Here is a 131,779-nt window from a genome sequence, read left to right on the forward strand (position 1 = left end):
AAATAAATAAAAAAAGAAGCAAGAGGTCACGTACGACACATGCGGGTGAAACGCTGAGCTCCAGAGTTGAGAGGGACAAGCTGCTGGTGGGAAAAAGCAGGTGGCCTGTGGCCGGACCTACGTCAGGGGGTGTAGCTTTCTCCTTCATAGACAATGGAGCGCCGTCTGCCAGAGGGAAGTGGCTCACAGAGGAGAACTTTGCGACCCTAGAGTGCTAGGCCCAAGCCGGCCATCGTTCAAACGTGAAGGGGAAATTGTTGTCCTTAGATCCTCTCTGGGAAAGCGAAACCCTTCGAGTGTGCACACCAGCAAAAACAGAATGCAAACTGGAGAAAGGGGGAAACGTGGAAATGAAGAAATGATGATGAACAAAGGAACCATGAAACATAAACTCTGTTTCCTTCTAAAGGTTATTTTTTCCCCAAAGATTGTACTTATCGAGAGAGTGAGCGAGCACAGGCAGAGGGAGCGGCACAGGGAGAGGGAGATGCAGACCCCCCGCCGAGCAGAGAGCCTGATGTGGGGCTCGATCTCAGGACCCTGGGATCACGACGTGAGCCGAAGGCAGAGGCTTAACCCACTGAGCCCCGCAGGCGCCCGAAACATAAACTATTCTTACTAATTACCAACCACGCTGTTGTAAGGCCTAATTGGCCATTGAGAAGTGACTCCTTGAGCAGTACGTTTCAGGTAGAAGCATTCACCGCAGCTAGAAACTGAAATTCTGGGACAAGCACTCGGGCGGAGGAAAGAGACGCAGTTACTCCACAACATGGGTCTGAAACAGGCTGCGGTGTTTCATTTTCAAAGCGTAGGGCTGCCCACAAATAAAATACACACGGAATGTCAGACTTCCCAGCAGGCCAGGTGTCCATCCCACCTCTCCCACTCTCCTGTCCGGTGACCTCCGGCACTCACTTCCTTTCTGCAAGCCACAGGACTGTGCACCTGCAGGCTGGTCGGCAGGGCGACACGCGCCCGGTGGGCTCTCGCCAGAGTGTCAGGGGCAGACAGCGAGGTCCGGGGAGGCCCAGGCCCAGATCAGATAGCCACGCTAAGACCAAGCACACAGTCAGCCCAATAAATGTAAATGCAATAAATTCTCCAGGCAGACAAAAGCTCTCAACGTGGGTCGTTTTCTATATCCAGCTGTGTTGCTCACAAGAGACACACCAAACACAAAATGACGCAGGTTGGCTATATTATGAACAAAGTTATACCAGGTGAGTCTTATTTTTAAAGAAGGCAGAACCAGGGGCAACAGGATTATCAGACAAGGTAGATTTCAAGGAAAATGCACTGAATGAAATAAAGAGAACCCTCTATTCGGATAAAGAAGGCCCGCTACCCTGTCTGCAAGCCCTGGAGGAGGTTGACCTCTGAGGAGGAGGGAAGCCCTCTGCGACCCTCTGAACGGAGCAGCCATGCCCTGCACACACGCCATCAAGAACACCATCTCCGGTGGGAGGGGGTCTGCCTGCAGCAAAGCCAGGCTGGGCATCTCAGAACATACAGACAAGCTGAGTGGGGCCAGCAGGCCTGAATGCTAGTAGGGCCTATAGGTAGAGTGGAAGTGGTTCTCTGGAGAATCCTCCAATATGGAGGGTTTGAGTGTGTACAGCAACTTATAAGGGACTGGCCCATGCAGAGAGCCCCAAGTTCGGCCGTCAGCAAGCTGGAGGTCCAGGAGAGCCATCAATGAAGCTCCAGACTGTGTCCAAGTGCAAAGGCAGGAGAAAACCTATGTCCCAGATCAAAGACAGGCAGGCAGAGGGAGTACTCCTTACCCTCTGTGTTTTCTTCTGTCCTTCAGCTGCTTGGGTGAGGCCCACCATGTGGGGAGGCCATCTGCGTACTCAGTCTAGCCGTCTCATCCAGAATCACCTATGTGTCCACAATACCACCGAACCCCCGCCCAGCCCAGCTGCTCACAGAACCAACTATCACCCTTGGCCAGGCTGCCGTCCATCCCAGAACACAGCTGGAGGCCGCTCGGCAGGTGCTGGCTCCGGGCATCTCATCCCGGTGCCTGTCATCCCTCTGCGGGACCAGGAGGCCAGGCTTCACGTCACAGCTGTGGCCAATGGGTGTCTCATCACGAGGTCAGAGCCACCTGGCAGATACTGCCCGGTCTGAGAGGCTCCCCAGGCCCAGCCCCCAGCAGTGCCTCCCAGGGAACGCCCCACAGCCACCCATGCCAGCTCGGTGGGGACACGTGTGACCTGGCACGGCCGCAGAGAGCTCTGCAGTCATCAGACCAAGAGTCCTGCTCCATGGGACCTGGGAGCCAAGCCGGCACTGACGAGATCAGAGCCTTCCTGTCTCTGCCCACCACGCGGCTCCTGGATGGGGCTGGAGGACAGCAGGCGTCAGACAAGGGGACCCCCGCATCGGCTCAGACATCACTCTGTGCTTCATGCTTCCTGGTCCCTGAGTTTCTGTCTGGTCGGAGTCTGCGATGGTTGATTCTGTGTCCCAGGAGGCTTTGGGAGCCAGGCCTAGCAGTCCTACAGGAAATTAAGTTTGGAAATTAGGTGCCAGGGTTGGCAGAGAGCATGGCGGAGCCCCAGCAGAGCCAGACTGACACGTCCGCAGGGCCCACATCATGGTTATTAACCTTCTGCTCCCAAACATATGGGGAAAAGCTGCCAGCAAGCCGGGGGAGTTCGCCTGCACAGCAGTCACCGCGGGAGAGGAAGACACCTTGGCCAGCGACTGCCAGATCCAAACAAGGCGTGCGGGAAAGAAAAGAGCAGGACAATCACCCGCCGTAAACCAGCAGATACGGGGGCCTCGGCAGTCAACAAAGACAGACGGTGCGTTCCTTTGAATACCAAACAAGCAACAAAGGGCACGTGTGGGGACCCCCAGAAATCTCGGTGGGTTCCTGGGGGCAGGGGGCGGCGCAGGCAGCGGTCCCAGCCCTCACGCAGGAACACTCGGGGCCCATCACAGACCCTCCTTACATCGGGTGATGGGGCGGGCGAGCCAGAGACCACGACGCAGCCAAAGCCCGAGGGTAGCCAGGACGCCCTTCGCCGTTGTGGCGCAAGTAAGGAGGCGTCAGCCGGCGCGTTCCTGTGCGAGGCCGGGCGTAGGAGGAACCACGCGGCCAGGCCGGCCCCCCACACCCTGCCGGGGACGCGCATCCTCGCACTCGGGTTCCCGTGGCCGAGGTTCTCATAGGGAGCACGGGGGCTTCTGGCCCACGAAGGAGCAGAACACTTCCCGCGCTGGAGCCAGCGCCGGGTCTCCACAGCCCGGGGGTCCGGCCACGTCGCTGCCCACCCAGGGGCCAGGTGGGGAAGCAGGTCGTCTAGGTCAGGGGCGGAGGGACAGGCACAGGCCCGCCCCACACACCCCGCCCCACAACGGCACTCGACGCCCCGTGGGCCACCCACTCGCTGCTGGCCGTCGCCGTCCCCATCCCGCTCTCGGCTGCCGACGCCGCCCGCCCGGAAACGCTGCAGCAGGCACTCGGTTAGCCGCTGGAGTCCAGATTTCTTCACGATTCTCCTCGTCCTTCTCAGGAAAGCCGGCGCTGCTCACCACAGAAGGGAGCTCAGCACGCAAGGCAGGATGACCCTCGAGAACAGGACGCCCCGTGACAGACACCAGTCGCTAAGGACCACCTGCTGTGTGAAGCAGGTCCAGAACCGGCAAATCTGCTGGGACGGCAGCTGGGGGGGCAGCTGGGGGGGCAGGGCCCGGGCCAGGACGGCGGGGGGTGGGGACATCATCGCGGTTCCCACCTGCGGGTTCCTGCGGGAGCCAGTCCCACACGCTGGCACCCAGCACCGTCACTCCGGAACATTCCCTCCTGCCGGGCAGGCCCCCACCCCACCCCATGGGGCCAACGCCGATGCTCTCCCCCGACCCTGTCCTGGAACTCCTGTCGAAGCGGTCATGTGGCACCGCGGCTTTCGGCCGAGGCTCTGAGACCCACCCACCTTGTCCCCGTGCCTGACGCTCGTGTCCTGGACATTTGGAAAGCGGCGCTGGACCCGCCTTCAGTTGAGCCGCCGCGACCAACTGAAGAAAGACGATTCCTCACGGGCACGATTTTCTGCTCCTGGGCCGGATCCTCAGCAGAGGCCGCCCGCACGCAGACGGTCACCTAGCTGGGGGCCTGCCCTGGGGCACCGCCACCCTCCCCGCAGGGAAAGCGCCCGTGGGGCCTGCAAGGGCGCGTCTTGGTCTTCTGGACCCCAGCGGCCCCCCGACCTTCCGATGCGGCCGTGCCCACGCCCGCGGGCTCCCGAACCGCAGACCGGGAAGACACCATGTCACACTCTCGGACAGAAAGTTTTCCCGCAGCAGAAGTGTCCTTGAACTGGGAAGTCGTCTCTGGAGGGAACGGGCGGGGGTTCCCATGCGACCCCTGTGTCCACCACGAGGGTTACTTACTGGGAACCTGCAGTGTCCAGAGCCAGACGTCTCAGACGTGTTAGCGCTAAGCACCTTGGCTCACCGGAGTACACTGGGAACAAAAGGGGTTTGTTTCTGCGAGGAAAAACAGCACATGGATTGGTTACGGGGCAGAGGCGGCCGGCCCGGCGTCACCTGCCAGCACAAAGGCGGACAGGGGACAAGCTGCCCCTCCATCGGGCGCCTGTGCAAATTGGGGCGCTGGACCTCACCCTCCCAAAACTGCGAGCCCCAGCTGAGCCCTCAGAGGTCTTTGGGGACCTGCCCCCGTCTGCCCCCCTCCCCCAGCCCCGCCCCGCCCCGCCCCGCCCTGATTTGAGAGCGCCGGTAAGGAAGACAAAGGAGGGTGATGCCGCCTCTTGCCACCAGAGGGCGCGCCTTGCCCCCAAAAGGCCAGGGTGAGCAGCAGGTGGCTCCTGGCACCTGCCGCGCGAGGCCAGGGGCGGAGGGTTCTCTGCACTTGCAGGGGTGGAGGGGGGGGGTCACTGGGAGCCCCATCTTGGGTCCCAACTCAGCCCCGCCCCTCTGCCAGCTCCCCATTCCCTAGCTGAGAGGCTTGGCTGGAGGCAGTAGCCAGCCCTCCCCTTCCACTGGCCTCCACCCCGGGGCAGAGGCACCCGGTCTGGGAGCACGGGAGGCATGAGGGTGCCATAGAGCTCCGGCACAGTGTGAAGCCTGCCCTTGGCTGGGTGGACCCCCTGCCCCACAAAGGGGGCCCCTTCTGCAACCCAGGCTTGGCCAGAACAGCCCTGAAGTGTTCTCTCTTCTGGCCCCTGCAGAGCGCCTGCCGAGGCCCCTGGGAGGGAGTCCTGCACGCCTTCAGAGAACGCCCAGGCTGCCCAGAGCGCGGAGGGAGGACCTAGAGCCAGGCCTGGTCCAGCCAGCCAGGAGCCGTGTGACTGACCCGTGGGCGTGTACTTGGCACGTCCTGCGTCCCCTTGGGCACCCCCTGCCCTCCCTCCTCAGGCTGACAGACGGAGACTCAGCCTCGAAGCCCAGAAAAAGCAAGGCCCACGTGGGGGTCCTAGAGTCCACGACCAAGGCCCCAGCCACCCCGTGCAGCCCTGGGACCATCAGGCGGCGTGGGCTGCTCAGGCCAGGGTGGGTGTCCCTCCCTTCCACGGCCCTCACCTGCCGGCCCGGCCTGCCAGCTCGTCCCAGAACTGCCTCTCCTCCTGGGCCTCCGTCCCCCCTCAGCAGAGCAAGGCACTGACGGTTCCTGGCTGGAAGGCAAACGGTCTGTGCACTGAAAGTGACCTCATGTGCCGGTGTCGTAGGTGCTCAGGATGGGTGCTTCCCCGGCCCCGCCCACCCCTCCACGAGCCCAGGACGCCGGCTGGCAGGGCCACCAACACTGTTGGCTGCCCCGGCGGTCACGACACTTGGAGGCAGTTGATGGTCACTGGACCAGACCAGACCCACACAAGAGGCCACAGCATGGCCTCTCCCATGGGGGCAAAGGCCTCACTCAGGTCTGCAGGGGCTAACCCCCAGGACTCCCTCCGGCCCCCGAGACTGTGCAAAACAGGCCCAGGGTCCCTTCCTTCCTGGTCGCGTTGGGGAACCAGCAAAGCAGTGTCTCCAGCAGGACTGGGCAGACCCCTTAGGAAGGGCCTGGCCTGGAAATCAGAACCGATCTGGGAGCTGGGGGCAGGCTCTGGGCTGTCCCGGGTGGGAGGGGCCCAGGGACCGGCCTGGGGACTGGGAGCAGTGATGGAACAGAGCTCACGTGGGCAAGAGAGGGAGCTTCTGATGAACCGCGGGGTGAGGAATGAGGTCCCCGTCACCGGCATGTGACCAGAGCTGGAAGAGGGACCAGAAGCTGAAGAGGGACCGCGGTCCTGGGCGGGGCCTAGGCGAGCCCCCAGAGAGGGGCTTCCTTGTCCCCAGAGGCCTCTCCCAGGGGTCCTGGGACCTTGACCATGGGAGCAGCCCTCAGGAGAACCACCGGCTCTGCCTCCAGCGGACACCAGTCTCCCCCTCTCTCCCTCCCTCCTGGGAGTCCAGGTGCCTGTCGTCAGTGACCTGACCCTCCACGGGCTCCTTCCCTGCCTCGCCCGCTGCTCTGGGCAGAGACCGTGAGCGACATTGTGCTGTGCTCGTGGCACCGCGTGATGCCATGCTGTGTGCTGTTCGCGGGGACGGGAGGAGGAATCCCTGCAGCGCCCTGGAGCTCGGCGGCGTCCCTGACCCTCGCGCTCAGGGTCCTCTGCACACGCACACCGCGGTTCCGCCCGCCTGGACGGCCGCTTTCCAGGATTTCCCATAGATCTTTTAAGGCCTTAGAGTCCCAGGATCTAATAATTGTACAAAACTCTGTCTCAGTGTTAGTCATTCTGGGTCAGTTTCCCCAAGCACGGGATACTCCTTTCCGTATCTAGGTTTCGAACCTTTTTGTGCTGGGTAAGCGGTCTTGGATTTCAGGTTTTAGTGTCTTCTCTGTTCCAGTGCTTTGGGGTTTTACCCCAGGAAATCCTCCTCTATGGATGCTGACAACTTTTCTTTCTTTCGAAACACCTCGATTGGGATAGATTTTACATACTATGAAATTCACCCATTTCCGACGCACAGTTCAGTGGGTTTTAGCGTCTCTACAGCACTGTGCACCAGAACTATAACCGTGAAGTACGAAGAGACCGTGCACCTGTCAGTTGCCCCCGCGCCGGCACCGCGGGTCCGTCTCTGTGTCTGCAGGGCCCCTGCTGGGGACATCCCGCGTGAATAAAGTTGGTACGAGGCCTTGTTTGACAGGTCCCTCTCAACCAGCAGAGTGGGGTTGTAACTGTCTTTTTTAAAGACTTTATTTATTTAATTGAGGGAAAGAAAGAGCGCATGGGGGAGGGGCAGAGGAGTGGGAGAGAGACTCTCAAGCAGACCCCCACTGAGCACAGAGACCCCTCGGGCACGGTCCCACCACCCTGACATCATGACTTAAGCTGAAATCAAGAGCGGCCTGTCCCGTCCCCAGCGGCCACGCCCGTGGACCCAGCCTCGCATCCTGGCCGATGCTCACTCACGGGAGGACCCTCCTCTGGGGTGCAAGGTGGTGTCTCCTGCCGTCCCACCTGCCTTCCCACGTGCTGGGCGTGTGTTTCGGGGTGTCAGCCCCCCGCACCGCTTCTGTCCCGAACGCCCACCAAACCCTCCTGACTTGTTCTCAGGATTTGCACTCTCTCTCCCATCCTTTCCGTGGGTGTGTACACTTTCTCCAGCCTGCGCTAAATACTTACTTTTGCGTCTACCGACCTTTGTGTCCCCTCTGGTTTCGTGTGAGTTTCCAAACTGATTTTCAGTTCATCTCTAACTCCGAGTATGTCTCATTTCCTGCTCTCTCTCAGCTTTGCCCTGGCCTGGCAGCCAACCTCCTGGAGGGCCCGCGTGTCCCCGGCCGGTGTTCCCGCCGCAGCGTGTTCCCACCCACGTCGGATCAGCCCGTGGGGCGCGCAGACGCACGTGGGGCATGGTGCAGTGCGGATTTCTGGGGCGCGGTCATAAACCGGATCGCAGCCTCGGCCTTGAGTCCTCGGAGCACTCGCCCCGGGCAGCGAGCGGCCCTGCGGTGAGGATGCTCGAGCAGCGCGCACGTGCGGAGGGGCGCGTCCAGGGAGGGGGCGCGCGCAGGGGCGGGGAGGGGGCGCGCACGGAGGGGCGGCCAAGGAGGGAGGGCCCACGGTTTGCTCCCTGTGTGAACGGTCACTTGGAGACAGACCGCGAGCCCCAGTCGCACCTTCAGATGACAGCGACCCAAGCAGCATCTGGCCCGAGGGAAAGCCAAGCCCGGGCTCGCCGGGAGCGCGTCAGACGCAACCGGCGGCCGCATCCGCCCACTAAGTGTTGGGTGCTCCGCTGCGTGGCCTCCAGAAACGCATAGCCGCGGGTTTTGTGAGCCTCCTTGCCCGCGGGGACACAGTCTCTCCACTCCTCACCCTCTCTCTTCCTTCCAGCGTCCTTGTACAGAGTCCGACTGCCACTCAGCTCTCCCGCGCGCTCGTGGGAACTCAGGCTGCTGTGTGGATGTGCACAGCCCTTCCAGCTGTGCCCAGGGTCCCCTGCCCCTCGACCTGCCCTTGCTGTCTGTGGGGCTGTTCCTGCCACTCTGCTGACCCTGCCCTTCCCGGTGGGGCTCTAACCCCCCACCAGAGCTCACCAAGACCCTCCGACTCCTTCTGCAAGTGTGGCGCACAGCCAGGGTTCACGGGCTCTTCCCCTGCCCTTGGGCGCTCCTGTGTCCCAGGCCACCTCCACTTGGCCCTCTTGTCCTTCAGCTTCTCTCCTCCAACTTCAGTACCATCTCGCTGGCTTCCTGCTGCCCTTCCCGCTCCCTCTCTGCCCACATCTTGCCGTCCCATCCTGCTCCCTGTCATCGGCCAGCGAGCTTGTCAAACCTAATGCTTCCTCTAGCTAAGTTCCCTCTCTTGTGATTTCTTTTCTTGCTTCTTATTTTTTTGAAAGGCTTTTATTTATTACTTTGAGTGAGAGCTCGAGAGCACACGAGCAGGGAGAGGGGCAGAGGGACAAGCAGGTCCCCGCTGAGCAGGGAGCACGAGGCAGGGCTGGACCCTGGGCCCCTGGATGGGACCAGCCGGCACCGCACGGACAAGGTTCTCCTCTCCCGCTTCCACACGCAGCGCTGCAGGCTGTGCTTGGATCTGTGTCTTCCTGCTCGTTCCTCCGCGGCCCGTCTGCGCCCGGTCCACGCACTGCGTGTCGGAGGCGGCGGTCTTTCCTCCCCGGGCTGTGGTCCCGGAGCATCAGCGACCCTGGCCCGAGAAGATGCACCTGCCTCTCGTCCTGGCCAGCTGCCCTGCCGCGTCTTACTTCCTCAGAGCCTGGGGAGGCCCGGCGACGTGCCCCCCGCTCTGCCATCAGCCGCCTGTCACAAGACACGCAGGTCGGCTCAGTGGGGCGGGCCCTCAGCGCGTCTGCTGTACCTGACGGAGCTGATGTTGGAAAGCCCCTGGCATGGGGCTGGCGGCCAGGGACCCCACCACGTGATCAGAGGGTGGGAACATTCGGTCCCACCCCTTGACCTCTGGGAGAGGAGACGGGCTGGGGGTTCAATCCATCACCAATGGCCAGTGACGTAATCAATCGTGGCTGCCTAAGGAAGTGTCTGGAAAAAGCCAAAAAGGACGGGGTTGGGGTCCAAGAGCTTCCAGTTGTCGAATGTCGGAGATTCGGGGAGAGCGCCGTGCTCAGGGGCATGGCGACTCCGTCTCTTCCCCTCCCTCACCCTACACACCTCTGCGGGTCGTGTTCCCAGTTGAGTTGTAGTGTTTCCTGAGTCGCGACTGTAGTCAGTGGGCCCGAAGCACAGGTGATCGGGGCCACCGGTGTCTTAAGTGGGGGAGGGGTGGTCGAGAGGGACCGAGCCCTCGCCTGCCGGGTCTTGATGCAGTATGGGAATGCGGCTGAGGGCCGGAGCCCAGGCCAAGAAAGAATTCTGGAGACATCTTTGGTGCAAAAAGGTGATTTTATGCCAGCACAGGACAGGCCCCGTGGGGAGAGGGCGAGGGCGCGGGGGCTGGGAGCGGCGGCTGATGATACACTTGGGCGCTGGGGGACGTAAGGGCACGGGGCCGTCCAAAAGGACTTTGATCTGCTCAGGAGGACTCGGGATACGGGAGGCCCGGCCACGCGTCCCTCCAGCAAAGCATGACGTTGAGTCAGTGGGAGTTTCCTGCAGGGGTGGGGGGTCAGGGCTCCAGGAAACTGCGCTGTGGGTCTCTGGGTCTTAGGCTATTGCGAAGGAGGCTTTTCCCACAGAAACCCCTGAGAGGATGGTGAAGTGAGGGAGACTCCTGTCCTGGGGGACTGAGATCTCTCTCCGGGAACCATCCGCAGCAGGAGCGCCTGGGGAACGTCCCACTGTCCCACCTGCCGGCGGGCGGAGGGGGGTCCACGGTGCTTTGTCCTCCGCTGGCCTTCTGCTCCCTCTCCCGTCTGAGGCTGGTTCCTGTGGACGTGTCAGAACTGAGGGGGCTTGGAGGACAGCCCGCTGATGCCGGGACCTGGTGTCAGAAGCGTCTCCCCCCCGTAGGTGCTCCTAGCAAGCCCCCCGGTGGCAGCGTCAGCTTCAGCCTCTCTCCCACCCACCACGGGCCTGGAACTGCTGAGCCCTGGGCCTGGAGGCGGAGGGTGGGCGTGCATGCTGGAGCCGCTGCCAACCTGCTGCAACAAGCCCTCCGACCCGCAGGTGCGTCCACCCTCCAGCCTCGCCCGGGGGCCAGCCCCCCACTGTCCCCTCCCTGCCTCCTGCCGCCGCTCTCCTCCCACAAGCCACCCTGTTCAAGAACCTCCGTGCCCGAGGTTCCCCACGGGCTCTTGCTGGGTTTCTCTGGCTCCCCAAATCCATCCTTGCCGCGGTGCCCTCCCCAGGTTGGGTGGGGAAGAGCCCGTATTCACCATGAATCAGAACGGGACCGAGGAGACAGGCCCTGGGGGTGCCCTGGTGGGGAAGACGGCCCCCCGAAGGCTCCGCTCCCCTCTTCTGCTTTCCAAAAGGCCACTGGATAATGAGGTCTTAGCCCCGGCAGAGTGGGCACCTGTGCCTGGTTAGAGGGACCCCGGGGGACCGACCCATAGCAGATGAGGTCATTCCCTCATCTCTGGGCAGGGGGCAGGGTCTGGGGGGCGGGGCAGTGGGGTGCTGGAGAGGCTGGGACCACACCCCTCCCCGTGTGCGCCACACACACACACACTCACACACTTACACACTCACACACCACCATCTTCTCAGGTGGCTTTTTTTTAGGATTTTATTTATCTTTGCGAGGGAGGGAGAGCGCGCGCAAGTACAAGCGGGGGAGGGGCGCTGCAGAGGGAGCAGCAGGCTCCCCGCTGAGCAAGGAGCCCCATGCCGGGCTCCATCCCGGGACGATGGGGTCGGCCCACGGCGGAAGCTTCAGCACTCCAGCGCCCCTCGCATGGCATTTTCAAGCCGCAAAGGAAGACAGTCCAGGACAGGGAGAGACTGTAGCTTAAGGCCAAGTTGTTCCAGTTTCAATAGAGAAGAACCCACGGTGCCAAATAACGATGGTCTGAATTTCTCTTTGACCAGAGAAGTAATCCTCGTGCTGGGCAGGTGACCCACGGCGCACAGGTCCCACTTGCAAGAGGAGCATGCTGTCCCCATGTCCCCACAGCCCAAGGCCCGGGACAGGCCCCCTCCTGGCTGAGGCCCTGATGGCCCAGCTGTGGAGGAAGGAAGCCAGGGCTTTCCTGGAGACTGAGCCGGGGAGGGCTGGACCTGGGGCCACTGCCAGGGAGGCGACAGCAAGTGGGGTCCGCTCGGGAAGCCGCCCCGCCAGGACCCGGAGTCCCGTGACCCTGTCTGCAGGCCCTGGTGGGGTAACTGTCTGTGCGGGGCTGCATCGCACCCCCCCAAACTCACCTACTAAGTCCTGATTCCAGTGTGGCTGGATCTGGGGACAGACCAGGCAGGGGAGTGTGGGGGGGCCGTGACAAAGGGTAAGAGAGGTCGCGCGGTCCTGACCTTGGGGCTGGTGCCCTCATGAGAAGACACAGTCCCGAACTCGCCACCGTGGGAGGACGTAGCACGGAGGTGACCTCTGCGAGCCAAAGAGGGCTCCTCCCCAGAACCTGACCGTGCGGCCCCTCGATCTCGAACCTCAACCTCCAGAAACGAACATCCGCTGTCTAAGCCGTGGCCTGTGCTGCCGCAAGAGCAGCTGCTCTGACCGGGGCCCACAGCGGCCCCAGGGCCCGGGAACGGCCCTTGGCCCCACACTGAGCTTCCCTCTCAGGCCCTGCAGCACTAACCCGCCCTCCCCTGCCACAGTCCGTGAAGCCGCTCAGACGTGCCACCCGCAGCCTCTGAGCCCCTGCTGGGTCCCGAGAACGCCCAACACCGAGTGTCCCCACCCTGGAGTGCGGCCCCTTCTCCCTCCCACCCCATCGAGGGCAGGGACATCCCAGGACAAAGGCCTCTGCCCCGAGGTGACAGGGGGCTAGAGGAATGGCAGCCTCAGGCAGCTGAGCACTCCCCACGGCAGCAGGGCTGAGGCAGAGCTCCTGGAGCAGGGCCTGGATTCCCACCTGGGCCCCCCTCACCTGGGCCCCCTCACCTGGGCCCCCTCACCTGGGCCCCGCCTCTGCGACTGAGGGAGCCGGGCTCGCCTCTTAGAACCCTGCGTCTGTCTGCTCGCCTGGAAACATGCTCCTCTGACTAATTCGTCATCCACACCACACTGGAGACCAGGGAGAGGCCCAGAGGAGGTTTGTGAAGAGGAGGACATTCTCCCCGTCTTGTTCTGGGTGTGGGTCCCACGGGTCTGTCTGTCGACCTCATCATCCTGCACGCTTCGGGCATACGGACGTCCCTGCACGGAGATCGAACCTCAAACACACAGTCCAACAAGAGTCAGGAAATAGGGAAGCTGACTGGCTCACTGGTTGCGTGTCAGCTCAGGTCCTGGGATGGAGCCCCAGGTCGGGCTCCCTGCTCGGCGGGAAGCCTGCTTCTCCCTCTCCCGCTCCTGCTGCTCGTGTTCCCTCTCTCGCTGTTTCTCTCTGTTAAAGAAATAAATAAAAATCTTAAAAAAAAAAAAAAAAGAAAGAAAGAAAGACAGGAACCAGGGGCAACCAGGCCATCGCGAACACGAGGAGGGTGACGTATACCGAAAGCCACTATCGACACCGCCGTGGCTTTTGCTGACCGCTGTCCACCACAGAACATGATCCTGTTTCCACCAACTCTAACCCAATATTCTTAGTGACCATGTGACTTATTACTGCATGCATAAACCGTATGTTTCTTCAGCAAATTCCCTACCAGTGAGAATTCACTGTTTCTGGGGTTTTCCTTCCGACGTTATTACCTGCCATCCACACCAGGAGCTCGAAGCCTGTGTTTAGGCTAAATCTTCCTCTTGACCTGAGTCCCAGGATTGGTATCCCTGGGACAAAATGCACACATGTTTTAAAGTTTGGGATTTTTTTTTTTTTTTAATGCCATGTGGAAAGCAGTGATTTCAATAGACTTTCTGGTCCCTCCTCTCATTGGGTCTTTCTTCCCGGGGAGGCTGGCGGTGCTGGGCCTGCAGGGGCAGGAAGGGTTGGTTCCCCCATGGGAGATGTCAGTCCTGTTGGCAACCGAGGGGTGCCACACACTAGGGCCTTACAGCTACGTCTCAGAGAGCTGCGGGTCTGTGGAGACCCAGCCCCAAGAGGGGGGCACGCACGCAGCCAACAAGTGTGGCCGTCCTGCTGCCCAGTGCCAACGCTGGACCAAAGACTGGACTGGGCCAGGTGGGGAGCCACAGTGACAGGAAGAGAACCCAGAAGAGCTTCCCACAGCCACAGGGACAGCGGTGACCAAACTGGAGGCTTCAGGGTCCTCAGACGCACCGTTGGCTCCTCCCACCCCAAAACACGTGGTGCAGGGAAATCTTGGTGCTGTATCCCGTGAGAGGCTGGCCCCTGCCAGCTCTCTCTGGTGAGACCAGTCCCCGAACCATGGCTAGCCAGAGCAAGACTGAGTCACACCAAATAACACTGCAATCCAGCTCCTCCTTCCTGACTGGGCTGTGGGACCCAGCCCTCCTCCATCCCAACCGCTGGAGGGCTGCTCCCAGCAATGACCAACTGGCTCCAACTGGACCAGCTCCGGTGTGGGAACATCCACAATCACTGGACGCAAGGACAACTGTCCAACAGGGTGGAGGAGAGCCAAACCCAGACCGAGGCTGGAGGACATGGACACTCAGGACTCAGCGCTCGCTGGGTCAGTGTCCCATGTTTGTGCCTCTGTGTCTGAGGGCAGGCTTGCCTGCTTGAAGAATCAGAGGACGGAGTTGGGGGTGACCACCGCAGCTGGAAAGGGAGAGACGACCTCAGGAAGGGAGCCCCGAATGTTCCCTGATGGATTCTGCTCAAACTCCTGGCTGGTCTGTGAGCTGTGTTTGCACGGGACAGACTCTGAGCAGCTCAGCTGGCGGCACAGAGATTTTACACAAAAGGGACACTGTTCACAGTTTGAGTCCAGTTCTGCTCACCCCTCAATAAAACAACAACAAACAATGAACGCTCTGAAAGTGAACACAACAGAGCCCCAAGCCCCTACTGTGCACCAGTCACAATGTGCAGGACACAACCACAAATCACTAGACACGCAAAGTAGCAGGACATGGGACAACACCCAGGAGAAGCCAGCAAACAAAGAGCTCCTCAGAGCACACGCAGTGGGGGAAAGGTCAGCCAAAAACACCGTCCCGAGCAGAAGGTGAGACACGGACGACCTGTCTTCCCTGGCCCTGTGCTAAGAGGGCTACCAGAGGAGACGCTAAAGGAAAGGATCCAGGTGTGGACGTGAAACTGTAGGAAGACGTGCCGAAGTCCAAAAAGGATGACGCCTGTGCACGGACGCACGGGCACGACAGTGCCCCCAGCACTTCACCGAGCTTGAAACACCAAACTACGGACATCACGACCAGAGCAGAAGGAGCAGGCGGTAGGCGTTTGCAATACAAACGTGCAGCAAAGCATCCAAGACTTATGTCCAGAATGTGTAAGTATATAAAGAACTCCTACAAACCAACAAGAAAAAGACAGACAACTCCACAGGAAAATGGTCAAACAGACTAGAACGTCACAAAGGAGGAGCGTGCAGAGATCCGTAAACATATAAAAGGTGCCCGTTTCACTAACCAGCATGGAAAAGCAGATTAAAAGCCCAACATCATACCACAAACCCACAGAAGGATCAACACGGAAAACACGAAACCTTCCTGTTATCAGCAAAGACGCAGAGTAGTTGGAGCTCTCGTGCCTCGCTGGTGACAGTGAACCCCGGCACGGCCGCTTTGGAAACGTGTCTGGCAGCGTCTGTGAAAGTTGAACACACGCAGACACACGCCAGCAGACGTATCCAGCAGAAACGAGCGTGTGCGTGTCCCCAAACACCTACTGGAATGCTCAGAGCAACACAGAAGCCAAAAGCCAAAGCCGTTCCACCAGTAGTAACTCGGGTGAATAAATCAGGGGCGTCTGCCCACTGGAATGACGCAGACAAGACAGGAGCCCCCTCGCAGACCTCTCGCTGCACTGAGCACGCAGATGCCAGGGACCTCACATGGGAGGCTCCCCTTCCAGAAATACCAAAGCCCAAGAGACAAATCTCCGGTGTCCTCGGGTGGGGGTATGGGAGGGAGGAGGAATGAGGGGAGCTCAGGGACAGGACCTGAGGATGGTCACCTCCGTCTGCATGTTGGTCACAGGTGGTCAGACGGTGGCATCCGAGGCGCTTGTCCGTGCATATTCCTTCAGGGAACGTGTGCTGGGCCAAACCACTGGACCCGCACATTCGGGAAGCACAGCGAGGAGGAAGCGGGGAGGGTGCCCGACCCTGTGTCCACGAGGACTTGGTGGGCCTCCACCACAGCGGCAGAGACAGGACGACCATCCCCGTGCACTCTCATATCTGTGTCTTTCAGCCTAGAGCGTTCCTTTCAGAACCAGTCTCCTTCGTAGTGATAAAATAGTTCCCTGAAACTCACCAATTCCTTCTGTTTCAACCCAAATGAGATAAATTTGATGTTTGGTGTTAGAGTGAAGCCTTGCAGGATTCTCCCTTTGGGCTTTCCAGTGACTTGCGTCCTCCTCTCTACGTCATAGTTGCCGAGCAGGATGTCCGGAACGAGGTTTAATAATTTAACAATGGTTATTTCTTAGAGGTCCAATTTAAAATGACTTCTACAGACTCTTCTGAAAATTGTTTACCTCACTTGATATTTTTAATACCAAACATTGGAAAAAACCTTTATTTTCTGCCTCTCGATTAGCCATCACTGGCTGAGCAACCTTGAGCAACTCTTAACCTCTCTGAGTTTCTGTATTTACAATTTTAAAATAGAGATAATATCACCAATTCACAGATTTTGACAAGGATTAAGTTAGATCGTTCAAGTGGAGTGTGGAATTGTCTACCACCCCATTGTTTCACCAGCTGACCAGGGCAGGGTTACCAGATAACGCAAATAAACCCTGTGTTTCATTCAGAATAAATCTGATAAATCTGAAAAATTCAGATAAATCTGAATTTCAGACAAGTAAGTTTCAGCCTAAGTGTGTCCCATTTAGTATCTGGGACATACTTGTACCAAATATTGCATAGGACATACTTACATAGTTATACCAAAATGGTATTCACTGCTTATCTGAACTTCAAATTTATTAGAGACCCTGTATTTATATTTACTGGATTTGACAGCCCTGCTCAAGGGCATTGCTGTGCTTTTGCCTACTTGGTTTAACAAGTACCAACCCTGTACCCAGCACAAGGCAGGCTTTCAGTAAATATCGGATGGATGGATGGATGAATGGATGGATGAATGGATGGATGGATGGATGGATGGGTAGATGGGAGGAGTAGGCAGGTGGGCAGTTAAATGTATGGCTGGGTGCCTGGATGGGTAAATGTGGGTGGGTAGTTGGTTGGATGGATGGATGGGTGGATGGATGGATGGCAGGTGGGTGGGTGGATGGGTAGATGGGTGAGTGCATAGATGGGTGGATGGAAGGATGGGTGGGGGTGGGTAGGTGGATGGATGGATGGATGGATGTTGGATGGACAGGTGGATGAGTAGATTGATGGGTGGATGGGCAGATGGTGGGTGGGCGAGTAAGTGGATGGATGGATGGTGCATGGGTAGGTGAATGGGTGGATGGGTGGGTGGGTGGATGGATGGTGAGTGGGCGGGTAAGTGGATGGATGGTGGGTGGGTGGGTAGGTGGATGGGTGGATGGATGGATGGGTGGATGGATGGGTGGTGGATGGATGGGTGGATGGATGGATGGTGCATGGGTGGGTGGATGGATGGATGGATGAGCAGATAAGTGGATGGATGGTGGGTGGGTGGGTAGGAGGATGGGTGGATGGGCAGATGGGTGGATGGGTGGGCGGGTGGTTAGGCAGATGGGACTGGATACTGTAATGGCTTTAACACCAAACAGCCTAAGTATCCCATGACAGAGCCAGGGTGAAGCAAAGGAAGTGCCTGCTGCTAGGAAGACCCCAGCTCAGACACATCATACCATGTCTGGGATTAATCTGCTCCGTTTCTGTGTCCATTAAATGGAAACGCTCTGCTGTGCTCCAACAGGAGGAAGCCCAGTGTGCTGGGGCCTGGGCCACATGTCCTTGACATGGGAAGGAAGGAATCTGCCTGCAGGCTTCCAAACCTTCCCAGCCCATACCCGATTTCACCTAAAAGGTAGCCTCTCCATTCCTAGCACCGAGGAGCTGTCCCCAGACAGCTGACCACTCCCCGTGGCCACAGCCACGCATGCCGGCCTCTCCCGGCTGCCATCCAGAGCCTTCCTCAGTGAGGACGTCCAGTCGGAGAGACCTCTCCCACCCAGGAGTCCCAAGCCGCGAGAACCACATCTTTCTAGAGAGGCCCACCTGCATCTACAGGAAAGGGGCTCCGATCGGCGGCCCACAGCACCCGCAGAGATGCCGCTGGCCAGCCCTTCTCTTTTGGAGAGCCCCCCTTGTTGAACCAGGCATGAGGGAAGCAGCCCACACTCCTGGCACCCCTCCCCTCGTCACAGAGAATGCCTGAGAGTGGGGGGCATCCCCCGGGGTGGGGGGCCCATCATCATCAACACGGCCCTTCCTGCAAGGCCCCTGGACGAGAAGCAGTGAGCTGTTGGCAGAAATGGCAGGGTGGGGGTTGTGCAAAGCAGACGAGGAACGGGAAAACACCGGCACGGGAGCCGGGGAGAGCCCCTCCCTCCGTGGGCCTTTGGGGAGACAATCCCTCTTTCTCTCCTTGCCTCCTTCAGGTTGGGTTTCTTGCAACCTGCTTACGTCCGCGTCTCCGAACCACACCACACAGCGCGGCAGGGCTGGCCCTCGCCAGGACTGGGCATAGCCCCATGGGCACCCGCACCAGCGCTCAGGGGCCACGGCTCTGTGCCCCTCCGTCCAGTGGCTTCCTGCCGGCTCTGATGCGTGGGGGGCAGTGCGCGATCACCCAGCACACTCCCTGCCCCGCCAGCAATTTAGACAAGGAGCCCGAAACCCGGAAAGAAATATAGCACACCTGGGAAGCCAGGGCGCAGTGGGGGAGGGGGGGCACCCACCACACATCGGCTCAAGGGGACATACAGGGGAGGGCAGGCCGAAGTCAGCTCCCCGTGCTTCGCGTTGGTACAAACGTTCATCCCAACACAAGACGTCACTGCTAGGATGGAGCCTCTATTCCATACTCCGGAGCCCAGCTAGGAGGGGCCCCGCAGCGAGACTAGGGGTCCAGGAGCTCCTTCCCTCTGCGGCCTCAGGTGTCCCACCACACGTAACAAGACGACGGGGGGAGACTGACCCAACTGTGGGGGAGTGGGAAGGCAGGGCAGCACCCAGGGGGTGGCCCCAGTCAGAGGGGGCGCCCTCTCCACCCACCCCTGCCCCAAGGACCAGGAAGGTGACCCCAGGGGCCAGAGCAGGGCCAGAGCCTGTCCGAGCCCCTGCAGAGTTCCCCCTGGGGGTGGGGCACCAGCCCGGTCCCTCCCACAGCTGCCACGGAGGTTCCCAGGGCCCCAGGGGAGAGGGGATGTCTGCATGTCTGCGCCACTACAATACTTGGGGGAGGGGGCCTGGTACCCGGTTCCCCTGTGCCCCTCTAAGCTCAGGCAGTCCCGCAGCTTCTGGGGTTCCTGGACCGGGATAGGGCAATCCCCAGGGGGAATCCCAGAGAAGCCCCTTGGCAAGCGCCCCCCCCCCGCCCCCAGAGGTGGCCTGGTTGGCGATGCGAGCATGGAACAGCCCTCCCCGCTGATCGGAGGGCCTCGAGGGGGCTGAGGTGGGAGCTGTTTTGGGAAAGACCCACCCCCGACGCAGGCCCCAGAAAGGCCCGAGGTGAGGCGCGCCCCCTTCTCCCGCCGCGCTCCTCCTCCTCCTCTTCCCAAGAAGACAGATGGTGACGGAAACAGCCTCCTTCGTCTTCCGGAGGATGACTCAGAGCGCAGCTGCTTCCTCAGCCCCACACAGCAGCCCGCAGCCTGCCCTCCCCCGCCCCGGAGCCCCGGCCCCGCACCAGGCCGCTCCTCCCGGGAAGACGCTGGGCAGAGGGTGGGCAGGATCTCGGCCGACACCCGCTCCGCTCCGCAGGCCTGGGTGGGGAAGGGCTGCCGTCCCCCAGCCTGGGCTGACCCCATACAGCCCCGGCTGCACACCCGCCCCAGCAGAGCCCTGCGAAGTCTCTCACCGACCACCCCCCCCCCAACAGCACCCCTGGGCAGCAGGAGGACCGTGTGTTCTGGGCTCCCCCGGTGTCCCAGGGTGGGGAGATGGAGAGGAGGACAGGGGAGGGGCAGGGGCTGGGTGGCCCGAAATGAGCTAAGCCTTGGTTCTCAGGGACACCGGGAGAGAGCAGAGTGAAGGGGGCGGGGAGGGCTAAGAGGGAGCCCCGAGGGAGAAGAAGCAGAGAAGTTTCCAGGAGCAGGAGGAGCAGAGATCATTGTGGAATGCCACAGGAACCAGACAGACCAGCCTCCTCCAAGGAGCCCAGCTCGGCAGCCCTGCCCCGGGCTTGCCCCCCGGCACACAAGCCCCAGACCCCTCAACTCAGAACCCACTCCTCGCTCAGAGCTCAGGGACAGCTCTCCCCCTGCGGAAGCCCCCCGGGACCGCCTGGCCTGTCTTCTCCCTGTCACCCCAACTTCGCTTCCTCTCCCCATCCTGCCAGGCCGTGGCGCGGACCGACCCCCCAGACGAGGGTGCACATGGACACACACTAACCGGGGGGCGGAAATGAGGAGCCTATGTTAGCGTCTCTGCTCCCCCCACTCGCTCTGGTCCTGCCACTCCCAGTGACTGCCCCGGAGCTCAGGGCCATGAGCTGGGGTCGGTCCAGGGCCCTAAATCCCAGACAGCAGCGGGCACTTCCTTCTGTGGGAGCAACCGGGCCTGGGTCGGCGGCCGGGACTCAGACCAGGGCCCTCCACCTTCCAGCCCGGGAAGTCGAGTAGGTCCTGGGCTCCGGCAGGAGGTCCCCAGAGAGCTGAGCAGGCTCCGGCCCCTCCTAGGTTTCCTCCCTGTGCGCTGCCCCCAGTTTGGGGCTTCAGGTTCCCTGAGTCAGGAACAACCGAGACCCTCTCACCTGCCTACCAGGTCGACGGGAGGGAGGGTGGGAGTCGTGCCTGGGAGGGGACCGGGATGCCGACGGCACGGTGGGGACGCGGGTGTGAGCTTCGGGCTGGGCCACAGCACCTGACTTCTGTGTAGCCTCGCGCCAGCTCTCAGCGCCTTAGATGCCGGGTGTCCATCTGCTGGCGGAGGGTGACAGGTGCCAGGCAGGGCCCCATGACGATGGACCGGACCGAGCCCGCAAGGGTCGCCCCGCTGCTCTGAGCACCCTTCCGGGGCGGGGCCTGCGCTCCTCCCCACACTGCGTGCTGGGCTTCCCACAGCACACACGGACCCACGTCCCCAAGCTGGGGCCAACTACAAGGCCAGGCCCTGGCTGAGCTGCACAGGCGGTGCCAGAGGCACAAGCAGGCCCCTGTCTCCCGGGCCTTCCGACAGAAAGCGGGGTGACGGCCCCGCCTCCCCGCGGCAAGAACCAGGAGCTGACCTCTGACCCGCCCTCACACACACCTCAGCTCTAACTGCACCAGCCCCGGCCAGCTTGGCCCCGCCTCCCTGCCCCCCCCACGCCCGGGGATCTTTCCCCATAAGGCAGATCCCCCCATCCCTGCCCCTTGCCCCCCCTCCTTGCCCTGCTCCTCAGCTTGTCCAGAAGCGCTTTCCCGGACTCCCCCTGCCCCAGCCCCTCAGCCTCCCATCTAGGGTGGCCGGCTAGTCCCCATCAGGTCACCGGGGGGCTGCTTCCCCCCCGGCTTCCTCTCCTACCCCAGTCTCCACAACACACCTCTCCTTTCGTAGCAGAGGGCACAGCCAGGAGTTCTCACCACTCACGCCGCGCGACCCTCCCGCAGCCCTGGGCGGGTCTCTCACCGGGCTCAGCTCCAAGCAGCCAGGCTTCCTGCCCAGGACCTGGCAGCGTGTGAGCGCACAGCCTGCATGTGGCCCGGGCGCGGCGGCTCCCGTGCTCCGGGGCAGCACCGCGGGGCCACACCACCTGCCGTCCACAGGGCCCTAGGGCAGGCCTACTTCTGAAATGCGGCCCATGGGCTTACACCCCCTGTCTGCACGGTGTCATGCCGCCATGCCGGTGGCGTCAGACGGCCCGTGCTCCCCCCCAGGCCCTCCGCACCTCCCACCCCCCAAACCCAGCCTGCCCATCCCCCTGCCCGCCCCACCCCTCCTCCAACCAGGGGCCACTCCAGGGAGGCGGGTGGCAATTCAGGCCCGAGTCAGCAGCTTTGGGAGAAGGACTTGGCCACCTCTTTGCCGGCACAAGGGGGAGGGGGGCAGAAGAGTCCAGGCTCTGCTAGCTGGGGTCAGCAGGGCCTGCCAACCAGCACTGAATCAGCCCGGGAGCCCAGAGACGCTCTCCTGCGGGAGCCTGACCCTCACGGGGCCCAGCATGCTGCGGAAGATGGGTCTGGACCACGGGGAACCCGTGGAAGAGAGACGGCAAGTGGGAGGGGAAGGCTCCTGGCTGGGCGATGGAGGCACAGCCTCTGGGGTTCACTCAGACAGCAGCCGACCCATGCGCCCCCACCCTGTGGAAACGGAGCTACTGGCTGACGCACTCACTCAGCAAACATCCCCTGGCAGGCGTCCCAGCCAGGCCCTGTGCCCAGAGAGCAAACATGGGGCCTGGGCAGGGCCCGAACGCCGGGCCATCCAGAGCCCGGAAGGCACAAAGGAAAGGCTCTAGCTGCTGGCAGGGGGGTGTGAAGGGCTCCCGCGAAGCTAAAGTCAGAAGGGGCCCCCCCACCCCCCTTGCACAGGCTTTGAATCAGGATCTCATGAAGTCATCTGTGCTCAGTAAGTTAACAGCGATTTAAAATGGGAAAAAGACAAAAGGACATCCTCGTGACAGCCATGGGCAGGAAGTCTGGTGCCACGCGTGTCCCTCGTCTTGGTGGACTCGGTGTGGTGTTGCGGCTCCCGGCTGGGCCGGGGTGGGCTGGGGACACGTGTGGAAGGAGCAGCTATGGAAGGGCTCCGGCAGGTGCTCCCCCGACAGCCGCTGCCCCGACTTGGCAGAGGGCATTGCACGGCAGTGCACCCGAGACCACCCGCCAGGGGCCGACCTCTGCCAGCGCTCCGCCCACCCAATCAGAATTAGATTTCCAGCTGATTTTAAAAAACAGGGCCAAAGCAGTAAGGAATGGGTAGATTAAAGGAAATGGGGCGCCACCTGAGGAGGCCCCAGAGGACTTCCCGAAGAGGGATGCGCAGAGCCCGGAGTACACATCCCATCACCGGGACCACCCGGGTTCGTGCGGAGGCACCGCTGAGAGTTAGGACAGGGCGAGCTCACTCAGACCCCCACCCGCACCCCCTTGGCCACACCTGGTCTGGAAACCGCAGATCAGTCACACACAAGCCCGAGCCGGAAAGAGTGGTCAAAGTTCAGTGGGAGAGAAGGGAGGAGAGTGATTCTCCCTGGGACCTGACGCGTGGGGAGAGGCAGAGTGGGGGCAGCCCATGGAGGGCCAGAGGGAGCTGGGGAGGGAGGGGCACCAGGACCGTCCGGGGTGGAGGCCACCCCTGCAGAGCCGGACCCTAGAAACTGGCAAGGCGGGGGTCCCAGGGGGCCACGTTGCGGTGTGAGCTTTTGGGTTCCTTTTAGCCGCTAAACTTCTGTCTGCTGTACAGGCTAGAGGCCGGGCCCTGCTGGGCGCTCAGGAAGGTGCAGGGGGCCGGAGCGGGGGCCGGGGCTGGGAGCAGCGACCTGGGGGCATGGAGGCTTTGGGAGCAGCGCAGGCCAGCGGGGACCCAAGGAGCCCCTTCCCACACCTTGGACTGAATCTGTCAAGTCCATCCATAGGACAGCTTAGGGGCAAGTGGGTTCTTTTCCACAAAGGTGAGGAGGCCCAGTGCCTCACTCAGGGACGGCGGGAACAGCACGGAGCCCGGATCTGAACTCGGGTTGTTCTGGGACGACAGGTGCCTATGGGGTTGGGGGGCCCAGAGCAGGGCTGAAGGCCAAGGTGTGGGTCAGAGGGAGGCAGGCGCCGGCCGCGGTTCCATTCATAAACAGCCTCCTTCCCTAAAATAAAACCTCCGAGACCTGCGAGGCCCAGGCTTGGCACCGTGTCTCTAAGAAACACAGTCCAGGAGCCAAAAACCACCGGCAAGGAATTCCAGACTCAGTCCCCATCTCTCTAAGAACACCAGGGAGAGCCCAAGACAGCAGCCGAGGTGCCCTCTCCCTGGCCTCCCCTCTTCTCTGACAGCTCTCCCCTTCTCCCTTGCTCCCAGCCCTGCCTCTCTAGACAGACAAGACCCACCCTTGAATCTGCAGCTTCCAGTGGGAAAGGTCCTGCGTGGTGCACAGCCCGGGCTTGGGGCCAGAGGCCTCCTCACCCTCAAAGCCCTAAAGATCCCCGCGGGGACTCCGTCTGGTGGGCCCCCAATTATCCCTCCCCCAGTCCCCGGGACTAGGGCTGCCCATCCCGCTTGTGCGTCTAGACCTTCCCTGGGCAGTTGTGGCCCCAAGGGAGGCAGGGGAGGCGGGGGGCAGCCTGTCCCAGCACCCCAGCCTCCGTGCAGCTCAGCACCTTGGCCTGTGGATGCAGAGGACGGCGGAGAGCAGGTGCCCTGTGCTGCCCCCAGCGGTGGTCACCACCGTCCCAGCAGACCCAGGGCATGGCCGTGGTGGTCTCTGGTCTCCACAAACCGCGGATTCGCCTCTAGGGGGCCCAGGGTCAAGGTCCGCCAGCATCTGGCCCACATGTCACCGGTGGGTGACATGTCACCACATGTCACATGTCACCCACAACACACGACCTGGTGCCATGTGTGTCTCTGGTTAGAGATGCCTTATTTCGTGTAGAGTTGACCCTGAAACCAATGCTGACCTGCCCCGCCCCCACACAGTCGAAAAACGTGTCACTTTTAACTCCCCCGGAACCTGACCCCCAAAACACAAGCCATCAGTCGGCACGCATCCTGCGCTGTGCGTTACACGCCGTATTTCTGCCACAGAAAATCTCAGGGAGGAAACATTGACAGCCCCGGACCGCATTTACTGGGAGACACTCGGCGTCTTCGTGGACCCGCCGGTTCAAGCCCACGTTGTTCAAGGATCCGGCCGTGCTGACCCGCCCGCGCCGAGCTCCTGCCCGCCGCTCTGCACCCGGCCCCTGGACGGAGTCTCCTGACACAGGTGTGTTCCCGGGAGGCACGTCCCAGCCACTCCCACAGCAAACCTCCAACGGAAGGACAAAAATGTGGAACACACGTCACTGGACAGGCCGAGACGGACCCCTGCTCACGGTGCGGAATGAAACCAGGAGGCAGGCCGTCACCTCCTTCGACGTCAGCTGGGGACCTGCTAGTCGGGGAATCAAAGTGTTTGCGGCCCTGGGCATGTTCCCCAGTGGCTGTGGCCTTAGGGTCATAAACGTGGGTCAACCAGCAGGCACGCACGTCAACCATGAGACTGTCCTGTGATAGTGGGTGCGTGTGGGTGTTCACGTGAAGGATGGAGAGGCCACTCCTGGCCACTGTCCCCCCCCACGAGCGCCGTCTGATCCCACTTCCTGGACCGCGATTCCCCAGTAGGGGCGGGCCCCAACGGACCCCAGCCTCCGGGAAGCCAGCAGCAATCGCCAGACCCTCGGGGACTCCCTGCAGTTTGAGCTGAGGACACAGAGAATCGCCAGGGAACCCTGAGAGGCCGCCGTGAGCAGGTACTGAGGCCACGGGGTCACGGCATTGGGGGAGAGACGGGGACACGGGGAGGAGCTGCCACGGAGGTGACCAGAGGGATGGCGTCCTTATGGACGAGGACAGAGCAGGAGTGGTGCCTGGGGTGCCGCGGCTGCTCTGGGCAAAGGCCGGGGACCCTGGCTCTTACTCACCAGGTGGAACTAGCTGAAGCAGGTGACTGGTGGGTTGGGGGGGGCACCGGTGGGTAGCTGGACGGGCAGATGGATGGGCGGGTGGACAGATAATGGGTGGGGGACAGGCGGGTGGGCGGGTGGACAGGCGGGGGCACCGGCAGGTGCGCGGGTGGGTGGGGAGGTGGTTGGGTAGAGGACAGACGGACAGGTGTGTGGACGGGTGTGTGGGTGGACAGAAGGACGGGTGGATGGTGGGCTGAGCGGGTCGGTGGCCGGGCATGCTTTTGCTGACTCCGTTCTGTAGCAGTGTCCGGGGTCATCTCAGGCCATCCCAGAAAAGAAACAGAAGGAAAAATATTTCAAAATGAAAGCAATAAAGATCACTCTGGGTGCCTGTCCGGGGAAATGAAACTGCAGTCCAGGCTGCTGCCCCGGGTCCCCGGGAGCCCCAGGGGGTCGGGCTGACAGGGACCCACCCACCGCTCTCGGGGACGTCCTGGTTTTCACCTCTGCGTCGCACGCCAGGCAGGGAGACTGCTCTCTGAGAAGTGCCCGCGCCCGCCTTGAGGCTCCCAGCGGAGCTCACACAAGGTCTGCCCATCCCAGTCTCTGAGTTCCGCTTCCTGCCAAGAGGCAGGGGCTAGCTCTGTGCCGGTTCGGCCGGCGGGCAGGGCACCCTCGCTCTGCCAGAGCACGGAGGGGGCACGTGCTCCCCCAGAGTCAGGCGCCGGCGACGCGGCGACTCTGGCCAGCGGGTCAGAGGCGGCTGGCCCCGTGTGGACGCTCCAGCATGTTCCTTGTCCTCGGGCATTGGGTTACCCAGAGCTGGGGGTAGGCACGGAGGCACCCCCAGCTCTGAAGAGAGACCCAGGTCCCAGGAAGGGACCTGACAGGTGGACGTACCTTCCAGAAATAATGTCCGTCATCAGATGGGCCGAGTGTGCTATCCTGGGTACAGGGAGTTTCTGGGGTGGCACAGGAAATCAGGTCAGAATGAGGCCTGGATGGGGGTGTGCCTGGGGTGCAGAGTGACTAGAAGAAATGGGGGTCGGGGACGTCTTTATATGTCTCTGTGGGTAAGGTAGGACGAGACCTATGAAGCTGAGGTGGGTCAGAGCCCAGGGCTGAGGGAAAGCCACTCTCAGACCAGCGTCTGTACCCTACAGCCCGCACGGCCCCTGACCTCGGCCACCCACCACATGGACACAGCCCCACACAGACACACTCTTCCTGCTGTCTTCAGCCAGCTCCGGCCAGTTACCTGTTGGCCTGCGGTGAACTGACTCAGCCCTTGGAGGGCAGAACAGACGCCGCCCCCTCCCTTGATGCCGGCCCAGTAGGGCCTGGACTGGGGACCCCTGCCCCAGGGCGCACCAGAGAGAAAGCCCTGGGCAGGAGGCCACCCTGGTGGTGCCGGCTGGCCCCCAGCAGCCCCCCCTCCATCGAGGCAGGGGGTCTCCCTGCTGAGCGGGCCGCAGGATGACTGGCCAGCAGGCTGGGATGCGGACCCCAGCCGTGCCAGGAGTTCACTCCAGTCTCCGAGTGAGGCTCTGGATTCTGCCCACTCCCCAGGCCCGGGGGTGAGAGCAGGGGTGCCAGGCACAGAAACCCTGCTCAACGCTGAGCTTCAGCTCAGCCATCCTCCCCAGCCCAGGCCCGGGGCTAGAAGGTCACCCTTTCCTCCACTGCATCGTTCCGTCCATTAGGTCAACAAATATACCCACTGACCACAGCCGGAAGCAGCCAGGCGCCAGCTCGGGACAGCAGTGAGTCAGCTGGCCTGTGTCTCCCGCCCCACCTCCAGGTCCTGCCAACGCCGGGCATCCAGGCTCTGGGATCCGGGGATCCAGGAGAGCGAGGAGAGGCCCGAAACCCAGCTCTGGGGAGGGCAGGAAGGCTTCCAGGAGGAGACCCCGAAGCTCAGAGGGTCAAGCAGAAGGGCAGGGAGCAGGATAGGGGCGGCTGGCCAGCCTTGCAGGCAGAGGCACTCACTCTGAACAAGGACTCGGCACATTCCAAGAATCGCTGAGTCCCCATCCAGGAGTGGCCCTCGTGTGCCTGCGTCTCCAGGTTGGAGAGTGTCCAAGAGTCAGCAAGCACCTTTCTTGGCTGGCTCTCCTGGGGACTCGGGGCCCTCATCCGGCACTGGCCTGTTGCCAGAAGCCACTCCTGCGCTGGGGCTCCCTGAGATTTCCTGGGCTGGGCAGAGGCTACCCACGCTCCTGGGAGTCTGCATCGACGGGCCCTCTCCCCTCCAGACAGAGGCGCACGGTGGGTCCTGGGGCAGAGCTGGGGCAAGGCTGGGAAGGCCCTCTGCCTCCCGCCCTTCCATGGCTAGTCCCACCTACCCGGCCAGCCTCCCCAGGCTCCGAATGCTGCAGGTCTCCAGAAAGGTTTGTCGGACGAGCCCAGGGACAGAGATGCTCTGTCCTATGTTCTCATCTCGCCCTAATTACAGGCCTTAGAGGCTCCTGTCATTCTCCTTTGCAGGTGGGGAAGCGGAGGCTTGGCAGTTGAAGTCGTGTCCAGGCCTGACTCACACCCTGAGCGCTGGAGCGGGGCCCTGGGGGCAGGGGCTGTGTCTCTGGCAATAGACTGGGGCTGGACAGAGGACCGCCTGCCTCCATCTGCCCCTCACTCACCCATGGTCCCCTGGGCCTCAGGCCTGGGGCGATCCGCTCCCTGTGAGCTCCCACTGAGGGTTACATACCCCAGGGGACTTCCAGAGCTGGGGGCCGCCTCTCCCAAGCCGGTCAGCCAGGCTTCCTGAGCGAGCGACGGGCAGGTCCCCCCAACTCCGAGGAATGTGGGGGTCATGGACCAGGCCCCGCAGGGCTGCAGGACTGATGAGGCAGGGCAAGGAGGAGGGGGTGGCAGAGAACACGGCCTTAGCACTCCCAGGGCCGGGGCAGGCACGGCTTCCTCGAGCTGTTGCCTGCAGGCCCGGTTCGTCCAGCTGCCCCAGACCCCCACCCCCAGGGGACGGGGCCGCCGCGGCTGCTGGGGGCTCTGTCCACCGCAGAACGCCCGCGAGGGACCCTCAGCCGGGGAGGCAAGGGCCAGCGCAGGGGTCCCAGGTGGGGGCGAGGCAGCCGAGCGACAGCCGGACTCGGACTCTGCCCCTGAGCCCCGCGTCTGAACGGGTGGGACAACGGCTCGCTGCCCGCGGGGGCTGGACCAGAGGAGGGGTCGGGGAGAGAAGGCCCGGCGCGGGGGACCCCAGGGAGGCGGCCCTCCGCGAGGTTCGAGGTGGGGGGACTTTCCCAGGCCCCCGCCGCCGCCGTGCACGCCAGGAGCGAGGCCGGCAGGTGCGGCAGGGGCGGCCTCTGGGCGGCGCGGGCACGGGGGCACCGGCCGGCGGGGAGAGCCTCCCGCCGACCCCTCCCCGACTCCGCCCCGGGCGGGGCCCGCTCCCCACGTGGCCGCCGGGGGCGGGGCGGGGCGGGGCGGGGCGGCACCTCCTCTTCCGCGCGCCCCGCGCCGCGGGATCCCAGCCCGCGCCCAGCCCGCGCCCAGCCCGGCCCGAGCCCTGCGGAGCCCGCGGCCCTGCCCGACCCCAGCGAGCGCCGCCGCGCCCCCGCCCGGTAAGTCCGCGCCTCTGCGCCCCCCGGGAGCCGCAGGGGAAACTGAGTCCGAGCGCGGGGGCTCCTGGGCCGGGGAGGGGGGTTGGGGCAGCGCGGCACGGGGCGGGCGGGCTCCCGGCTCGCGGCTCCCGCGTGGCGCCCCCGGAGGCCCCGGCCCCAGGGCGCAGCCCACCCCGGACCGCCGACCCCCTCGCGGGACGCCGCCCGCACGCCCTGGCCGCGGTGGTGGGCCGAGGGTCAGCCCGCCAACGCCCCGCCCGCTGCGGCCAGAATTTCCCGTCCCCGCGGCGGCCACGTCCTGACCGTGAATCAGCCACAGTTGGGAAAATAAACTTCAACTTCGGGTCGGCAGCGGGGGAAGCCCCGCGAGCTGCGCGCCGGCCCGGGGTCCCGCGGGCGCTGCTGCCTGTAGCTGCCTGGGCGCAGGTGGGCGCACACGGGGCCCTGGCACGCCACACGCAGCCTTGGGGGCGCAGCTCCCGTCTGCTCGGGGTTCCTCCTGGCTGGGCTGGCAAACCTGGGGGTGGGAGGCTGGCCCTGTGCTCCTCCAGCCCCACCCTGACCCCCTTCCCGAAGAGGGAAGTGAGGAATGCCCACGACCCCAAGAGGGAACTGGGGTTGCCAGCAGTGCTCCTGGCAGCCTCCGCTGCTCCTGGGAAGGGGGGGGCAGGTGGGTCTGTGCGCCTGGCCTCCCGAGGTTCGGTAACTTAGGGGCCCCCCCATCCCAGCTGCAGGGCGGCCGGACTCCTGCTGTGACCACAGCAGCTAGTGCCCTGGCCTAGCCAGCCTCGTGTGGCCATGTGGGCGGGCATGGCTGTGACCCTGCCTGGGTCGTGCATACCCTCAGAGGGAGCTGGGGTTGGGAACTTCCCTCAGGCAGTCCTGCTCCCTCAGGCAGTTGGACCTGGGCAGGACACTTGCCTGCTCTAGGCCTCAGTGTCCCCATCCGCACCCTGAAGAATGGGGACAGTGGTTCAACGTCGACCTCCTCCCTGTCACTCTCAGTGGGGAGGAAAAGACCCAGACCCCTTCACAGCGCCGTCCAGGACAGGGAGCCTTTGGGGAGGGGGTGTCAAGGATCTGGGGTCCGGGGCCTTGCACTCCCTGCCCCCACTCCCTCACCAGGGCAGCATCAGCTCGTGACTTCAAAAGCCAAGTTGGGCCCTAGCCCCCAGCTGACCCCTGCCCGGGCCCCACCTTCTGTCTCCCCTGAGGAGCTCCCGGCAGGTGGACAGCTCGTCACATCTGGCAGACGGGCCAAGGGGCCCTGCTGCGAAGAGGACCGCGGTGGTCAGGTGGGGCTGCCCTCCTGGGACCCACCCAGGCAGCCTGTCTGTCAAGGTTGCCCCGGTTTCCAGCAGAGCGTTAGCTTTCAGGTGAGGCCCCCCACTTCGTGGAGGAGCTGACGGCTGTTGGAGCTCGCCGCGCGCACCTCACGTGCCGGTACCCGGGAGCTCCTAACCTCACATACACTTTGTTCGCCTTTCATCAGAGTGCGGTGATTTTCCAGGCTGGAGAAGGTAGCAGGCGCCCAAGGGCTGGGGAGGGATGGAAGGCAGCTGCTGGCGGGTGCAGGGCACGATGCGGCTGCCCTGGCTCCAGACCAGGGCAGGGAGTGTTCTTCAGGGCACCCCGAGGAGGAACCGGAAGGCAAAGTCCCCCCACAGTCTGAGGGATGTGGCCTGACTCAGCTGCCTGGCTCCTTCCCGCACTGGTCTTGTACACAGTTGGTGTCTCATAGTTGCATGGTTCGAGGCCCAGTGGACACAGTGGATTGGGAAAGGCATGTGCACCTCCATTTCAGGACAGCGGACAGAAGTGGGTCTATGGGAGGTTGAGGCTGAGCCCAGGCAGGAGCCAGTCTCTTCAGGGCTGTCCCCAGACAGCGCCGTGACTGGGGACCCTGGACATCCAAGACAAGGAGGCTGGTTTGAACCCATTGGGAAGGAGTGCGTGTGAGGGGGTGAGCTCCCCATCGCTAGGGATGACAGCAGAGTCTGACCCTGTGGCACCTGCCAGCCACCCTGGCGAGGTGCTCTTGCGCGCTCCAGCTGGTCCTGAGCGGGTGTGGGGACTGTCGGCACGGCTGCTCCGTCTGCCGCGTGGAGAGAGCACTCCGAGATGAAGGGAAGCTCTTTCTCGGTGACCGCCAGGCCTGCACCTTCCCAAGGTGTGGTTAAGGAAGGGACTGACCAGGTGGGGGGCTTCCCGGGGGCCCCCTCTGCCGAGTGCCCTGCAGCCTCCTGAGAGTGGGCCCAGGGGCCAGCCTGCGCACGGCAGCGTGCCCTCGGGTCCTGAGCGGGGTCTGGGCTCCGAACGGGCGAATGACAGAAGGAAGGAGTACGCCAGCCAGCCTGCCTCGTTCGCACCCCACGGCCTCCGACCCTTGCATCCACCCAGCGAGGCACGGGAACTGGCATGATCGTCTGTTTCACAGGAGAGGAAACTGAGGCCCGAGGCTGTTGGGTTGTAGAGTCCTGCCATTCCGGCGGGACGCATTTATAAAGCCCCTACTGTGTGCATCAGCGTCTGTGCTCACCTCACTGCCCCAGTGGACCAGAGTGCAGCGTAGAGGGCGTGCTGCCCCGGGGTCAAGGTGAGAACAGGCTGGGCCATGGGGGCACATGGAGGCCAAGGCTGGCCCTGTGTCCCTCATCACTGCCACAGGACCCTCGGGTCCCGGCACCACCACTCTGGGACTAGGAGAGCTTTGTCCCGGCCAGGCAGCACCCCTGGGGCGCCCTACAGGGGAGGGGCAGGCTCTGGGGCGTCCCCCTGTAGGACTCCAGAGCAGCTTAGAGGGATGAGCAGCGGGCGCAGGCCTGCTGGGCTGGACCCCAGGAGCCGGTGGGCGCTTCCAGCCGTGGGGGGTTGGCCACAGATGCCCGGATGGCTAGACCACACAGAGGCCCCTCCCCTGGGGCTCCCTGAGGACAGAATGCTGTCTTCCGCCCGCCCCCCGCCCCCATGGCTACCCTCCCACGAGCTCCGCCTCACCCCTGCAGTTTTCCCTGGTCAGGGACCCCTCCCACCCGGGCTGCAGCTCCCTCACCGGGAACCGCCTTCCTGTGAGCCGGGCCTAAGTGGGCGAAGAGGGGCTGGAAGGTGGACGGCCTGGGCCGACCCCACAGGGAAGGCAGAGGCCCACCGAGCAGGGGTGCAGGGCCAGGGCCACCGAGGGTCATCAGGTCAAGACTTCTGCGGCTGGGAGACCAGTCAGGAGACACACTTTGGGGGGAGGCAGACGGTGCTTCCCATTTAGCAGATGGGGCCGCGGAGGCCTAACCGCCAAGCCTCGCCTCGAGGCTAACCCCGGACACAGTGGGTCAGGGAGCAGGCCAGCTCCAGACACACACAGGGGCCTGGGTGATGGCTTCCCTCACTGCCCCCAGCGCCCGTCGTGCCCAGCCCGCCCTGCCCCTACACGTACAGCACACACACTCTCACACACACACAGCCCGTGGGGTGGGGGATTCTCTGTTCCTGAGCTCAGTCTTGGCCTTGCTGAGAGCTGACGGCCATGAGCGTGGGTGCCAGCGTGGGCCCTGGCCAGCTGTGTCAGACGGCCTGTCTCCCCGTCTGTGCCTGTGCCCCGGCCCTCTCGGGCTCCGGGTGTGGCTCAGCGGGTACCTGCTTTCCCCGCCGTCCATGTCCCCATGCGCAGGTCCCCATTTCTCCCCCCAGTACAGCTTGGCAAGGGCAGGAAGGCCGATGTCTGCTCTTCGGCCGCCCAGAGGTGGGGCTGGGCACTCCCTGTCCCCCTCCCCTGTCTCCACCTTCCCACATACGGAGACGTGAGTGTCGGAGAACAGGAGCACCGCGGGCACAGAGGGGCTCCTGCCCTTCTGGAGGCACACACGGCCCTGTCTGGGGCTTCGGGGCTGCCGTGGAGGTAGGGCACAGCCCAGGAGGGACCGTGCAGGCCAGGCAGGCCCCGTGGCCGGCAGGGGGGCCAGGCTCAGCCAACCCAGCATCCCCGGAGAACATCCTGGCCACTTGAGGATGGGAAAACCAAGTCCTCCATGGGCCTGGCCCTCGGCAACTGGCAAGGAAGGCCTCGCGGCATCTCCTGCTACCGCCCAGCGTCTTGCTCACCTGCCAGGCCGGGGGGCCCCAGGGACCGAGTGGGGGCTGTGTCCCAGCTGCACGTTGGCCCCTGGCAGCCTGGCTGAGGAGGCGGCGGCGGTGTGTGTAGCGGCAGGGTGGGCACTTGGGCACTTGCGGAGCCTGGTTTAGAGCGGGCGTCCCGTCATCTGCTGCCGGGCTCAGGGGTCGGCCTGCACGGGCTTGGCCCCGTTTGAGGACTGGACCTGCGGCCCTGGCCAGCCCTGTGGTTGTCCCAGGGACACAGCCAGGCCGCAGCAGAGCCTGATCTCACCCAGAAGCTGAGCCATCCTCTGCCCCCGGGGCCCTAGCCAAGGCCCTGGCAGTGCCGGCGGCCCCTCCCCCACCCTCAGTCGGGGCTTTGTTCTCTGCCGGGCAGCCTGGGCTGGGACTGCCAGGACGGGCATCGGGCAGTCTTCAGCCCCTCCCCTACAGCCTGAGGCCGGCAAGCACACACATCAGGGCCCAAAGCCTGAGGCACTGAGGGTCCTCCCAGACTGGGTGAGGCCTTTCCCGAGGGCAGCAGGGACACAGGGAGGGACGGGACCTCCGGGAGGAGGCAGCTCTGAGCTGCCTGCCTCCGCACTTGGGGGGCAGAAGCCAGAAAGGAGGGATTCTGGTGGCCAGCCTGAGGTCCTTGTGGGGCCCCGGGGAGGCCCTGCGCGGGAAAGGTGCGGCCGGGGGCTCGGCCTGCCATAGAGAGGCCCCAGATTCAAACGCGGCCCTGCCCCCTGCGGCCAGCCAGCTCCTTGCGCTCCTGCACACCCAGCCCCAAGTCTGCACCCTCTACTGCCCTCGAGCAGTCACTGACAGAACTGGCTCAGCCACAGAAGGTGGCGACAGCGGCGTCTGTGGTCCTCGGCCACACCGTGCCGCTCTCCAGTGGCCGCCTCGGGGCGCCAGACTCTGGACCCGAGCCCTGAGCATGTCAGAGGTGGCCAGGCCCTCCGGGGAGCCCCCTGGCCCTGCTCTTCGCGCAGCCAGGGGGATGGAGGCTCGGAGACAGCTGAGGGCCGGGGCAGACCCTGTCCCCGGGAGCCCTCAGCACAGGTGGAAGCGAAAGTTCGGCTTCCTGGCATCAGTGCCTCTGCCCTTCCTGCCTCCCCTGCGCCGAGCCATCCCTGGGGGAGGAGGGACTCCCAGACCACCCCCAGCCCTTTCTCAGAAATGCAGGCGCACAGCGCCGGCCCTGGCCGCGCTGCCAGCACCCTCCTCCCAGGGGCCAAGGGCAACGGCAGCCCCAGCAGCCCCCGCCGCTTTCTCGCAGGCGCTTCCTGCTTGCCCAAGTCCGTCCTCTATGGCAGGGCAGCCCTCTCTGCGGCTTTCTGTTCTTTCCCAAATCCAGCCCTAGCCCCGGAGGCCGGGACCCAGGGAGGGTGCAAACAGGCCCGGCCTGGGCACCGTGTGTCCGCTGACAGTCCCACCTGCCCCCGCATCCTAGACCACAGTGGCCCACGTCCAGGCCTGGCCTCCCTGACCAGCAGGGCCGCCCGGCTCTCAGCGCCAGCCCGCCCAGCCCAGCACCCTCGGTCCCCTCTACCCTGCGTAGCTGTAGCCTCACAGACGAGACCAGTGGAGTTCGGCCCTGCCTCCCTGGTGACCTGCGCTGAGCCCAGTGCCCCTCAGAGACTGTGGGCCTTTTCTGTCACTGTGTTCTTCCTCCTTCTAATTATGAAAACGACCACATTCACCCCAGATGCAACTTGTGTGCGCATTCAGGCGTGTGTCTGGTGGGACATGCTAGATGGCAGAAATCCTACACAGTACGACTTGGTGTCCTACTTCCTGTCTCCGTTTTTAATTCAGCAGCGCCTTGAAGGTCTTGGTGCCCATCCGTCCCCCTCCCCAGTAGCCCCTCCTCTTGTTGCTGGGAGGGCAGTGGCCCGGCAGGCCTTCTCGCACACAGGGGGGTCGTTCAGGTGAGGGCTTGGGAGCCACAGGCCCTGTGCTCCATCCTGGGACTGCTGGCTGCCGGGAGCTGGAGCGCTTCCGGCACGTGAGACCGGCCAGGGGCTGGTGAGGACACCAGCACACGGCCAGGGCCCTCTGCACTCTGCACCTGTGGATGGGCGGGTGGTGGGCTGGCGCTCGGCTGCTCCTCCTTCCCCAAGGCCCGCTGCGCCCGGGCCCCCGGCCTGGGATGACCCCGTGGCGGTTGACCCACGCAAGTCGTCTGAGGGCTTACAGCCTGGTGGGGAAGGGGTTGCGTGCACTAGAGGCTCAAAAGGAGCCAAGATGATGGGAGCGGGGGAGGGGGGAGCCGGGGAGGAATCCGCTCCAGGGGCTTCCCCCAATCCGGCCGGCCCCGGCTGCCCCTGAGCTCTAGGGAATTTGCTGCTGGAAAAGCAATGTAAGAGTTGCCAGGCAGTGGAAAAATTTGGAGCTAAAAATACAGCATGGCAGCCCCTGCCTCCCAGTTCCGGAACCCCGCTCCTGCCATTGTACCCGCCTTCCCCAAGGAAGACAAGCTCACTCTTTGCACCCCGCCCCCGCGCCCTCACTGGCTCTGGGCCCAGAAGCGCCCCAGCCCCTGTGCTGAAGCTGGCAGGGCTGCCCTGAAGCTGCCTCCCCACAGCAGCCCATCTCCTGGGTGCCCGTGTCCCCAGCCGCTGCCCTCCCCACCCCTCACTCCCATCCCCGGGTCCCCCAGCCCTCACAGTGATCTAGGAACAGAAGGCCAAACCCGCTGAGCTCTGGCACTTAGTCTGGCCTCCCCCCTCCTGCCACACTGTCCAAACCTGGGGGGATCCATGCGGTGGCCTCCCAGCAGCCATGCCCAGGACCTACCTCGGGAGGCCCTCTCTCTCTGGCTCAGTTTCTCCATCTGCATGGCAGCCGCTGGACTCTGAGGGCAGGTGGGGGGGGCAGCTTCGACCCTGTCCCCTGTCCCCTCCCCAGGAGCACACTCTGCTTGACAGACGCCTGCCAGGGGCGGTGGCTTCTCGTGAGTCAGCACCGCTGCCCGGGCATGTGGGTGCCCTGTTGGAGGAGCTGGTATGGCTGTTCCGGGCTAGCCGGGCGTGGGCAGAGAGGCAGGTGGGTGTCTGCACCCCCTCCAGGTCCTGCGTGGGCTGGGTGAGCTCGGGTGAGCAGCCCACCCGGCTCAGCTGACCCAGGAGAGCGCTGAGGGGGAACGCGTGGTGCTGCCCCAGCGGGAACCCCACTTTATTGGTTGAAAAAGCTGAGCGCTGAAGAAGATTGGAGAACATGCCACTCACGTCAGAGCCCCAGTATCCTCCTCTGCAAAGACCTCTGCCCACAAGAGCTCCCCTGGTGCAGGGGGACGGACGGACCTCCTGCGGGACACCTGGGGGGTGCTGAAGCGCCCCTCACTTTGCAGCCACCCGACCGACTGGGTGCAGCCTGGACCGCCAGGTGCCTGGCCCCGGGAGACAGTCGTGCTCTTCAGCTGGCGGTGCCGCAGAAAAGGCTCCGCAATGCAAATTCCTGCGCTGCCCGCGCCCCTCTGTGGGGTGGGAGGGGCCGAGACCACATTCCTGAGCGTGTGGTTCCGCCCCGGCAGGCCGGCCCCGCCCCCACATGGGGTGGGGAGCCCCATCACATTCCGGAGCATCTGGCCCCGCCCCACCGCGGGCGGGCGGAGTCCGGGAGGGACCCTGCGACCACACCCTGTCTGGGCGCCCGGCCTGGCGGGTGGCGGCGGGCAGGGCTGGGCAGGGCTGGGCAGGAGGGCGGGCGGGGCCCCGCTGCCCACGCGCGGTGTTGGAGGGCGCGCGAGCGCCGGGTCCCGTTTGCCCCCTGGGAGCCCCGCCGCACCTGTCCCCGTACAGACCCGGAGCAGAGGCCTGTGCCCGGGCGCACAGCCGGCCAGCCCAGCGGCCTGGCCTCTGCCTCCCACGCAGGTCCGGGGCCTGCCAGGAAGGGTGGTTCCCCGCGCTGTTCTCCTGACAGCGGGAAATGCCCACTTCCCTCTGGGGCCCCGGGCAGCAATGTTCAGCCAGCCCCGGACGGGGCCAGGCGGAGGCCGCCCCTCCTGAAGGGCTCCTGGCAGGGACCCGTCTCCGCCACTTGCATCCGGAGGGGAGGGAGCGCTTTCCACTCGGAGCACGCGTCTGCGCGGTCACTGTTGCTGTGGGCGACCCGTGTTCTCTCCGCGTGGACGCTGCGTGCACGTCTGTCCGTCCTCTGCTGCCGTGTGAGATCACGTGCCTGCATGCGAGGCCCTCGTGTGAGTGTGTGCCGCGTGCGCGCACTGGTCTGCGCAGGTGTAGGACGCACGCATGGAAGGGCTGGACCCGCTTGTGAAACTCAGCCCCAGGCCACACAACTAGCATCCTTCGTGGGCAGGCGGTAGTCGGGGGTGATCACCCCCTGCGAGGGGGCCGCTGGCGGGGTCTCCTGGGGCAGTGCACTGGGGGGCACAGGGAGGCCTAGGCAGAGCCAGGTGGGGCTGTCTCTGAGACGTTTCCTGCATCTGGAGACCCCTGGGGCTCCTGGCTGGAGAAGACACTCGGGATGCTGGAGGCCTGGCCTGGGAGAGTTGGTGCTCCAGCCTCTCGGCCTGTGCCAAGGAAACAGGGACCGGCGCCAGTGGGGCGGGTGTGGGGGCGGGGAAGGGAGGGTCATTCCTGGCTGAGTCTTTTACACTGCAGCAGCCAGGGTAGGCGGCGTGTGGGCCAAGGCCGCCCTGCTGTGCTCTTCATGGTGCCGGGAGCGGCCCCTCCCCCGGTCCCGGGAGGTGGCCCCAGAGGGACCAGAGCTGCAGCCAGCAGCAGGGCTGCTCAGCGGGTCGCAGGGATGAGAAGCCAGCAGGGCGAGAGGGGCAGCCCAAAGCGGGCCTTGGAGTGGGTGGGCAGAGGCAGCCGGAAGGTCCTGCGCATCTGGGTGAGTGGACCGTGGGGTACGGGGCAGTCACAAGGGCTAACCACACGCCGCGCCGCACCCTCCCTGCAGGGACGCCCACACCCCAGCCTCCCAGGATGCTCCCAGTGGGCCGCTTCCGGAGGTTTGGGTGAGGACAGTGCGTCTCATGCAGGGCGAGTGGCCTGGTGGGCCCAGAGCCCATGCACCAGCAGGCCGGAGCCTCTCTTCCCCTCAGCCAGGCCGCCTCCTTGGGGCACCCCATGGGCCTGCGTGGCAGTCAGCCAGGACCTGGGTGGGGGCCTGCAAATGGAGGAGAGGCTACTGGAATGCCAGGCCATCCCTTGGGGGGAGGGGGGCTCGGGGAGCACAAAGGAGGACACCCAAGATGCTCACTGAGGCAGACGGGGAGCAGGGCCTCCGGGAAGGCCCGCCGTGAGCCAGGCCAGGGACAGACTTCTGGGCTCCTGTCCCCACTCAGCCTCCAGCTCCTGTGGGGCCTCCGATGGCCCCTGGAGGTCCCCACCCCCCCAACGATCTAGGTCCGGCAGCACTGAGAGGGAGGCTAAGCTGGACGGCCAGCCTCTCTCCACCCTTGGCCTGGGGTCCAGGCTCACTGGGTTCTGCCTTTCCAGCTCTGGGGGTTGGGCATGTCCACCCTTTCCTCTCCTGTCACTTCGGGGCTGGGGTGGGCAGTGGCGAGGCCAGGCCCTGGGCCTGAGGCATGGCCGTTCTCCCATGCTCCGCTTCTCGGGCCCCTCTCAGCAGCTCCGTGCCGTCCTTCTCACGCACTAAATGCGAGACCCAAGCCATACATGGTTGCAGGAGAGCCTGGCCTGCCCCTGACTTTTGAGGCCAGTCCCCAGGGGCTCTGGCCAAGGACAGAGTCACCGCCAAGGGCCCCCAGGAGCATGGCTTGGTGGGTGTGGCAAAGGCACAGAGGCGCAGCGGGTATGGCCTCCTTTGGAGAAAGGCCGGTGTTGGGGGCGTCCTTGGAGGGGGTCGCCCCTGTTGAGGCTGCACCCAGTAAAGCCCACATGCCAAGGGTTTGGGGGACATCCAGTCCTCTGCCCATACAGCCTGACCACCCGAGGGCCTCGGAGGCCGGGGCCTTGCAGGGCTGCTTCCCCACAGGGCCCCGGCCATGCTCGTGATGGGGCTGGGCACCAGGCATGACCCTCCAGTCAGTCCCTTCCCCAGCCACACGCCTGAGGCCGTGGGCAGCCCCCAAGTGCCCAGGGTCTGGAACAGCCGCTCCGGTTCTCCCTATCTGACCCTGTCCCCGGGGCAGGGGAAGTACTCTGGGACAAGATAAGGGAGCCCCAGAGACGCCACTTCTGGTGCATCGTCACCACTGGGTCAGTGGTGTTCCTGCCGGTGTGGCCACCTCCAGATCCTCGGCGGACAGGGAGGCGCGTGAGAAGCCCGTGGACGGTGGTGGCCCTGATGGGGAGAGGGCACAGCTTCCCCCCCCCACCCCCGCCCCAGGCCCGTTTGGCGGGTGGAGGGAGACACCGCGGGTGGGGGGGGGACCCGGCTCCCGTCGTGGGCTGGGGGCTCACGGCAGGTCTCCCTCCGGCCCGCAGTTCGGCAAGATGTCGGTGAAGGAGGGTGCGCAGCGCAAGTGGGCGGCGCTCAAAGAGAAGCTGGGGCCGCAGGACTCGGACCCCACGGAGGCCAACCTGGAGAGCGCGGACCCCGAGCTGTGCACGCGGCTGCTGCAGGTGCCGTCCGTCGTCAACTACTCGGGCCTGCGCAAGCGACTGGAGAGCAGCGACGGCGGCTGGATGGTGCAGTTCCTGGAGCAGAGCGGCCTGGACCTGCTGCTCGAGGCCCTGGCGCGCCTGTCCGGCCGCGGGGTGGCCCGCATCGCCGACGCCCTGCTGCAGCTCACCTGCGTCAGCTGCGTGCGAGCCGTCATGAACTCGCAGCAGGGCATCGAGTACATCCTCAGCAACCAGGCCTACGTGCGCCAGCTGTCCCTGGGTGAGCCGCGGCCGGGGACCCAGATGGCCTCCCGAGCTCAGGCTGGGGCCCCGCGCCACGGAAGGCAGCGGGAGGGCTTCCTGGGGAGGAACCGGGTGCCTGTTCGCCCCAAGTCTGAGACGTCCAGGTCAGCTTGGAGCCATGGCCCACCAGGAGCACCTAGTTGCCCCCTCTGTTCCGTGGCTTTGCCTGGCCTTCCCGTCCAGCCCTGTGCCTGTTCGCGCCCTGCCCCCTTCCCCGCCTCTGGTCTACAGCACCCCCCACCCCACACCTGCCACCGTAGTCCGTGCCCTGGCAGCCGGTCTCACCCGGGCCAAAAACACAGCGTCCAGCCACACACCCCGCTTACACTGCACCTGGACTCAAGCCCCTTGAGCCTCACAGGTCACCGCCCTCAGTTCTGGCCAGCACTTGCGGCTGGAGGCGTCCTCCGCCTCCTGCCACACCCCGCCCCTGCCCACTCTGTGCCCCGCTCCCACCTCCTGCTCAGGCTGCTCTGTGCCTTGTGCACCTGCTGACTCCTTAAGTTCTCACTCACGATCACCTCCTCCAGGAAGTCTCCCCAGGCTGCACCCAGTGTTAGTCTCCTACCTTTGAGAGTGACCTCAGGTGGTCTTTAGTAAGCAGGAGTCCCACTGTGTTCCTGGCCTGCCAGGCTGTCCTGCTCTGTGGCAACAACCATGTCCCCCTCATGCTTGGGGCTCCAGGGAGGGGTGGGGGAGTGAGGGTGGGTCGGCCCTTGCGAGTGGGCACATGCCTGTGTAGAGTCCTTTGTGGCCTCTCAGCAGGCCAGCTAAGGGACACCCCCAAAGCTTTCCCAGCCCAGGGCCTGAGGTGGGAGGCAGGAGCTCATGAGGACAAGGAGATACCCTAAGCTGCTGGGCAAAGACGTGGGCTCGGCCCGGGAAGCTGTGCCAGTGTGAGCCTTGGGCCCAGAGCCAGTGGGGACCACTCAGAGCTAAGGCCCAGCCCAAGCAGACTGTCCCTGCAGGGTCTGCCTCTCTAGTCCTGGAGAGATCAGCGCCCCGGGAGGGGGAGGCCAGCCCCTGCTGCGGCCCGTGGACTGGGGAGGAGTGCCCCCTGGTGTCCACCTGCGGGCCCTGCCTGTCCCGCTGGAGTGTGGGTTCAGGACAACCGGGAGCAGGAGCCCAAGCCTGGGACTGACAGGGGCCCCCGCTGAGACTCCCTGACCCTCCGCAGCTCTGGACACATCCAACGTGATGGTCAAGAAGCAGGTGTTCGAGCTGCTGGCGGCCCTGTGTATCTACTCCCCTGAGGGCCACGGGCTGACCCTGGACGCCCTGGACCACTACAAGGTGAGCCCCGGGGCGCCGGGGTGCGGGCCAGGCCAAGCGCGAGCTGACCCCGCCCGGGGCGCGTGCTGACCCCGCCCGCCCCGCAGACGGTGCGCAGCCAACAGTACCGCTTCAGCGTCATCATGAACGAGCTGTCGGACAGCGACAACGTGCCCTACGTCGTCACCCTGCTCAGCGTGGTCAACGCCATCATCCTGGGCCCCGAGGACCTCCGCACCCGCACCCAGCTGCGCGGGGAGTTCACAGGTAACCGCCCACGGCCCACCCGGTGTGCCCTGCGGGACCCCAGAGGAAGGCTCTGGGAAGCAGCCCCCAGCCGCTCCCTGTGGTGGACTCGGGGCCCTGGGGCCCCGGACATGAGTCCTTCATGGCTCTCAGTGGGAGGCTGACCCCCCAGCTCCAGTCCTGCCAGTGGTGGCCGTGCCATTTAGTGGGATGATGGCGTGTGCCCTCCAGAGTGTTCCTGGCACCTGCAGAAACCGCAGGGTCCCCCTCCCGCCCCATGGGCTGGGCGTTCTGGGTGGTGGGAATGAGCCCAGGGAGAGAGCAGAAGGGAAGGTATCAGAAGACGCGAGCACCCTGGGACAGGGGGTGACCAGAGCAACCTCTGAAGCCCGCTGACCCTATTGTCCCTTCCCAGGGTTGCAGCTGCTGGACATCCTGACACGGCTACGGTGAGTCCCCATCACCGTTCTCCAAAGCCAGGCTCACCCTCCCCTTGGGCCTGGAGCAGCACCTCCCGACGGGCAGAGGGGCTTCCGGGAGTAGCCCCCGTGGGCCCGCCCCGCGGGACCCAGGTCCCGGAGACAGCGCAGTTGCCATCCGTCACGCTGCCTGAGGGGCGGCCCTGCAGAACCTCCCGGCCCAGCAGCTTGGGAGTTGCCAGATACAGCACGGAACGTCCCGTTGGTGTGAGCGCGTCCCCGATAGCGCACACGACATACTTAGGCTAAACACACTTGCCGTTTTCCTGACACTCAAACTTACTTGGGTTCCGGGAACCCATGCAGCTGAGAACACCCCTCCCGGGCCCCTGTCAGGACCACTGTCCCGGCGCAGCACGCCCCGCTCAGGGCTGTCTGTGCGTCTGTCCAGGGTTGGGAGGGAGGCGGGTGGGGCAGCCGCCTCAGCCCACCCGGCCCCTCTCGCCCCAGGGACCTGGAGGACGCCGACCTGCTGATCCAGCTGGAGGCCTTCGAGGAGGCCAAGGCCGAGGACGAGGAGGAGCTCCTGCGCATCAGCGGGGGCGTCGACATGACCAGCCATCAGGAGGTCTTCGCGTCTCTGTTCCACAAGGTGAGCCGGGGGCCAGGTTGCGGGGGCCTGGCTCCAGAGACCGGGGTCCAGGGCTCCGCCGTGACTGCCTTCCCTGCCCCAGGAGACCCCACCCTGACCAGAGCCGTAGGGCCGGATCTGGTGCCCCAGCAGGGAGCAGTGAGGGGCCGGGGGCGCTGGAGACCGGCGGAGCCCAGAGCCGGAGCGGGCAGCCTGGGGGCAAGTCTTCGTTGGCACAGGCCCAGAGCCAAGGCCACAGGGCCCTGGAGAACATTGTCGCAAAGATCAGAGGTAGCTGAGCTGTCCCTAGCTCCAGCCGGCGGACGGCCTCAAATGGTCCCAGGGGCTTCTGGACCAGCAGGAGTCCAGGAGGCCAGGTTCTGGTCCAGCTCAGGCCCTCCCCGGTGGGAGCACCTGCCCTTCACTGAACCCACCGCTCTCAGCCAGGGGACGAGTGTTGCCAGGAGACATCCAGGACATCTGGACGCATGCAGGGGGGTCTCAGTGTGGCATGCGGTCCCACTGGCTTCAGGTGGGTGGAGACCGGGGAGGCCAGGACACCTCCCACCACACGCAGGGCCGCCCCTAGCACGGAGAGGTGTGTAACCCCAACGTCACCTGTGTGCCAGTCTGCGAAGCCCGGCTCCGGCCTATCTGCAGCGCCCTTTCGAGGCACAGAGCCGTGATGGGGTGGACGTCCCTAGTGGTCTGAAGCCTGCGGTTGTCAGCTGCCCCGGGAAGGGCGCGGCCACAAACCTGTCCTTTTCTTCCCCACCCAGGTGAGCTGCTCCCCTGCATCTGCCCGGCTGCTGTCCATGCTGCAGGGTCTCCTGTACCTGGAGCCCACCCTGCCCTCCAGCCAGCTGCTCTGGGAGGCCCTGGAGAACCTGGTGAACCGGGCCGTGCTCCTGGCCAGTGATGGTGAGCGGGTGGGGTGGTGTGCCCCCGACCCCAGCCCAGTGGACAGACAGTGGGGCATCAGACCCAGTGGGAGGTCAGGCCAGTGGGAGGGCGTCCCTCCTTGGCCGCTCGCCGCCCCCCAGCTGCTTGGGCATTCTGCGCTGACCCTGGACACCCCCACACAGTCCAGGAGTGCACCCTGGAGGAGATGGTAGAGCGGCTCCTGTCCGTCAAGGGGCGGCCACGCCCGAGTCCCCTGAACAAGGCCCACAAGGGCGTCCAGGCCGAACTCGGCCAGAGCCGGAAGGACAGCACGCCCCAAAACAGCGGCTCCCTGAAGGCGGGTGTGGAGGAGCAGCAGCCGGAGGCCGGGCTCCACGGTCTGCACCTCCCCGTGCAGAGGGCGACCAGCTCGGGAGCCCCACAGCTGCAGACACCCGCCCCCGTCCCACCGGCTCCCCCACTGCCCGGCTTCTCGCCAGTGGGGCCCCCTCCCCCGCCCCCACCGCCCCCACCGCCCCCACCGCCCCCAGCGACCCCACTGCCAGCCCTGGGGGCCCAGGCCTCCCCGCCCCCTCCCCCGCCCCCCGCCCCCACCTCCTCCCCCGCCTCCGCTGCCTGCCTCTGGCGGGGCCCTACCTCCCCCACCTCCACCACTCCCAGGCCCGGGGTGCCCCCCACCACCCCCACTACCTGGCCTGGACGGGGGCCTCCCTCCACCCCCACCCCTGCCCGGTCCCCACGGCGCCTCCCCGGTGGGTGGGGAGGAGATCATTGTGGCGACCCACGTCCTGGCCCAGGGCTCTGCCCCCATCCCAAGCCACCGGCAAGTCAGCGCTCCCACCCTGCGCATGAAGAAGCTCAACTGGCAGAAGCTGCCGTCCAACGTGGCCCGAGGTGAGGACCCTCGGCCGGGAGCACCCGCCTCCCCGAGGCCGCGGACCCCGCCCTGCTGCACCCTGCTGCGCACGTCCCCCCGCGCACCTTCCCCGCGCCCGCCCCGTGTGGTGTCTGTGCCCAGGTCTGAGCCCACGGTCCCCCCCCACCCCGCCCTCGGGCGGGACTGGTCAGTCTCTGCCCTGGGCTCTGCCCTCAGGTCGTCAGGGTGGGGATGGGGCAGGGGCAGGGACAGGGACGGGCCAGAGGTCGCCTCTGAAGACCCTTCCTCCTGCATGCGCCTTGGTAAGCCAAGATGTCCCTCTGCTGCCACAGCCCCTGCCCTGCCCGGGCCCCGGGGTGCTGATGCTCAGTCGGAGAAGGTCAAGGCCGAGGCTTGTGAGACGGCCGGTCCCCCGCTAGCTGGGACTCGGGCACGCGTGCGTCTGTCCACGTGCGCGTGGCATGACGGCGACTGGAGGGCATCCCTGGCCCCGGGGCAGGCATGAGCCTGACCGCGGACCCCGCCCCCCAGAGCAGAGCTCCATGTGGGCCTCACTGAGCAGCCTGGGCGCCGAGGTCGTGGAGCCCGACTTCTCCAGCATCGAGCGGCTCTTCTGCTTCCCCGAGGCCAAGCCCAAGGAGCGCGTGGCTGCCCCCCCCAGGAAGGAGCCCAAGGAGGTGGGGCCGGCCCTGCCAGGTGGGGGGTGCAAGGGTCTCGGTGCCGCTGCAGGTTCCAACACCAGGGCGGGGTGTTTTCCAGATCACCTTTCTGGACTCCAAGAAGAGCCTGAACCTCAACATCTTCCTGAAGCAGTTTAAATGGTGAGCAGCCCGTCCGGCCGAGCCCCTGCCCTCCCGGCTCCTGCCATCTGGGGCTGCGCAGTGCCCTGGGGGGGCACTCCTGGGAAGTGCGACTCGCCCTCCCTGGGGCCAGCCGGAGCCACAGACCGCCCCTGGGGAAGCGGAGGCCCAGCCAGCAGTGGGCAGTGCCCCTGGCCCCCGGGCCCTTCCCTGCAGTGGCTGGGCGCTGGCTCCTGCCAGGGAACTCCCTGGGTACTCATGAGCCCGCCTGCCTGGGTCCTGAGCAGCCCCTAGGAAGGAGGAGTGGGCGTGCCCTGACAGGCAGGGAGTCAGCCCCCAGCCACGTTGCTGTGCGACCCCAGGCAGGTGGATTGCCTTCTCTGTGTCCCGGCAGCTCAGGCCCGAGCAGCAAAGAGGTCGTGGGCTGAGGGCAGTCCCTGACCAGCAGGGTCCCCAGGAGCCCAGAGGAGGGGCCGGTGCTCCCTCTGCTCCCACCGAAGCCACGCCCTCTCTCCTGCAGCTCCAATGAGGACGTCACTGCCATGATCCGGGCTGGGGACGCCACCAAATTCGACGTGGAGGTTCTTAAGCAGTTCCTCAAACTCCTTCCGGAAAAGCACGAGGTGAATGGGGCAGAGCCTTGCCGGCCCTGCCCGGGTTCTCCCCGCAAGAGAAAGAGCAGGGGACACACGGACACACAGAGCTGTGCTGGACATGAGTGGGCCCTGGCAGGGCAGGCATGGGCAGGTGCGGGCGGTGCGGGGGCTTCCTGGGGGGATGGGGGCTGGAATCCCATGTGTGGGCCTCCTCCCTGCAGATCGAAAACCTGCACTCGTTCACGGAGGACCGCGCCAAGCTGGCCAGCGCCGACCAGTTCTACCTTCTCCTGCTGGGCGTTCCCTGGTGAATGCGCCGCCCTCGGACCCCAGGGCCCACTGGCAGGGATGGGGCTGAGGGAGCCAGGCCCAGACCTCGAGGAGGGAGTGCAGCCATGCAGACCGTTCCCTGGGGCTCCATGGGGAGCGCCGCACGCACCATTCATGCTCCCCCCTGCTCCGAGAAGGCGGGAGCCCTGCAGGGGGACAGCTGTCTTCCTGGTCCCATGTGGGTGCTTGTCTCAAGTGCCCTTTCCCAGGCCCTACCCCAGTCCTGCGGAGTCCCCGTCAGGAGCCTGGCCCGGAGACGTGCGCGCTGCCCAGGGCCAGGGTGTGGGCCCCCGCGCTACAGGCCCTGATTCCCGGCTGTGTCCCCAGCTACCAGCTGCGGGTGGAGTGCATGCTGCTGTGTGAGGGCTCGGCCGTCGTGCTGGACATGGTGCAGCCCAAGGCCCAGCTGGTGCTCGCGGCCTGCTGCAGTGAGTAGGGGGCACAGCCTGGGGCCTGGGGGGCCCGGAACCCACCGGGCGAGTGGTCCCGGGGCACAGACCCTCCCCACCTCGCCGTAGACATAGCCCCTGCCCTAAGGCACACGCACACGCTCACGTGTGCATTCACAGACGCACACAGGCACGGGCAGGCACAGACACAGGCCCCCGTGCACGCGTGGGCACACACACAGAGACACGCGTGCGTGTCAAGGGGCGCGCTCAGGGACACCCGTGAATGCTCAGCAGTCTCTGCAGAAGAGGGTCAAGCAGGAGTGTACCCCGGCCCCGGGGCAGGGACGCACACAGTGGACATCCACTCCCATGTCAGCCGCCATCCCTGAAGCCCCAAGGGATGGTTAGCTGAGAACCAGGGAGGCCACCGCTCCAACCTTCTGGAAGGTTCCTCTCAGCAGCATCACACCCAGAAAGGGGCCAGGGGTCATCTGCTCCCGGGGTGGGGGGGTGCAGGGGCACAGAGTCCCTATGCCTGCTCCTGCTGGGGGCCGGAACCCCTGGGGTTCCACCCTGGGGACCGCACCCTGGGGAGGGGAGGGGAGACCCCCACACCTCAGCTGCAGACCCCTCGCAGCGCCCAGCCCTCCCTCAGCCCCGGCGCCCTCCCACAGGCCTGCTCACCAGCCGCCGGCTGCCGGCCTTCTGCCAGCTGATCCTGAAAATCGGAAACTTCCTCAACTACGTAAGCGGGTGCCGCCCCCGCTACCCCCATGCCCATGCCCCACGCCCGCCGCCTCCCACCGGGCTTCAGGGGCGCTCACTCCCCACCCGGACCCTCGCAGGGCAGCCACACGGGGGACGCCGACGGCTTCAAGATCAGCGCGCTGCTGAAGCTCACGGAGACCAAGTCCCAGCAGAGCCGCGTGACCCTGCTGCACCACGTGCTGGCGGTGGGACCCCGGGCGGCCCCCTCCCCGCTCCGGCACCCCTGGGGCCAGGGTGTGGCCACCGCCGCGCTCACCCAATGTGTCCTGTTGCAGGAGGCGGAGAAGGGCCACCCAGACCTCCTGCAGCTGCCCCGGGACCTGGAGCAGCCCTCCCAAGCAGCGGGGTAGGCGCCCCCACCAGCACCCCCGCCTCTGGTCCTGGCCAGTGAGGGGGCTGGGCCCGACCGCGCCCCCAGGAACCGCTGCCCCTAGAACGGCCATTTTCACGCCGGAATGGGACCTTGGGTCCATCGTGGCCTGGTCCTAGGTGATTCACAGGAGGAAACTGAGGCCTAGGAGCGGTAGGGAGCGACCTGGTCGTGGTCACACCAGGGATTAGGCTCCTGCCACCTTTTTACACGGCTGAGCCTCATAACAGCCCATGAGGAAGGCCGTACCACTTCCACGGTGCAGATGAGGACACGGAGGCCCAGCCCAGTGGGGCTGCATCCCTGGGCTCCCTCAGCCCAGAGGAGCAGCTCAGGGAGGGGGGCCTGGACCTTCCAACGCCAGGTACACGCTGCTCCGGGAAGTTCTCAGGCCTGAGAGCCGAAGATGGGCTGAGCTGCTGGGGTCACTGTCCCAGCACTTCTCCCCCGGCACCGCCTGGCCCTTCCCTGAGCTCTGGTGTGCTTCTAGAACCTGAGGGCGTGCAGCCCAGTGTCCCCCGCTGTCCCTGCGGCTGTGCCGTCCGCTGTCCCCTGCCGTCCCTGCGGGGGTGTGCCGTCCACTGTCCCCGCCATCCCCGTGGGTGTGCCACCCAGTGTCCTCCGCTGTCCCCACGGGTGTGCTGTCCACTGTCGCCCTCGATCCCTGAGGGTGTGCCGTCCAGTGTCCCTGCCGTTCCTGCCGGTGTGCAGGCTGAAGGCCCCCACTGGCCCCTCCGCTGACCCTGCGAGACCGGACATCAGCTGTCACCTGACCCCGCCTGGCTCTGCGGTTTTCAGGATCAACCTTGAGCTCATCCGTTCGGAGTCTAGCACCAACCTGAAGAAGCTTCTGGAGATGGAGCGGAAGGTGTCGTCCTCCATCCCCGAGGTGCAGGAGCAGTACACCGGGCGTCTCCAGGCAAGCTGAGCCGGGGCCCGGGCCAGGAGGCAGCTGGGGGTTCTCCCAGGTGGTAGGGGAGGACAGGCCAGGGTGAGGGGCCCTGTAGGAGGGCAACAGGCTGTCCCTGATCCCAAGGTCCTTCCTGCAGGGAGGGGCTTCCTCTGAGCCTGGGGCCTGCAGTGCCCAGACCTCCCTGTCCTGCTCGGCTGGCAGTGGCCATCCCCCTCGGGCAGCCAGGCCCCGCCCTGCCCCCAGGGCTCCCCCGGGGTCGTGACCCTTTGGGGGCTGGTGGTGCCTTGGTGGGGCTCTCCCTGGGCTGTGACCGCTCCCTCCTGTCCCCAGGCCAGCATCGAGGCCTCCCGGGCGCTGGATGAGGTGTTCCAGGCCATCGAGGAGAAGAAGCTAGAGCTGGCGCGGTACCTGTGCGAGGACGCGCAGCGGCTGTCCCTGGAGGACACATTTAGCACCATGAAGACCTTCCGGGACCTCTTCATGCGCGCCCTGAAGGTGGGCCGGGCCGCACCCCCTCCCTGGGCTCAGGCAGAGCTGCCGCAATCGCCGGGGTGCCGGGCTCGTGCTGTCCTTCGAGGGCTGGGGGTCACGGGCTCCCCGTCCTCCCACGCAGGAGAACAAGGACTGGAAGGAGCAGGCGGCGAAGGCGGAGAGGAGGAAGCAGCAGCTGGCCGAGGAGGAGGCCCGGAGGCCACGGGGCGAGGACGGGAAGCCTGGTGAGGCCGGGGCCCAGGGAGAGCGGGGCGGGGTGGGGGCGCCGGGAGAGCTTGGGGGGGCTCTCCGTGGGGCCAGGTCTGCGCATCCTCGTACTCACCCCCCGTCCTCGAAGCTCTGGGGGCACCGCCCACGCCCTCCAGGTCCTCGTCTCAGGGCCACGTGGGTGGGCTCCAGGGACCCGCAGGCAGCCTATCTGAGGGTCTTGGGGCCTCTCAGTCAGGAGGGGAGTCGGGAAGCAGGAGGAAGTGTGTGTCATCGACGCCCTGTTGGCGGACATCAGGAAGGGCTTCCAGCTGCGGAAGACGGCCCGGGGCCGAGGGGACGCCGACGGGGGCAGCAAGGCAGCTGCTACGGACCCACCCAGGGACAAGGCGCCTGGTGAGAGCCTCTCCCGCCTTTCCTCACTGTTTCCCTCCTGCTGTCCTTGCTGCCCGCTACCTCCCCTCCTCCAGGAAGCCCTCTCTGACCTCATGGGAGAACCTCACGGTGGCCTTGTTACCAGAGATGGCACAGCCACGAGGTGGGGTCAGAGGGCAGCTCGGCCTTCTGGTCCCCTTGCCGGTGGCCGAGGGCTCCCTGCAGCCCTCTCGGGCAGTGGGCCTTTGACCCGTGTCTTGGGCCTCGGGGCTGCCCGGAGTGGGGGCGCTCTTGGGACGGGGATGAAGTTGGCCCAGTGTCCCCCACCCAGCCACACCACGGGCCTGCTCTCTGGGAACCCACACTTCGGGGCTGCCAGGACAGGCTCTTGGGGCAGTGGGCTCTGCAGGGCTGTGGCTTTCGGGTAGATGTTGGGGTGGACAGAGGCCCTCTGCTCGGGCACATCCTCAGGATGGCCTGGGAGTCGGGCCCTGCCCTCAGCTGTGCGTCCTGTGTCCACAGCGGCCACCAGAGTCCCCGCAGGAGGCACCAGCGGCCCCGCCTCTGAGCCCCAGGGCTGGGACCTCTCCGACGCCACTGCCCCCAGCCCGCAGCCCACGGCAGACCCGCCACAGGGGAACGGGCCTGGGTCCCTGGAGAGGCGTTCTTCCTGGTATGCGGACGCCAGCGACGTCCTGACCACCGAGGACCCCCAGAACTCCCAGCCTTGTCAGGACGCCTGGCCGGTGGTGCTGGGCAGTGCGCAGGCCCTGAAACCTCTCAGGCTGTCTGGTGACAAGCCCCCTGGGGCCACAGGGTCAGGCCAAGACGCCGAAGACCCCACGGCCCCTCGAGGCGTCCGCCGGGCGGAGGCCAACAGCACCATGGAGGGGACGCAGGAGGCCAACCTCCCTGCCACAGGCCCTGGCGTGGCTGGGGACAGGGATGGGGACCAGGAGGACACAGCCCCAGATTCTGCACTGGACACATCCTTGGACAGGTCCTTCTCTGAGGACACAGTCACGGACTCTTCAGGGTCCGGCACTCTGCCCAGGGCCCGGGGACAGGCCTCAAAGAGGACGGGCAAGCGGAAGAAGAAGCGTCCCTCGAGGAACCAGGAAGGTAACTTGGGGCTCCCCTCCCATCGTTCCTCATCCCCTGAAGCAGGGCTCCCGGGTGGGCAAGGCCCATGGAGCGTGGGGACCCCGGCATGTGGTCAGAGCCCGTCCAGCCCCAGCAGGCCCCCCACCTCTCGCTGCCGCTGGCCGTTCCCTCCTCTTCCCCCGAGAGTGGGTGATTCCCAGGACACCCCACGTCCTGCAGGAGAGGAGACGGCCACCGTCCCGCATGGGGGAGGAGCAACTTTGGTTGGGGGGGCGCTGCCCTTGTGCCCACACCCCACACCCCCTAACTCCTGCTTCAGGCCATCCCTAGCAGGGAGTGGCCGCTGGGGTGATGTGGCCTGGGGCTGCCCGAGGCCCAGCGGGTTTGGCTCTGTGTCCACACAGCCCGAGCGCCCAGCGGCCCGGCCCCAGCTCCCAAGTTCAGAGCAGGCCAGGAATAAGTCGTTGAGTGTGTTTCTCTTATTTGAAAGCAGAGGTTGTCCCTGACTCTGACGATAGTAAAACAAAAAGACTCTGTGTGGTCCAGTAAGGTAGGTGCTCATGCTGGTGTCCCGCACTAACGGTGGCCGCGGAGGCCGGGCCCGCGCCCAGCCCTCCTGGACGCTAACCTGCCTCCCTGCAGCCCGCCTGGGCCTGTCGGCAAGCCCTGCCCTCCTGTGCTGCTGGTGCTGGGACCCGCCTGGCCCTCTGCCTTCTCCTCCCTCTCGGGAAGGGCGGGAGCCATGCCTCGCTTAGCTGGTGTCTGCTGTGTGCCAGGCGCGACCTTGGAACCGTGCGCCGGGCAGAGGGGCCTCAGGCGGATGGGGGGCTCCAACGGCGGGACAGGCAGGCGGGGGTCGCCTCTGCCCCAAGCAGTCCGGCTAACCTGGGGCTTTCCTGACTTCTATCCCCCAGCGTGGTAACCTTTGCTCTGAGACTTTCCACGGGGCACACCCCAGCTCTGGTGGGGCCACAAATGTCCCCAGGGAGGCAGTGAGGGACAGAGGCAGTCCCAAGGCCCAGCCGCCAGGAAGAGACAGGCCACAGGCCCTCTCCGAGGAATGGACATGCCTCCCCTCCCTGGTAGCCAGGTCCCGGGGACCGCAGATGGGTCTGTAGGCACATCCCGGGTCCTCAGCACTGGGCCACCCGGGACCCCGAGGATGGGTGGGACCGTGGTTGTCTGGGATGTGGCCCGAGAGGCTCACAGGTGCAGACAGACAGGCCTGGTGTCCCCGCTGCGTTCTGGGCCCTGCCGATGGCGAGCTGATACACTTCCTGGGGAGCAGGGGGCCGCCTGCACCCAGCTCAGTGCTGACCCAGAGGGCCCGGGGTGTGGAGGAGAGGTGCAGGGATGCCCAGAGGAAGCAAGGGCAGGCGAGAAGTCAGGCACAGCCCTCTGGACGGTTTATTCCTGCTCCTCGTACGGGCTTTCGGCTCAGTCCCAGAGTGTGCCACTGGGATTGCTTCTGGAGCCTGGCTCTCCGGGGCGGAACACCAGCATGCACTAGCGAGGGGGGCCGTGGGCTCTTTGGGTTTGGGGGTCTGGCAGCCACGTGTGGCCACTGTCCAGGGGAAGCTTGGTGTGCCCAGCACGGCTCTGCGCCCCCGCAGGACCTCCCCCGCGCCCTCCGGCACAGCAGTCAGCTGCCGCCCACTCGCTCGCCTCCCGGGGCCCCAGCGTCCCCGTGGCTGGGAGCAGGACGAAGGAGTCCCCCCCCCCACCCGTGTCCTTAAGCTTTTATTTGGAAACACTGCCGCTAGACAGGGAATTTGCGGGACCATAATGACCACCACGTGTCCTTCGCCCAGAAACGACAAGAACTCTCCGAAACGAGCAAAACGATCAGCGTCTGTGGCATTGCCCCCAGCTCCCTGAGGGACTGGAAGGTTCAAGGCATCTTGCCGCCTGGCCCCCGAACCCGGCCCGGGGTGTCCTAAGTGAGGCTGCTCTCACGTTGTGTTCGTGGCAGGAATTCCCCCACGTGACCTGAGTCCTCCCCAGAGCAGGTCCAGAGGGGCTCCGGGCCCATTGTCCCACGGGCCGGTGGTGATGTGGGAGCCCCTGCTGTGTGGGGTCCTGGCGCCCTGGGGGGCAGGGACAGAAACCCGCTCCAAATGACTTTTGACCTTTCTGCCTCTCGTCTTTGTGCCCCGTCTTTTTCAAGCATGATCGTCACTCCCGTCTGCTCAGGACCCCGGGGGCTGGGGTGGGAGGGGGCAGGCGGGCAGGGTGTCAGCGGGGAAGCACAGAACAGGGGCCTTAGACCAGAAGGCTCTGGGGGGCAGGGGGCCTGCAGGGCCAGGTAGGGGGCATCCAGGTGGCAGGAACCAAGGAGATGGGGCCGCTGGGAAAGGACAGGTCTGGGGGCGTCCAGTGTCAGGGCTCGGGAAGTGCAGAGGGAGAGGCAGCCAGGGGGAGTGACGGGGGGGTGAAGCCAGGTGGGGGATTGGGAGTGGAGAAGTGGGGGGTGAGCAGGGCCTGGTGGGAGGGGTGGGGAGAGCAGGCCCAGGGATCCGGCCTGGGCAGGTGGACAGGAGCCCGCTGGCTGGGGGGTCATCCCGGCGACTTCCACCTGGAAGGGTCTTGCTGCTGGAGAGCAAGGGCCCGGGGTCAGCGTGGACCGAGGGAGACGCAGTGCAGCCCTCCGGGCCGTGGTGATGGGACCACAGGAGCCTGGGGACCCGGAGGCAGGCACCTTGGCGTTGTCCCCAGCAAGTCTGCTCCTAAAGATGCTGTTCCTCTCACTTCCCACAGGCCTCAGCCTGAAGCCCAAAGCCAAGTGAGAGTGCTGCGGCCGGCCCCCACCGCGGTGGGCCCCCAGAGGTACTGCTGAGCTGGGCCCCTCCAGGGCCAGGCTGGACCCGGGCCCCTGGGAAACCAAAACTCTGTGCCTTACCCTCCGGGGAGGTGGGCCTCCCAGAGCTGCTTGGGGTGCTGTGGCTGACACCCCAGCAGGCCCCAGGGCCCGGCCTCCCGGCCCCCTCCTGGACAGCCTGCACGCCTCCGGCCCCCGTGTGGTCTGCTTCCTGAATGCTGATGCCCACACCCGCACCCGCCTGCCCCACGGCACCTGCCCGCAGGGTTAAGGAGCTTCGGCTGTGTCCCCAGGGCGCCTCTCGGCCGTGCCCTGCCCTCCAGCCCCCTGGCGCTCAGAAGCTTCTGGAGACGGCCCTCACAGACCTCTCCCCACAGAGCCACGGGAGCCAGGCGGAGCTGGAGCTCCCTCGCCCCCGCCCACTGCCTCCTGACCGGGCCCCAGTGCCCTGCTCCCCGTCCCGCCTCTCAGCCGGCCGACCTGGGCTGGGGCAGAGCGGTTCTTAGCGGAGTTGGATTGTTTCTGCGCCCGCTCTACTGCCACAGCCTAGCGGGGCGCAGGTGGTGGAGGCCCCCGGCCTGCGGCAGGGGCAGGCTGGCCGGCGGGGTCCCTCTGCTTGGCAAACGTGGGGCATCCGGTGCAGCTGGCCCCCACCCCTGTACGCCCAGCCCTTGTTGCCACCGGGCCTGGCCACCCTGTCACCAGAACGATCGTCGCTGTGGCTACCACACCCCTGCTAGGCTAAAAGCAGGCGAGGACCCAGGCCTGGGGGCGGCCCGCCTCACCCCTGCCCCAGGTTTGTGCCCCAGGTTTGAGGCTCAGACCAATAAAGAAGAAAGCTGGCCCAGGGAGTGCTGTGTGGCGTTCAGGAGCGGCGGGCAAACGGGCAGTGACCCTCGCCGCGGCTGTGCTGGCCTGCCCACTGCCCCAGAGCCCCCCGGGCCCCGGCCGGAGCAGGTGCGCGATAGACCCCAGCGTGGGGGGGTGGGGAGCCCAGCACGTCCGTACAGAAATCTCACCCGTGGACTCCAGCGGGTTTCCACGTCCGTCAAGCACAGAGATTCGGTTCCAGAACATTCCATCATCCCCCCGAATTCTCTTAGCAGGCGCGTCCTGTGCCGCCTCCCCCGGCCCCCAAGTCTGCTTCCGTCTCCATAGATTTGCTTTCTGTGGACGTTTCCTACAAATGGAGTCCGCTACATGGCCTTCCGTGGCCGGCTTCTCCCACGCAGCCTGTTTGCGGGGTTCACCGCGTTGGAGCGTGGGTCGGGACTCTGCGCCTTTGCCTGGCAGGGTGGCAATCCGCCGTGCGGGCGGGCCTCACGGCGGGGACGGCCCCGGGGGTGGGGCTCCCGTGCGGATTAGCTGCGAGTCTGTGGCCGTTCACGGAACCGTGAGGTGCCCGACGTAGCCGCACTACTTTGCCTCAAGGGCGCGAGCGCCTGTGCCCGTGGCGACCCCGGGGTCCACGTCCGCGACCACCAAACGCGAGGTGGCCCGTGGCGCTCTGCGGCCCAGGGTGGAAGGCCCCGGTGGCTGAGCCCACCCCACTCCCACGGGGAGCCCCCCAGCCTCAGTGACCTGGGCTGCCACGACCGAGGTGACAGGGCCATGGCGCACAGGTCGCTGCAGGGGGGACGTGTTCTAATTCAGGCGAGGCCGTGTGACAGGCCAGGCCCAGCTGTCGGCGGGGACAGGGCTGGCTATAGAAAAGCCCAACCCCCCCGCACCAGGCCCGCCGGCTATTTATAGAGCCAGGCTTGGGGGAGTTGCTGCCGCTGCCGGCCAGCCTGTGGTCCTGCAGATCCCGTGTGGACCCCCACGGTGGCCCCCCCGAGCCCCACGCTCCCCCGAAAGGGCCCCAGCTAGCACCCAGTCCTGCCGGGACTCCAGCCCATCTCCCTCCGCGGGCGTTCCTGAGGGAGGCTCACAGCAAACAGCCCTTCCCGCCTGGCTCCCTTCGGCCACCAGGCCGCCTTTCCCTCTCCATGGCCAGCGTCTGGGCCCCAGCTCCGCTCCCACCGCCGTCCCCCGGTAACACCCAGGCACCCTGGCCACAGTCCCTGCTGGCCACCCGATGCCTGCTCGCCCCGGCCTGCCCAGAGCCTCGGGCCCTCCTGTCCCTGTTCAGCCACTTCCCACAGGTGGGCAAGGGGGTGCTGCTGTCCCCCAGGAAGGCCAAGGACGGGAAGCCTGCCCCTCACACCCCACTTACTGCTTGCATTACGGCATTTCCCCACAGCAATGCCGGGAGAAGGGAGCCAGTCGCGTCCCCGTGGGAGAGAACAGGGTCCCGGTGGGAGCCCAGGGGACTGTAGGGAGGGAACAGGAGGAGAGGACGAAGGAGGGCGGGCGGACTCTCCATGAGTGACCTCTGTGTGACTCTTCTCTTTCTCTGTGGGAACTTCTGGTCCCCCTGGGGGAGCCCACGGAGCTGCAGGCTAATTGCTGGGCTCCGGGTCCCTCTGTACTGAAGACAGTCCCCCCACCAGAGAGGGAACAAGGTCTCCTGGCCCTGGGGAAGGGACCCGTAGTACCCTACTGCCCACAGGGGTCCATCCCTGGCCCCTTCTCCCAGTGGGGCCAGCCATGTCCAAACCCGAGTCCACACGGGATATTTGGGGGGCAGGGTAGGCCCCGCAGGAGCCCAGCAGACGTTGCAAATGCTCTCCAGAAGCCCAGGCCCTCCAGAGGTGGGCCAAGAAAGGGTCCACCGCGGGGCCTCTTGGAGCCTGCCAGCAGCCGCGGACCGGCATGTCGGTCCCACCACCGCTCCTCGTTGCTGGACACTGAGCCCGAGAGTGTGGGCAGGGGTGCTGGGGAGGGGACATGCTGTCCTCCCCCACCAGAGCGCGTGCATCGGCCGCGGACCAAGCTTCACCGCAGGCAGGCGCCCTCTCCAAACCCCCAGTGGGGCGTGAGTTCGCGGCTCCCCCTCTCACCCTGAAGAGGGTCCCCTGGGGTTTCTAAAACCCTGAGTTCCGGGCCTGGTGAGGACCCATGGGAGTGGGGACCCAGGTCCCGTCCCGGAGCAGGGCCGCACAGGTGTCCCCGGGAGTGTCCCCGTGGGGGGGAACCTAGCCGGCTGTCCTTGTGCCCCCGCCTCCAGAAGTGGGTGCCCGGGGCCGCCGCTCTCCCGCGGTGGCTGGGCGGGCAGGGGCGGGACCCGGCAGCCTGGAGGTCACCGAGAGGCGCCACTGCACCAGCCTGGCCCGCCCCCGGCCCGCCCCCTGCCCCGGGCGGGCTCCTTTTAATGGCACAGCGGCCGGGCTCTCCCGTGGCCCAGCGCAGCCGAGGAGCCAGACCAACATGTCGGGGACCCGCGCCTCCAACGACCGGCCCCCAGGCTCGGGCGGCGTCAAGCGTGGCAGGCTGCAGCAGGAGGCGGCGGCCGCCGGCTCCCGGGTGACCGTGGTGCTGGGCGCGCAGTGGGGGGACGAGGGCAAAGGCAAGGTGGTGGACCTGCTGGCCACGGACGCCGACATCGTCAGCCGCTGCCAGGTGCGGGCCCCCCCAGCCAGCCAGCCCCCTCCTTCCCTTGGGCCTGGGGCCCTGTCCTCCCGCACCCGACCTGGACACGCCTCTTGGACGCCTCCCCTCCCTGGACGCCCCCCTCCCTGGACGCCCTCCCCTCGGCCACCGGACCCTTCTACACGCACGCACTCCCCTCCCCCCTCACTCCGCAGCCTGCCTTCCCCACCCAGCCCCACCCCTCCAGGCTGTGGGCCAGGGCGGAGCTATAAATGCCTGTGCTGAGCTGGGGACACCCGATCTCCGGGGGGGGTGGGGGGGGGTGGGGGGGTGCACCGCGGGTGTGCCGCCGGGCCCTCCGGCGTGGGGGCGGGGTGGGGGCCCAGCTCCTGGCTGCTCTGAGACACCCGCCCTCCTCACTGGGACTGGTACGGAGCCAAGAGCAGGCAGAGGCAGGGGCAGGACCATGGACTAGGACCAGAAGGAAGACAGGCCAGGGTCAAGGAGGGTCCCCGGCCAGACTCGGGGCGGGGGGGGGGCCACGGATGGCTGGCCAGGGTGACCCAGTGTCTGGCGGTGCCAACGGGGAGGCCAGACATGGGCTCTGTCCCCAAGGTCCCAGGGTGACCACTGCCAGCTGTGGGCTGTCCTCAGGGCTGCTCCCTGGGGCCACCGCCCCTGTGCTAGGACTGAGAGCTATGCTTGGCGCTGGGGCTTAGAGCTCAGGGCACAGAGCGGGCCGGTTTTAGGGTGCATGTTTTGGCTGTGTGGGGTTTGGAGCCATGCCCACAAACACCGCTCCAAATGGGGAAGGGGCATCCCCTGAGCTCTTCGTCTGGTGTGGGGCGTCATTCCCAGCTCCTGCCAGAAAGGCTAGGGCGGGGGCCCACTCCCAGGGAAGGAAATGGGCCCCATGCTAGGCTCACAGAACACCTCAGCCGCTCTCTGCGTCACTCCTGTCCCACACAGACAGTGGGTTCTGGAAGGTGCATCCCAACCTCATAGAGAGACCTCCTACCCGTTCTGCCCCAAGCCAGGTGAGCAAGCCTAATCCCGGCCCCGGACAGCCTCCAGGAGCCAGAGGCGGTCTCCGGGCACCCTGCTGCTTGAGCTAGGGGCCCTTGCCCCTCCACAGCTGGGCACACGGTGCCACTGCCCTCCATGTAACCTGCTGGCTCCAGTGAGCCTCCCAAGTCTGTCTGTGGCCCGTCTCCCTTCTGAAGAGCCCGGAGGGCTCTGCAGGCCATCCTGGCCACGGAAATGGCTCTGGCGTGGGTCCTCCCTGCTCTGCCGCACGGGTCAGCAGGACAGGACCTGCCAAGCACAGAGCAGGCGGGAGCCCCGTCACCTGACCTGGGGGCCCACGGGGCACCCTCGCCCCTAGCTGACTTCTCAGACTGAGATCAGATGCGTCTCTGCCTGCAGGAGTCCCGGGTGACCTAGCAGTGGGGACAGCTGGGGGCTGTCCTGGGAGCCCAAGGTGCCTTCTTCCCTCCAGCCCACAGCCAGTGTGGTGGAGCGGGGAAAAGGAGGCCCAGAACAGCGGAGGAGGGAGAAGCAGCAGCCCACCTGGGCCCTCCCGTGTGCCACCCACCCACAGAGACCACACAGGCTGTCCGGGGATGTGCAGTGAGGGCCCCGCGCTGGCCCTGGGGAAGCTGCCATGAAGCTCAAAGTCACGGCTGCGGGCGCACAGAGCCAGCCCCAGCCCTGACCCCGGGAGCCGGCAGCGCGAGGGAGCAGGGGGCTTCGGGAAGCGGGCAGGGGGGCACGTGCAGTGGGCAGGAGTCCTGTCTGGGTGGCTGCCTGGAAGGGCTGAAGCCGGCCAGCCCCAGTGACCAGAAGTGTCCCTGGCCTGTCACTTGGGCCCGGGGCTGTCCTGAGTGTCAGCTGGACCGCCCAGCTCCACGCTGCCTCTGCCGACCCTCACCACCGGCAGCCCTGTCCCCTCCCCGCTCCGATTCAGCACCTCTCTGGAGCCCTCCGGGGCCTGCAGCGGTCTAGAGCCAGGCCCACCTGCTCCCCCACGGCTGGTTTCTTCCCTGTCAGTCTCGCGGGGCCTGTGCCCAGCACCCCAGCACTCCCCCACTGCCTTCCCCACTGTCCGGGGTCTTGGGCTTGGGTCCCTCCTGCTGTTTTCTGTGTCCTTTGGGGGGCAGCCTCCCCTTCTCACTGGAAGGATGGCACACATCCCACCTCCCTGCCACTCCCGCAGGACCCCCAGCCGCCCTTTGTCCCACGCTCTGGGCCTATGGGGGCTGCTGTGGGGCACCTGGGGTCGGGGCAGGGCAGGGAAGGCCTCCCTTGGCTCATGGCGGTGCAGGTTCCCTCTGGGCCATGTCACGGCGCCCCTGGGAACCGCTGCTGGCGTGCCCGTTCTCCACGGGGACTTGGGGCCGGCACACCGGCTGTGAGCTCTGCCCTCCCGTCTTGGGAGTCCACACACCTCCCCTGGGCTCTGTCTTCTGTTTGCCGGCACCCCTCCTGCTGCTCAACCCTGTCCCCGGCCTGGAGTCGGCCCCAGGCCCAAGCAGCCAGCTGCTCACGCCCAGCCCTTCCTCCATTTCCAAAGTTATTTTGTCCAGAAGGCTCTGGGGCACCCTTGCCAGGACTGCCGCGGATGGGATTTAAAATTCTCTCCTTTGCAACGGAAGCATCCATGGTACCGGGGTTCCATGGGTGACCGTGTTCAGGACAAGGGTGCTGTGTTTCTCTGTTTCCGCCACAGCCTACGTGCAATCACCCATCTGGGGGGCATGCGCGTCCATCCAGATCACACCCCGGGAAGGGCCAGCGACTCGAGCTGCTGGTGGAGAGCTATGGTTCTGTACATGGTGGTCTCACTCTGAAGGGCCATGTCCTGCAGATCGCGGGGGCTCTGGGACCTCTCTCGCCACGTGGGTGTCAGGAGATACCGAGCCTCACCTCGAACCCCGAGCTGGTCAGCGCCTTCCATGGGACAAGGGGTGGGGAGAGCCTGTCGTTGCTTCCAGAAGCAGGCGTCCCTGCATGTCTGCATCCTCTGATGCTTGGGGGGCGGGCACCCCCCAGCTAACACAGCTCTTGGTGGCCGTGGAAGTGTCTGCAAAGGGCAGCTGTCACCTGTCTGGAGCCCCTGAGCTCTCCCTCCCACCCCCGTGCGGCGCTGAGCCCAGGGCCACTCTGCGTGGGGTTGAGTGAGTGAACAGCGGCAGCGGGCGAGGGAAAGGACTGTGTAGGTGGGTGGACTTCAGGTCGGGTCCCCGCGTCTCCACCCTGAGAGCAGGTCACTTGCCGTGTGTCACCCAGGACCCAGACTCAGCCGGACCCCTACTGCACCCGGGGCTGGCCAGGAGCCGCTGCTCCGCTCCCCTGCTCTGCTCCCTGCTCCCCTCCCCTGCTCTGCTCCCTGCTCCCCTCCCCTGCTCTGCTCCCTGCTCCCCTCCCCTGCTCCTCTTGCCCACGCATCCGGGCTCAGACCAGGGCTGGGGATGGACGTGGGCAGAGGAGCGCCTCCCTCTCCGAGAGCTGGACTGGGGAGGCCAGCGGGCTCTGTAGCTGCGGGGGCGCGGGGGGGCAGGGCTCTCAGAGAAATGAGATCAAGAATGTTGGGGAGAGGGGGAGTCTGGAGCTCACGGGCCTGGGGCCCCTCGAAGCTGATGGGGTGGGGGTGCATCACAGGACAGATGACCAGGCCAGTGCCTCCCTGGGAATCAGGGCCGAGGGCATGGGGGCCAAAGGAGCCCTCCAGAACAGCGTGGAGACGCGTGTTGTCGGGGGTTCAGGGAGAACGGGAGGGGTGGGGCCCCTGGCAGGTCAAGGGTCAGCGGAAGGCCATCCACGCGGACACCGGCAGGGCACTCGGGACGAGGGCTGGTGCACCGAGGCAGGAAGGGGACAGATGCTGGCGTGCGAGGATACACGTGGGAGACGGGGGTTGCCCAATGTGCTCCGCGGGGAGCCCTGGGAGTGGGGTGGGCGCCCCAGGGGCACCCTTGAGCCCCCGCAGTCTGCCCCCACCAGGCACACTCACTGCCCACCCCGCCCCATGGCCTCCGAGGAGGGGCAAGAGCCCCGACTAGCGATGGACCCTCTGAGCCGGCTGAGCTCACCCCTCACTGTCCTGAGGCCTGCGCCCATGGGTGCCTGACCCGACTCGGGGACCGAAGGCCTACCCTGTTGCTGCAGGAGCAGGTCCCCCAGACTGGGAACGGCCCCCAGCAGATTCAGGGGCTCCACAGAAGGTGGCAGGAAAGGGGGGCCGGGAAGATGGTTCTCACAGGCTTTCTGTCCGCCAGGTCTTGGGGCCCAGTGGGGACGTCAGAGCTGGCTCTCAGGGCTGCACAAGCCTCGAGGTGCCCAAGAGGGTGTCTGAGGCCGTGCTCTCTCGCTGCCAGGTGGGGACCCGAGAGGGGGTTTGCACTGTGTGGCTCCTGGCCACCGCTCACACTCCCACAACGGGCCTTGTGTGTACCTCAGACTGGGCAGTCCCTGGGGAGGGCTCCCTGCGCCTGGGCCCCTTTCCCTGGTCCCAAGGAGAGTGGGCCCGCTGGCCTTCTGCAGGGACAGAAGGTTCAGAGCTGCCCAGGTTTCCGAGTGGGCCGGCCTTGGCCTTGGTCCTATTCCTGGGTCCAGGAGTGAGAGCCCCCTTTTCTGCCTCCAGTGGGGCAGCTGGCTGGGGCTTCTGTGAAGTTTGGGCAGGGTGGCGAGAGTGGCTTCAGTGTCCGTGGTCGGTCCGGAGCTGGGGCTGACCCAAGGCTCTGCCACAGAGGGAGGACCTGGAGGCAGGCAGAGCCCCAGAGGGGACACCCCGAGCCCTGCCTCTGTGCCCAGCTCCCACCTGACTTGGCCCGTCCCCTGGGGTACAAAGGTAAGGGGAGTTCTGCTCCAGGGAGCCATGGGGCCGACGGTGAAACAGATCTGGGGGTCGCCCCAGGCTGCCCTGAGTTCCAGGACGGTCCTCGCTCACTCTCTCAGGGCACAAAGTGTGGAACCTCCAGAGCCTGTCCTCCTAGGCTGAGCCGCCCAAGAGGGAAAGGGACCAGGCCAGGCCGGATGTTCACACCTGCTCTCACTGGGACCCTGGCCAAGCTCCTCCCTCCACGTGGTTTTCCAAACCGGCTGGAGCTGGGGAGCTGCACCCCCAGCCCGAAGGCCCCCAGGCCTGGTCCTTTTTGGGCCGCGGGGGCAGGTGGCAGTGGGAATGAAGCCTAAGGAGGGCGTGGGGGTTCCTGCCCCATCTCACCAGCTGGACCGCGGTCTCTGGGACCATCGCCCTGAGCCTCGGTGGAGCTGCTGGGAGAAGCTCCCCGCAGGTCAGCAGGCCCTGGGCTCAGCGTCCTGGGGTGAGCTCCTGCCCCCTGGGAGTGGGCTGCGGTCTGAGGCCTGGGCCCTGCCGCTGGCCCGGGTCATCTGATGCCCACTGGGCCACAGTGGCCTGTGCTGTTCCCAGGTGCCCGTGTTCACCCCACACAGAGACGGGTGCGCTCCACAGTGCTTCTGGTCTCCGTGTATGTCCTCAGGTCAGCCGACATTGGCCCTGAGCACCGGGAGGGCAGGCGGCGGGAAGGGTGCTGTCCAGCCCGGCTGCGGCAGGTGCGAAGCCACTGTGGGGAAAAGCGAAGCCACTGTGGGGAAAAGCGTTCGCAGAGAGGCAGGGTCCTGCGTCCGGAACAGCCTAGATCCTGCCCTGAACTCCCTTCTCTTGGGACCCCAGAGCCCCCCATTGGCCAATGGAGACCCCAGAGCCCCCATTGGCCAATGGAGACCACACCCCCAGCTCCCCTCGCATGAGATACGATTCTGGCTGGGGTGCCCACGTGAGGGGAGGCAGCAGAGCAGGGTAGGGGAAGGGGTCCTCCTCTGAGCCCAGCCTCCCCTGCTGCGTCTCCCCCACCCCATCAGCTCCGCTCTCCTTTCCCCTCCCTCCAGCCGCCCCGCCTCACCTGCCACTACCGTCTCTGTCCTGAACCCCTGGAGCTGCCTGTCCACCCTTGCTCACGGGGTGGCCCCCTGGGCTCCCAGACCCCCACAGGCCCCTTTGTCCTTCCCGTCTGCTCCCCGCAGCCCATCCATCTCCATCGTTCCCTCAGAGGCTGCGGTCAGTTCCCACAGCCAGTGACCTGGGAGCCCCAGGGCAGCTCGGCTCCCACTGGTGACGGGGAGCTGGGAGGACACGGTCACAGTAGGGTGTCAAGTGCACGCCTGGACTGCGGGGACCCTGGGAGTCTGTCAGAGACACCCTCCACGCCATGTCGGGAGCAGCGGGAGCAGACGCACCGGACCGTCCACGCGCATTCCAGACGCGCAGCGCTCGGGCCGTCTGGGCCTCCGCAGACCCGGCTGCCAGCAGGAGCACCCTGGGCAGCCGGCAGCGCTCACAGGGCGGGGATGGGGAGCAGGGGCACTGCGGACATCGAGGAGACGCATTCAGACCCCAATCCCACTGCTTCCTGTACCGAGGCCTGACGTGAGGTCCGGGAGCGAAAGCCACTGGGTCTGTGGTCTCTGCTGTCTCCTCTTGCTGTCCCCAAGCGCCCTGCCACCCCCTGCCCGGGCTGTTTGGGTGCAGGAACTGGGAGATATCAATTTCATCCAGATTCTCCGGGAGGAACAGGTGCTCCCGGCTGGCAGATGGGGGAGGAGGCCACCGTCACTCAGGCCTGCCTGGGATGGGCAAGACCAAGGCCACTAAGAGCCTGCAGCCCCGTGCCGTGCCCCCTCTTTGCAGCAGGACAGGGTGTGGCAAGGACTGGGCCTTGGTCGTGGAGGGGCCCTGTGGGTAAGCCGGTGTCTGCGGTGGGGCTGGGCTGAGGACAGGGCACGGGCACGAGCCAGCATGTTCCCCACCCAGGGGCACCCCCAAGGGTCCTTTGTGGCACACTGGGGGGGCCCACCATGTCCTCTGCTGGTGGGAACAGCAGGCTGGGCACCCCTCCTGGGGCTGGATCTCCTGGGGCCCCCTCAGCCAGCCCCAGCCCCCTATCAGCAAGAGTTCCACAAAGAAAGGACCCTGTCATCTGGGTGTCCCCAAGGACAGAGTTAGACTCAGAGCCGTGTTTTCCTTTTTATTCTTAGATGGCAGGCCCAGGTGGAGCGGTCCCTGCTCAAGGGGCTGGGGGGTGCCGGCCTTGTCAATGGCTACACCTGTCCCTCACCCCGTCCCAGACGACGGTGCTGTCTACACCCACCCTCTGCCGCCAGGGAGCTTGTGCTGCGGGGCCTGGATTTGTGCTTCCTGGAGAGGCTGCCCTCATTCCTGCATCAGAGGAGGGCCCTCCAGAGTGGCTTGTAGAGGGGACCTGTGCCAAGCCAGCCTCCTTGGGGCATCAGCATGGGCCCATGCGATGGTCCTGGGCCAGGGAGCGGGGGGCAGGGAGAGTGGGACCAGCCCGGGTCCGCTCCAAGCCAGTCCCCTCGCCGGGCCTCTGCACCTCATCCATGGCGTGGGTCGGTAACCCGGTGCACCCACACATGCATCAGAGCCAACCACGGCTCCAGAGGCCCCAAGTCCAAGTGTGGACAGTGTCCTGCACGTCCTGGGGGACAGAACCACTGCCCTAAGCCACCTGTGTTTGGAGCTGGTCCAGAGCGAGGCTGGACAGGCCCTCCCGGGCAGGCCAAGCCCTGAGGCTCCCGCGTACTCATCGGGGTTCTCTCCCAGGGGGGCAACAACGCCGGGCACACCGTGGTGGTGGACGGCAGGGAGTACGACTTCCACCTGTTGCCCAGCGGCATCATCAACACCAAGGCCGTGTCCTTCATCGGTGAGTGCCGGCGGCCGGGGTCCCACGCGTGTCGGCAGCACAGGCCGGGGCGTCGTCCAGTCCAGGGCGCCCTTGCACGTGGGGCTGGACGCAGCAGGAGAGCGGGGCTGGCGCGCGGGCAGGGACCCTGTCCTGGGGCGGACGCAGCAAGAGAGCGGGGCTGGCGCTGGCAGGGACCCTGTCCTGGGGGCCGCCCAGCCTGGGCCAGAGGGACCGAGGGCGGAGGCTGCAGGGAGCTGCGTGTGAGAGCTGTTTGCACGGTGGGAGTAAGTGTGTGTGGGTGTGAGTCCGTGAGCAAGTGTGCCGTGCAAATAGGTGTGCGGGCAGGTGTGTGTGTGCACGCGCGTGCACAAGCGTGAGCAGGGCGCACGGGCGGACGCCCAGCCTGCTGGCTCCCCTTGCCTCCCCCTCCCCACAGCACGCCTGCCCAGGCTGGAGCCTTCCCTGCCCTTCAGGGTCCCTCCAGCCTCTAGGACTGTGGGGTCTCCTGCTCTCTCTGTCTCTGCCCCTCTCTCCCCCTGCCTCCCTCCCCCCTCGGCTCTTAGATGGAGCCTCCCTGGCCTAGAGCAGCCCACCCCAACCCAGATGCCCTCCTGCAGCGGCCAGGACACTTCCTCTGGCTCCTTCTGGGGCTGACCCAGACCACCTTCGTGCCTTCTCTGTGCCCAACGTCCCTGCCCCGGTTGGGAAGCCCAGTGAGGGCACAGGGCCGCCAAAGGGAGGGGAGTGTTGGCTGAGGGGCCGCGTGCGGTCAGGCTGTGCCGGGGACCGACCCGGGCTGCTGTGTGGGTGAGGACAGCACGGTGACACCGAGGGCTCACCCAGGGCGGGGCTCCGGGCAGGCTCTCCTGCAGCCCTCTCCTGGCCCAGCCTCATCCGCTGGGCCCTGCGCCCCAGCTGGTGGGAAGTGAGGCCAGGGAGGCCCTACTTGGAGCTGGGGTGGGTCAGGGTCAGCAGTCAGAGCCCAGGCTGCGTGGTCGCGGGGAGCATCGCGGGGGGCGCCCGGCAGCGCGCTCCGCAGGGGGCGAACGTGCCTAACTCAGCCAGCTGCCCCTCGGCTTGCGACACTCCCCGGGCCCCTGCCACGTGGCCACTTCAGGACGCCCTGGCATTTAGGTGACCTTTTGTACTCGGCGCGGCTTGCACAGTCTGAACCACTGCCATCTGGACCCACATCCTGTGTCCCTCAGCGGGGCCTACGCCACCGGCAGCCCCGGGGGGACCACAGGGGGTGGGGCAGGGGAAGGGCTCCTCCTGGGAAGGCAGCAGGTGGCCTGGCTGGCTGCCTTCCAAGAGAAAAGGGACAGCATTTCGCTTCGGCCTGGACCCCACGCTAACGTGCCGTGTGACCTGGGGCCAGTCGCCTTTCTCCTCTGGGCCTCAGTCCGCCCCTGTGAACAATGTCCACGGGTCGGACTTCAGCGTCCCAGGGAGGGAAGGCACAGCGCCCAGAGGCCCTGCTCGGGCCGGGAAGGGTCTTTCACACCATTTTCTCACCACTCGAGTGAACCATCCCAGCCTCCCGAGGCTTCCATGCTGTTGACGTTCAGCACGATTCTGCGCCGGGGCTCGGTCCTCACCCCTGGCCGTGCCCGCCACCGATCACTGGGACGCCTCCGCTCTCGGGCTCTGCACCTGCTTCTGTTCTTTGGTTTCGGCCACTTCTTCTCCTGGCGTGAACACACACCTTGTAAACCCACCAGTCTAGCCGCTTCGACATGCAGAGCTCGGTGCCGTGAAGCTCGCTCACACTGCCCGTCTCCAGAGCTTTCCGTTTCCCCAGCCTGAAAGTGTCCCCATTCAACACTAACCCTGTCCCCCTCCCCAGCCCCTGGCATCACCCCTCCTGTCCCTGCAAATCGGACTCCTCTAGGGACCCCCGTGAGTGGAATCACGCAGGGTCTCTGTCCTTTGGACCTGCCTGTGTCACCTGGCAGTGTCCTCAAGGGTCGTCCGTGTTGTAGCAGGTGTCAGAATTCCCTTCAACGTCGGCTGCCACCGTGCAACTCAGTCCCCTGTGGTGTGTTGCAGGCAACGGGGTGGTCGTCCACTTACCCGGCTTGTTCGAAGAAGCAGAAAAGAATGAGAAGAAAGGTAAGTCTGAGTCCGCGCACACGGGCCCTGGCCTGGGCCAGTCCCCAGCAGTGCGGTGGCCTGCGCCTCCCGCGTGGGTTCTTGGGGGGTGGGGGGATCTCTCTCCCCAGCTCAGCAGGCCCCCACCTGCCTCCCGCTGGCTCGGCCCGTGCAAAAAGCTGGGTCTGCACTCGGGATGCAAGGCCCCAAAGTATGGCTGTGGGCCTCAGTGTTTACGGGGAGTTTTCATGACGCTGGGGACAGGGGGCATGGAGGATCCCGCTCAGGAAGTCTGGAAGGGGCCCTGGGACCTAGAGTTTGATGAAGCCTCCCAGGATACCCGATGTCCGGCCAGGTTGCGGGACCACGGGGCCAACCACGCCTACAGGGAAGGATGTGGTTCCTGGGGGTTCCTGGGCCCAGGAGGCAGGCAGTGACCAAGGCCACCGGCCAGGGTGTCTGAGCAACCTGCCCCCTGGGAAGACTATCTAGACGGGGCAGCGCAGAGACCCTGGTGGGGTCCGAGGAGGAAGCAGGGCTGGGCCTCTGGGCCTGAGTTCCAGACAGGAGCGGGAAGAGAAAACGGGAAACTGACCCTGGCCTGAGCACCAGGAAGTGCCAGGACAGAGGTCCCGCAGGGGCTGGGGTGAGACTCCCGGCCCTCGGCGGGGTAGCGGGCCCTCGGCGGGTAGCGGGGCCGTGAAGGGAGGGCACACCCACATGATCTTTGTGGACTCTTGCCCTGGGTGGGAACTGGGCCGGCTGCCCAGCCTTGGCCGCGCTGCCCGGCACCGCTGACCGCCCGCCGTGTGACCGCAGGTCTGAAGGACTGGGAGAAGAGGCTCGTCATCTCCGACCGCGCGCACCTCGGTAAGCACACCGCCGCCGGCCTGCCCCCGGAACAGCCGCCCCGCGATGGCCCCCTCCCCCACACACCGAGCCCACGTAGCCCCACGGGGCCTTCTCTGAGAACTGCCGAGTAGGCAGGGGGTCGGAATCACGGTCCCCATTGGCAGATGGGAAAACTGAGGCCCAAAGGGACTCCCGGTCACATGTGAGCGTGCGCTGGGCAGAGACAGGTTGTAGTGTGTCCCCTTTCAAACTGGACCACCTGTCCCGGGCAGCCCGGGCACGGGCAGGGGAGCCCCATAACCCGGTGTCTGTCTCTCGCCCGGGGACTCTCACCGGGCCGCGCAGTGTTTGACTTTCACCAGGCGGTCGATGGGCTGCAGGAAGTGCAACGGCAGGCCCAGGAGGGCAAGAAGTGAGTATCTCCAGGGGCTCCTCTCGTCTCGGTGGCTCTCGAGTCTGGGAGCTCTGCAGTGTGCCGACTGGGGGGACGGGGTCCCCTTGAAGCCACCACGACCATAGACACCCAGCACAGCCTGACCCCATACACAGGCCCCCCACACCCTGGCCCCACAAGCACACACAGCTGTGACTTTGTCTTCTGAAGATATTTATGAGAATGTGCGGGGCGCTGGTTCTCCAACCAGGACAGGGTGAAGCCAGGGGCGTCCTGCCCCACCGAGCGACACGCTCACTGGCCACCTGTGTGCACGCACTCCCACGTGTGTGCGGCACACACTCACAGCCACATGCGCCAGGTGGACGCTGAGCGAGCTGTTCACTGAGCCTGGCGCGAGGGCAGTGGCCGGCAGGGGGCACAAGGTGGATGTGGCCAGTGTGCCCAGCCCCCCGGAGGGCAGCGTCCTCCATGCCCGACCAGAGGGAAGCTGGGCCCCAGAGCAGGCAGGACATCTGAGAGCCAAGGCATGGAAGGTCGGGAGGGCTATGCCTGGCCCAGGATCCCTGTGGGGGCCCCAGCCCCCGATTCCTGACAACAGTAGAGAGGCCAGTGGGATTTCACAGCGTCCCAGACTGCAGGTGCTGCCCTGGGGACCGTCCCTCCCAGCTCAACCCTTGTTTATAACGGGGTGCTGCCTGGCACCCTGAGCGCCCGGGTCCTCCCGGCCCCAGCAGGCCGCAGGACAGGCCCCTCGGGCTCACGGCCGCCTGTCTTTCAGTATCGGCACCACCAGGAAGGGCATCGGACCCGCCTACTCTTCCAAGGCCGCCCGCATGGGCCTCCGCGTCTGTGACCTCCTGTCGGACTTCGATGAATTTTCCGCCAGGTACCGGCGCCGCACGCAGCCCAAGGGGGGACTGCGGCTGGAGCTGCGGGCGCCGACACCCGGCGGGGCGCGGGGTCGCAGTCACTGTTGCCCCCGCAGATTCAAGAACCTGGCCCGCCAGCACCAGTCCATGTTCCCCAGCCTGGAAGTGGACATCGAAGGGCAACTCAAAAGGCTCAAGGTAGAGCAGAGGATCCGGCGCGGCGGGCGGAACCGTGGGGGGGTGGCCGGGGGGAGTTCGGCGGGAGCCTGTGGGGGAGGGCGCGCGGGGGGCTGGGGGGCCCGGTGCGGAGAGGGGCAGAGCGCAGGGGTGGGAGAGCGGCCAGCCCGCCCCACAGAGGCGCAGCTCCGCGCGGTCAGAGGCCTGGGAACGCGCAGGGACATACTGTCCCAGGCACTGCTGTGGGGTGGCTGGCGCTCTCGGGGACCACAGGCCTCCTGTGCGAACCCAGGCCACTGAGGGCAGGAGGGTCCCCCCCGCCGGAGGCCAGGCGACCAGGGGACATTTCCCAGGACCTGCTGGGGAAAGACGCTGTCCCTGTCCTATTTGGGGCAGCACAGGGTGAGAACACAAAGCCCTTCCTCAGTTTAATCCCCTCTTTGAAGGCATGTGTCCACATACGGTCACCTTCTGAGCTGCTGGGGGTCAGGACTTCAACAGATGAACCGTGGACGGGGTTGGGGGTGGGGGACAATTCAGCCCGTGGCTGCAGGAGGAGGCCACTGCGAGCCTCGCAGACAAGACCCAGATGGGCTGGGGGCCGTTCCACATCTCGGGACAGGCTAGCAGGACAGGCCCCTTTCGGGAAAGCAATGCCCTAGAACTTCAGGCTGTCCAGAGGTGCCTGGCCCCAGGCCCCAGCCTCTTCTGCCTGCCCCACAGGGCTTTGCTGAACGGATCCGACCTATGGTGCGAGATGGTGTCTACTTTATGTACGAGGCGCTCCATGGCACCCCCAAAAAAATCCTCGTGGAAGGTGCCAACGCAGCCCTCCTTGATATTGACTTCGGTAGGTCCCCAGCCTGGCTGATCTCCATGAAACCCCCTTTCCGGCCTGCTGGGGACCAGGCTGGCCACTGCCCTCTGCCAAGCCAGAGCCCGGGGCCAGCATGGTCCGCAGGGGTGGCAGGCAGCCCCTGACCGGCTCTATCTTGCAGGGACCTACCCCTTTGTGACGTCCTCCAACTGCACCGTGGGCGGCGTGTGCACGGGCCTGGGCATCCCGCCACAGAACATAGGCGAGGTCTACGGTGTGGTGAAGGCCTACACCACACGTGTGGGCATTGGGGCCTTCCCCACCGAGCAGATCAACGTGAGTCTCCATCCCAGCAGGGGGACACAGAGCCATGCGGGTGCCCAAGGGTGGGGTGTGCAGACACACAGGGCACGTGCGGAGGCAGGCGGCCACAGGTGTGTGCGAGGTGGCGCGTTCCAACAGCCCTGCACCACGCAAGCTCCCGGGGACCCGCTTTCCCCAGGAAGCACCGCAGGCAAGCCGCGTGCCTCGAGGGCCCTCAGAGCACCCCAGGTGGTGCGGCTCAGGGGCCCTCTCGGGAGTCCCCTCGGCAGTGAGGGCCCAAGGCTCTGGTCCTGAGCAGGGGTGTGTGAGGCCAGTGTGGGAAGGAGGGGAGAAGAGGGGGAGGCAGCGGAGAGAAGCACTGAGCTCAGGAGCGAGGTGCAGACTCCCCCCTTCACGCGGCCGTGGACCTGCTCTGCTGCTGTGCAGGAAATCGGGGACCTGCTCCAGAGCCGTGGCCACGAGTGGGGGGTGACCACGGGCAGGAAGAGGCGCTGCGGCTGGCTGGACCTGATGATTCTCAGATACGCTCACATGGTCAACGGCTTCACCGCGTAAGCAGCCCTTCCCACACGTGTGATGTCGGGGTGCTGGCCACAGGCTCCCCCACCCCTGCTGCGGCCGGGCCACAACAGCGGGCGACACCCGAACCGGCCATCAGCTCCTGAGCTCGAGCAGGGAAGGGGCGGCCCGAGGGCATCCTGGCACCTGGAGGTTCAGGTCGATGTCTGGAGAGAGTGTGAGCCTCCACCAAGGGCACCATGGCCCTCGGGGACACAACACCTCCGCGGGGCCTGGCCGGGCCTGACTGTCAGGAACTCCGTTAGGTCTGCGGGGGTGGGGCTGGGCGGTGGGAGGGCAACACCGTCCCCGCACGGGGACCCGCTGGCGAAGAGGCTGCACTCAGCACTGAGGTGCCGCTGCTGCAGCGAAACGGAGAACCGGGGTGGCCACAGCGGGCGCAGGACGTGCAGAGAGACCCGCCCACGAGGGAGGAAGGAGAGGGAAGGCAGAAGGAGGGGGGCCTGAGCCAGGAAGAACGGTGGCTTCACACAGCCGCTGGGTGTCCCTGGGGCGGCTGGCCACGGAGGAGGGCTGAGACCCCACACACGGCCCTGTCAGAGGGCCACTAGGGCCAGGGCCATGGGACCGAGTCCCATGGAGGCGCCCAAGGGGAGGAGACCTCAGCCAGGCAGAAGCCATGCTCCCAAGGCAGGCCACGTGTTTCTGGGCTCACCGCGTCTACACTCGCCGGCGGCTGTCAGTAGAGGGGACACGCGGGTGCGCAGGCTTCTGCAGTGCAGCTCCATATGCTGGCTTGGGGACAGGCTGGCCTTGACAAAACTAGACATCCTGGATGCCCTGGACGAGGTGAAGGTCGGCGTCTCTTACAAGCTCAACGGAAAAAGGATCCCTTATTTCCCAGGTACGGGGAGGCGGTGGCTTCTCTGTCTGTTGCATGGGAAGAGAAGGGGTGAGTCTGCAGACTGGGGGGCCAGTGGGAGCCAGGCCCCCGCTCACTCCAGACCCCGGGGACGCTTAGGCACCGCCAAGGCCCAACGCCTGGGCGCCCTGGAAGCTCCCTGGGCAGGCATGGACTGCTTTGTGCAAACGTAAAGATGACTGTCTTGCCAAAGAAAACACGGGCTCCAGTTATTTAAGACCTAACGGTTTTGTTACCGTGCCCCTTCTTTTAGAAAGCACAAAGGCGAATGTTTTCTTGGATCTTACAGTTGCGGTTCCGACTGCACTCCCCTAGCAGCCCTCTCTCCTGAGCCCGTGTAGACCCACCCCCCGTCCTCTTGGCCTGCGTCCCCTGACCCTACTGACCCCTGACCTTGGAGAAGGCACAGCGAGGGTCTGGTGTGAGCCCAGGGATCCAGGGCCCTGGGGAGCATGCAGGAAGACCCTGCGATAGACGTGTTCCGGCACCTTCATCAGTAAGGGATGGCTGGCCTCTACTGTGTCGCGTGGCGGGAGCCATATGCTCCCGGCTGGAGCAGGGTCCTTGCCCTGGGAACAGGGCAGAGATCTTTCAGGATCCCTTCATGCTTCAGGACCCTTTAGTTTCCAAGTTGCGGGGAAGGGGACGCCTGGTGGGGCTCAGTCTGTGAAACATCTCTTGATTTTGGCTCAGGGCGTGATCTTGGGATTCTAAGATCGAGCCCCGACTCAGGCTCTGTGCTCAGGGCAGAGCCTGCTGGAGATTCTCTCCCTCTGCCCCACCCCCTTGCACCCTCTCTCTCTCCAAATAAATGGGTAAATAAAATCTTTAAAAGAAAAGAATTTCCAAGTGGGGTCCATGGAATTCCTCAGCTGAGTCACCTGTGGGCGTTCTACCAGACCCCTCAGCAAGTCCATGTCCAGGGTGGTCTGGAAGAGGTATAGCCCATGTCCGAGGACCATTCCCCACTCCCCGGAACAGCAAACAGGGCCACATGCCTTCCCCCCGCTGACCACTGTGGCAAGCAGGCCCCCCAGTGGACGACCCGAACACCAGCACCTTGGGAAGGTGGGTCACCTCCCCCCACCCGGTCTCCCCAGCGAACCAGGAGATCCTGCAGAAGGTTGAAGTTGAGTACGAGACGCTGCCTGGGTGGAAGGCGGACACCACGGGCGCCAGAAAGTGGGAGGACCTGCCCCCGCAGGCCCAGAACTACGTGCGGTTCGTGGAGAATCACGTTGGAGTGGCAGGTGGGTGTCTGTGTCCTGGCCACCGCCCTGCCCTCTGCCCCCCACCTCCGGGGCTGAGCGACCCTGTTCCCTTCCAGTGAAATGGGTTGGTGTTGGCAAATCAAGGGACTCGATGATCCAGCTGTTTTAGAGACGGCGCTGGCCCAGCGGTCCCCAGCGGTCCCGTCCCACCGTGGCGGCCAGAGTCAGCGCCCGGAAGGCAGAAGTAGGAAAACTGTTCTCTGTACTTCTACATTTCTCGCTAAGCCTTCAGCTCAGCCACAGGTTCCTACGTGATCCGAACATCTGGCAGCCAGCGTCATGTCCGTTTTTTCTATGAAAACCCTGCTACTGAAAATGAGAAGCGCTCCAGCGAACTGAGGGCGCATTAACTGTCCCATGGTTGTACGGCCGGCTGGAGCCATTTAGTAATAAACATACCCAGTAGCCACTGAATGGTGGTGATCAGTCTGTCTGGTTCTGACTGTCCTTTCGTTTTGACTTTACTGAGGACAGTGGTCTGGGTTTGGGACGCACGTTTCTGGGATCACAAAGTCAAGCTGTTTGGTGGCTCAGATGGGAACGGGCCCAGGTAGGCGAGAACACAGGCATTCAGTGCATCCCAAAAAGGAACCATTACAGAAAAGCTCCCTTGAACGCTAAGCCCCATGCAAGGGCCGGGGGCAGCCCCCAGCAGCCCCTCTTCACCTCGGCTGCACACACCTGCCCTCATCCCTCTGGAGGCCACTGGACTGAATAAGCGACTTAAGTGGCCACAGCTGCACGAGCTTGTGTTCTCCACTAGAAGCTGAGTGACCTCCTTGAACAACTCTTCCAGGTCCGGGTAAATTTAGAAAAATAACCACCCCTTTGCTGTCATTTGGGAGAGGGAAGGAGTTAGATGGGGAGACCCGTCCAACTTAGGGTTAAATCCCAGCCTCGTAACTCTGACACTGCCATCCGGGCCCCAGGACATGGGTGGCGGGCCCACGGGTCTTTCTTCCCAGGCAGCACACGGGTCCAGGGCTCCAGGCCAGCGGGCTCCCACCGTGGAGACGCTGACCACGTGACAGGATCTTTAGGGCACAGGCTCCATTCGAAAAGTCCTGGGAGAGTGCCTGGGTGGCTCAGTGGGTTAAGCTTCTGCCTTCAGCTCAGGTCATGATATCAGGGTCCTGGGATGGAGTCCCGCATCGGGCTCTCTGCTCAGTGGGGAACCTGCTTCCTCCTCTCTCTGTCTGCCTCTCTGCCTACTTGTAAACTCTATCAAATAAATAAAATATTAAAAAAAAAAAAAAACGAAAGAAAGAAAAGTCCTGGGACTTCACGCACACCAGCGAACCGCTCCAAGCAGTGCCCGAAGTCGTGATTTCCGAGAAGCTACAGTGTCTCTGGGCTGCCAGTCAGCGAGGAGCAAGGCTACTTGGAGGCGGGGGCAAGAGGCACAAGCAGAAACTGTTGAGTTTTCCGAGAATCACGTCTTTCCATGGTATGTCGAGAGGAACGGGAGGACTGCCCCGAGGCAGGCGTGGGATCTTCGGGAAAGAGAGGTCGTCCGCTCCACAGCACGGGACCCCACACGATCCTCTACAGACGGCTGCCTGGCTGCGTCTTGCCACAGCACAGGTGCACGCCTCTGACCGAGAACCAGCGTAGGCATGTTTCGGAAGAAAACCGTTCATTCTGTGTAGAAACTCCAAGCGTGGCCTTGCAAGGCTACCCTGCAACTTAAATGAGCTGCAGAAAAGGCGTCCAAACCTCTATCTTGCAGGGGCTGCCGGATCCCACACCTGACGACAAACTGTCGCTTTCTTCTACCTCTAGACAGAATCTTGAGGGGGCGCCCCGGGCAGCGCCCCGGGCAGCGTCCCGGGGGTCTGCAGCGCTGTACAGGCCACCTTCCGGGACAAGGATTCTTCCCCGGCACCGACCCCCGCACGTTCGCGCCCGGGCGGGTGAGTGAGCACAGGCGGGAGAGATGGTAGGCGCTGCCTCGGGCGCGGAGAGGCTCCAGCGGTCTGCGGCCCAGGCAAGGACAAGCGGGGCGTGGGCCCGGACGGCTCCGCTCCCCCAGCACTCTGAACGCGGCCGGTTCCCCGCACGGCTTTCGGCTGCCACCAGCCACAGCACACGAACGTGTCCGCAGAAGACCGGGCAGGCCGGCAGTCGGACCGCCGCCTTCGTCACAGCCCAGCCCGGAGCCGCCCCGGCGCCCACAGGCCGGGGACAGACGCTCCAGCGCACCCGGCCCGGGTCTGGACGTGGCGCGGGAAGCGGCCGCGCTGCGGGGACCGGGAGCAGAGCCGCGTCTCTCGCGGCGCCGCACACGCGTTTGCAGGGCGGGGTGGAGCGGGCACCGCCCCCGGGGCTTCAGCGAGTGTCCCCGGGCAGGGGCGCGTCCCGCCGCACGGCGGCTCCTCACAACCCCGCGGCCCCGAGGCGACCTCCCCGCCGTCGGGAGGGACGCGCCGCCGCACCGGGAGACGGGAACCGAGTCCGCCCCCGTCCGAGGAGCGTCCGCCCTGAGGCTGCGCCGGCCGGGCTCCCCGTGAGCACCGGCCCCGGCCCGTTCTCCCGCGCGTCCCTCCCCGCTGCGCACCCGTCGCGGGCCCCGCCGGCTGTGCGCGACCCGGCCCCAGGGCGGGGCAGGGCCTGGCGGTCCTTCCAGGCTGGGCGGGCGCCCGCGGTCCGAGCTGCACAGAAGGGCCTCAGGCGGCTGACCCGCGTCTTCCCCGCACCGAGCTCCGCGCCGCCCGCCGCCCGCTTCAGGCCGCGGCCGCGCACCGGCCCCACGGGGACCCGCGGGAGGGGCGGCCCCGCGCGCGGCCGCTCCACTCTCGGGGCCTGCGGGACGGACGTCGCCGGGGGCGCTCGCGAGGGGCCGGGGCGGCAGCAGGCGGACAAGAGGCCGGCCGGGCCCCCGACGCCCCCTCAGCCCCGCCTGGCGCGCGGGGGCCCCCCGCACGACCGCAGCCCACACCCCTGCCGGGCCCCGGACCGCTCGACGCGCCGCCCTCACGCCGGCCGGAAGTGACGTGGCGCCCCGGAACCGCGGAAGTGACGCGCGGCCACTTCCGGGAGGTCCTCCCACTTAAAAGAAGGAGACGCGAATCGTCCTCCAACTCCGGGGACAAACAAGGGGCTGTTCCAGTTCCAACAGGGGTGTAGGGACCGCGGCCCTGCAAAAGCGGAACCACCCGCCCCTCCCGCGCAAACACGACCGGCCCCGCCCCCCACGGGACCGCAGCCCATCCCGCCACGCCGCGTCCCGGCGCCGGGTCCGGGTCGCGCTCGCCCTATCCCGCGGCGCACCTCCCACAAGGCCCGCCCCCGACGCACCGGTTCCGCCTCCAAGCTACGCTCGGCCTATCCGGCGTCGGGCCGCCTTCGAGCCCCGCCCCACACCCTTGCCTTCGGCCCATCCCTCGCCGCCCTGAAACCAGGGCCCCGCCCACTCTCTCGACTTTTCCCGCGCTGCCCGTCCCGCTCCCGCCCTCGCCCCCAGCCTATCCCGCGCCGTCCCGCCTTGAACCCCGCCCCTGCCCTTGCCTTCGACCTATCCCGCTCCGCGCTCGAGCCCCGCCTCCGCGCTCACTCCAGCCTATCCCGCGCAGCACCGCTTTCGAGCCCCGCCTCCGCTCTAGTCCCCGGCCTATCCTGCGCCGCGCTGCTTCGGCGCGCGGCTGTGACGTCACGGGTCGCGGCGAGGGGCGCGCGGCTGAACGGCGCCGCTGCCGGCCCGCGGCCATGCCCAAGCGGGGCTGTCCGTTCGCGGACGCGGCCCCGCTGCAGCTGAAGGTCCGGGTTGGCCAGAGGGAGCTGAGCCGCGGCGTATGCGCCGAGCAGCACTCGCGGGAGATCTTCGGTGAGCGCGCGCGGGCGGCCGAGGGGGCGCGGGAGCCGAGGGGCCGCGGGCGGCGTGAGAGCGGCGTGGACGCGCCCCGCGGGGACGGGACTTCGGCCCGGGGCTGCCCCTGGTCCGCGGGAGGCCAGGGAGGGCCACGTCCCGAGCGGAGCGGGTGGGCGCGAGCGTCGGTCCGGAGCCTCGGGCTGCGCGGGGGCCTCGCCTGCCGGAGCTCCCCGGTCCGGGGGGTGGGGGGACCCGCAGGGCGCGGGGGCTGCAGCGGGCAGGGGTCTCGGGGGGCGCAGAGGCCGAGCGGGAGCCGGTAGGCGGGGACGGAGGGAAAGGAGCTGAGGGCGGCGGCCAGGAGGCAGGCCCGGCCGCAGGACTCGGCGTGAGCGCACGGCGCGGCCGCTGCAGGGGTCCCGCGGGCTGCGTCGTGCGCACGGGCGGGCGCGTTCCCGGTCGCCGCTGGGGCTGGACAGCTGCGGCGGGGCGCGGCCGGGGGCTCCGTGTCGGTGCCCGCAGGAAGCGCTGCCGCTGCCCTGCACCAGACGTGGGCGAGAGCCCCCTCGGACAGCCGGTCCTCCGTCTCCCGCGCGGCTGCTCCGCCTTCGCATTCTTGCGCCTCTGAGGCTCTGCAAGGACAGCGAGTGCGGCGCGGGGTGGTGGCGGACCGGCCGGAGCGCCGCGGGGAAGGGCTGTCGCTGTGCGCGGCAGAGAAGTCTGAGACGAGTGGGGCCGAGTCCAGCTCTTCCCCCGCGCTCCAGCCCGCTGGCCGCGGCTGTCGCCTGAGCTGCCCGCCTTGCTCGGGTCACAGGCCGTAAAGACCAGCATCACCCGCAACACAAGACCCCCCCCCCCCAACTCCACCCCAGGACCAGGCGCTCTGGGGAGGGGGCTGTTGGAGGGGAGCTGTCCTCGGGCCCCACTTCTGTTACCCGGTGCCTGTTGTTCCTGTCGCCATCACCCAGGGCCGGCAGCTTCTGGCTCCGTGCAGACAAGGCAGGAAACCACAGAGCGTTGGGGGGGCTGGCGTTGGGCTAGATCTTGTGAAAGCCCCCGATGGCCGACGCGTGGCCTGGTGGAGAGCCGCTGCTGCGGGTGCCGAACAGCCCGTTCAGCTCTTAGGGTGGGGGTGTCCAGGGCTCACCGGGGTCTGGAAAGCTCTGGGTTGCCTCTGCCAAGAGCCACTTGCTGCCCTGTCCTTGGCCAGCAGCTCAGCAGTAGGTGGGGGGGGGGGTGCCCCTCCGGGGTTGTGGGCCCAGACCAGAGCCTCTGGCTGTGAAGCAGTGATGTGAAGTGCTACGGCAGGAGACCGTAGTGAGGTGAGGCCCCTTGTCCCGAGAGCCACGCGAGCACCAGGAGAGGGAGCCTGGTAGGGCTGCATGGTCCAGAATCTTCCTGGAGGAGGTGACCGTGGAGCCTGGGTGAGGAGGGGCGAGAGGACAGAGTGGTCCCAGCTCACCGGCGAGCAGCGTGGGGAGGCCTGGCCTGCGCCGGCCTGGAGGACGGGGTGGCCGTGCAGAGCTTCACCCCGCAGGGCTGTCAACACCGGCACTGGTTTGTGTTCCCCAGAGAAAACCAAGCAACTCCTGTTCCGGGGGGCTCAGGCCTACATGGACCACTTGTGGGAGGAGAGCTGTGCCGTCGTCGACCTGCCGGAGTCCCCGAAGCCGGGCCCCACAGAGGCCCTCCGGGCCGCACGGGGGCAGATGCTGATTGGACCAGACGGCCGGCTGACCAGGAGCCAAGCCCAGGCCGCCGAAGCTGGTGAGTGAGGCCGACGAGCGCTTTCCCTGTGCACTGAGGGTGACTGTGACAAGTGTGTTGTCCTTCATTCCTGACACCGTGGGCCTGGGGGCTTCTCCTTCCCCAGACAGGCAGGGGCTGGCCCCAGGGTCTGAGGAGCTGCCAAGCACCAGAAGCTCCTGACGTTAGGAGGCTGTACCTCCCCAGCCATCACCCAAGCCTGGGGGCTGTGAAGTACCTTCTGGCTGGGGGGTCAGGAAAGGAGTAGAAACCCCCTTGGTGTCCTGCCTGCTTTCCACTTGCAGCGAGACACGGGGTCCCGGCCGGGTGGGAACCCTGGACAGACCACAGAGTCCTGTGCGGCTCAGACCCCCGCCTTTGCTGCTGGAGCCCCAGTTACTGCCCGCCCCTCCCCCACCCCTGCTCCCCAGGGCCTGGACGGGGCCAGGAATGCAGGGGCCACACTTGGAGACACACGTTTGGCCACGTGAGACGAAAGCCACGGGAGTTCTCATACAAGCCACCGAGGGAGGAGTTGATCCTTCCGGTACTGAGCACCTAGGTAGCGGGAATGGAAGGAGGGCTCAACCCAGAGCCACGGAAACCGCGTTTTGAGGGCTCCTGGGCGCCTAGGGTCTCCCTGGTGAGCAAGGGTCTGTGTGCGGCGCTTTCTGGAAGGTTGTCACGAGGACCCAGTGGGAGAGGCGTGTCGGGAGTCGGGTCAGCCCTCCCTCCGCGAGCCGGGGAGGCAGCCCACAGCCTCCAGCACTTGAGATCCCCTGTGGGGCTGACGGGCGGTGTTTCTTCCTTGCAGACCTGTCTGGGGCCGGGACCAGAGCCTGCTCCTCGTGCGTGCGTGCGCTGGACGGGACGGCGGTGTGCGGCCAGTGTGAGCGTGCCCTGTGCGGGCGCTGTGTGCGCGTGCGCTGCCGCTGCGGGGCCGTGGCCTGCAGCCTCTGCGCCCTTGTGGAGTAAGTGCCCAACCGCGGGGCGCCCCAGTCAAGGTGGGGGCCTGGGGGTGGGAGAGCGGCCGGTCCGGCGTTGCCCCTGGGGGCGCGCGGGGGCCGAGAACCTCCTGGCCTGGCCTGCAGCTTCTCCGAGGACGGGCTTTCCTCGGGGAGACGCAGGTCGTGCGGACGGCCAGTTCCGCCCTCGCTGGGGTCCCGTTTCACTGCGTGGGCCAACTTTTCAGGCTTTGACGCTAGGACCGTCTCATGTGGGTTTTCCTGTCCGTGGGCTCGCCGCGGAGGAAACGGGTGGGAGCAGTTGTGTGTGTGCGCGTGTGTGCACGCACACGCTTTCCTACCGTCTTGAGCGGAAACGGAGCGTTCGCGTGGTCTGTTCCGGGGGCGTGTGTGTCTGTCTCCGCCAGCTGAACCCACACCTGCTTGGGAAGTGCCGGGTTCCAGTCCCCCCGCCAGGAGCCACTGTCGGCTGCTGGGTGTAAGACGGGCCCCCCCGCAGACTCGGAGCTGGCTGTGTAGACTCAGGCTGGCTTGCCTCTGCCGTCTAAAACCAACCGTGGGGAGCAGAAGCCCTGCTCGGGGCGGCCAGTGGTGGAGCCTCAGAAAGCCGGGCAGCGTGTGCGGCCCAGGGCACAGTGGGTGCCGGGAGCCAGGCTTGGGCGTGTACGTTGGCTGTTCACACACACAGAATGCGCTTTCCTCTGCCTCTGCTCGTTCTGCCCCTCCTGTGTCTGTGCAGACTGAAGACGGCTGGGTCCCCAACGTCCCGAGGCCCCTTCATGCGGGGCGGGACCCAGCTCTGCCGCAGGAGTGGTCAAGGGGGAAGGCCTGGAGCCCGCCTCCCGCCCACCCGTGTGCGGGAACCTTCCTCCTGTCCTGACAGTGTCCTCCTGGTCTTTCCTTCCTGCTTTTCCCCAACTGCCCATACAGCGCACCCTGTGATGGGGGCGGGGGCTCTGCTCCGTCTCCCAGCATGCTGCAGGTCACGAGGCCGGAGCAGCAGTGTGGAAGCCGGCCTTGGCCTGCTGCCCCCGCCCCCACAGGGGTGGGCCCTCGGTCCCAGTGCGGGGAGCAGCAGAAGTGGGTGCTGTGCCGAGGCTCTGCGTTCACAGAGACGCAGTTCAGTGGCTGTCGGCATCCCGCCCACAGCTGATCATCCTCCATGAGTCCTGTGCCGGGGGCCACGGGCTTACCGTCCTTCCCGTCAGGTGGCGGGCAGCTCTGCCTTCTTGCTGGCACATCTCGGACTAGACGGCCTTCTGTGTGTTCTGTAGCAGGCGGCCGATTTCTTGTCCTTGCAGGGTCTCTCCTGATGACTCCCCTGCGATTTGCTGGACCACTGCAGCCCAGTAAATCCTCACGGGGTACTGGGAGGTTTCTGTGTGGTGCAGGCCGCAGGTGGACCACCGGCCGTCCCAGTCTGCCGGGGCCACTGGGGCAGACGCCATGCTCTGGAGGTGGAAGTCGGGGACCAGGCGGCGGTGGTGTTGGCTCCTTCCCAGGCTCCGAGGAGGGCCGCCTGCAGGCCCAGGGCGCACCTCGGCGTTCTCCCCGTGGCCTCGCGCATGGGGTCAGGGCACATGTGTCTGCAGCGGGGCCGTGTCGTAACTGGTTCTGTCTGCAGCTCCCAGCCCTGTCCCCAGATAAGGTCAAGGGACCGGGGGTCGGCACCGCAGCATAGCGATCTGGGGGGCACACGTGAGCCCCTGAATCACTTGCTCTCTCTTCCTTGTGCTGTTGCAGCTGCGGGGACGTTCACGAGACGGTGCTGTGTGCCAGCTGCGCCATGTTCGAGGCCTGAGGCCCAGGGCGGGTGCCAGCTTTCCGGACGGGCCGCACGGGCGCTGATGCTGCGGAGCTGGGGGCAGGGGCGGGGGTCTGTTTTATATTTTGTACTGAGGGCAGAGTGAATAAACCCCTTTATATTTGGACCAGAGGCCTTGCTCAGCAGTTCTGGGAATACAGCCTCCAGGACCGTGTGCCCACCGGCATACAGGCCCTCGGAGCTCTGGGTGAGGTGTGTTCCCACTCTTCCCCATTCTGTGCATGGGAAACAAGCGTCCGAAGTCGGGTCCTTGAGCCCCTCCTGCCAGTGGTGAGGAGAGGGGATTTGGAGCTGGCTCGTCTGACTCCAGAGTGCAGGACCGCTGTGTCAGAGCAGCTGGGGATGTCGGGTGACGTCCCAGACTGTCCCTGAGATGGCACCGCTCCCTCTGCCCATCTGGGCGTCCACTCGGTTTCTCAGGGGCGGCTCTGGGTGGCCTGACGGTCCCTGCTCCCCAGGAGTGACACCCAGCTGGGAGTGTCCTCACTGTGTTCGGGGTAGTGGGGTGTGTGCGATCTGGAGCGAGGGCTGTTGGTAGGAGCCGCGGCGAGGTGGCCAGCAAGACAGAAGAGGCGGCCAGGGGAGGTTATACATGAGCAGGGTACGGATCTCCCTCACCTGGCATGAGGGTCCCCTGCTGTGGACTAGCGGCTTGCTCATGAGCAGAGAAGCGTCCAGGGAATTCTTAGAAGACAGCAGAGTGGCGGGCTGGAGATTCGCTCGGATTCGCTACCGTGAGAGGAGCATAAACCCCTGAAGTTCAGATGGGGAGGGCCACACACAGGCAAGGAGGCTGACACAGGGCCCCGAGCTCTGGAAATAGCTGTCCATTGGCCATCCTGGTCACAGGACCACCTCTCGTCTGGCTTCCTGCAGAGGCCCTGGGGCCTCCTGGATGCCCGCCTGCGGGCCATTGAGTCCAGCAGGCACAGCATCACACCAGTCATTTGGGAAATGCACATCAAAACCGCAAGGACGCAGCGCCTCTCACCACCGGCCGCCAGCGGTGCCTGGGGGGCTCAGTGGGTTAAGTCTCTGCCTTTGGCTCAGGTCGTGGTACCAGGGTCCTGGGACCGAGCCCTGCATTGGGCTCTCTGCTCAGCAGGGAGCCTACTTCCTCTTCCCTCTCTGCCTGCCTCTCTGCCCACTTGTGATCTCTGTCTCCCTGTAAAATAAAATCTCTGAAAAAAAAAAGAAAAGGCAGAGCCAATGTGGGCAGGGACGCGGAGAAAGCGCTGTCAGTGGGAGTGGAAGATGGGGCCACTGTGGAAAGCAGTGTGCTGGGTTCCTCAAAAACGGAAAGAACTGTGGGGTGTTGTGGTTGTCCCTCTAGTGTGTGTGTGTTTACCCAAAAGTGAAAGCAGGAACATGAAGAGACGTGTGCCCCCCCCCCCCCCCGTGGTCACCGTGGCCGGGGGCGGGGGGTGGTGGAGGGCAGCCTGGGTGTCCATCGACAGGCGAGGGGGTAAACAGACTGGCCTGTCTGTCTTGGGGGGGGCAGTCCAGCCCCGGGGGGGAAGGTCCCGACACCTCTAGGGACCATCAGGAGAGGGGGCTCCATGACCTGAGCCGGCACAGAGGACTGACCCTGCGTGATCCACCCAGGATGCCCCTCAAGGAATCGTCATAGACAGCGGTCGGGGGCGGGGGGGGTGGTCAGTGTTTCACAGGACAGTTTCAGTTGGGAATACGGGTGGTGGTGGTGAGACCTGCCAGTTAAGGTTGGAGCCGATTGGAGCTAGTTAAGTCGCCGACTCTTGTTTTTGGCTCAGGTTGTGACCTCAGGGTCCCAGGATCGAGCCTCATGTTGGGGGGGGACGGGGGGCAGTTCCCTGTTCATCCCGAAGTCTGCTTCTCCCTCTCCCCCAACTCATGCTGTCCTCTCTCTCAAAATCTTTTTTTTTCTAAGATTTTACTTACTTGAGAGACACAGAGACAGAGGGAACACAAGCAGGGGGAGTGGGAGAGGGAGAAGCAGGCGCCCCGCCGAGCAGGGAGCCCGATGTGGGGCTCGATCCCAGGACCCTGGGATCATGATGGTTAACACCTGAGACACCCCGGCGCCCTAAATAAAATGTTTTTTTTTAATTAAAAAAATGTTTTTTAAAGGCATGTGGTTGGGGTGCCTGGGTGTCTCTTGTCTAGTAAGTGCTTTCAGCTCAGGTCATGATCCCAGAGCCCCACGTTGGGCCTCCTGCTCAGCGGGGTCTGCGTCTCCCTCTGCCCTTCACCCTGCCTGTGCTCTCTCAGAGCTGCACTCTCTGTCAGACAAATAAATAAAATCTTAAAAAGTAATAAAAATGAAAAGGCCAGCCGTGTCACTCTGCATAGTCCCACGAGAGCCCATATTTAAAGAAACTGATGCCAGTTGCCTCTTGAGAGTAGAAGTCGCAGCGTGCTCGTGGGGCGGGTGGTGCCCTGTCCCACTCCGTCCCGGAGCCGCGGGGCTGGGGCCCTCCCCGCAGCCGGCATTGCGGGCCAGCTCCTGCAGCGGAGAGGGAACGTCAGTGGGAAAGCTGGTAAAACAAGCCAATAATGGAGAGAAGACGGATGTTTGAAAAAAGCCATTTAATCCAAAATCAGGTGAGGAAAGACAAGAAAAGGAACAGATGGGACACAGAAGAGCGGCCGGAGGCTGGGTCCGCTCGGTCCCACGGCCGGGCGTGAGCAGACCCGGCGCTTCAGTCAAGGCCTCGCAGGCTGGAGGCACTCAGCTCGCACCGCCTCTCGCCTATGAGCGCATCTTAGCTATAAAGACACAACACCCAAAGGACCACAAACTCCGTCTCCCAGCGGCAGCCCGGGGCCGGCCCCAACGCAGCTCCGCAAGGCAGGCCCGCGCCGAGGTAGTGAGTGCCGCAGCGGGTGGGCCGTGCAGGTGCTGAGCACGGTCGTCCCACCGGAAGCCCCTGTGCTGGCGAGAGTGGCTGTGGCGATGTGGGCTGGGAGAGGGCGTCCGGCTGGGACAGGATAGTTGTCTGAGGGGCCAGTCTCCTTGGCGCTGCCCCCCCCAAAGTTCAGGGCATTCCCTCATTCCTCAGCTCCCCCCACCTGAGATGGGGTTGTGCCGAGTCCAGGCCCCTGACTCTGACCCCTCTCCTGGGACCAAAAGCGTCCCCTATCCCCTGTGGGGAGGGGCGGGCCCGCCTGACGCCGAGTCTGCGATGCTCCCCGACTCCCACAGCCGCCCACCTCGGGCAGCCACTGTTTTTGCTCAGAGTTTGAGGGTAACGGAAGGGGGTCTCTGTACGTCCCTTGGTGGACGTTTTCTTCTTTTCTGCATTAAGCTGTGTGTTAAAACGTCATGATCTTAACCATTTCAGTGTGCAGCCTGACGGCGCCAAATGAGTTCCCCAGCGCGTCCCGTCGTCTCGGCCCTTCCTTCGCCGTGGGCACCGCCTCTGCTTTCCCGGTGCGTCTCACTCCTCCAGGGCCCCCGTGTTCGTGGAGCCCTAGTGTCTGTCCTCTCGGGGAGGCCTCTTCCACTCCGCATGACGTCCTCCAGGTCCGCCCGTGTCGCCGCAGGGGCCAGGAGGGCCGTTTGGCGTGTCCGCTCACCCACGGCGGACACTCGGGTTCCATCCACAGGTTGGCCGCGGTGAACCGTGCTGCAGTGACCACGGGACGGATCTCTGCTTTCAGCCCTTCCGGGTACAGACCCAGAAGCGGACTTGTTGGACTCTGGTCCCTGTGTGTGCGGTTCTTGAGGAGCCGCCGGACCGCTGGCCTCAGCAGCTGCACCGTTTCACCGTCGCAGCGGCGGGCGCGCAGGGCTCGGACCTGATGCCCACGTTCCTATACGTGACACGAGGATGTCTCTTAGCTTCAGAGCACCCGGCAGGACGTCGCGTCCGGTGCGTGTGTGTGGTCCCAGGAGAGCTGTGTCCTCTTGGGACTGGGGGCTGCTCCGGATGTGCCCCGGACCCGACACTCCTCTCAGGCATGTCCTCCGGCAGAAGAGGACAGCCACCCCGCCTGGAACCACGCGGGAGCCTGGAGAGGGAGGGGCCCGCACCCCCACCTGCAGGCCCATGTCCCAGGACCTGGAAGTGGCTGGGGCGCCCCGGCCACACCTGCGGGGGCAGTCCTCGGGAGAGATGAGGAAGCCAAGGCTCCCAGGCTCCCTCCGCTGTGGTGGGCTGGGCCGCGGGCTCCTGTCTGCGCGGAGCAAGCGGCCACCAGGGGGCACTGCCGCGCGTCCCTTGGTCTGCTGGGTCCGGTGAGGCCGCCCAGCCTGCTCCCGGCTCTGCTCCCCGGCAGTCCGGACTGGCTGTGGGACTGCCACCAGGCCTCCTGGGCTGAGGGGGGTTCCTGGCTGGGCGCGTGGACGGCCAGGGCATCTGCCCGCGCCCCCTCACTCGTGGGGACAGACGGATGGGGGCTCCCCCAACCCGCGTGCTCCAGCCCACACGCTCTTTGACCCGCCACCCAGCAAAACAAGCCAGAGTTGAAAAGCAGTGTTTATTGAGGAGTCTGGAGGAAAGGTCTTGTGATAGTAAAAATAGTAAAGTCGAATGTAAAAGCGCCCTGGGCGGCATGGCATCCGGCCTCGGGGCGCGGAGGGTGCGCCGCGGCCCCTCCCAAGGGGGGCTGGGCGCACAGCGGGCCAGTGAAGCTGCTCTGGAGGACGGGTGCTACCTGGGGACGCCGTCCCAGTGAGATGCCCCCGAAGGGACCAAAGGGTGGGAGGAGCTTTCTGGTCACTGTGATTAAAAACCCCCAAATACAAGTGAATAGCGCAGTTACACAGCCACGGACTGCAGCCTCGTTCCTCTGCCTCTGGCGAGCCCGGCCTGGCCTGCCCCAGGGAAGGGACCAGGCCCGCGCGCCACAACCAGCTGGCTGCTGGTGCCCCCGGGCCGGGGGCCACAGGCAGGGCACACCAGACCCCCACCTGCACGTGGCTGCATAAGGTCCTTGACCTTCTCCTACGTGACTCTAATCGTTCTGAAGGCCAAGGCCATGTCTGGAGACCGAGATGAAATAAATTAAAAACCCCGCAGGACGCCTTTCCTCTGAGGCCGGCTGCCTGCCCACAGCATGAATCGTCTTCCCATCCCTGCCGGGAGGAGAGGCATGGCTCCTCCCACACGCACCCAGAAATCACACCAAACACACATGGTCCTGCGAGGTTTCCTCCCCGTCCCCTGCAGCCGCCAGGAGCAGGGCAGCCAGCTGGCCTCCCTCAGGCCGTGCCGCTGGCCGAGTAGGAGAACTGTGGGAAGTGGGGCCTCCGCTCGCTGTCCTCACCCTCCATGTTGTCACCTGCGGGCAGGTGGGAGGGACGCTCAGATCCCGGCACGGGGAGCTCAGCTACCATGCATCTAGAGAAACCGAGGCAGGCCCCAAGGCTCACCTCCCAGACCCTCTGCCTGCCTGGGACAGGACGGTGCCCTCCCGCCCCCATCGCCACCAGCCTCGTGCAAGGGACCACCCCAGGCCTCAAGAGAAGGGAAGAAACAGGCGTGGGGGTGGGCCGGGAGGTGGCCCCTCCCTCACCGTGGTCGGGGGGCGTGATGGTGATCATCTGCGCCGTGAACTCCTCGTCGAAGTATCTGGTGTCTGTCTCTGACGTGACCTGGGGCTTGAACGGTGGACTCAGCTGCAGGGAACAAGGCGGGGGGGTGGGCAGGTTTAGGCTGCGCTCTGTGGTGCCCCAGGACCTGAGCCCCCCACCTCCCGCCTCCCGCCAACAGGGAAATGTCTCCGGCCACACTGAGGCCGTGGAACTTGGCTCCAGCAGGGAAACACACAGGGTGGGTGGCGGCCTGGGACCCTGCAGACATGCCCCTTCCCCAGGGGCCGGCCGGCATCGCAGGGGGCCCACAGCCCACTAGCTCCGCAGGGCCCCAGGCAGAAGGAGACAAGCCCATGCTCTTTTCTAGCTTTCTTCACTTTCTTTCTGGTTCTAAGGTAAGGAGATGGAGGAATGCCACAGGACGGGGTGCCCGGCCCCATCCCTAGGGGCCACTCACAGCCTGCTTTCCCGACCACGGCCACTCAGCCTAGCCACCAGGGGCTCCCACTTTGAGAATTCACGATGAAGGGACAGTCCCGTCCCCACCAGGGCCAGTGGGTGGTATTCCCATGCAGTGGCTCGGGGGGGCCACGGCAGCACCCCGACAGTGCTGGGGCACAAGGTGAACCTGATATGCCGGGCCCTCCCTGCCCAACTTCCCACGAGGAGAGGAGGCCAGGCCTTTCTATCTGCAGAATGGGGACAGGACAGGTCCTGAGCACAGGGCCTGGCTGGTCTCCTTTGCGGCTCAAGGACAAGGGCACAGCCGAATCAGGCTGCAGAGGGCGCGCAGGAACTCTGCGGGAGCCGGCGGTGGGAGCAGGGCCTGCAGGCAAGCACTGCCCCCCGGACTCCAGGGCTGCCCTGCACAAGCTAGCAGGGTTCCCGGTCAGCCATCGCTGGGCAGGGGCAGGGAAGTGGACAGGAGCTGGGCAGGGTGGGGCGCCCCATCTTGCAGCGTGTGGCCGGCAACGGGCCTGCACAGGGAGAGCACGGAAGCCAGCTGAAGTCTGCTTGGTGACAGGGTGCCCAGCACACCCCGGTACGGCCCTCCTGAGCCTGCCAAGCTGGTCCTGTTCCACCCTGAGCCTGCAGCAGGAGGCCGTGAGGCCAGCGGGAGGGAGTGGGGGAGCAGAGCTGGAGCCCCCACATCCCCGCCGGGGCACCCTGCTCAGGGAGTCCATGTGGACACAGCTCCTCCCTGCAGGGCTCCAGAGGCAGAGCCTGGGTGCAGAGCCCGGGCCCCAGGGGATAGGTACGGGGAGGGGCCAGGAGCGCCAGGCCCCCACTCACCTTCTTCTCATACACGTCCTGCCACACGATGCTAGCGAAGAAACGGTGCTGCATGATCTCCTTGGCGTCCTCCGGGCCTCCTCCGAGCCTGTGGGGACATGCCAGCTGTCGCTGCCTGCCTGCCCGGCTCAGCCAACGCCTGCCCCGCACCGGGCTCTAGCGCAGCGCAGGGACAGTGCAGGGCTGGGGAGAGCACAGTGCAGGGCCCAGGCCTGGTCCTGAGGCCATAGGGGCACTGCAGCCCCTGTGGGGGCGCCGTGGACAGGCCGTGCCAAGGGCCGTGCCCCCGCGCGTGTAGAACACTGGGGAGGCGGACGCTGCCGGCACGGTCTTCCTGAGCAGCTCTGGGAGGCTGCGAGGTCAGGGTCAAGGTGCCTGTCCGGCCCCAGCCGGCCTGGCCGAGGACGGCGCACATCAGCCATCGCTGCGGCCTGGAAGCGGCTGTGCCGAGGGGAAACCGGGCTGGGGCTGCACAACTCACCTCTGCTTCGGGTCCTTCCGGAGCAGCCCCGACAGCAGGGACTTGGCCTCGGGGCTGAGCGTGCGCGGGAAGCGGAGCTCCTCCATGAGGATGAGCTCGAAGAGCTTCTCGTGGTCCTGGTTGTAGAAGGGCAGGCGGCCGCACAGCATCTCGTACATGACCACGCCCAGCCCCCACCAGTCGACCGCCCGGCCGTAGTCGTTGTCCTCCAGCACCTGGGGGCGCAGGGCCGCGGGGTCACGGGCCGCCTGGGGGCGCGGGGTCACGGGCCGCCTGGGGGCGCGGGGTCCCAGGCCGCCCCGGAGGGTGCAGCAGGGGCATACCTCGGGGGCCAGGTACTCGGGCGTCCCGCAGAAGGTCTTCATGGTGGCCCCGTCCTTGATGCCCTCCTTGCACAGGCCAAAGTCGGTGATCTTGATGTGCCCGTCCTTGTCCAGCATGAGGTTCTCCAGCTGGGGGCGGCCTCCAGGTCAGCACCAGCCCGCCCCGCCGCCCCACGGCCCCCCGCCGCCCCCGCCCACCCACCTTGAGGTCGCGGTAGACGACATTCTTCTCCGAGTGCAGGTAGTGCAGGGCCGACACAATCTCGGCACCGTAGAAGCGGGCCCGGTCCTCGGGGAACACGCGCTCCCGGGACAAGTGGAAGAAGAGCTGCGGGGGGGGGGGGGGTGTGAGGGGCAGGCGGCCACAGGGACCCCCCTCCGCCCCCGCGCCGAAGGCCCGAGACCCTGACTCCCCCCGCCCCCCGCGGGCCCTGTGCCGGGGAAGGGACATCCGAGGCTCGGGGAGGGCCAGCCCCAGGCGGGCCACGCGGCCACCCTACCTCGCCCCCGTTGGCGTATTCCATGACAAAGCAGAGGCGGTCGTGGGTCTGGAAGGAGTACTTCAGGGCCTGTGGGGACGCAGAGCTGGTCCCCGGGCCCCGTCCCGCCCAGAGCCCTGACCCCCACGGGCCGTTCCCGAAGGAGCAGCTTGGGCTCTGCGCCCATTCTCAGCTGGCGGGGATCACAGAAGCCAGCAGGTTCCGGGGACAGTGAGGAAGCGTCCCTGCGGCCCCCGGACCCCCAGCACAGGAGGCAGGGCAGCAGCCGGACCCTCCGCGAGGGCAGGACATGCCCAGGGCAGAGCTTCCCAGCCGCCTTCCTACCCCCCGGCACAGGCAGCCTGGCTCGGAGAGGAAAGGCCTATATGACCGAGTCGTCCCCCCAGGTGAGTGACCCCAGATCTAACCTAGCGGCCAAGAGGAGCCGCATTCACGGGAAGTCCAGCTCCAGACTGCAGGCAGCGGGACCAGCCACGCCGCATGGCCCCCGTCGCCACGGAGAACCCACAGGAGGCGGGGGGCCGCTGCCGGGCCAGAGGGGCAGGGGCTGGTGCACGCAGCCCCCAGCATCTCTGTCCACCGTGACGGGTGCTGCGGTCATGGGGCTGCGCCGAGGGGGAGGGAAGGACACGCAGCCCGGACACGAGGAAGGGGGCAAGGTGACACGAAGGAGGTGAGCCCCGCACAATGAGTGAGTCTGGGCAGACAACGAAACCTCGTAAAGATGCCGGCCGCTTCTCGGAAGAAACTGCCTTACGACAGACACGTTGGAGAAATACAGACTTTCTCTGCTCCGCCGCTGCTCTGGGCCAGGCGGTCCCCTTGGAAGAGGACGCCACGCTGAGCAAAAGGTGACAGGGCCTGGAACTCCCAGGGAGAGCCCGGGTGGTGGTGGCCGTCTGTCCACTCCACACCGACTGGCTCGTCCACACCTCCGGGAGCTGGTGAGCCCGGGACGCTCGCGAAGGCTAACGGTGTTGCCCGCGCCACTCCTGGGCTGAGTTCCCCCAGGACAGGGCCCCTCCACACTCCAGCCTCAGAGGGGAAGTAGCAGGAAGGTGGTGTGTGGAATGGGGGGTGTGGGGGCCTCCCAGGGCCTCGGGCAGTGCAGAGGGAAGACTCAGGGCTCCCATCCCATTTACCACCCCCTCCCCAGCCTCGGGGGCCTCCATCCCCAGCCTGGACTCTGAAGGACACCAGCTCTGGTCTGCAGGGTCACAGGCACAGGGCCTCCAGGACTCACCGTCAGGAACGGATGCCTCGAGTTCTGGAGAACGCGGTTCTCCGTGAGCGTGTGGGCGACCTCGTCCTGGAAGACAGGGCCGGGTGAGCGAGCGCCTGCCCCCGGCCCGCCCCCGGCCCGCCCCTGGCCCTGCGCCCTACCTTAGCCACGATGACCTCCTTCTTAAGGATTTTCATGGCGTAGTAGCGGCCAGTGGCCTTCTCCTTCACCAGGATCACCTTCCCGAACGTGCCCTTCCCCAGCAGCTTCAGGTACTCAAACTCATTCATGGTCTGCGGGGCGGCGGGCAGTCGCCTGGGGTCAGGGATCCCCGCCTCTCCCCAGAATCCCACCTCTCCGCCTCCCCGCCCACACGGGGCTCCCAGCGGCCACCGGGGGGTTGGGCCTCACCACACGGTGCTTGGGCTTGGCCAGGGACACCTCCATCTCCTCGGCCCCTGAGTTGTCGCTGGGCGAGCCCGACCTGAAGTCCATCATCTCCTCCTCCTGCCTCTTGAGCCCATCGGCCACCGTCTGGATGGCGGTCGTCCACTCCTCCCTGCAGGGCGGCAGGTCAGGGCCCGGGAACTGGGCCTGGATGCTGGGGACACTGAGGCTCCCCACGCCCCGCCCCCGCCGTGCCCGAGGGTCGGCCTCGCACCGCTCCTCAGGGGTCTCCACGTGAAAGGTCCGCTCTATCACCGTGGTCCACTGCAGACAGCGGATGATGAAGGTGTTGGGCCGGGGCCGCTCCGTCTTCATCAGCTGGCATTCTGGGGGGCAGAGCTGGCCGATGAGTGCCTGCACCCCCCACACACGGCCCACCTGCCCCCCAGGACCGTACCCTGGGGCCACGGGAGGCCCACTCCAAGCCCCGGCTCCCCTCCTCCTGCAGTGGGGCTGGGACACCTATTCCCACCCAGACAGCATGCTCTGCGCAGTGAGGCGCCCCGTGGGGCCGGCCGGGTCCTCTCGGCCCTGCCATCCTCTCCCTCGGTCCTTGGGGCTCTGAGCCTGTGCTGTAAGCCAGGCCACGGCTCGACGGGCCAGACGGTGAGTGCGGGCGTCCCAGCGAGGGGCGGGCAGGACGGGAAGCAGCCGGGCCCTGCGCAGCAACCCCTGCTGTCTTCCTGCCCCCCCCCAAGCAGGGCCTGTTCCAGGGCAGAGGCTGGTGGTGACTCAGCCTTCAGAGAGGCCACCTGTCCTGGCTGCAGGCAGGCAGCTGGAGGACACGAGCCCCCGGGAGGCTGCTCGGCTGTACTCACCCTACAGCGGTGACACCCCTGCCCCCCCTGAGGCTGCTGACTCCGGACCAAGAGCAAGAACATGCACGCCCACGAGGAGCACGCGGACACCCAGGGAGCACGCGGACACCGGGAGCACACGCACACACACCCGGAATATGTGCACACACCGGGAGCCCAGGGACTGTGGGGATGCACCAGCCCCGAGGCGGAGGCCGTCAGGGGTGCTGCCGAGAAATCCTGGGCCGATGCCGGCCCAGCCTGGGTGAGCGGAGAGGGAGCCCAGGGCCAGCACAGGGGCTTCTGGCAGTCCAGCACCTGGGCCTTGGCAACCTCAAGGGGCCCCGCGTGGGCTCCGCAGTGTAAGGAAGTGGTCCACCAGGGCTCTGCACCAGAAGGGGGCTTGGGACCAGCCTATGGGGAGGTGGCCTGTGTCAACATGGGGGTGGGGGACCGGAAAACCCTGTGCCCCACCTCCCACTCACTCATCATAGATCAGGTCTTCCAGGGTCCAGGTGCTGGCGTCCATCCAGGAGCCTGGCTTCTCACCCCCTCGCCCCCGCCATCCATCCCCAAGGAAAAGCCCCTCAGCAGAGGCCGCAGCCCAGCCACCTCAGTCTGTGGCTCTGCACCTTGGCTGGGCTCCAGCCAGCCTGTGTGGCCTGGTCCTCAGGCCCCGGCCCCTCCCCCACTGCTCAGGCCACCCTCCGGACGGTGCCTGCCTCCTGCGAGCCTCCACGGGGTCCCCTCCGGCCCCCCTGCACTCTGCCCATACCGAACACTCCTGAGGACCCTCGCGGCCTGCCAGCAAAGTGGCACATGCCCGGCCCGGACGAGGCGGCCGTGGATCAGCTGCAGGGGTGCCGGCGCCTGCCTCTGTCTCCCTTCCCCCGGGGCCCTCCACTCCATCCGCTGTCTGCGGCTGCGGGAGTCGGAGGCTGGGGGCCGGGAGGGGAAGCGGGACGCCGTAGACTCCGTGGTAAAACCTCCCTGGGAGACCCCCAGGCTGGAACTCCCCGACAGAAACCCTTGGGGCGGGGTACACCGGCAGCGCCACACCCCGGGAAGACGGGCAGGGCAGCCAAGGTCCGGGGCTCCCCTGCTCGCCGCTCCTGCAGGCACAGAAGCCACGTGCCACCCCTACCTGTCAGCCCAGGCTCCCTCCTGCTCAGACCCTGGACCAGAACCTGCCCCAGGCCACGTGGGCAGCGGGACTGCGAAGGCAGAGCTAGCAAGAGCGTGGAGATGCGTGAAGGAGCCTGGGAGGAGCCCGGACTCCCCGCTGGAAACTGCACTCTGGCATCCCAAGAGGGACCCAGGAGGCCTGTTGCTTCCTGAGTGTCCCTCCTTTATCCTCCCAGCCCCACTGGGCCTGTGTCCCAGGGAAGTGCCAGGGACCAGGGTGCCCGGACCAGAAACAGACCAGGCTGAGAGGCCCACCTGGCTCAGCGGCACCCGCCCCGCACCCCCTCCCCCCCAGCCCAGCTCTGTGTCCGGCACTCCCCAGCCCCCGAGTCACCAGCCCTTGGGACTCAGCTCAGAGAGCTCCCACTAGCCAGAACCGGCCACTCACCAGTTCCCCCGGGGACTCAGAACCAGCCCCGCCCCACCTGGTCCCTGGCCACTGTTGGCCCCGGACACGGAGGCCCAGGGGACGTCAGTGTTGGGGCTGCTGGGCACAGAGGAGTCCAGGCACCCTGGCCAGCTCTAGCCAGGGCTGGCCCCATGCCCAACAGCACCGGACCACATCCGCGCGTGGCCATGGGCACTTACGAGCCACAGAGAAGTTGTTGAGCGGGGACTCTCGCTGCTCCACGTCCTGCGGCCGCTCCTTGTAGCCGATGAAGGTGCCGTCGTTCTTGAGCAGGAAGTACCTCGGCCGCCAGGTCTTGATGTACTCCCCTGAGGACACCCAGGCAGTGAGGGGCTGGGGCCCCCGGCCCTGCTCCCCGCCCCCAGCAGAGGCCCTGGCCCTGCAGCGCACCAGACACTCGCTGTGCCTGAGCCCACAGGACACCCTAAGCCCAGGACCCTGCCCTGCCCCTCCCCCCAGCATGGTGGGCAGGCTGCCCGAGCGCTCCCCCGCAATGGGGGCCAGCCAGTTCCTGCAGTGACCCCGCCCAGAGCCCCACGGAGAAGCCAGACCCTGGAGGTGTCCGTGCGGTCCTCGGACTGCGACCTACCACCCTGACCCCCGTGGCCCCCGACGGGTTATCCAGGTACAGGGGGAACTTTCCCCAAAGTCTCGCCACATCAGCCATAAGCAGGCGCTCACACTTAAGAGCCAGAGCAGATGTCCTCTGCGATATTCGGGCGACTGTCATTTTTCATACTGACACCCAGAAAAAAATGTTTCATTTACATTTTGCCGAGCAAGGAATTTGAACAACAACGGAGAACTTCCTAATTAGACAACTGCTTTATCACAGGGGCCACTGGGCAGCAGGTGGGGAGGGGGCTGGGGTCCCCAAGCTCTGGGCCCCGGCGTTCCCTCCCAGCTGAGCCCCAGGGGAGGGGGGCGAGCCAGGGCCCTGCCCGACTGGACCGGGCGCCTGCGCACCCCACGCCTCACCACCCAGCCCCTCCCTCCCAAGGGCCTCCGGCTGTGGCCTCTGAGAGCCGGCCCTCCCTCTGCTCCACCCACCGCGCCTGCTGTAGGCCCAACACGGCCGGCTCGGAGAGCACCCGAGGGACGGCCAGCAAGTGACCTGCCCCATACCCCAACAGCATTTAGTGGGATCTCCGCCTGGTTCCACTGAGTGCCCCCAGCCCAGGAAGACGCTGGGAAGGCTGCAGTCAGGTCTCATGCGGACACCGCTCCTGCAACTCCCCCCACCGCAGACACCCCTTCCCTGCTGGTGCAGCGGGCGGGCGAGAGCGGAGCCTGCTCCAGGGGGGCTGTGCGTGGCCCACCACCCGTGCCGTCCCGGGCCGCGCGCTCCCACCCGCCTGCGCGCCAGTCTGGAGCTGTCGGCCCCTGATGGAGTGCCTCCCATCCCGCCAGCTGCCGCTCCCCGGGACGCTAACTGAGCGGGGAGACGGATGCGCGCCTCGCCCGCGCAGACCCCAAATCCATCTTGATGCGCCAACTGCCGCCAGCCCCCACCATGCCCGCACGGCCCCCCAGCACCATGCCCCCGTGCTGCAGTTGGGGCGTGTGCGCCTGTCCGGCAGCACCCACGTGCCAGAGGGGGCCTCAGTTTCCCCACTGGGTCCAGGATCCCTGGGACAGGGGTGCCAGTGCTGCTAAGGAGCCACGACGCACCCTGCACCTGTGGTCTAGCAGCCTCCACCCCTCCCCCACTCCAGGGCCAGGAAGGTTCTGGAACCCAGAAGAGGCAAAGGAGCAACACTGGCAGGGACGAGGCGGAAGGGCAGGCTGGGCCCCAGCTGAGCCTCGGACAAGGGCCCAGGAGGACAGGCAGTGACTCTGCTGGGCCCTCCGCCAGCCCCCAGCCCCAGGGCACTGAAGGGGGGACCATGGTAGGTCCCCAGCTACCCCCGTCCCCACCTGTGCCCCACATGGCTGAGCCCAAGAGCCATACAACACACAGGTGGGATGAAGGCCCAGGGAAGGCAGCCTCACTCGGCCCCCGACCGGGGCAGCTGGGCCCACAGACCCCCTGGGGAGGACCCCCGGGGAGGCTGGGGCCAAGGCTCTGAGACACACAGACCCCTTCTGCCTGGCAGGGTGCACACCGGTGGCCACCCCAGAGGCATCCTGGGCTGTGGCCTGTCCCTGAACGAGTCCAACCCAGGCGCCAGAGTCCTGAGGGCCTGGGGTGACACAGGCTGGACCCTGTGGGGACTGCAGCCACCCCTGGGCCTAAGCACCAATGTCCTCAGCCACAGGACTGCAGCCACGGGCGGGCGGCGGGGATGCCCACCATCCAGGGCTGCTGGGGGGAACCCGCACCTTCACTCTGGGCAGGGGACAAAGAGGGAAGGCCAAGTCGGCCCTTCAGCACACGACTCCCTAAATGGGGGTCTCCGCCACTCCTCTGGGGACAAACGCCTGCCCACAGCTGGGGGAATCTCCTGGCAGCCACTTGCGTGCAGCAGGAAGCAGCCTGGACCCGGACCCAGGCCCAGGGCACGCGTCTAGTCCCTGGCCCTCACTCACAGCCAGAGCCCAGGACCCCGGAGCCACTCTCCACCCCCTGCTTCCCTCCCCATCCTCCCCACGCAAACATTTCAGACCAAGGCCCGCGCAGGGTCTCCGCAGAGGCCCGGGCCAGCCTCAGAGTCCCCTGGACACTTCCCAGCAGCCCAGCCAGGAGGACCCCGTACCTGCCGCCACGAGACAGGAGCCACGGTAAAACCGCGGGCAGAGGACCTCTACCTGGGGAGGCAGCTTCTCCTTCCCCGCGCAGGGTTCTCTCAGAAGCCCAGCCCGGGCCGGGGTCAGGGAGGGACCCAAACTGCCCCGGGCCCCACAGTACCACACCCACCCCTCAGAGACCACATCTCGCCCAGCCACCAGAGTGGGGGCGGGGCGGGGGGTGTACCGCACGCCCTCCTGAGCCCCTTCACTCCCACGCGAGGGTGCCCGGGGAAAGGCCCCAGCTGGCGTCGAGGCAGGGCATGCAGGCTGAGCCGGGGTCCCAGTCTGCCCAGACCAGGATTCCCCTAGCTCCTGCCACCCCTCGCAGGGCCCCTTGGCTCCCGGCACCAGCCCCTCGGTGTCCCCTGTATCGTCCACCAGGAGGGACCTTCTAATACCCTGGCTCATCCTGGCAGCCAGCTCAAGCCCAGAAAGAGGCTGGAGGACCCCAGAAGAAGGGGGGTCTTTGTTAGCAACCCTGGCCCCCCATAGCCCAAATCACACTGACAAGGCTACATGGCAAGGGTTCAGGGACAAGACAGGCAGAGGCTGGGGGCCTGTCCCAGCTGTGGTCCCGGGCACGTGTCCCAGGCCACCCTACAGTCAGGGCACCCCAGGCAGAGGACCTGGGGGCTGGATCCCAAGCTGTGGGCAACTCGGGGATCCCGCCACGGCCCAGGCCTGACGCTCCAGAGTCCTCCACACCATGGGGGTGCTGATACGCTACCCCCCCATTCTGCTGCCGCGCCCTGAGCTCCACGAACATTCCAAGTCCCTGGTTCTCGGGGAAACTGCTGGATAAACACTTTGCCGCGGTAGTGGCAGCGGTGCGGGCGGCTGGCAGGGTGCCAGGCAGTGCCGAGCTGTTTCTCCACAGCAAAGCGAGCCCCAGCAGGCCCGGGGAGCAGGCGCCAGCTGACAGCGGCGACCGTGCGGTCCCCTGCCGCCAACACATCCATCGCGGGCCGACAGCTGCCGGGCGCCCATTTACCTTCTCCAGCACAGTGAGCACAAGGCCCCGCTGACGGCAGCCCGTCCATCCCGCCCACTGGGAAGGGGGCAGGCAGTGGGTGGGCACGGGGCATCCCAGGGGGCCCAGCCTGCCAGGCCTCTGCCCTTGTGCGAGCCGGGGTCCTAGGTCCCCACACTACCAACAGGACACCAGGCCACAGACTGACATGGAAGCCAAGAGTGCCCGGGGAGGGGGTCACAGCCCCACTCAGACTGGGCCCGGGCCTGTTGGGGGGCACCACACCAACCTGCCCCCCGAGACGGAGGCTCTCCAAGGGCAGCATCACAGGTCCTCCCGGAGGCCGGGCTCAGACGGCCAGTGTGGCCAAGAGGAGGCAGCCACTCCGTGCCCAGCAGCAGGGCGACACGGGGAGGACAGACGCTCCCCTACAAAGGCCCTGAGCCAGGCTGGGCCCTCCCCCAGCCCACCATCCCACCCTGCCCTCCCCTCCCAGAAGGCCCCCTGGCAGGGCTCATTATGCCCACCAGCCACCTGGGGAAACTAAGGCCCAAGTAGGGGACTCTTAAGGTCACAAAAGGTGAGCAGAGACGCAGGGCCTGCTGCCCAGGCTGGGCTCACTCCAGAACACCAGCCAAGCTCTTCATGTGTCCGGTTCCGCTGTCCAGCAGGCAGGCCCCCAAAGTCAGGGCCCGAGGCACACGAGTGGACGCAGGAGCACAGGGAACGCACTGGGGCCGCTGCCCGCCTCCCTCCTGCCTCAGGACGGCGCCTCCCACCCCCCGGCCACCTGCAGACCGCCTGCGCCCCAACGTCCCAGCTGCCATCCTCCTTGCCAGCCCACCTCGGCCGGCCAGCCCACCTCGGCCGGCCACCGCACACCGTCTGCACGCAGGCGGGAGGACGGGCCTCCCGGAGCCCCAGGCCAGCTACCACACATCCACATCCCCCCAGGATGTGCCCCCGTGGCTTGGTCCCACAGCCCGTGCCCCCCACCCCCACCGTCTCACTGCTAGTCTCCTGCCCCTTGCCCACGTCACGGCTCAGCCAGAGCCCCACGGATAAGGCCACAGCCCCCCTGCCCTGGTGCCCACCCCCCACCCGCGCCCCATTCCAGTCTCCCTTGACCAGCCAGCCACTGGGCCACCTGCCACACCTGCCCTCACCACAGCGGGGCCCAGGGGACTGGGTTTCCAAGACCAGGGGCAGCCGCGGCCACATCTGTGCCTGAACAAGCATCCAGGGGGCTGGGAGCTCAAGCGGGCAGCCCCCAGGCCTGTCAGTCCCCCAGCTGCCCCGTATCTGTGGGCCCTCGGGTCTCAGGCCTGGGGAGAGGGGGCTGCAGTCTGGGGGCCCACCTGGGGACCCGTAAACCCAAATCCAGAGTAAAGAGACTCTACGCCAGAGCACCAGGGCCAGCAGCAGCAGCAGCACGGAGCAGCCCCTCCCCAGCCAGGCCATCAAGTCTCACGTCCCCGAAACAGGGGTCCGGTCCACTATTTCTGAAGGCTAAAGAGACGCACCTGAAGGCAAGAGAAAGGAGAGCAAAGGCCGGGCCCAGGAGGGGATGCGCGGCTCCCAGGGGCAGGCTCGGGGCTCGCCTTGCCCAGTCCACCCTACGCTGGAGTCCCAGGGTCTCTGCCTGCCGGTCAGAGCCAGATCTGGGCCTGGGGCCGGGGGGTCTGCCCCACCAAGTGGACGGGAATGGCAGACTATCAGCCCATGGCGGGGCGGCCCCGGCGGGCGGGCGCAGCGCCACAGCTGCAGGCTCTGGTTACGGGCGGGCCCGTGGGGACGGCACTGGCCCCAAGCCCAGCTGGGTGTGCCTGGGCAGGAGGGACGCCAGCAGCCGCCGAGCCAGCTCCCACCCCACGCTGTCCCACAGCACTTCTAGGAACCGGGCCTGGTGCAACCCGGGCCAGCCTCTCCTGAGAGCTGCTGGCAGGGGGGGACCCGGCCCTGCTCCCCGGGCCCCAGGGTCCCTTATGCCACAAGGGCACCACGCTGCCTAGGGCCAGCTGGAGGGAGCGTAGGCCCCTCCCTGCCCTGCACAGAACCCGGCCCACCGCAGGGCTGCCCTGCCGGAAGAGCAAGCCACAGCCCCTGCTGGGGCCGCCAACACAGGCCGAGGGACCCAGGGTTGGCGGGCGGTGACCCCCCACGCCCCGAGCGAGTCGCCCAGCTTCCTCTTCTGTTGTTTGCTCTGCACAGAGAACCCAACACGCTCACAAAACAGGAAACAGCCCCCAGCGGCAGCAGCCACGGCCACGGCCACACACCAGGGCCGGTAGGCCCTAGAGAACACCTCCCGGCCTCAGCCCTGCCTGCCCTGCACCGAGCTACCCCATGGGCAAGGCCTGGGCCCTGCCGGACAAGAGCTGCCTCCTGGACCAGGGACCAGGGCTGCCATCACCAAAGCCACGGCCACCTTGGCGTGACCTGGATGGAGGCTGGGGCCGCCCCTCCCTGACAGTCAGGGAGACTGAGGCCCCCAGGAGGCCCAGGGCAGCCCCGCCCTCCTGCCTGGGGCACAGGCTCCGGGAAGCCGACGTGCGCCTTTGCTGTTCCCGCTGAGCCCCCTGCCCTGGCGAGGCTGCCGGCGGCCCCCCGTGCAAACCCCAGGGCCACCGGGGCCCAGAAGTGCGGTAAACGGGCCCCCGGGCCTACATCCCCGCGCCTGCCCAGCAGAGCCACCGCCGCCTCCGAGGGGAGCAAAGCCCCCTCCACATGGGGCCGCAGACCCGGGAGGGGGAGGGCCTGTGCCGTCTCACCCCTCAGAGCCACAGGAGGGGCACAGGCAATGCCACCGCTATGGCAGGAAGCGGGACTGGCCGCCTCCGAGGGAGGGCCGGCGGGAGAAGCCACAGCCCCCGGGGCCCATCCCCCGCCAGGACCCTGTGGCCGGGAAGCCAGAACCCCCTCCACGTGCCTGCAGATGTCACCGGTGAGCGCTCCCGTGCCGGCCCCAGGAGCCGGGAAGCCCCACTCCCACAGCCAGCTGCCCAGAGAGGCAGGGCCGGTGCTCCGGTGAGGACGTCCCTCCCAGCCGCCCGCGGGCCTGCAGCAGCACGGGGGTGCCCGCCCAAGGCTCCCCACCCCACCTCAGACCCCTTCCTTCAGGAGAGGGCCGGAAGGCAGCTCTTCCCTGCCTTCCTCCCCTCTCCTGGTCCACCTGGTCCACCCGGCCCGCCCGGGGGTCCGGAACACCCAGGAGAAGCCCGTGCGCCTGGCTGGGCGTGCGGCGCACACATGTCACAGGCTCCAGCGGTGGGGCCAGGGCAGAGACACCCCAGACCAGCTGCGCCGCAGACTGAGGCCGTGGCCTTCGCCCAGAGCGGTCTGAAGACAAAACCGGACGCCACAGGCCAAGCTCAGCCAGACCTACACCCTGGAGCACACCTGCTTCTTTTAAACTGCCAACCTTTAAATCCCAGGAGGACGCCCAGAAGGGACCAAACTTTGGCAAAGCCCAATTTCTGAGCACCGCTGAGCCCTGGCGGCTGGAGCTGGGCTCAGCCACTCGTTGCTCGGGGCGTCGGCCTGTCACTCAGGACATGGGTGTCAAATCACCCAGCTCCTGCTCAGGAAGCCCGCCCATCTCTGGGGACCCCCGTCTGCCCGGCCTGCCTCCAGCAGCTGGAGCTCATTCCTGGGGACCAGGTCCCCACTGCACACACTGGGACACGGAGGCCCAGGGGGCCTGACTGGCCCACAGAACAGGTCACTGTTCAGCTGGAAATCACCACCCAGGCCGGGCTCCCCACTGCCCACAGCGGCTGCTCTGGCCCAGGGCACAAAGCATCAGGATGCCCAGGAGACAGCCCAAAGGTCACTCTCCACAGATGACGCCCACCTCCCCAAGGGGAGCAGGACACCCTCTCTCCTGGCCTGAGGCTGGGGCCAGACAGCAGGGCCTGTAGGCTGCTGAGGCTGGCTGGACCCCGACTTAGAGCCCCCGATAAACCACATGCCGAACGCCAGCAGACTGGTCCCCGCCACCATCCCCGTCCCGTACACAGGGACACCAGGGTCCAAAGAGCTCAAAACAGGTCTGCAGTAACAAAGCAGCTACCTCACATTCAAACTCAGCTCCCGGACACCCCACTGGGCACCAGCCCTGGGCCTACCACCCAGCCCCTTCAGAAGGCACGTGCCCTGAGTGGCAACCTGGAATTCGCCCAGGCCTCAGAAAGACATCCCCGCCCCAGCCTGGCAGGCCGGGGCACGTGCCGGTGGCTGGGTCAGGGGTCCTGGGTCAGCCCCTAATCTAACGGCCGGTCGACACGTTTGCCAAGGATGGGGGGGTACCGGCCCACGGGGCTGTGGAGGTGTGCTGCTCCAGGCCCTGAGGAAAGGGAAGGGGCCAGGTCAAGGGGAGGGGACACCAGAGGGGGCTGTAAGAGGACGCAGACAGGGCTGGACCCAGCAAAGGGGCTCCAGGCGGGAGGCAGGACTCCTGGGGAAGCCAGGACATGGTACGCACTGGGGGAGGGGATCGAGAAGGCAGGTGGGTGCGGGGGTGCTTAGGGGAAGCTAGGCGGAAGGGCTCCCCACGGACCACAGGGCCTGGAGCCTCCTCACCTCCGTGTCAAGGCTCAGTGCACTGGCCTCCCTACAGCGGCCAAACTGAACTCTAGAACACGCCGCTGACCACATCCTCGATCCTCTGTTTCAAGCCCTGTGCAGCCCCCGACCCCCAGCCCTGTCACCTCTCACCTCCCCCTGCCGCTCCTGCAGGCTCCCAGCCTGCTCTGCCAGGGAGCTCCTATGCATCCTACAAAACCCAGGCTCTCGACACCCGCCTCTGCCACGCCTCCCCGTCTGCTCCCTCTGCTGCCGAGGTTCCCCCTCCCAACAGCCCGTGGGGTCCTGGAGCGGGGATGGGGCACCCTCCAGCCATCTGCCGGAGGGCACAGGTGAGGAAGGAGTTAGCTGGGGTCACCACAGCTTTGGGAAGGAGCAGGTCTGGAGGAAGAGGAACTTGGTGGGGGGAGCGTCTCTAAGCCCTACCCTGGGGCAGGAGGGAGTCGTCCACCCCGGCACCTGGATGGGAAGCCTGTCCAGCCCCCACCTCCCACCTCTGAGCAACGACAGGGCCGTGGAGCAGGGGCTGTGGCAAGGCTTCAAAGCAAGGGGCCAAGGCCACGGCTCCAGCCCCACTAGGCCCCGCCAAGCCCCTCCCTGGGCGCAGAGCCCTCAGTGCGGACAGGGGAGGCTGGGCGGGTGCCGGGCTCAGGCCACTGACTGCTCCAGCACAAACACAACCGGCCGGGCCCCTGGGTGGTGCAGGTGCCCCCCCCCCCAGCCCAGGCCTGAGGCAGGCACCAGGCCAGGCCCAGCAACTCTGCCCTGCCCTCAGAAGCCCTCGGGCAGTGCCCCGGGCCACCAGCGAGCCAGGCCTTGGACGGGCCCCAGTGTCCTCACCGCCTTCCAGGAAAGCCGGGAGGGAGGCAGCAGGGGCTCTCCGGCCGAGGGCCCTGGCCAGACGATCACCGTGCCGGCCAAGGGAAAGCCCACAGGCTAGCTCCAGGACCCCGGCCCCGACCCGGCCGCGAGGGCACTGACCTCTCTTGTGCAGCCAACCCTCCTTCACGATGGCCACGTCGTTCATGGTGCCCGGTTCCAGAAGCTGGGGCAACTCCAGCGCCACTCACGGTCCCCTCTCGGCAGCGTCGCCCCGAGCCCCGCCGATGCACCCAGCGTCTGGAAGAATCGAAGGGAAGGGTGTGAGGCGGTGTCCGGCTTGGGGCCACCCCTCCAACTCCACGGTGAGCCCGGGAAGCGCTCTGCACCCAGGGTCCCGTTTGGGGCCCCTTCCCACGTGGCCGGCCCCGCTCACGGCCCACAGAGCTGCTGCCGCCCCCCACCTGCTTCCACCACAGCACCTGACAGAACATTCACACGACTCCAACTGTTCCCTGGGGCCGGGCCTCCCCTGCCCCTGGGGTGCAAGCCCGCTGCCACCCCCCTCTGGCTCCCCAGACCTCAGCCTGTGATGCATCATGCTTATGCCTTTGTACAGATCTCCCCCATCCCCAAAAGGCCCTCCTCACGTGTTCCAGCCTCCATAACCTGCCACCCCAGCAGAGGTCACCTCCTCCAGGCAGCCCCTCTGACTGCTTGGCCTGCCCAAGCCCCAGTGAGTTGCCCCTGTTCTCCCTGCCCACGCTGCAACCCCCCACCCCCATAGGCTGGGGTGCTCGGAGCAGGCCCAAGATTCCTCCTTCTTGCCCCAGACTACAAAAGAAGAGAAATTCAAACACATAGCAAGTAGGGCCAGGAGACCAGGCAACTGGCGCCAATGAGAGCCCAGAGCCCTCCATGGTGACATATAAGCCCCTCCCCAAGAAACCCCAGGCCCCTCCTAAACCACAGGAGCCCTGCTGTTCTGAATCTGGCTCATTCATAGGGCCAGCATGTGGCAGGCATCCCTGGTTTTGCCAGGATCAGCCCTGGGGACAAAGAAAGGTTCAGATGGGTCCTGTCTGTAAGCAGCACCCAGTCCCAGGTGGTTACGAGCCCATAATTACAGCATTCCGGAGGCAACAAACGGGGGGTGTGCAGTCCACCAGCAGCCTTCTCCTGAACACACACTTTGGCCATTGAACCAGAGGGGCCCTTCCCATAGCTCCCTGCTAGATGAACTCCTAGGCATCCCTCAAAACCCAGTTCACACATCGCCCATTCTGGGCATCCCAGGGAAGAGCACTTCTCTACTAGCCCCACACACAAGCCCTCCTGAGGGCAAGCCGGCAGACACCCCCTCCCCGACCCCTAGGCAAGGAGGACCCCTGAGGACCTCCGCACTGGATCCCAGCACAGGTTTTCCTACAGCTACCTAGGCGTTCCCGGGCAACACACCTCACTGGCCTCCCGCGGTGGGGGCTGGGACCCAGAGAAGGGCTGCTGTGCACAGAAGGTCCTAGGCTAAATTTAGTAAAGCGGGGAGACCCCACTGCCTGTGTCTCCTGCCAGCCCAGAGAAGACCCACTCTGTCCCAGGAGGGACAGGCCCAGTGAGCTCAGCAGGCCATGGGGCAGCGACAGGCAGCAAGCAAGGTGGAGGAAGGTAGAGACCCTCCAAGGACAGGACTCTGTGCCCCTGCACAGCGGAGGGGGCCTGGAAGGGAAGGGGGGCCCCCTCTGGTGACACAAGTGGGCGTGTCCTGGACACAGAGGGATGGACCCAAAGACCTCTAGATGTCCCCCGCCCCCACCCCGCCTAAGCAGGGCCTGCTGCTGAGAGAGTCGGACAGCTGTCGAGCTCCGTGTGTAAAAATATATCTGTGCTCACGCGTGGGGTGGTGCGCACCCGCAGAGAAATGAACAGACCACACCAGCGCCTGGGCTGCCGCTGGGCACAAGGCCGAAGGGACGGAGGGTCCCCCTTTCCACAACCACCCTGCCGGTGCCTTCACCATAAGTGTGTCCGTGCCATGACTGTTTGCAGAACAACTTACCCAAAATTCGCTTGTGCTCTTACAGGACCCTCTCTGTCTCCAAACACTGGTTTGTGAACTGTATGTTCAACTGGGGGAGGGCAGGGAACCCAGACCCCCGTGCACCCCCGCCCTTCACTTGGCCCAGGGGCTGGGAGCAGCCACGGGTCGCCTGGAGCAAGCCTGGGGGACCCTCTGGCTACAGAGCACAGGCCCGTGCCCCTACTCTGCCCACCATCCAGTCGAGCCATGGGCAAGTTCACCAGTCGCTCCCCCCTCCGCCCCCCAACCTGAGAGGCAAGTCCCAGCCCCCCGCCGGGCCCCAGCCTCCGAGATGGGGGGGCCGCACCTCCAAAGCCCACCCAGGTCAGCAAGCAGTTTCGGCCGGGAGGGTTGCTAGTCCTTCGGGGGCCGGCCGGGCACTTCGCCATCGCGCACAACTTCTCCGCTAGGAGCGAAGGAGGGCTCCTTCCAAGGCCCACCCACAAACCTGAACGACGGCGGGGGCCCCTGAGCACCCACTACGCGCCGCGGCCGGCCGGCCCGCCGCGTCCCTCGCCCCTGCCCGGCCCGATCGCCCGCTTCCCCAAGGTCATGAGGGAGGCCCGGGCCGCGGCCCGCACCCCCGCCGCCGCCGCCGCCGGCCCGGCCCGGCCCGGCCCCGCGCCCTCCCCGCCCAGGCCGCGCTCGGCCACTTCCTGCTCCGCTCCTCCACCCCGGCCGCGCGCAGCCCGCGCCCCGGGCCCCGCCGGCCGGGAACAAAGCGCCGGGCCGCGGGAGGAAATCCGGGCCCCGGCGGCGGCGGGCGGGCGCGCGGGCGGGGAGGGCGCGCGGGCGGGGACTCACCGGGCGCCGCGTCCGGGCCGAGCGCGGGCCTAGCCGGGCCGCGGCCTCCGGCGCCCTCCGCTCGGCATCCCCGCGCGCCCGCCGGGCGGGGCCGGGCTGGAGGCCGCGGCGGGCGGGCGCTGCTCGGGCGGGCTTTGCGCGCCGCCGGGCCCGGTGCTCGTGGCGCCGCCGGCTCGCGTCCCCGGCTGCGCTGCTGCGCTGGCCGCCCGCCGCGCTCGGTCCCGCCGCCGCCCGCCGCCGCCGCCGCCGCCGCCGCCGCCGGCCCGCCCTCTCCCCGCCCCGCGCCGCCCCGCCCGGCCGCCCGCCCACATCCGCCTCCGCCGCCCGGGGCGCCCCCGGCGCGGCCGGGGCGAGGGCGCGGCGCCGGGAGCGCGCGGCGGACGGGCCGCCCACGCTGCCCGGGCCGCGTGCTCCCCGGCCTCAGTTTCCCGGCGCGTCCGGGGCGCCCGCGCTTCCCGGCCCGGTTCCGCCGCGGCCCTGGGGGAAGGGCCGGCCGGGACGATCCCCGGGCTTCTGCCTCCGTGGCGCCGGCGGTGGGGGGGGCAGTGTGCCTTTCCAGAGGTGCCCCAGGTGGGAGCCCGTGCCGTGGGCCGGAAAGCAGCCGCGATGACCCTAACAGGCCCAATCCGAGGACCCTGCCAAGCCCGCGGTCCTGGGGCCGCGTGCCCGCGGCTGGAGGTCAGGTGTGAGGGCCGGAAGGCTGGCTGCCGTGCACAGGCAGAGCGAAGGCTGCGGAGGAAGGGGGCACAGGCCCCTTGTGCTGGTGGACGACCTTGCCCTGGGAGGGGCGCCCCATCCCGCGAAAGGGGCTTCCAAGAGCTTCCCCTTGCCCCTAAGGAACACAGGGACCGTTCTTCAAGAGGAGATGGGAGACTTCGCAGGGTGACAGGGCTGGGAGGCTGAGGAGGCAGGAGGACCGCAGCGCCCTCCACTACAGATTCTCAGGACACTGCAGACTCCCCACCCCTACCCCTCCCTGGGCCCTGCTCTCCCCCGGAGCCAGAGGTTGCTGCTGCTGCAGCCCCTCCCCCCATCCCTGTGGCCTCCAAGTTGCTAGGGACCCTTTTGTAAAAGGAGGACTCCTGAGTGTTGCCCTCCCGGGGTGGGAGTGTATTTTGTGGGGCACACGGGGGCATTTTTGTTCTTCATCCAGGGTCGGAGTTCGGCATGGAAGGTAGAGATCCTTCTTCTGGGTCACAGGCAGATTCGGCCCCGGAGCGGCTCACCAAGCATCTGCTCCCAAAACGGGGGCTCCTGGCAGGCTTCCTGTGGCTCAGGGACAGAGTTACACTCCTTGGAAAAGGACCCTCCCCTCCTCAGGGGGACGCTCTCTCCCCAGGGAGGTGGCTGCCAGTTCCTCCCCTTGGCCCCGCTGCCCCTCTCCCCAACCCAGCCCAGGACTCCCAGCTGTGACTGAGTGCCCCCCACCAGCCCCCACAGGGCCCTGGCTCCAGGGGGCCCAGTGCGAGGCCTGGATGAGTCAGTCATCTATGCTTCTGGGACCGACACCTGCCCTGAGGTCAGCCGCCAGTGGTCCCGCATCTGTCCACCCCTTACCCTGCAAACCTTCCCCGTGGGCCCCTGGGACCCCTCAGGAACTGTCCCAACTACCCACTGCCCTCCCAGGAAGAGGGTCCAGACCCGCCCCCATCCTGGCCAGGCAGGGCTATGGAGAAGGCCCAAGGCAAGAACAGATTTGGTGGGGGGGGGGGTCTGGGCGGGTGCCCTTTCATGGAAGACGTGGCGGCTCCCCGGGCCTTGCGGGAGCCCCACGGCCATTTGAGGAAAGGCATCTTGGCCAGGAGGCTGCACCGTAGGGGTCCAATCCCTGATCAGGGGGTCCCTGCTGATCCAGGAGGCCTCCCCACAGCTCAGCACGGAGCTCTGGTGCCCACCAAGTGCCTTGAGACCCGCCGGCAGCCCCATGCCCCATCCCTGCAGGTCCCGGTCCCGTCTGCATCTCTGTGGGAGCCCGCCCTGTGACATGGGGGCAGCCCCAAGGCAGGGCTGACCGTCTCCCGTGGAACCTTCCCCTTAAGAACATCGGCCCTGCACCTCAGACACAATGGCAAGATGGGAACCCAGTCCTATCAGCCCAGCCTGGCCCCCGCTGGGGCCTCTGGGGAGCCCCTCGACCAGATGTTTGCAGCCAAAACCGCTGTAGCGGTCTTGGGGAGGGCGGCTGCCTCCCCATTCCCAGCCCTACCCCACCCCACCCCCCGCCGCTGGAGCTCAAGGGCCTCGAGCCCTGTCACCTTCTCCAGCTGGCAGCCAACGGGCGGGCGCAGGCCAGCACCCCCGGCCACCGGGGCTCGGCGGCAGCTGCGGGGCGGGGCCCAGGGCAGCTCCCAGGCCAGATGGCCGCCCGGCCAGCTGCGTCCAGGGAGGCTCTGCCCGCACCACCGCGGCCGCCTCCCGTCATCCTCGTGCCCGCGACCTTGTCTAGCCAGAGAGGGGATGGGGGGGAAGGGAGGGGGGTGGGCAGCTCCCAAGTGCCATCCCAGGACCTTCTGGGACAGCCCCTCCTGGGGAGTGGGGGGGGTGGGGACAGGGGCACTTAACTCAGGCCTTCCCACCTGAGAGGCACAGAGTGGGGGGGGCCTCCCCAGCAGTGACGGCCCTCCCCCCTCCTCTAGCTCATCCCTACCTGGGCGGGCTCCCAGGCTCCCGCCGGCAGTGTCCTAACCGCCTTCAGCCCGTCTCCACACCCCGCAGCCTCGGTCAGGGCCCCAAGGAGCGCTTTGTCCCACTAGCCAGGCGGGGCAGGCCAGGACACACCGCCCGCCCCAGGGCCTCACTCTGGCCTGCCTAGGGAGCTGTCCGCCCAGAGCCCCAGGACGGCTGGCCTCCCTCCCTGCCTCCCTGGCCTCAGGGGCCCGACCTGGGGAAATAGCACTGGGCAGGCAGGCGCCACGGAGCCGTCAGGATTTGGCTGGACCTTGCTCACAGAAGCCCCTGCACTCACTCGAGACACGTACGGAACCCCCATTTAGGGCCTAGCTGACTTCTTCACATGGAGGAAGCAGCGGGAAAGCCTGAGGCCGCGCGCCTGTCTCGGGACCGGGGAGCACTCTGTAGAAGGCTCAGGCTAAGAGAGGAGAGGTGGGCCTGGGGGCTCTTAGCTGGGGTGCTCAGCAGAGACCACGGTGGGGGAGGGGCACGGCCCAGGGAACAAAGACAAATGGGGGAGGAGCCAGGGCAGGGCCCTCTGGGGGAAACACAATGGGAACCCCCCCCCTCCCGGCCCTATAGTTAACCTCCCACTTTGCAGATGAGGGTTTCGGGGCTCAAGGAGGTTGAGTGCTGTGCCCGAAGTTGGGAGGGGGCAGTGGGCAGGCTTTAAGCCAGACAAGACCCCAGGGGGCCATCCCATCAGGGTTCGCTTAGACCTGACTTGAATCCAGCTCCTCCTGCTGGGAGCCCAGCCAAGGGGGGGTGGAGGTGGGGGTGGGGGACCGGCAGGGACAGACCTCCAGACCCAGGGCAGTCTCAGCGGCTGAGTGCGGTGGGAGTTCAGGGTTCCAAGGGAGCTGGCCAGATTCAGGGAAGAAAAATGCGGGATGTCCAGTCAGATGTGAACTTCAAATGAGTAAGGAATAATGTTCTGGTATAAAAATGTGGCTTTCCTTCCCGCAGACTTGAGATACTAGCTGTGCTGGGCCCTTCCTCAGGCCTTCAACCCGAGGCTTTGACTAGGACCTCTGGGTGGCTCGCACCCACCATCCCACGGGGGCCCTGCCTCCTCCTGGAGAGCTCAGCCGGAGGCTCCCCGCCCACCCTGCAGCCTGACGTCCCACCCTGTCATCCAGCCCCATGGCCAGCACCATCTCTGTCCCTAGCCGATCGGGGTGGGGGGTCCTCCTCCTTCCCAGCCCGGCCTCCATCTCCGGGGATGTGTGCAGGTGGGAATTCAGGAGACTGTTGGGATTCAAATCCCGATTCAGGGACTTACTTCTTTTTTTTTTTTTAAGATTTTATTTACTTATTTGACAGAGCACAAGCTGAGGGAGTAGTAGAAGGGGAGGGGAGAGGGAGAAGCAGGCTTCCCGCTGAGCAGACAACCCAATGTGGGGCTCAATCCCAGGACCCCAGGATCATGACCGGAGCCAACGGCAGACACTTAACCGACTGAGCCCCCCAGGTGCTCCCCACCCCTGGTTTAGGGATTTACTGCCTGCTCTATGGCCTGCTGCGTGGCCCTGGGCGCTTCCCTCGCTAACCCCGCCCCACCCCCACCAGCAAACAGGGATAGTAACAAGAGCATCTAGCCTGCCGGGCTGCTGGGACAGGAAGCTGGGCAGTGGTCAGTGCCTTGTCCCTGCTCCAACAAGGGCAGCCTTGAGATTGTTGAGACTGGAAGAGACCGCCAGTCAACAGTACCCCCCACCGCCGGGGCCCCCACTTCTCCAAAATCATCGCCATTACACCCAGGTTCTTCTCTGGGCAGACCTGGGTGACACCCTGACATCTGGGTGCTCTCACGCCTGGCCCTCAGGATGCCACCTCCGCTCCTCTGCAGGGTCTCCCCCTTCCTAAACACTTTTCTGCCTGCCCTGGACTTGGGGCACTTGGGGCTCCCTCCGACAAGGCCTGTCCCCCAGATCTGCAGAAATGTGCCCTGTCCCTGGGGCTCCCGGACACAGAGCTCAGGGCACCCGGCCCCGCCCCCACAGGTGGAGCTAGGCTCTGCTGACCGGTCGGGGGTCCCCTTTTCTGGGCTCTGCCGTGGAGATCCCGCCCAGGTGTTTGGAGGAAAGTACCAGCCAAATTAATTCCAATTCAGAAAGAGGCTTTCAACGAAGGGGGGGGGTGTCATCTTTTCAAAATTTACGACCCCCTCCATGGGTCCCCTCCTTCCTCCCACAGCCAGCGCCCCCCAAAGTGCGCCCTCGGGTCACAGCCCCAGCGCGGGCCCGCAGAGGAGCGAGTCCTCGGAAGGGGTGCCGTAGCAGAGGGCGCAGTTGGGACCCCGTGGGGGGCGGTAGACACCCAGGCCCAGGCGGCAAATATCGCGAGAGAGCCCCCTCCCCCGCCGCGCCCCTCACCCCCTCCCACCCCGGAGCCCCAGCTGGCGGCTCGCCGGGCCCCGGCGGGGCGAGGCGGGGCGGGCCGGGAAGGGGCGGCGAGGGTGACCTCAGCGGTTCCGCCGCTCCGGGAAGTCGCCTCGGCCCGCCCCCTCCAGCCCCCGCCCCGAGTTTCGCCCTCTCCGGGGCGGGGCGAGCGGCGGGCGCGGTCTGGCCGGCCAAGTTGGAGCGCGCCCCGCCCGGCGCCCTGCCGCCCCGCGCCCTCCCCGCCGGGGCGCGCCGCCCGGAGCCCCGCGCACCGGGGCCGCACCGGGGAGGGCGCGCGGCGCGGGCGGCGGCCGCAGAGCCGGGCGGGCGGCGGAGGTGAGCGCAGGGGGCGGGCGCCGGCTCCTCCCGCCCCGCCCGCCGGCCCGCTCCGGCTCCCGCTCCCCGCGGCCGCGCTGCCATAAATGGGGCCCGCGGCGGCGGCGGCGGCGGCGGCCGGCGGCGGGCGGCGACGCGGGCGTCGGGGGACGCGGCGGGCGGCACCCCGGAGTGAAGTTCAGGGGCGGCCCGGCGGGGGCGCGCGCAGGTTCGCGCCCCGGGACCCGCCCCCGGCCCGCGGCTTCTGTTTACTTTCGGTCGAGTTTCTCCCGCGCCCGGGCAGGTGCCGGCGGCGGCGGCGGGGGCGGGGCGCCCGGTCCGCGCCCGCGGGGCTCGCGGCGCATGGAGTTCCCGGAGCACGGCGCGCGGCTGCTGGGGCGCCTGCGGCAGCAGCGCGACCAGGGCTTCCTGTGCGACTGCACCGTGCTGGTGGGCGCCGCGCGCTTCCCGGCCCACCGCGCCGTGCTGGCCGCCTGCAGCGTCTACTTCCATCTCTTCTACAGGGACCGGCCGGCGGGCAGCCGCGACGCGGTGCGGCTCAACGGCGACGTGGTCACGGCGCCCGCCTTCGGCCGCCTGCTGGACTTCATGTACGAGGGCCGCCTGGACCTGCGCAGCCTGCCGGTGGAGGACGTCCTGGCCGCCGCCAGTTACCTGCACATGTACGACGTCGTCAAGGTCTGCAAGGGCAGGCTCAGGGACAGGGGCCGCGCGCTGCACCGGGGGACCCCCTCCGCCCAGGCCGAGCCGCCAGACCAGCCCCCGCGCCCCCAGCCCGCCCGGTCCCCGGAGCTCTGCCCCGCCGCCCAGAAGGCCCAGCCGCTCCGGACTGGGGTCCACGCCCTCCCTCCGCGAGCCGCGGGCCCCCCTCCCTGGCAGGGCCCAGGAGACTCGGACCGGGCCCTGGACCTGTCACTGAAACGGAGCCCCAGGCGGGAGCCAGTCCACCCACCCTGCGTCCTCCAGACGGCCGCCTGCAGCCGGAGGCAGCCCGGCCTCCCGCCGCTGGTGAAGGACTCGGGGGACTCGCTGTCGGAACCCGAGGACGGCAGCGGCCCTCGCGGCCCTCACCGCCCCCTGCAGCCCCCCTGCGCTCCTGCAGCTGAGCGCCCAGCAGTGGGCTTGGAGCCGCTCCCTGCCGCTGGGGCGGGCGGTGGGGAGCTGGAGCTGGATACAGAGCGGGGGGCCAGTGGGGACGAGTTGGGTCCCGGCGGGCCCCTCTGCGTCTGCCCGCTGTGCACCAAGCTGTTCCCCGGCGGCCACGTCCTGCAGCTGCACCTCAGCACCCACTTCCGCGAGCGGGACGGCGCCCGGGCGCGGCTGTCCCCCGACGGCGCACTGCCCACCTGCCCGCTCTGCGGGAAGACCTTCTCCTGCACCTACACGCTGAAGAGGCACGAGCGCACGCACTCGGGCGAGAAGCCCTACACGTGCACGCAGTGCGGCAAGAGCTTCCAGTACTCGCACAACCTGAGCCGCCACGCCGTGGTGCACACGCGCGAGAAGCCGCACGCCTGCCGCTGGTGCGAGCGCCGCTTCACGCAGTCCGGTGACCTCTACCGCCATGTCCGGAAATTCCACTGTGGCTTGGTCAAGACCCTGCTGGTGTGACCTGTCCTCGTGGGGCGCGGTGTGGTGTGACCTGTCCTCGGGAGGGCGGGGAGGGCCGCCCAGGTGGCCGCAGGGATGGAAGGCGAGGGCTGGGAGGTCCAGGTGGCGGGGAGCCCCCGTGCTGCAGCTCCCAGCGGAAAGGCTCCCACTGCCCCTGGACCGCAGCCCCAGACTTGGGGGGACTCAGCACGGCTGGGGCCGCCCTCTTCCACACCTTGCTCCCTCCCCCCAGCCGTGCCCTGACCTTGATCACCCTCTTCCTCTCCATCCCCTGTGTCAGCTCCGCGGAGGGTTGGGGGGTTGGGGGGTGTCCCGAGGGCTCTGAGCTCCAGCCCAGCCACCATCCTTGAACCAGGAGGGAGGACGAACTTCTGCCTCCAAGGGGGGGGGAGCTCTCCTGACCACCTCGCTGACTCACTCGGGCGTACCCTCATGAGCTTGGCACGGGTTGTGGTAGAGAACACGCACATCACAGAAGTTGCCGGCATGTCCGGAAAAGGGCACTTGGATGGAACAGGCCCCTCTTGGTGGGTGGCAGCAGGAGCCTTCCCGGGAGGCCCCGGGCACAGGGTGTGTAGGCGGGGACATCGAGGCACAGCTGGCGTGGCTGGGCTGCAGAACCAGCCAGACGTCAAGGGGCTCCTGCGTTCCAGGTGCTGGGGCAGGAGGTGGTTCCCCCGGAGCCGGTGACCCTGACACCACTGCAAGTAGCTGGGAGAGAGGAAGTCGCAGTTCGGGAACAATTCTCTTTAGATGCAGAGAGAGCTTCCCTGAGGTTGCCAGATGTCTGCCCACGGGCGATGGGCTGTGCCGCTTCCCTGCCTGAGCTCGGGTCCGGGGCGCCTCAGAGCATCCCTTGGGTGGGGCCAGGAGGGGCCTTGAGCGTCGCAGGCTGCCACAGGGCTCCAGTGGGCCTCACCCCGAGGTCCCTGGCTTGCCCACTCGAGGTCTCCCCAGAGCAGCCAATCATTTCCAGAACCCCGAGCTGGGGGCCGGTGCCGCTCTCCACGAGGGGCCATGTTTGCAGGCTCTCCCTTCCCTCCATCGGGGCCTGGGTGCAAGCTGCCATCGAACAGGGAGGGGACAAGCACCTGCTGGGCTGGGGTCACGGCCCCCACTGTCATCCACAGCTCCTAGACCCCAAAAGACCTCTGCATTTGTAGTTGGTGGGGGTCACCCAGCCAGTCTTGCTGCCTGAATCTCTGATTATGACAAAGGGGGAGAGGGCAGAGGGAGCCTTGCCCCCACTTCCAAGAGCCCCCTGGACTCCTGGGGTCCGCCGACTGGAGGCACTGAGGACAGAGTCCAGCCAAGCTTAAGTGATTTTCTCGTGTCCTGGCAACCACTTGATGTCGTATTTATTTGTCTGCCTGGTCTGGAGTGAGATGACCATGGCCTTCACAGCAGGTGGGCAGAAGGGGCTGTCTCCCCGCGCGCCCGGCGCTCCCGGCGTGCAGAAAGGCGTGCTGCACGGCCTTTCCTGGCGCGCGGGGCTCCGAGGCCCTGGCCCCGCTGCAGACCAGAGCGCACTGAGGAAGGGGCCCTGCTTGAGATCGTCCTGACCGTGGGCTCCACACCTCCGAAAGGGCTACCTCACACTCCGTGTCATGTCCTCCACGAGCAGGTTTCCGTGTGTGTGTGTGTCCAGCAAATGGTGAGGTGAGCCATGCCCACAGCCTCTGCGCGCGACGGGGAGGCGGCCGCCCTGGTTTTCCCCAGAGGTTCCGTGGGGGAAGAAGCGGACTTTCCTCCTGACTTGTCAACACTGGATTCATTGTCTTCGGCAAACAGTTACTGTGAAGTTAATGTAAAGAGAAGTGGTTAGTTTTTAATGTGACGACCAACACCGGTCCAAGGAACTCTGCATGTGTGACGCACAAACCACGTGCGGGTGTAGTACAGGCGCACGGATGCCGTCCGAGGGGGCCTGCTGTGTGGGGACCTCCCGGGCCCGGCCCGCCCCATCCCCGCGGTCTCAGGCTGCTCTGCCCCGGGGTGGGTGACCCCCTGGGACCCAGAGGACACTGGTTTGTGTGGGACGGGGCTTGCGGGCACCTGCCTGCCGCAGCGGCATGAACACCAGAGCTGTCCTGTGTCCCATCATCGTCTTCATGCTGACCCTGCTAATAAAGTCTGCCCCCCGTGGACATGGCCGGGATTATTCCAGGGACAGGAGCGCGGGCATCTCCAAGTGTGTGCGGGAAGTGGGGGCACCGCTGGTTTGGGCGGGTGGGGGCAGAAGCAGCCCAGGGGCAGGGGAGGGTCCTAGGTGGGGAGTGGCCACTCTGGGGACCTGTCTCAGAGGGTGCCCCGTGGGGGGGGTGTGGGCTAGTGCAGGGTCACGGACAGGCGGCACACCTTTCCTCAGGCTGCGCTCCCTGCCATGGGGGTGGGGGGCAGGACGCAGGACGCAGGCTGGGACCTGGTGAGGGGACTGGGGGCAATGGGGGCACCAGCTGAGCGGCCACGGGCCCTCGAGCTTGGATCTGAGGCCTCCTGGTCCACTGGTCTTGGGTCCTCCCGTCCACCTGCCTTCCAGGGGCAACTGCAAGTCCTGGGCGCCCCCACTGGTCCCCCACATACCCTTCGCCTTTTCCTCTCTCACCACAACTCCTATGTACCCCACTTCCCTTCGGGTGGGCCTAGGCCCCCAGAGGCCCAATTTGGGGAGATGTGGGCAAGACTTGGAGGGGGTGTGTCCCTCCTGGCCCCGCCTTCACCCTGTGGTGCCCTCCTGCAACTCTAGGGAGACCACATGGAGTGGAGCTGGGCAGTGGCTGGGCAGGCCTGCCCCCGTGGGGGTTCTAGAGCCCCGAACCAGATCAGGCTGGTGTCAGAGCTGGCAGGTGGCCGTGGCTGGGTGTCCCAGCCCCTACTCAGCCCTCGCATGGGGACGTGGCCCCGGGGCTCTCTGAGCTGTCCCTGTTTTCTCCAGGCCCGGGGCAGACGAGCAGACAGCCTCACATGTGTGTCCCAAGCCTGGTCCTGGCCAAAGTGTCCTCCAGGTAGAGCCAAAGCAGACCCAAGGGCAGGGGGCACCGTACTTGCCAGGGGGCCCCAAAGGCAGTGCCGAGCTGAGCTGGCACTGAAAAGGGCTGCTGGGTTTTGGGCTATACTTTGAGGCCTTACCAGTCCTGACCCCAAATGCAGGTCATTGCTTCTCGGAAATGGTGCCCAGCACCTTCCCTCCCCCATGAAGCCTGGCTCCCACTGAGCCTACCTTCTGGACCAGGGCCACTGTCCTGCAGGGAGACCCTGTCACATTCTCGGTTGGGCTGGTGACTCAGCTGGCCTTCTCGGAACCAGCCAGGAGGCTGTTGCCATGCCAACCAGGCAGGGGCGGGGGAGGGGGGGCCCCCCGCAGTGGAAAGGCCTCCTTAGGGGGAGGGGCTGACCTGGGACAGGGCTGCAAGACCAGACCCACATTCAGCTCACTGTGGGCTGCGTCACCCACGCCTCTCGGGCTGGAGCCATCCAGCCCGACCTGTCGACTAGATGGTAAACTGAGGCACGTGGACGGGCCTGGGACCTCCTCCTCCCTCCTATCCCTCTCCTCCACCAGCACTTCTTCCCAGTAGAGTCCCATAGAAACCGACCCCTAAAATCTGAGCCACCTTCCAAGTGGAGGACAGAAGGCTCGGCCATGTGCACGCTGCCCGGTGGTGGGGAAGGGGTGTTCCGTCCTGAGGCTCCCCGGCTTCTCGGATATTTCCCAGCTCCGCCGCACCTCCTTCGTCCCTACTGAAGAGAAAATGGCTCTGGGTCTCTCCCACCATGCTCGCCCGACCTCCCCAACACCACCGTGGAGAGCAGCCCTCCGCTGCGTGTCACAGAGCAGAGGGAGGCCTGCGGGGAGGGCCACCTTCTTCTCGTCCTGGTCCCCAGGGCTCTTCTGCTCTGCCTCGGTCTTCTCGCCTGAAGGATGGGAATGTCGCACACGCCTGCAAAGGGGCGACTGGGGGCATGCCCAGGGGACACACCGGCAGAAGCCACTAGGAACTGGCCGCCCCTGCTGCTGTGGACCACGGCCGGTATACCACAGCTGCCTCCCCTGGGGCCATCCCCAGCTCAGAAGAGCCCCCATGGCCAAGGGCTTTGGCCACAGTGCCCTGCAGAGCAGGCCGAGCTCATCCCGGGAGTGCTGGACTGTTGGCCGTGCTGGGTTACAGGTGCCAGCAGTTTGCGGTTTGGGGACCAGCACTGTCCGGCCCTGGGCCTGCCTCCTTACGGAGTCACCTGCCCCCAGCCCTCAGCCTCCCGGCCGAGCCCCCACAGGCGTCCCCACGGGCACATGGGGCTTCGGGAGGAGTATGGGGATGGCTGGCCGGGGGCCCGGGTGGCAGGCACACACACCCCCAGCTTCAGCGGACCTGGGGCATCTCCGGAAGTCCAGGGGTGCATAGACTCACCTCCCTGATTGGAGCTAAATGGCAGTGTTTTCAGCAATTTGAATGGAAGTCTGTACACAGAGGAACCCACTCCCTGCCCTGTGCTGCAGACACAGCCCCTGTCGTCGGCTGTGGGACGCAGCCCTGCGCCCTGCGCGGCTTTGCACCGCAGACGTGTACACCCGCGAAGCTCCGGAGGCTGCAAATCCAAGGTCCCGGCGTCAGCAGAGCTGGATGCTCCAAGGGCCTCTCTCCCGGGCATGTGGACGCCGTCCTCTCCCCGTGCCTGGGTCCTGATCGCCTCCCCTATAAGAACGCCGGTCCCAGAGGACTAGGGTCCCCCTAGGAACCTCGTTTCAACCCGACTGCCTCGCCTCTGTAAAGACCGCACGTCCAAGTTCAGCGACCGCGCAGGGCACACTCTGCGGAGACCCACTCCAGCCCCTCCAGTGCCTCAGAAGCACACACGGGCCCAGGTCGGAGCCGGCCCCGCGGTGTCTCGTCAGTAAGGTTTGCCGAGGATTCGGTCTCACCCTCCAATGGGCCGGGCAGCCCACGGGCCACTGGGCACCACCTGCTGCCGTCCCGTGTCCAGAGCCACGGCACAGGGAGGCCTGTGCTTGATGGGCCTGAGCCCATCCTGCCCACTCCCTCCTCAGTGGCCCGCACCTGAGTCTCACCCCCTTGCTGCCGGCGTCCCAGGGCATGAACCCTCGGCCTCACTGTCCCACCGGGCTGTCCCTCCCAGCTTGGCTTCCCCTGCAGAATGCCATCTGCCCCCTGAAGCGGGGCCGGGAAGGGACATCTCTGCCCCCCTCTGCCTCTCCCAAAATCTTGCGTGTCTTGATGCTTGCACCCTCCTACGTGTAAACCATTCGCCCATCCTCTCTCCGCTCGGCTCTGCGCCCTGAGGTCCCTTTGCTCACAGAAGCTCCAGCTCCCTTCTGCCTCCCTGTCCAGGGTCTGAGGCCAAGGCTCTGGACACCCAACAGTTTGTGGGCAAACGCAACCAGTGGCCCCCCGGGGCTCCATGGTCTCTCCCCCACCTCTGCACCACCACCCCCCGGCCCGGGTCCCACAACAGCTACACCCCCCCCGGGAACCTCAAGTCCAGCGCCCCCCCCACCCCCAGCACAAGCTCCGTCTCCCCGTCCCCTGACCAAGCGGCTTCTCCATCCTGAGTCTGGGCCCGTGTGTCTGAAGCTGCCGGCCGCCCTCCCCTCCACTCGGCTCCCCTGCCCAGGCCTTGAGTCTTGGGCCGTTTCCCCCTGAGCCCTTGGGAACCCACGCCTGGATGGATGCGACCCCTCCCCTCCCCGCGCGGCCCGCAGAAAAAGAGGGGCTTGGGAGGTCTGCTGGAGCCCATTCTGACGACACCCTAGAAGGAGAGTGAGACCAGCCGCCCAGGGGGCAGGCGACACCAGCCCCACGTGGGTGGGCCAAGCCCCCAGCACCGAGCACCCCCCGTGTTTGAGAAGACGATGCAAGGGCGCCGGAGATGGGAGAGCGGGTGGGTGGGCGGGGGTGCACAGGCCCGAGAGGCACACAGTGTCTCCACAGGGAGATGCCTGCAGCGGCGGCGGGTTTGGTGGACGCGTCCCAACACACTTCCGGGGCGTGCGGACCAGCGCTCAGCACCCCTAGTCACTGCGGTCCCCACAGTGAGGTCGCAAGACATGCCCGTGTCCAAACGGGAAGCCTGACAGCCCCAGGTTGCGGGACCCGCACGGGGAGGGAACTCGGGACGGTGCACCGCGCTCGGGAAGGGACACCAGTTCCCTGTGAAGCGGAACAGACACGGGTCACGGGACCTGCCCATTCCCCAGCGGGCTCACCCAGGGGAGGGGACACGTGTACCCACAAGGACCTTCCTCACGGTCCGTGGTAGCAATAGCCACATTCCCCGGGAGCCAAATGTCCCCCGGCTGGAGAGGACGCGCCACGGGATGGCGTGCGACTGTGAAGGAGGGGAGGCTGGCTGGACGCGACGCTGGGGACGAAGGTCCCTGATGCGAGGGACAGACAGCGGGCGGGAAGGGGCAGGAAGGGGCGGGAAGGGGCGGGAAGGCGCCTGCAGTGCGGTCTCACCTGCACGAAGCTCTAGGACAGGCGGGGTAGCGTCTGGGAGAAGAATCAGACATCTGCCCCGCGGGGGGGGGGGGGACGAAGGGACTTTTGGGGGTGGCGGACAGTTCTCAGGTTTTGTACGGTGCTGTGCCACGTAGCCGTCAGGATGTGTCACTCTTCACTGTGCATCTCCACGTGTGTACATTTAAGGAAACCCCAAGAAAACGGAAAGGTCGAGGACAGAGCCGTGGCTGGGCTGGACAGCGGGGAGCGGTGCAGGGAGGTGTGTGCTCTGGAAACTCGCATGTGTGACGCTTTCCGTGATAAAATGCTGAGAGACACCTCCTGCTTCAGACTGGCACAGAGGACACGGCGGTCACAGCCTCCTGGGCGAGGCTGCGGGGCTGAGCCCAGCAGGCTTGTGTCTGACTCGGTCCTGACAGAGTCTGTGGGCCCCGGATCCCCGCCCTCAGCCACCGCAGTGTGTCCCTAGCACAGAAGTTTCTTGGAAGGACACCAAAGAAATAAACGGCAACTGGGAATTTTGGTCACTTGCAGGAAGGGGACTTGTTTCCTGCCTGACGGGGTCTGGGCGGGAGAGAGTGGGCTCATTTGGGGGTTATGGGTCATTAGGCACCAACGTATGTGATTTACGTTAAGCTTGAAACCCGTCCTCTGCCCCGCACCTCCAGCAGGACTTCCCACACGACTGCTTGCGTCAGTCCTTTCACCTCCCGAATTCCGTGTCGTGTTTTCATCCTGCTTCTGTCATTCAAAGACACATCAGGGCCGCTTCCTCCGGCCTGTGCCCCAGCACACCCCGTTCGCCCCTGCCCAGGGGCTCCCACGACCACTCATTTCTCGGGCGTTCTCCAGTGTTTCTGTGAATACGGATATTCCTTCTCTCGTGTCCTACCACGGAAGCCGTTCTGAATGTCGCTGATTTTCTCTTAAAAACAGACAGCAGGGACCTTCCCGCCCGGGCACGTAACCGTCCTGGCGGCGGAAACCTCCGAACAGCCGCGCCCGTTCCGCCATGGGCTTGTGTTATCACCTGGTCCCCAGGCGCGGACCCCCGGGGGGTTCCCAGAGCTCGGCTGGTACACGCGACACTCCAGCAATTGACCGTGACTGTGCCTCGCCGGCCTGCGGAGGCCCGGGCGGACATCCTCGGGGGCCGCAGCCCTTGTGATCCCCGGAGAGCACCACCTCCACGGGGGCCGTCGGTGGCTTTGCGGCCCCGCACCTGCTCCCTGCTTGCCCACCGCAGCACGTACATTCCAGGATTCTCCAAAATCCGACAGGTCAGGAACCGTGTCTCTGCATGACCCTCGTCCGCATTTCTCTTGTCACAGGTGACCCTGCGCTCGTGCCCAGGCTGACTCTTGGCACGCATCTTCTGTCCACTTGCCTACGGGGCTTTTCCACGCTGGTGTCAAGGGATTCGACGTTATTTTTGGCAGCATTTTTCCGGGTTTATTCATTTACGTTTATATCTTTGATCCTTTTAAACTGGCGTGTTAAAAGGTGGGGCTCGAACTTTCTCGTTCTTCAGAGGAACAACCGCCGTGCAATCTGTCCCTCGCTGACCGCCGCGGCCCCGTGCGAACTCCCGCTGTGCTGTGCCTTGTGCGCTCTGCCCTCCGCTGCCCTCCCCTCGTTCTGCTGTGGCACCTGACTAATTGCGCTTGTTCCTTTTCCACGGGGACGCTGGACTCAGCACATCCAGCGCAGAGGAAGCCGTTCACCCTGGAGTCCGCTCCCGCTCGGCTCCTCCTGACCGTCCCACACCGCTCATGACATCAGCGACCTCTAGGCTGTCTTCAGGTCACGGGCCCGGGGCCTCCGTCTGGCTGCGTGTCACTCAGCTAAGCACCGCCGGCTTCTGGGGCTCCTCTCCCAGCTTCCTTCCGCCCTGCTGGCCACGCTTCACCCCTGTCCCACCTCCGCACACACGGGCTCCCCTCTGCGTCACTGCTGCTCCCTAGGGAGTCTCACCCTCTCCATTGTGACAAACGCCATCCCTCCCTTTTAAGATATTTATTTTAGAGCGAGTGTGCGCAAGCGAGCAGGGGAGGGGCAGGAGGAGAGAGAATCCTGAAGCAGCCCCCGCACTGAGAGTGAAGCCCGACGTGGGGCTGGGTCCCAGGACCCCGAGACCATGGCCTGCGCTGAAATCAAGGGTCAGCCGCCCAACGGACTGGGCCACCAGGCGCCCCTCCGCCAGAGACCCTCCCGGCGGTGCCTCCTGGGCCGATGCTGCCCATGACACCCACACACTCTCCTGAGTGTCACAGGATGAGCACGTCCCCTACACACCAGGGCTCTCTCCGCAGCTCCCTTTCCAGCAACCAAGGGCCCCAGGGAGCCTTCCTCCCCGAGCTCCACAGAAAGGGCTGCGGCTTCTGTCTGCAGCAGACCCGGGGACATCCACCTCCACTGCCGACACCCGGTCCGAGTCACTGTCACCGTCCACGCGACGACCGCCCTGCTCTGCCAAGGCTCCGGTCAGACCCTGCCAGCCCCCGTCCCCCTTGTTAGGACGCCGTCCCCTTCTTCCCCGCAGACGCGGCCCCTGCCTTTCCTGGCTCCCAGCCCCGTCCTCCGCCTTCCTTTCCGCCCCAGGGTTTGCAGTCACCGGCCTCCAGCCAGGCCCCAGAGCAAGCTGCTGGCCGTCCTGCTGGCCTGACCCACCTCCACAGGGAGGGGCTGGGCCGAGGGCCTGAAGCACTGCTGGTCTGGGGCCTGGGGGTGTGCGGGCTGGGGCCAGGCACTGGGGGTGTGGGGGCCGGAAGACTGAGGCGAGGTCCGGGCGTTGGGAGGGTGCGGTCCAGGCCCGGACGGCGGCTCCAGGAACTGGAGGTGCGCGGTCCGGAGGGCTGGGGGCCGGGGATACGGCTGTGTGCTCGGGGGCGGAGGAATGGGGGTGCGGGGTCCGGGCCGGGAGGAGGGGGGTCCGGGGTCCGCGGTCCAGGGTGCGGGGTCCGGGCCGGGAGGAGGGGCCGGGGCCGGGTGCGGGGGCCGGGGCCGGGAACCCCGCTCCTTCTCGCCCCTCCTCACTGCTAGGACCTGTCGCTGCTCTTTGAAGCCACCGGGGAGGCCTCGAGGGGACGACTCGCCCCGCCCCGCCCCCCCAGCTGACGGCCCGCGCGTCGGGTCGGGGCTGCGGGAACACACCCGCACAGAGCGCGCGGCCGGCCCCGCCCGCAGCCAGCCCGGAAGCGCCGACGCGCCCGCGCATGCTCGCTCCGCCTCCCGCGCTCCCCGTCACGGCGGACGGCGCGCGGCCTCCCGGAAGTCCCCCGGGAAACGCGAGCCCCTGGGCCGCGGGTTCCGCCCGGGGGCGCTTCCCGGCGGGCCGCGGGCGGACTGGGCGGAAGCCTGTCGGTGCGGCGCCGTGGGCGCTCGCGGAGGACGCACGGCGCGTGGCCCCTCGGGGCGTGGCGCGGGGCTCCCGGGCCGGCACGACGGGCGGCGCCGACTCACCTGCCGGCTCACCGGTCCGCCGGGCCGTCCGCGGGCCCCGCCCGACCCGGGTCCGCCCGCCGCGCCGGGTCCGGGACGCGGGAACCTCCCCGGGCCGGGGGGACGAGGAGGCCCTGCCGCCTGCGCGCTGCGCTCCACGGGCTGTTCGCGCGGCAGGCACAGCGCGGACCTCGGAGTCGCGCCGGCCGGGCATGGGGGGGCGGCCTCGGGGCCCCGACCCCGGCCGTTCCCCGCGGCGGCCGAGAAAGCTGTTTCCTTCCCGAGCCTCGCGCGCCCGCGCCTGCCGGGAAGCGCCGTGACCTGCGGGGAGCGCGGACCGCTGCCCCCAGCGCCCGGCAGCTCGGAGCGGGGCCGGCAAGGGCGGTCGGTGGCGCCGGGGCCGCTTCTCCGCCCGCGGCAGGAGGCCCGGAGACGAAGTCCGCCGCCCGGGCGTCAGCAGCGCTGGACCCCGCCGGGCCTTTCCGCCCGGCCGCAGGGGCTGCCCCGGTCCAGCGGCTCCAGCCGTGCTCCAGGCCGGCGGAGTGGAAAGGGCGAGGGACGGAAATGCCCCCTGGTCGTGGGAATGGCCAGGGGCTCCCCGGCGGCGGCTCCCCGGCCCGACCACGTGCGGAGACCAAGGGCCGCAGCGCGGCGGGCGGCACGGAGCGCTCGGGTGCTCTAGGGCAGGGAAGAGGGGCTCGTCGGCGGGGCGGACCTGGTCACGGTGCCCGTCCGTGACTGATGGTTCCCGCGTTGCGAATCCCGTCTTCCCGCCCGGAATTCAGAGGGACCACCCGAGCCTGCGTCCCCTGCCACGCCGGGGCGCCGCGGGCTGCTGGACTGTCCCCGGCCACGGCCGCCTATTTCTGGGCCGGAGGTGCTGGCGGCGGCCTGCGGCTGAGACGGGGCTCTCTGGGCTGGGCGGAGGCCGCAGATCCCCGACCCAGACCGCTCTGGAGGAGGTGGGGTTGTGGTTCCTGGGAACTTCACCCAACCCCCAAGCTATCTTACAGCGCCGGGTAAATCCACCTTCCCTCGTCAGGTAGATCCTCTCTGCAGCCCGAGGGGTTGGGTTGTGTCCCTCAAACGTTATCTTGAAGTCCTAATCCCCGGGATGTGTGACTGACCTTATTCGGAAACAGGGTCCTTACTGACCTAATCAAGGAAGAAGAGGTTATTGGGCCTGAACCCAACAGGACTGGTCTCCTTGTAAGAAGAGGGACGTGTGGACGTGTGGACGCAGACAGGGGGAGGCCGTGGGACAGTGGGGCAGAGTTTGAAGGGATGCAGCCGGGAGCCCAGGGCCCCCATCCCGGGGACCGCGGGGAGGTCCTCCCCAGGGAGCGCGGCCCTGACCACATCTTGATTCTGGATCTGGCCTCCAGAGTGTGAGAGCATAAACTTATGCGGCTTTAATCACCCCAGCTTGTGGTCTTTTGTTGGAAACCACAGTGTGGGGGTGAGAGAAAAGGGGGCGGGATGGACGTGGAACCGGATTCCAGGCGGTGGGGTTTGCTTAGGGACGAGGCTCCCCACGTCCCTAAAGCACTCGGCTGACCCAGACTCCCCTGTGCTTGCCAAGAAGCAGCAGGGGGACCCACCATGGCCGCCGCCCACCTCCACGCCCATCCGGCTGCCCTGCCTACCTGCGCAGAGGAGCGGGGAGGAGAGGAGACCTTGGCCTCATGGGGGTGCCGTGTTCATGGCTAGATGAGTGATTTCCAGCCCCGTGGCCCCTGAAACCGAAGAGGACTTTTGCTCTTACGCTCGGGTGGGAGTGGGCACTGCCCCTAGGAGCGCGGGCCGCAGCTCGCTCAGCCAGGCCCTGCGGGTACAATGGAGCCCTTCCAAGTTCCCCCACGAGGGCTCCTGGGGGAAGGTTCAGTCCCGTTTGGGACTGGGACGGCCAGCGGGTGGGGGTCACACGGCGGTGTGCTGGACTCCTGCTCTGCGGCAGCGTGGAACCAGGCATCTGCGCGGGGACGCCCCTTCCTCCTGGAGCTCGGGGTGCTCCGCCCCCCCCCCCCCGCGATGCCCTCAGCACCCGGAGGTCTCTGCGGGGGAGGGGGTGTCCTCAGCGTCCTCTCCGTCTGCAGGGGCTCTCAGCATCTGGGAACCCGCTCAGCGTCCCCAGGACACTCAGCACCGGGCTCTCCACATCTGGGGTGGGGATGGGGCGCGCCCGGCCTTCGGGGGACCACTCCGGAGACCCCGTGCTTTGGCCGCGAGCCGCAGCGCGTGCGGCGCAGGACCCGCCTCTCTCGGGGACGCGATGGGGGGTCCTGGGTGCCAGCCCGGCTCCGCGCCCAGATGGTGGGGCTGGGGAAAGCGCCGCGCTGCTTTGAGTGCGGCTGGCGCGGGTGGAAGGTGGGCTCCTGCCCTGCGGGGAGGTGGGAGCGGACGTCGAGGGGGACCCTGCCCCTGCGCGCGGACCAGGGGGAGAGTGGGACCGGTGGGGGAGCGGCGGGGCTGGGGGTGTCCCAGGACAAAGGGGGAAGCACGGGGGCTTTACGAGGCACTTAGGAAGGTGGCTTTGTGTGCAGAGAGGAGAAAGGGGGACGGCTGCCCTGGTGGGAGGCGAGGACGAGGCCTGGACTCCCCCAACCCAAGCCAGCAGTAAAGGCCTTGTTGGCGTCTGCGTGAGGAGCGAGGGGAGGCGAGGCAGGTGGCCAGGATCCGCAGGACAGGGACGGCCGGCGGTGGGGGGCCGCCGGGGCAGTGACCTCGGCTCTGGCACAGTCATGGGGGAACAGAGAGGTCTGGGTGGTGCCCACGGGAGTCCGGGGCGATGGGTGGGACGGGAGACGCCTTTGGAGGGCGGTGCCTGGAGTGGCGGCCTTGGTCTCTGTGGGAGCCGGGCATGGCAGACCAGGTTGAGCTGGGGGCCTCCAGGGGTCTCTGGGCAGCTTGGGGGCAGCAGCCCCAGGAGGGCGAGCCGGAAGGGAGCGCAGGAGCTGGAGGGGCTCCAGTACCCCCCGGGACTTCCAGGGGTCTTCAAGGAAGCCACAGGCCCCTCGCACACCCAGCCTGCCCTCTGCCCCTCCCTCTTGTCCATCTGCGCATTCTCCCCCCAATGGTGACTGCAGTCTCCCCGCAGAGCTGCTCCATCTGGGGTCTCTGGAGGGGGCTCTCCATGGGAACCCACCCTACATGTGCCCAAGACACTGAGTGGGTGCCCTCAGGTGCCTGCAGAATCCCTCCTGGGGAGAACTTCCTGTGTCCTCCCTGGGGGGCTCAGTGAGGTGGCTGGCAGCCGGGGGCTTCCTGGCCTCTCCCTGTGCCCTGGCAGGGGAGATCTGGGGACCTGGGGCCTCCGTGAGTTGGGGAGGTGGCTGGTTTGGAGAGGGAGGGCAGGCAAGGGGAGAGAGGTGGCCGCCAAGGCCTGAGGGGCCACAGAGCACAGGAGCTGGGATGAGCTCCTGAAACACCCACTCCTGCCGCTTCCCTTCACCCTCGCCTGTCCCCGGGCCCCTCGCAGGGTAAACTGTTTGTATTTGTTTAAACAATTATTGAAGCTTACTTCATGTGTATGTGGTTTTTTAAAAAAGATTTTATTTATTTATTTGACAGACAGAGATCACAAGTAGGCAGAGAGGCAGGCAGAGAGAGAGGGGGAAGCAGGCTCCCTGCTGAGCAGAGAGCCCGATGCGGGGCTCGATCCCAGGACCCTGGGATCATGACCTGAGCCGAAGGCAGAGACTTTAACCCACTGAGCCACCCAGGCACCCCGATATTAGGGTTTTTAAATTTATTTTTTTAAAGATTTGATTTATTTGACAGAGCGAGCATAAGTGGGGGAGAGGGAGAGGGAGAAGCAGGGTCCCCGATGCGGGATTTGATTCCAGGACCCTGAGATCATGACCTGAGCCGAAGGCAGAGGCTTTAACCCACTGAGCCACCCAGGTGCCCCTGTTTTTTTTTTTTTTTTAAAGGTTTTATTTATCCATTTGTCGCGGAGAGGAGAGAGAGCACAAGCAGGGGGAGCAGCAGAGGGAGAGGGAGAGACAGGCTCCCCGCTGAGCAGGGACTCAATCCCAGGAGCCCAGGATCATGACCTGAGCGGAAGGCAGACACCCAACTGACTGAGTCCCGCAGGTGCCCCACGGGCGTGTTTTAAACTGGCACGGATGGCGAAGTGCTAACAGCCGATTCTGTGTCTCACGTGCGTTGCCTTGAGGCGCGCCTGCCGAGCGGTACAGAGCCCAGATCTGAGGCTAGATGCCGTGTACATGCGAAGACGCCCCTGCACACACCCGAGTGCGTGATCCCGGGCGCGCCCACCTGCCCCTTCAGTCGGTGGAGCCCTGGCAGCTGCTCCTCCGACCTTCCCCTCGCTCTCCAGCTCTGCAGGTTCCGAGCTCCATCTGAAGGCGCTCGGCCAGTAAGGCTTCTGCGTCCCGCTGTGCTTCACTGGGTGAGGTGTCCGTGAGACGCCCCCACGTGCTGCACGGAGCCCCGGTGTTCTCACCGCTGGGCAGCCTTCCACGAGGGCCGCCCACCCTCCTGTCCAGGACCCGTGGGTTGTTCCTGGTTCGGGTGGTCAGCAGGAAAGCCACTCTGACGGTTTTGTCTGCTTTTCTGTGGATAGAAGCGTGCTGATTATCTGAGGAAATCATTACTGCCGGGTATCTGTATGATATTAGGGGTTTTTTTTAAGATTTTATTTATTTATTTGACAGACAGAGATCACAAGTAGGCAGAGAGGCAGGCAGAGAGAGGAGGAAGCAGGATCCCTGCTGAGCAGAGAGCCTGATGTGGGGCTCGATCCCAGGACCCTGGGATCTTGACCTGAGCCAAAGGCAGAGGCTTTAACCACTGAGCCACCCAGGCACCCCGATATTAGGGGTTTTAAATTTATTTTTTTAAAGATTTTATTTATTTGACAGAGAGAGTGAGCATAAGTGGGGGAGTGGCAGAGGGAGAGGGAGAGGGAGAAGCAGGGTCCCCAATGCGGGATTTGATCCCAGGACCCTGAGATCATGACCTGAGCTGAAGGCAGACGCTTAACCCACGGAGCCACCCAGATACACTTTTTTTTTCTTTTTCTTAAAGACTTATTTATTTGAGAGAGAGCGCACGTGCGCGCGTGGGAGCAGTGGGAGGGGCAGGGGGAGAGGGAGAGACTCCGGGGCAGACTGCTGTGGAGTGCGGAGCCCGGCACAGGGCTCCATCTCACGACCCTGAGATCGTGACCCGAGCTAAAACCAAAAGTCGGCCGACTGGGCCACCAAGACGCGCCATGTAAGCTATTGCTTCTATGCAAAGCCCGTAACTCCACTTTTCATTCTTTTTTAAGAACTTGAAAAATTGAGACATCGTTCAGGGACCATAAAATGCACCCTGTGAAGGGTCCAGTTCAGTGCTGTTTCCTGTTCAGGGCTGGGCCGGCATCGTCCATCGCCATCATCTAAGTTCCGCGCAGTTCGTTCCCCCAAGAGCAACCCCGGTCCCCACGCGCGGTCCCTCCCCTCCCCGCCGGACGCAGCGCTCATCTGTCCTCATCTGATCGGGGTGTTTCTCTTCCGGGCTCTTGTGAACGGCGCTGCCGGGAGCACACATGTATGTGTTTCGCGGACAGTTTCCATTCTCTTGGTTATATATCCGGAAGCTGAATTTCTGGATCACACGGTGACTCCGTGTCAATCGTTGAGGAAGTCTTCAACTGTTTGCAAAATGCTGGCACCACGGTCCTTCCCCACCACGACACAGGAGCCGTCCCCCGTCCGCAGGGCCCGCCGGCACCTGGTGCCGGATGTCTTTGGGGCGGCAGCCTTTCCGGTCCGGCTCGAGTGAAATGGCCTTGCGGCTGTCATCTGCATGTCCCCGACGGCCCCTCTCACCTTTGTCGGCTTCGGCTTCGTTCGGAGCTGTCCCGCAAGTGTTCGTTAGGCTGTTAGGCTGTCGTCTGTCGCCTGTTAGCCGGTGGTTGGAGCTCTTCCTGCATTCTGGTTGTCAGACGCTCGGCGGCTGTGAGGGTGTGCACGCGATGTCTCCGCATCCGTGGGGCACGTCTTCGTCTTCTTGGCCGTGTCCCTGGAAGCACAGGCGTTTGCGCTTTCGTGGGAGGCAAACGGACCTATTTCTGTTGCTGCTGCGTGCTCTCCCCATCATGTCGGCACCTGCTCCTGTGTCTTCTTCCTTGAGTTTGATGGCGTGGGCTCTTACGTTTAGGTCTTTGATTTTTTTAAGGGGGGCACGCACACGCAACAGGTGGGGGAGGGACGGAGGGCGAGGGAGCGAGAGAACCCCAGGCAGCTTCCACGCCCAGCACAGAGCCCGATGTGGGGCTCGATCTCACGACTCCAACATCAAGAGTTGGGCCCTCAATGGACCGCACCACCCACACACCCTTTGGGACATGGAGAGGTACCTGTGTGCATGTGAGACAGCGGTTCTGCTTCCGTCCCTCGGGTGCAGAAGTCCCGTGGCCCCAGCCGCCCTCGAGGAAGCTGCCTCCACCTGCCGGGACTCTCCACACTCTTACAGGACGTTAGCTCTGTGGAAACGTCTGGGTTTATTTCTGGACTCAGTTCTAGTCCAGTGACCTGGCCGGTGTAGTCCCGCCAGGCACACTGAATTACTGCAGCTTTGGATACATTTTGGAATCAGGAAGTGTGAGTTCCTTTCTTCTTTTCAGAGATTGTATTGGTTATTTTGGGTCTTTTGCATTTCCACAAGAGTTCAGGATCCACTTAAGGATTTCTCCACACCTTCACCACGTGGTTTCCCATTTTTAAGTCACATCCGTCCTTCCGGGTGTGGAATGACAGCCCAATGCTCTTTGACTTGCCTTTCCCTAGGGACTAGTGATGGTGAGCCTCTTTTCATGTGCTCATTGGCCATCTGTATGTCTTCTTTGGAGAAATGTTTATTCAAATCTTTTGCTTTTTTTTTTTTTTTCTTAAGCGGTCTCCCTGCCCACTGTGGAACCCAATGTGGGGCTTGAACTCACAACCCTGAGATCAAGACCTGAGCTGAGATCAAGAGTCAGACACTCAACCAACTGGCCCACCCAGGCGCCCCTCTTTTGCTTATTTTTTAGTTGACTTGTTCATTCGGTGGTTGCTGTTGAGTTGTAGGACTTCTTTATGTACTCTGACTACTAATCCCTCAGCTGATGGATGATTCACAAACACTTTGTTCCATTCTGTGGGTTGCCTCGTCCTTGGATTCAGAAAATTTTCTAATTTTGATGACATCCAATTTGTATTTTTTCTTTGGTTTCCTCTGCTTTTGGTATCATACTTAAGAAACCATTGCCAAATGCAAGGTAATGGAGGCTTTACCCTATATTTTATTCTGAATTTCTTAAATTTAGGTCTTTGATTCATTTTGAGGTAATTAGTTGGTTACTTATTTTTATTTTTATTATTTTTTGTAAAGATTTTATTTATTAGACAGAGACAGACACAGCAAGAGAGGGAACATAAGCAGGAGGAGTGGGACAGGAAGAAGCAGGCCTCCCGCCAAGCAGGGATCTCAATCCCAGGACCCTGGGACCATGACCTAAGCCAAAGGCAGACGCTTAATGACCGAGCCACCCAGGCACCCCAAATAATTATTTTTGGGTTTTTTTGGTTATTTATTTATTTATTTGACAGAGATCACAAGTAGGCAGAGAGGCAGGCAGAGAGAGGGGGGAAGCAGGCTCCCCGCTGAGCAGAGATGCCGATGCGAGGCTTGATCCCAGAACCCTGAGATCATGACCCGAGCTGAAGGCCAAGGCCTAACCCACTGAGCCACCCAGATATCCAGCCAAATAATTATTTTTAAAGTAAGCTCTGTGCCAACATGGGACTTGGACTCATGACCCCAAAATCCAGAGTCACATCTTGAGCCAGCCAGGAACCTCATGAGTTAAATTTTTTAAAAGATTTTATTTATTTATTTGACAGACAGAGACCACAAGTAGGCAGAGTCAGGCACAGAAAGAGGAGGAAGTAGGCTGCCCGCTGAGCAGAGAGCCCGATGCAGGGCTTGATCCCAGGATCCTGGGACCATGACCTGAACCGAAGGCAGACGCTTAACCCACTGAGCCACCCAGGCGCCCCATGAGTTAATTTTTGATTATGACATGAGGTGAGGGTCCAACTTTGTTCTTCTGCTTGTTAGTATCCAGCTGTCCCAGCACTGGTTGTTGACAAGAGTGTCCTTTTCACCATTGAGGGGTCTTGGCACCTTCATCAAACACTGGCCAACCGGCCGCGGGGAGGTCTCCGTCCGGGCTGTCTATGCGACTCCACTGGTCCCTTCAGCCATGCTCAGGGGTGTCCTGCACTATTTTAGTGACTGTAGCTCTGAGAAAATTTCAAAGTTGGGAGGTGTGAGTCTTCCGACTTAAGTCTTTTTCAAGACTGTCTGGGCTGCTTGGGGTCCCTTGTGATTCCATGTGAATTTGAGGATTGGCCTGTTTCCATGGGACAGGCTTTCGGAATTCCCATGGAGACCGCGTGGAATCTGTAGGTTGCCCCGGGTAGTACCGACCCTTTGCGATGTCGAGGCTTCTCATCCGGGAGCACAGATGTCTGTCTGTTTGTGAAGGTCCTTGGAGATCCCTTTCCGGCACTGCTTTGTAGTTCTTAGAGCTTAAGACTCTGCCCAGCTCGGGTAGATTTATTCTTCAATATTTAATTTTTTTTTGTTTATTTTTAAGAGAGAGTGTGTGCCCGTGTGGAGGGGGGAGGGACAAAGGGAGAGGGAGAGAGGACCCTGAGCAGACTCCCCGCTGTAGGCAGAGCCTGCTGTGGGGCTGAACTCATGACCCGAGGTCATTATCTCAGCAGAAAGGAAGGGTCCAGCTAACGGACTGAGCCGAGCCAGCCAAGTGCCCCATAAATATTTAAATCGTTGAGATGCTGTTGAGGATGGGCTGCTTCCTTAATTTCTTTTTCTCTCCTGAGTTATTTTTTTAAATCTCAGTACTTACTACTCCCTAATATTTAAATATATTTTGGGGGGGCGCCTGGATGGCTCAGTGGGTTAAGCCTCTGCCTTCGGCTCAGGTCATGATCTCAGGGTCCTGGGATCGAGCCCTGCATCGGGCTCTCTGCTCAGTGGGGAGCCTGCTTCCTCCTCTCTGCCTGCCTGTCTGCCTACTTGTGATCTCTGTCACATAAATAAAATCTTTAAATATATTTTTTGCTTATTTTTATTTACTTATTTTTTAATAGACTAAAATTTCGGTAAGGGTTAGAGCTTTGATGCGTTTCTGGCCATAGTCCCCATAGACGCATGAAACAGTCACACCCATAGGTCAGTGCGTAGCCACTGAGCGCAATAATGACTGTTTGCCTCTGCTGGTATTCGCTCTCCCGATCAGAGCTTTCCCCCTTGTGCCGTGATGACGGGGGCTCTACGAGGAATCTGTGAACATGGTGTCTGCAATGGAGGTTTCATTTTCATGACAGAAATTCTCAGTCAGGGAAGTGATATCCATATAAGAATTAAATATTTAAGCCTTTCCTATGTTATAGATATTCACGACTGGTCTGTTGTCTGCTTTACAAATATATGTTTTTC

General features: G+C 65.6%; 7 protein-coding genes and 1 long non-coding RNA gene across 14 annotated transcripts; 5 read left to right on the plus strand and 3 right to left on the minus strand.

Moving 5' to 3' along the window:
* Positions 1-34,849: 34,849 nt before the first annotated feature.
* LOC123944738 lies at positions 34,850-36,506 on the minus strand. The gene is made up of 2 exons (XM_046010071.1): positions 35,850-36,506; positions 34,850-35,121 (listed from the first exon to the last, which is right to left on the minus strand). Exons 1-2 carry the CDS (start codon positions 36,269-36,271, stop codon positions 34,860-34,862), a joined length of 684 nt encoding a protein of 227 aa, XP_045866027.1. The 5' UTR covers positions 36,272-36,506; the 3' UTR covers positions 34,850-34,859.
* A 1,205-nt stretch (positions 36,507-37,711) lies between these two features.
* On the plus strand, positions 37,712-54,247 carry INF2 (inverted formin 2). Its single transcript, XM_046010066.1, is given in 23 exon segments — positions 37,712-37,907; positions 39,470-39,869; positions 41,070-41,185; positions 41,272-41,431; positions 41,826-41,859; positions 42,340-42,481; positions 43,240-43,381; positions 43,546-43,945; positions 43,947-44,257; positions 44,772-44,917; positions 45,000-45,061; positions 45,561-45,663; positions 45,858-45,943; positions 46,294-46,394; positions 47,033-47,103; positions 47,204-47,311; positions 47,402-47,472; positions 48,295-48,415; positions 48,740-48,904; positions 49,023-49,125; positions 49,343-49,504; positions 50,006-50,605; positions 53,345-54,247. Coding segments are annotated over 23 exon segments (3,816 nt in total). The 5' UTR covers positions 37,712-37,724; the 3' UTR covers positions 53,374-54,247.
* A 2,426-nt stretch (positions 54,248-56,673) lies between these two features.
* ADSS1 (adenylosuccinate synthase 1) lies at positions 56,674-73,273 on the plus strand. Of its 4 annotated transcripts, XM_046010070.1 has the most exons (13): positions 56,674-56,906; positions 64,519-64,621; positions 66,653-66,715; positions 67,514-67,564; positions 67,892-67,958; positions 68,722-68,829; positions 68,929-69,010; positions 69,713-69,839; positions 69,988-70,142; positions 70,557-70,681; positions 71,456-71,553; positions 72,672-72,821; positions 72,899-73,273. In XM_046010070.1, the coding sequence occupies exons 1-13, from the start codon at positions 56,715-56,717 to the stop codon at positions 72,949-72,951; spliced, it is 1,374 nt and encodes a 457-aa protein (XP_045866026.1). In that variant the 5' UTR covers positions 56,674-56,714; the 3' UTR covers positions 72,952-73,273. The 4 variants fall into 4 exon arrangements, with proteins under 4 accessions (XP_045866026.1, XP_045866024.1, XP_045866025.1 ...); XM_046010068.1 differs by having other exon boundaries at positions 68,722-69,010; XM_046010069.1 differs by having other exon boundaries at positions 72,672-73,273.
* On the minus strand, positions 64,615-72,764 carry LOC123944739. Of its 2 annotated transcripts, none has more exons than XR_006818843.1 (5): positions 72,677-72,764; positions 71,365-71,579; positions 66,552-66,680; positions 66,119-66,291; positions 64,615-64,753 (listed from the first exon to the last, which is right to left on the minus strand). It is a non-coding gene; the product is annotated as an uncharacterized LOC123944739 (long non-coding RNA). The 2 variants fall into 2 exon arrangements; XR_006818842.1 differs by having other exon boundaries at positions 72,631-72,701.
* Positions 73,274-76,486: 3,213 nt separating the features above from the next.
* Positions 76,487-81,289, plus strand: SIVA1 (SIVA1 apoptosis inducing factor). 2 transcript variants are annotated; one of them, XM_046007336.1, is made up of 4 exons: positions 76,497-76,665; positions 78,220-78,414; positions 79,208-79,364; positions 81,102-81,289. In XM_046007336.1, exons 1-4 carry the CDS (start codon positions 76,548-76,550, stop codon positions 81,157-81,159), a joined length of 528 nt encoding a protein of 175 aa, XP_045863292.1. In that variant the 5' UTR covers positions 76,497-76,547; the 3' UTR covers positions 81,160-81,289. The 2 variants fall into 2 exon arrangements, with proteins under 2 accessions (XP_045863293.1, XP_045863292.1); XM_046007337.1 differs by lacking the exon at positions 79,208-79,364 and having other exon boundaries at positions 76,487-76,665.
* Positions 81,290-85,625: 4,336 nt separating this feature from the next.
* Positions 85,626-105,570, minus strand: AKT1 (AKT serine/threonine kinase 1). The gene is made up of 14 exons (XM_046007917.1): positions 105,343-105,570; positions 102,624-102,761; positions 93,538-93,666; positions 91,182-91,293; positions 90,932-91,079; positions 90,682-90,813; positions 90,542-90,607; positions 89,299-89,367; positions 89,001-89,126; positions 88,799-88,927; positions 88,476-88,690; positions 87,995-88,082; positions 86,683-86,785; positions 85,626-86,448 (listed from the first exon to the last, which is right to left on the minus strand). The coding sequence occupies exons 2-14, from the start codon at positions 102,667-102,669 to the stop codon at positions 86,369-86,371; spliced, it is 1,443 nt and encodes a 480-aa protein (XP_045863873.1). The 5' UTR covers positions 102,670-102,761; positions 105,343-105,570; the 3' UTR covers positions 85,626-86,368.
* On the plus strand, positions 91,300-93,529 carry LOC123943717 (basic proline-rich protein-like). The gene is made up of 2 exons (XM_046007916.1): positions 91,300-91,573; positions 91,669-93,529. Exon 2 carries the CDS (start codon positions 91,847-91,849, stop codon positions 93,317-93,319), a length of 1,473 nt encoding a protein of 490 aa, XP_045863872.1. The 5' UTR covers positions 91,300-91,573; positions 91,669-91,846; the 3' UTR covers positions 93,320-93,529.
* Positions 105,571-110,772: 5,202 nt separating the features above from the next.
* On the plus strand, positions 110,773-114,496 carry ZBTB42 (zinc finger and BTB domain containing 42). 2 transcript variants are annotated; one of them, XM_046009780.1, is made up of 2 exons: positions 110,773-110,937; positions 111,233-114,496. In XM_046009780.1, exons 1-2 carry the CDS (start codon positions 110,816-110,818, stop codon positions 112,338-112,340), a joined length of 1,230 nt encoding a protein of 409 aa, XP_045865736.1. In that variant the 5' UTR covers positions 110,773-110,815; the 3' UTR covers positions 112,341-114,496. The 2 variants fall into 2 exon arrangements, with proteins under 2 accessions (XP_045865736.1, XP_045865735.1); XM_046009779.1 differs by lacking the exon at positions 110,773-110,937 and having other exon boundaries at positions 110,992-114,496.
* Positions 114,497-131,779: the final 17,283 nt, after the last annotated feature.

The sequence above is a fragment of the Meles meles genome, chromosome 6 (genome assembly GCF_922984935.1).
Source record: "Meles meles chromosome 6, mMelMel3.1 paternal haplotype, whole genome shotgun sequence".
NCBI classification, from domain to species: domain Eukaryota; kingdom Metazoa; phylum Chordata; class Mammalia; order Carnivora; family Mustelidae; genus Meles; species Meles meles.

What these genes read in the sequence shown, in the direction of transcription:
- LOC123943717 (XM_046007916.1), top strand. Translation starts at nt 91,847, where the DNA reads ATGCACGCCCACGAGGAGCACGCGGACACCCAGGGAGCACGCGGACAC.
- SIVA1 (XM_046007336.1), top strand. Translation starts at nt 76,548, where the DNA reads ATGCCCAAGCGGGGCTGTCCGTTCGCGGACGCGGCCCCGCTGCAGCTG. An exon ending in AGCCCAGGCCGCCGAAGCTG is followed by an intron (nt 78,415 to 79,207) that starts GTGAGTGAGGCC and finishes TCTTCCTTGCAG; the next exon opens with ACCTGTCTGGGGCCGGGACC. An exon ending in AGCCTCTGCGCCCTTGTGGA is followed by an intron (nt 79,365 to 81,101) that starts GTAAGTGCCCAA and finishes GTGCTGTTGCAG; the next exon opens with CTGCGGGGACGTTCACGAGA.
- AKT1 (XM_046007917.1), bottom strand. Translation starts at nt 102,669, where the DNA reads ATGAACGACGTGGCCATCGTGAAGGAGGGTTGGCTGCACAAGAGAG. An exon ending in CCGAGTACCTGGCCCCCGAG is followed by an intron (nt 88,691 to 88,798) that starts GTATGCCCCTGC and finishes CTGCGCCCCCAG; the next exon opens with GTGCTGGAGGACAACGACTA. An exon ending in CATCACGCCCCCCGACCACG is followed by an intron (nt 86,449 to 86,682) that starts GTGAGGGAGGGG and finishes ACCTGCCCGCAG; the next exon opens with GTGACAACATGGAGGGTGAG.
- LOC123944738 (XM_046010071.1), bottom strand. Translation starts at nt 36,271, where the DNA reads ATGTTCTCCAATCTTCTTCAGCGCTCAGCTTTTTCAACCAATAAAGTG. An exon ending in GAGAGAGAGGGCCTCCCGAG is followed by an intron (nt 35,122 to 35,849) that starts GTAGGTCCTGGG and finishes GCCCATCCACAG; the next exon opens with GTGCAGAGTGCAGAGGGCCC.
- ZBTB42 (XM_046009779.1), top strand. Translation starts at nt 111,072, where the DNA reads ATGGAGTTCCCGGAGCACGGCGCGCGGCTGCTGGGGCGCCTGCGGCAG.
- ADSS1 (XM_046010067.1), top strand. Translation starts at nt 56,715, where the DNA reads ATGTCGGGGACCCGCGCCTCCAACGACCGGCCCCCAGGCTCGGGCGGC. An exon ending in TCCCCACCGAGCAGATCAAC is followed by an intron (nt 70,143 to 70,556) that starts GTGAGTCTCCAT and finishes GCTGCTGTGCAG; the next exon opens with GAAATCGGGGACCTGCTCCA. An exon ending in ATGGTCAACGGCTTCACCGC is followed by an intron (nt 70,682 to 71,455) that starts GTAAGCAGCCCT and finishes GCTTGGGGACAG; the next exon opens with GCTGGCCTTGACAAAACTAG.